Source organism: Juglans regia, chromosome 9, assembly GCF_001411555.2.
Source record: "Juglans regia cultivar Chandler chromosome 9, Walnut 2.0, whole genome shotgun sequence".
Lineage (NCBI taxonomy): Eukaryota > Viridiplantae > Streptophyta > Magnoliopsida > Fagales > Juglandaceae > Juglans > Juglans regia.
The window spans coordinates 10,572,419-10,716,597 of NC_049909.1; the positions used below are offsets into that span (position 1 = coordinate 10,572,419).

At 38.2% G+C, this 144,179-nt stretch overlaps 2 protein-coding genes, 1 long non-coding RNA gene, 1 other non-coding gene and 2 pseudogenes across 4 annotated transcripts; all 6 read right to left on the reverse strand.

Moving 5' to 3' along the window:
• Positions 1-19,491: 19,491 nt before the first annotated feature.
• LOC109000279 (rhicadhesin receptor-like) lies at positions 19,492-20,538 on the reverse strand. The gene has a single exon (XM_018977107.2). The coding sequence runs from the start codon at positions 20,462-20,464 to the stop codon at positions 19,793-19,795; it is 672 nt and encodes a 223-aa protein (XP_018832652.2). The 5' UTR covers positions 20,465-20,538; the 3' UTR covers positions 19,492-19,792.
• Positions 20,539-28,621: 8,083 nt separating this feature from the next.
• Positions 28,622-66,026, reverse strand: LOC108990143 (annotated as a pseudogene).
• A 5,258-nt stretch (positions 66,027-71,284) lies between these two features.
• On the reverse strand, positions 71,285-72,358 carry LOC118349479 (germin-like protein subfamily T member 1). The gene has a single exon (XM_035694215.1). It carries the CDS (start codon positions 72,288-72,290, stop codon positions 71,622-71,624), a length of 669 nt encoding a protein of 222 aa, XP_035550108.1. The 5' UTR covers positions 72,291-72,358; the 3' UTR covers positions 71,285-71,621.
• Positions 72,359-77,379: 5,021 nt separating this feature from the next.
• On the reverse strand, positions 77,380-77,487 carry LOC118349510. Its single transcript, XR_004802467.1, has one exon. It is a non-coding gene; the product is annotated as a small nucleolar RNA R71 (small nucleolar RNA).
• Positions 77,488-87,068: 9,581 nt separating this feature from the next.
• Positions 87,069-91,709, reverse strand: LOC109000276. Its single transcript, XR_001997687.2, has 2 exons — positions 91,482-91,709; positions 87,069-87,369 (listed from the first exon to the last, which is right to left on the reverse strand). It is a non-coding gene; the product is annotated as an uncharacterized LOC109000276 (long non-coding RNA).
• Positions 91,710-119,487: 27,778 nt separating this feature from the next.
• Positions 119,488-144,179, reverse strand: part of LOC109000216 — a 43,822-nt pseudogene continuing 19,130 nt past the window's right edge.

The following is a 144,179-nucleotide window of genomic DNA, read 5'->3' on the forward strand; positions in this document are numbered from 1 at the left end:
AAATGATGGGTGGAGCCAACCTCACTTTCGACCCTGTGAACCAAATTCGCCCTCATTAGGGGGTCTGAATACCACTTCCTTTCTAGCACAATCAATACTGGCGTGGTAGGAAGCCAGCCAATCCATACCCAAAATCACATCAAACCCAACCATGTGGAAAACTATTAAATCTGCTGGCATCAGTCTTCCCTCTATAGAAAGAGGGCATCCAGGTAAAATCTCACTACAGACTACAGAATTTCCTGTTGGGGTCGCAACCATTAACTTGTTCCTCAATCTTTCAGTATCTAAAGTGCAAAATCTAGAGTACGCCGTGGAAACAAAAGAATGTGTCGCTCTCGAGTCAAATAACACAATAGCATTATTAGAAAACAAAGAAAGAGTACCTGTGATCACATTCGAACTCATCCATGAACCAAGAATATTCAAAGTCTTAACCAGAACCAATCAAAGAAAGAAAATAATAGAAAATATAAATCCTTAAAGTAAAACAAAAGAGTCATACCAGTGATCACGTCATTCCTACCCTCAACCTCTCCAGGTGTTAGTGCAAAGACTCGAGCAGGCGCAGTAGGGCGTTGATTGCTGCCCCGAGCTGATACTTCATTCCTCTGAGGTGGCGGTATGAATGTCTGGTTGCTTCTATTTTGCATTGCGCAATCTCTGATGTAGTGTCCTGATTTGCCACAACGAAAACACAATCCCACCCCTTTTCTGCACTCTCCGGAGTGCACTTGATTGCATGTCCTACACTGGTAGGGCTGTTGATTACTCTGAACCGGCCTTTTGCCCGAACTACTACCTTCATTCCTCCTTTTCCACAGTCCCTGGTCCATGCCAGACTGGTACCCAGTAGGAGTAGTCATTTTCCTCTGTTCGTGCAACGCAGCACTTCTTTGAAGGGTTCTTTCAAAAACTGTTGCTTTATTCACCAATTCTGTGAAGTTCCGAATCTAGAAACCCACCACACGCACATACAGTTTCTCATTCAGTCCTTGCTCAAATTTGCGTGCCTTCTTTTCCTCATCGAGAATCAGATAAGTAGCAAAACGGGATAACTCAGCAAACCTAGCAGCATACTGATGAACCGTCATTGTTCCCTGAACCAAGGTGGCAAATTCCATAGCCTTTTCCTCACGGAATGAGCTAGGGAAAAAGCGCTCAAGAAAGATCTGCTTGAAGTGCAGCCAATTGACTATCTCTGTCCCCTCAGCTTCCCTGATAGATCTTTCAGAGATCCACCACCTTTTCGCTTCCCCAGTAAGCTTGAATGTGGCGAATGCCACCTTTTGCTCCTCAGTACAGGTTAGGACTCGCAAAATCTCATCAATGTCCTGAATCCAATCCTCCGCCAAAGTTGGATCGCCTCTCCCATCAAATAAAGGAGGGTGCATTCGATTGAATTGCTCAACAGTACAACCCCCTTCATTGAAATTACGCTGGCGACCCGCGGGATTCTGCACAAGGTCATCAATTAATTGATGTGCAGCTGCTCGTAATACATCGGAAGCACTCGGGTTTGCTTCCCTTTCATTCTCGTTCGCATTCAGATCCGACATGCTTCGTTCTCTACGACGAGGTGGCATCCTGACAAAATAACTAGAATTTTTAATAATCGCTTCAAAAATAGAGTTTATAAGAACATAGAAAATTTTGTGGTATTGGTAAAAACAAAATGTATTTATTATAATTCAAAAGTTATAAGAATACCCATAACGGGGAAAAGAGAAGTACATATAACCGTAGCAATAATCAATCTCCACAAACTAAAACTTTAACCCATTTAACTATATAAGAAGGCTCCATTATTAAACTAAACCTTAATCAACAAGAACTTAGTTCATAGACCTGTGAAATACCACACTTCATAGCTATTCCAAAAGCCTGTGAATTCTAAGACTTCCCACCTCAACCATATTCAATCCTTTAGTTCGCTTTACTATCATAATAAATCTGAAAATGACTTCTTAAACACTATTTATACTCTAAAATCTTTACGTCCTATGAACTCATAGAAATCTAAACCTCCAAGGTTTATAGTATGCAGAATTCAAACCTGGCTCTGATACCAAATGTAACGCCCCAAACCCGGGTGGCTTGGAGAATTACTACCTGTCACTCATAAACATGTCTCCCCACACATCCAAAGAATAATCTCCAAAAAAACTTCATAAATGAAATTAATCTCATATCTTCTCAATAATCTCATTACAAACTCCACACAATCTTTAATGCAATCATAAAAAAATATCAAAGGGTCCACAATCTCCCAGTAATAGCAACATACCAAACTGATAAAACCATAGGTCCTACTAAACCCGAAAATATAATTAAAACTCAAAGACATTAAAACTAAGGACATCAGAAGTCCTTCTTCTAACCACATCTCCTCAACTTAAACACGTTCACCAATCTAATCCAGATCCTCATTTGGACTCTCCATATCATCTGAAAAACATTATCCTGATAGGGGGCGAGTTATCACAACTCAGTAAGCAGAAATCATATGCTAGTGTGCAAACATGAGCATTTACAAAGAATAGCATGCAGAACAAAATATTTTCCAAAGTTATCATGCAGAACAGAACATATTTTCAAGAGTAACAGAGCGATGGTTTTAAGACAAGTAAAAACCCATAGTGCTTTGGCATAACATAAACTGAGTATCATCATCAGATCAAAACAGAGCATCAAACAGAGCAGAGACCATGTTTCACCCCCGTGGTAGGGTTGTGCTAACCTCGATGGCCAAACCAGGCAGAGACAGAAGTGAAATCTTTCCTTTATTCTTCTCGGAGTCCCGAGTGTGCACACAGGAAAGACCACAATAAAACCACTTTGTTTCCAAAGTGGGTGCACTCAGAGACAGAGAAGTTGGTACCAACCCAAACAGAGCAGAGCAGAGCAGAGCAAAGCAGAGATAGAGTCAGATACGAAAACCAGTACACCATGCCAAAGGTTTTCAGATGTTATATCAAAATAATACAGAGTATTAAAACAGAATCAGACAGTTTACACACACTGAACACAAAAGCCAGAATATCTTTTCGAATAAATGCACAACTTTTCATATTCTCAATATCACTCATTTTTCAGATTTCAGAAATTATATGACAGAATTTAGCTCATGTCTACACAATGCATGTCAGAACATATTTTTCTCTTTTTCACACAGATTTCATGAATAATGCAGAATAGTGACCGAGGTTGATCTTTGTTTTCACAAGTTCCCAACACAACACAAATTATGCAAGTTTACATAAAATCAACCTCAGTCTAATTAACTTGTATAAAACCCAGCATAGAAACCCCGCTTACCTGACTCCTGCAGCGTATTACCTATACCTTGAAATTGACCTCTATCAATCTCGTCGCCTATTCATAAAAAAAAATATATAAACTATGTATTAAAAGATAATAACACAACCTCCATCTAAATAATTAAAACCCACAATTCCAAACCACTTTATAGCAAAAATAGTTTACTAAGTCAACCAAGTAGTAATCTGGACAGTCCTAAAATTCAATCCAGAATATCATATACTAATCTTAATGTTTAATAAAACACCCTCCAAAGTTAACGTCCAACACCAATAATCAAAATTTCTAAGACCATTCTAATACAAAGTGTTGGCTTACTCACTTAGATGACCAAGAACTAGGAATCACAAGCCACGGAAGCCCAAGAACTGACGAAATGCAAACCCAACTCACAGCAACAACAAACTGCAGAAATGAGGATAAAATCAAAATAAATTCGAAGAGCAAACTGCATGAGTACGCTACAGCAAATGAGAAATTCAGCAAAGGCTTCAATGCCTACCCAAAACACACCAATCCGAAGTACCCACCACGCACAACACCCAGACTCACAAAACGCAACCCAACCTCACGGCCAAAACAGAAACTGCAGAAAACAAAATGGAGAGAGGATCGGCTGAGAGGATGCATTAAATTAGAGTCTTGTTGCAGCACAACAAAATATGGAAGGAGAAGAGGTTATACCTGAAGATGAAATCTTGAACAGGAGGAAGAGAACCAACGGAAAAGCTGGAGAGATGCGAGAGGGAATCCCGTGCTCTGCTGCAAAGTGAGGAATTGATTTAAGTGAAAACTGAAATGGGGAGTTATAGGTATGAGTTTCGGAAGCCACAAAATAACGCCACAACAAGGAATGAAAATGAAACCGAAAAAGAGAAAGGAGAGATGTGCGAGAGAGAGGAGTGCGGAAGAAATTGAACTGAAGCAGAGAAATGCGGAAAGAAAGGAGAGAAAGAAACAGAAGTTGAAGAAGAAACACTCACCTGCAAAAACGACGTCATTCGGGACCCTTACTAAACACAAAAATGGCTGGGCCATTTTCACGCCAGGTTCGGGCCACTTGATGAAGAAACTGGGCCTTACATAGCTTGGATGGACTATTCCAAATTCTTGAACAAATTAATGAAAATGCATATCTAATGGATCTTCCAGGTAAGTATCCTGTTTCTACTATTTTCAATGTTACTAACCACTTTCCCTTTGATCCAGGCGGATATTCGAGGTCGAATCTTTTTGAGGAGAGGGGGAATGATGGGAACCAACATGGGTCTAGTCTTAAAGATCATTTGCAACTTCCAGATGGGCCAAGAAGATCAAGGAGACAATGCAAGGATTGATGCAATCCACTTGGGACGAGTTTAGCAAGAGCCCAACATTTAAGATGGGCTTGAAGGATGAAGATCCAGTTTTGATTCATTTGATCAGCTATGGAAGAGGGCAACGACAAGACTTAAAGGCTTTGGGCTCTTGAAGGGTTTCAGCTTATTTAAATTACTTAAAGAACTTATTTTATTAGTTTAGAATAATTGGGTTTCTTACAAGAAGGACTTAAGGGGGCCTGTGCAAGGGCATGTTGGGAAAATTTTTATTTTATTGAACTAGGGTTTCAAGAGGTATTGTAGCATTACTGTAGTCGTGACACTGTAGCCACGACACTGTTCATCCAGAGGCGTTTTGGGTAAAAGGGACTTTATTTTAATTAGGGTTTTAATTAAGTTTTGGTTTAAATACTTTTTGTAGCCTCATTTTCATGAAGTTTATGAAATTTGATGAATTTATTCATTGTGAGTTGAGTTTTTCTCCTCTTGTTCTTAATTGAACTTTTGAACTTATCAAAGGTAAATCACAACCTTTGTGGCGTTCCTCCTTTGTAATCTGGGTTCTTGAGACGGGTTCTTCAACGGGTCTAGATTTTAATATAATCTAGGTTCTTGAAACGAGTTCTCATCTGGTCTAGGTTCTCCATCCGTTGACTCGATTTTTGGCTTTCTTGGGGTGTTTTCAAATTGATTGTGGGTTCAAGGGATTCTTTTCCCGCGGGTTCATATCAGATTGATTCAATCAAGATCAGTATCTAACTCTATTTACAATTATACAACTATCGCCAATCCTACCTTACATATATATCACCAACGAGTGTTTTATTTCCTTTTTACTCTTGTACAAGTCTGACTATTTAAAATCAATAGCTTAAGTTGAATCACAAATGGTGAGAGAAACAATTCAGCACATCCTTGCCTTATTTTCTTTATGGTATCAAAGCTATACAGCTCACGCCTCTCCCAAAACATGATCCAATATCTAGCTTTTCCCAAAAACACAATTTTTCTTCTTCTTTCTCTCACGCGTCATGGCAAGCCCTTTCTTCAATGTTGCTAATTATGTCACTCTTCAACTCACACAAACCAATTTTCCTTTATGGAGGGAACAGGTACTGCTCTTGGCCGAGAATTTCCTGGGTACCCAAGAACTTCTTGGGTACCTTACTGGTAACATCAAAAAGCCATTAAAATTCCTTGATGATGCTCAAAAGACTCAAAATCCTAAGTACAGTAAATGGAAGAAAGTAGATATTCAGCTGTGAGGTTGAATAAATGCCACCCTCTCTGATGAAGCCATGGGCCTCATTATTGGCCTTGAATCTTCTATCTAGGTCTGGCATGCTCTCAAGGAAGCGTATGCCCATTGCTCAAAAGAACGAGAGTTTCATCTTCAGCAACAACTTATATGAAACAAAAGGATGTTGGTAATCTTTAGGAGTACCTTCGTAAATTCAAGAAAGTTTGTGACAGCCTTGCTGGCATCAGCAAACCAATTAGTGACAGATCCAAAGTGTTCTCTCTTCTCAATGGCCTCAGTGACAAATATGATACCTTTTTCACTTCAATGTTGAAGCACCCTACTCCCTCTTACAGTGAGATTGTTCATCTGCTTCAATCTTATGAAACTCGTGCTGCTGGTCGCAATAGAGATAGAGAAAATACTTCTCATGTTGCCTTTATGGTTAGAATAATCGTGGCCAGCAGAACAATAGAGAAGGACTCAATGGCCACCAGAATTTTAATTCTCAAGGTAAATGTTTTGTCTAGCATGCCCAGAAATATAATTCTAACAATTTTACAGGTTCCACTAGCCAGGCACCAACCCCAACTACCCCTCGTTGAAATGATTTGAGATGCCAACTGTGTGATCTTGCTGCCTTACTCTTGACAATGGTGTTGAGGAACATGATTGAACAACAGATACTACAGCTTCTACTTACATGACCTCAAATGCAAGTTTGCTTCATAATCTCAAACCTTACGCTGGTAATGATAGGGTCATGGTTGGCAAGGCCATTTAATGAACATCACACACAGAGGCACGACTATAGTTGGTAATGGTCTAAATAAATTAGAACTCCATGATGTTCTTCTTGTTTTAGACCTTGCATGGAATTTGCTCTTTGTCGGACAGTTAACTAACGATTATCATGTTGCTTGTGAATTTACTTATATGGGATTTTGTGTTAAGGATCAGAAGACAAAGAAGATAAACCTCTAGGGCAATAAACATGCCAACCTCTATATTGTTGGCATATCCAAATCAACATTATTTTTAGTTCGCTTTCAATAAGCAACCAATAACGTGTGGCACAACCATTTAGGCCATCCTCATCATGCTGCATTCTAAAAACTTCATTCTCTTGGTTTTATTTCGGTTCCAAACTATTTAAAGGACCATTTTTTGTGCAATAGCTGTCAAATGGGAAAAGTTTAGTCGCTTCCCATTTACTGCTACGTCAACCAAAACCTATAGTTTATTTGATAAAATTAGTTGTGATCTTTGGGGCCCTGCCCCAGTAAACTCTATCAACGGCTTTTCCTATTATGCATGTTTTATGGATGAAAGCAGTAAATTTATTTGGTTTGTTCCTTTAAAATGAAAGTTAGATTTCTTTCGTACCTTCTATCTATTTGTTAAGTATGTTACTACCCAGTTTAATTGCAAATTCAAGATTTTGCAAACTGATGAAGGCGGCGAATTTGTCAACTCAGAATTAACACTCTTTCTACAAGAACAGGGTATTAAACATCAGATTTTGTGCCCCCACATGCCACAACAGAGTGGCTGAAAGAAGACACCGAAATATTCATGAGATTGGTTTAACTATGCTCTTTCATGCAGGAGTTCCCAAGCAATTTTGGGTTGATTCCTTCCTAACAACAGTGTTTATCATCAATAGGATGCCTTTCGCTACATTAAATTATGATTCTCCATTCTTTCAATTAGACAATGCTTATACTGATTATGCTTCCTTACATATTTTTGGGTCTAAATGTTTCCCTTATGTGTGGAATAATTCCACAACTAAGTTTGTTGCAAATCATTATCATGTGTCTTCTTATGCTATAGTGAAAAATACAAGGGATATCGCTGTGTATACCCACCTACAAGTAAAGTATATATTTCTAGGAGTGTTTCTTGTAACACCCGGACCCAGAATTTGTATGGTTGGACTATGGATTTCTTTTATTTATTTGAGCTTGATATTTAGGTATTTTGTTTTTTTTTTTTTTGTTTTATGTTATGGATCGAGTAGTGATTCTTTTTATTTTGAGCTTTTGGCTGTTTGTTTAAACCTTGGAAAAAAAAAAAACCTATCAGTTTATGAGCAATTCCTCACGCGCACGACTCTAGGACTCCCATGCACATATTCACACGTATTCACACGTTAACTTCAATTCACGAACGTTTCATTTCTTTTTCACGGCAACTGTCCCCATATATAGATAGAACTCGTACGTGGAAGATGGAAGTGATCTCTAACCTAGACTAGAGTGATGCTACACCATCCAGAACTCAAGCCGCCTCCCCATACAGAATCAACACAACCCGTGCATGCACTGCATCTCCACAAATCGATGCTCCACCTCGCCGTACGCCACCTCCACTTGACCATCACTGAAGCTCTAGCTCTTCCGCCGTACACCACAGTCACCATCATCAACCTGTTTTCCCTCAACCTGCATGCACAAAGTCCCCACAGTGCACTGCCACGCCACCCCAGCACCTCCTCATAGTTGCCATTCGTTGACCCATATCCCTCAACCCTGCAACACAGAAACGTAGCCTCACCAACGCTGAAGGTCCCCTGTTTTAGCTTCCCAAAAGCAGAGCAACACACAGTTCGATGCCCTTGTCATTCAAAGCAACCACACACGGTGCCAGCACCTCCATGTCGTTACATCGCCACAAAAAACTCTAACGGTCACTCTACGCTGCTCCTAGCCTGTCGCGTCCCTCTCGGTAAGCCACCGACAGCACCTCCATGTCACACTCTCTCGGCTTACTCTCTCTCTTTCGCATATTTGTTCTCATTCGTTGGTCTCTCTCTCTCTCTAGATCTCTCTCTCACTGCTCTGCTGTCGTGATCATCGCTGGCCACCGCACCCAGCTACGTCGTGGCTCCGCTCTCGGTGAGTATGAACACCTATGATGCATTGTTGGTCTGGAGTTTTCATTTTACACATTAGTTTTCCTTCTGTGTTCATGCTTTTCCCAAATAGCCCATGCTTCTGATTTCACATTCCCAAAACGCCCTTGTCACCAAAGTCACAAGGGAAGGAATAACAAATCAAGGTCAAAATCAAAAGGGAAACAACTCAAGTGTTTTGTATGCCACAAAGAATGGCACTTTAAAAGAGACTGCCCTAAGAGGAAACAAAATTCTAGAAACAAACCTAAGGGAGAAGGAAATGCTACTGTTGTATTAGATGGATATGACAGTGCTGAAGTGTTGAATGTCTCTGAGGTAGATTCTGGCAAGGAATGGATCTTAGACTCAGGGTGTTCATTTCACATGTGCCCCTCGAAATCATGGTTTGAAACTTTCACTGAAATAGATGAAGGGCAGGTGATCCTTGGAAACAACAAGACCTGCAAGATTCTAGGAATAGGGTCAGTCAGATTGAAGCTACATGATTGTATGGAGAGGCTACTGAAAGAAGTAAGGTACATAACAGAGTTAAAGAGAACTTTAATTTCTCTTGGGATGCTTGATCATTCTGGCTGCACCTTCAAGTCAGAATCAAGGGTATTAAAGGTGACAAGGGGATCTTTAATAATAATGAAAGGCATCATAAAAAATGGCCTCTATACACTAATAGGGAAAACAATATGTGCGGAGGCATCATCTGTTCATATCAAAATGGATGACATGGCTGCGTTGTGGCACAAGAGACTGAGGCATGTCAATGAAAGGGGTCTTCAAGAGCTTCAGAAGCAAGGTTTGTTAGGTGAGAAAAAATTGGGAGAACTACTCTTTTGTGAAGATTGAATATTTGGAAAATCCACAAGGACCAGTTTCAAGCCTGATGTCCATCACACCAAACATGTTCTGGACTATATCCATTCAGACTTGTGGGGACCTGCAAGGGTTAGTTCTCATGGTGGAGGAAACTATTTTTTATCCATCATAGATGACTACTCGAGAAAGGTATGGATTTATATTCTTAAAAACAAAAGTGATACATTTGTTAAGTTTAAGGAATGGAAAGCTTTAGTTGAAAACCAAGTGGGAAGGAAGGTGAAAAAACATAGAACTGATAATGGACTAGAGTTCTTATCAAAGGAGTTTAACACTTTCTGTCCAAAGGAGGGGCTGGCTAGGCACAAAACAGTGAGAGAAACCCCTCAACAAAATGGTCTAGCTAAAAGAATGAACAGGACCATTTTGGAGAGGGTAAGGTGCCTGCTATCAAACTCAGGCCTGCCAAAATCATTTTAGGCAGAAGATACTGCTACAGCGGTATATTTGATAAATAGAAGTCCCTCATCAGCAATTGATTTCAAGACCCCTCAAGAAATGTGGTCAGGAAAACCCTCAAGGTATGACTACTTGATAGTATTTGGCTGTGTTGCCTATGCTCATTCAAGAACAGACAATCTTGAACCTCGAGCACTCAAGTGCATCTTTGTGGGGTGTCCAGAAGGGGTCAAAGGCTACAAATTGTGGGTTGATGAACCTGGAAAACAGAAGTGTATGATTAGTAGGGATGTGACCTTCAATGAACAACAAATGGCTCAAGTACAAAAAGAAACAACTGAAATAACACAGAACCTTGTTTCTGACAATATGCAACTTGAGGTGGAGCAAGGAGAAACCACACCAGTTTAACTGGATGATCAAGTTGGAAAAATTGAAGAATCAAGCTCAGATGACAGAAATCAAGGTGGTGTAAATTCTTATAACCTGGTAAGAGACAGGCAAAAGAGAGTCATCAAGCCACCTCAGAGATATGGCCATGTTGAATTGATTGCATTTGCTTTGATAGTTGCTGAAGAGGTAGTGGAATTTGATCCAAGATCCTATCAAGAAGCCATGGGGAGTAAGGAGGCTGGTTACTTGCAATGCAAGAGGAAATGGAGTCTCTGAACAAAAATAAAACATGGGTATTGGTTACTAAACCAGAGAAACAAAAATTGATAAGGTCCAAGTGGATTTATAAGAGGAAAGAAGGGATACCAGGGGTTGAGGGTCTAAGGTATAAAGCAAGAGTGGTAGCCAAGGGGTTTACATAGAGAGAAGGGATTGATTACAGTGAAATCTTTTCTCCAATGGTCAAACACACCTCCATAAGGCTACTGCTTGCATACACTGCTTATGAAGACTTGCACTTGGAACAATTGGATGTAAAAACAACCTTCTTACATAGAGACCTCGATGAGGTCATATACATACAGCCACCAGAAGGGTATTCGAATGAAATCAACAGCAATCAGGTGTGTTTACTCAAGAAATCCTTATATGGACTTAAACAGTCCCCTATGCAATGGTACAAAACCTTTGATTCACACATAATTGAAAATGGTTTCAAAAGAAGTGGGTATGATAGCTGTGTGTATTACAAGAAAGTTGGGAAAGTCTTAGTATATCTACTGTTGTATGTTGATGACATGCTAATAGCATGTAAAGACTCAAAACTGATAGAACAAGTCAAGTGCATTCTGAAGTTAGAATTTGAAATGAAAGAACTTGGGCCTGCAAAGAGAATCTTGGGAATGGAAATAGTAAGAGATAGGGAGAAAAGGCTACTCTACTTATCACAAAGGGCATATATCCCAAAGGTTCTTAAGAGTTTTGGCATGGATCATTTAAAATCTGTAAGCACTCCCACGGGGCAACACTCAAAACTGTCAGTAACACAAGCTCCTCAAACAGGTAAAGAAATAGAGTTTATGCATAAAATACCTTATGCTAGCATGGTGGGAATTGTAATGTACTCTATGGTCTGCTTTAGACCTGACTTAACATATGTTGTTAGCATAGTCAGCATGTAACGCTCCGTTCCCGAAGGTCCGAAGAGTTAACTCTTAATACCTAAAATCAACTTCAATAGTACAACTATAAAATCCGAAAAATCCAATAAAATATTAATCAATTTAATCAATCCAAATATCTAAGTTTCTCCATGGGGACAATAAAGAAAATTTCAATAACATAAATTAAAAACTCTCCAAAACTCAAAATTATCCTTAACTCATCAAATCAAAATACCCGAAAAATAAAATCAGTTTACTAACTACGACTCTCAAATAAGCACTTGTACCCTCAGGTACTTATTCCACTCTGATCATCACACCTGTTAAAACTTCCTACTCTTGTTCTCCAGCTGAACCATCAAAATTATCTGAGAAATATATGGAGATAAGGGGTGAGTTATCAACAACTCAGTAAGCAGAGAACATATATCAGTGTGTAAACATGAGCATTTACAGAAATCATAATGCAGAACAAAACATTTTCATTTTCAGAGTGCGGAAGCAAAACATGTTATCAAAATATCAGAGCGAAGATTTAGAAATAATTTCATTCAAAAATATTCTTTGGCATAGCAAAAATGATCATCATCATCATCAGAACATCATATCAGAACAGAGGCCATGTAGAACCCCCGTTGTAGGGTTGTGCATCTACGGATAGCCAAGCAGAACATAAATCACTCTGTCACCAAGGTGTGCACTCAAAACAAAGACCACTGCTATAACCCGTGGCAGGGCCATATCCACTATTATTACATGTGGTTGGGCCGTATCCATTATTATTACCCGTAGTTGGACCGTATCCACTATTATAACTCGTGGTTGGGCAGTATCCACTATTGTAATCCATGGTTGGGCCGTATGCCACTATTATCACCCATGGCAGGCCTTAACTGAACAGAGCAGAAACAGAATCAAATTTAGAATCAGAGAGTATGCACAAATTTCATATTCGCTCTCTTTTTCAAAGTTCAGAAACAAAATGTCAAAAATAAGCTCATGTCTACACTAGTCATGATAAAAAATACTTTCTTCTTAAGCAGAATCTCATGAGTAATGCAGAACAAATAACTGAGGTAGTTCAAATTTCTTTTCAAAATCAAATATGTATATTTTTCAAAAATAACCTGAGCTCATTTTATTTTAATGCAAAGTCTAGCATAGGAATCCCGCTTACCTGGACTTAGCTTTTTCGGAATTTCCTTCAAAATGTCAAACAATAATTAATCGTCGCCTACAAAATAATCACATAATTCTTGTAAATTTCCAATTAATCTCATATTTCGATATTTAATCTTAAACTTCTAAAATAACATATTTAATTCCTCAAAACCTAAAATTCTCATAATTTCCAAAATATCCTCATTCTCTAAATTTCCTTGATATCAATCAACATTTAAGATAAGTACTAGTAAAAATTTCATAAAAAAAAATAGCTTTAATTATAATTTAAATGTTCAAAATAAAATTACACACTTACTATAAAAATAATTTGCTACCAATAGTACAAAATAAACATCCTATTTATTATTGAAAACAAATTATAAAGTTTAATACTAGATAATATAATTATCCCAGAATATTTTAGAATAAACCATTACTATTTTTAAATAGACTAAATCATATCTAAAGTGAAAAAAAAAATAACATTACACCAATATTATTTGCTCTTAAAAATAAATCTTTACTTAAATAACATAATAAAATACTTAAGTGATTTTTTGTAATCCTAATTATATAAGAGTGTACTAATACATAATAAAAGTTTAAAAGCCCATTAATATAACATGTAGTAAAGGGTATTACGGTAATTTCATTTAATTCTTTGCAAACCAACAAAACTTGCGTAAAACAATAAAAACTGCATGGCAGGGCTTACACAAGGAGAATTCACGCGGCAGCATGCGATGGCTGGACTAGGTAGGCAGTGGCGACGCGGCTGGAGAGCAAGCATGCGGCAGAGATGCTGTCAAGCTAGGCTAAGCACGAGAGAGGGAGAAAATGGAGAGTGAGAGAGCACGGGCCACAACATGCGGAAAGGAACGAAATTAGACCGTGAGACAGGAAGGAGGCATGCGATGGAGGCTCATCGAGAGAAGTGGAGCTGCGACGGAGTTGGGCGGGTGCACTAGTGGTGGTGAGTAATGCGGCAGTGCACTGGAAGAGAGAGAGAGTGAGAAAGAGAAACACGGTGAGAGAGAAACAAAGTCATGAAAGAAAGAGTGAAACACGGCATTTGCATGGAGGTGTTACCAAGAGAAAGGGTGGTGGTTTGAGCCGGCGGCAGTGCAGCAAGGTGGTGCAGGGTGTAGCAAGACCGGGTTATGGTCGTTTCCATCGAGGACAGTGGCTGAATGCATTCTTGGGAACGAGGGTCTAGCTATGGAAGTACTCTGTTTCTTGAGGCAAAAACAGAGCAGTTTTGGCCTCTTTCAGGATTTATCTGCTGGTCGCGCGGCTTCTGGTGGAGGCTTGCAGAGTTTGGTTTTGCTTCGGACTAGTGTCTTCCATCGTGCAAGGGCCAGTCGTGTGGGTTGCGGCATGGAAGGGCTTGGCAGTGGGAGGGAGTGGTTCACGATGGTCTGGCTTACGGTTTCGGCAAGGGTGCACATCGTTTTGGGCTTCCGTGATGGTGTTGGACGGCAAACTGGGGTGCAAGGTTGACTCCGTGTATGGTTGATTGAAGGTGTGGTGCGGCGGCAGTGGTAAACCGAGAGAGAAGAGAGAAAAACTTAAGCGGCTATTCTTGATTTTGGTTGAGGATGATGAACGTGTAAATATATAGGAAACAACAGATAAAACCCTAGAGGAAAAAAAAAAGAAAAGAAAGAGAGACGTGCGGGAAAAACAGACGTGAAACCGTGCATGTGAGGAGTTTAGGAATATTGTTTCCACGAGCTTGGGCTCTTTAGCCTAAAGTAATTTGGACCAGATCTTGTAGGGGATTAAAGCATAGGCTTTTTCTATAAGTTTTGGATGTCGACTCATCCTAAAAAAAAAAATTTACAGTGGGCTTTTCATCCATAAAACAATCGGACGCGAATTTCCTACTCAGCCCGGACGTTACACAGCAGATTTATGAGCAATCCTAGAAAACTCCATTGGCAAGCAATCAAGTGGGTATTTCAGTATTTATCTGGTACAGCTTGTTTGGGACTGAAGTTTGGTGGAAACTTACAAAAGGGAAGTGGAATAGAAGGGTTTGTTGACTATGATTATGCAGGAAATATAGACACAAGGAAGTCTTTGACAGGGTTTGTATTTACTGCTTTTGGAGGTGCCATCAGTTGGATGACAAATCTACAGCCAGTAGTTGCCTTATCAACAACCGGGGCAGAGTATATTGCAATGACAGAGGCTATAAAGGAAGTTATATGGCTAAAGGGTATATCACAGTTCACTGTGATAACCAGAGCACAATTCATCTTGCTAAAAACCAGGTATACCATGAAAGAACAAAACATATAGACATTAGGCTACACTTTGTGAGGGATATCATTTCAGCTAGAGAGATTGTGATAGAAAAGATCCCAACAGGAGAAAATCGATCTGATATGATGACTAAGTCATTGCCAACAGTCAAGTTCAGACATTGTCTGGACTTGATCAATATGGGAAATTGCCAAGCCAATTAGAAGGGATCTGCAGCAACAGTCAAAGAGGAGTAAAGGCAGCTTGGAAGTTCTAAATGATTTCCAAGGTGGAGAATGTTATAAAAGGTGTCAACCATTTAGAGCAAAGTACATGAGCACATGGCTACACATGTGGAAAGACTCGAGTACTGGCTTGTTTATAGGAAAACAGAAACTCATTCTATTCTGTTACAACTTAAGTCTATAAATAGAGGCCTTCATTTGTACTTGAGGCATTGCATTCAATACAAAAAATACAAGAGAGAAACAGAGAGAACAATCTGTGCAAGGCTCCAAGAAAGAGAGGTGTGTATGAGAGAGTGTTCTTGTAATCTCAAGACTTGTATTTTGATCATCAATCAACAAAAGTCTCTTGACTGTAGCTACCATTGATGTAGATCACTAGGATCGAACCACGTAAATTCTTTTTGTGTTCTTTACATTTCTTTTTATGTGTTGGTTGCAAGTTCTTTATAACTTCATTACAAATCTTGGCATCTGAGTTGGAAGCATTAACACAGTAAGCAACTCAGAGTTACAACAAAATTGATTTTTAACTTTATGGAGGAATTCTTTGAATTTTCCAAAACAATCACTTTTATTTTTTAATAAATAAACATACGTATATTTTGAAAAAGCATCAATAAAAGTGATAAAATATATATTTCCTCTACGAATTAAAATTCCTTCAAATTCACAAAGATCAGTGTGAATTAAATCTAACAATTTTGTATTTTTTCGACACTTTTATGAGGCCGTTTTGTAATTTTTGCTTGAATACAAGCTTCACATTTTTTAAAATCCTTTGTCAATTTGGAAATTAATCCTAAACTATTCATGATAGCAACATACCTACTATTGATATGACATAAATGTGCATGCCAACAATTTAAAGAAGAAAGCATATATGTAACACCCCGTATTTTAGTGTATTTTTAATTGAAAGATTATTTGTTATTAATTTAAAATTTTATTCTCTTGTTTTAAAATTGGTTGGATTTTTAGTGAGTTTATTTTTATGATTTTAATTTTGTGAAAATTATTCTGAAGTGCTTTCTTATAATTGATTATTGTAATACATTTAAATTATTTTTCATATTAAATTAACATATTGTTGGGTTTAATTATTTATTTTCATTTTAATCATTACGTTTGAATTATTTTATTTTACTTGCTGTTTTAAAATCGTTTCCGTTGGATCATTTTTGTGACCTAAGATATGAGGATTGGACCTCAATTATTTCCCTACATTTTCTCTTTCCTCTTTTCTTTTTCTTCTTTTCTTCTTTTCCTTTCTTTCTTTTTCTTTTTCTTCCCCTGCTTCCTGCGCACGGCAACCCCCCTCTCCCCATGTGATTTCTTCTCCTCCCCAGCCTGCCCCAATGAGCCACCGTCCGGTGACACCGCCCAGCCCACTGCCTACCCCACAGGCCGGCGACCCCACCCCTTCATTTCCAGCCCCTATCTCGCTGCCGATAGCCCCCACGCACCACACCAAGCCGCGGCACTTCTTGCGCCGCTGCGCTTCCGTCGCGCCACCTTCGGCCACCATCTTCTCACCACATCATCCTCGACCTCCTAGCAACCCAATAGACCCAAACCCACCTCCGATCTGTCACCGGTGAAGCCCCACCATCAATATTTCCGTTTTTGGTATTTTAGCCTTCGACTGCCCTTTACGCCGCCACCCACGGCCAACCACCACCACCACTAACTTCACTGACATCCCTAAGCCCTACCCTATCAATCTCGGGTCTTCATTTACACCCGTTCAAAAGTGAATTTTTGAGACCCACGGCCATAGTGCATTTGGCACTGTTTTGTTGTTGTGTTGCCGCTTCTAACACCTCCGTGATCTTTCAAAAATTATATTATAGAATTGAAAGTATTTTTCCCAAAGAACTTTTGAGATTTAACTGTATTTCTGCGCTAATTCATATTTACTGTGAATTTGTTGGTTGTGCCAAACTGAGTCCGAGGAGTAAGGGGGTCGGTTGGATTGGATGATGCAGTTGTTTGTGTGAGATTGGTTTATGCTATGAAATTTTTGGCTGTTTCGGGTTTAAATATTGGTGTTTTGAGTTTGACGTTGGTCATGGTGAATATTGATGATTTTTAGGAAGTGATGATATATTTTGGGATTATGAGAGTTTTAAATTTTGAGATATTAAAATAGGTTATTTTAGAAGTTTAGGATTAAATATCGAAATCCGTGATTGATTGAAAACTTACGAAAATTATGTGATTATTTTTATAGGTGACGATTTATATTCGACTCGACATTTTTGAGGAAAATTCTGAAAAGCTAAGTTGTCCAGGTAAGCGGGGTTCCTATGCTAGATTTTATACAAATTAATAAGACTAAAGTTGACTTTATGAAAACTTGCATATTTTGTGATGTAATGGGAACTTGGGAAAAACAAAGACCAACCTCGGTCGCTTATCTGCATTATTCATCAGTCTTTATGAAAAATTTAAAAATATATTCTGACATGCATTGTGTAGACATGAGCTAAATTCTATCATGTGGTTTCTGAAATCTGAAAAAGGGAGCGATATTGAGAATATGAAAAAATTGTGCATTTATTTATAAAGATGTTCTGGCTTTTGTTGTCTGTGTGTGTAAACTGTCTGATTCTGTTTTGGTATTCTGTAATATTTTGATATAACATCTGAAAACCTTTGGCATGGTGTACTGATATTTGTATCTAACTCTGTCTCTGCTCTGCTCTGCTCTGCTCTGTTATGCTCTGCTCTGTTTGGGTTGGTACCAATTTCTCTGTCTCTGAGTGCACCCACTTTGGAAATAAAGTGGTTTTATTATGGTCTTTTCTGTGTGCACACTCGGGGCTCCGAGAAGAATAAAGAAAAGATTTCACCTCTGTCTCTGCCTGGTTTGGCCACCGGGGTTAGCACAACCGTACCACGGGGGTGAAACATGGTCTCTGCTCTGTGTGATGCTCTGTTTTGATCTGATGATGATACTCAGTTTATGTTATGCCAAAGTATTATGGTTTTTACTTGTATTAAAATCATTGCTCTGTTACTTTTGAAAATATGTTCTGCTCTGCATGATAACTCTGGAAAATATTTTGTTCTGCATGCTATACTTTGTAAATGCTCATGCTTGCACGCTAGCATATGTCCTCTGCTTACTGAGTTGTTGATAACTCACTCCCTATCTTCATAATATTTTTCAGATGATGTGGAGAGTCCAACTGAGGCCTGGATTAGATTGGTGAGCATGATTAAACTATAAGAGGATGTTAGAAGAAGCAATTATGATGTCCTTTAGTTTTAATGTCTTTTAGATTTAATTATATCTTGGGCTTGTGTTTACTAGGACTTATGAAGTTATTAGTTTGGTTTGTTATGACTACCGGGAGATTGTGTACTCCTTAGTTTATTTTGTTGCAGTAATGACTTTGTGGAATTTTCAATGTTGTTATTTAGAGTATATGAGATTGAGTTTTACTAATAAAGTTTTGGAGTTTTATTTTAGTTGTGTTGGAAAAACATGTTCTTAAGTTACAGGTAGTAATTCTCCAGGCCAATCGGATTTGAGGCGTTACAATATAAATAGAAACATTTGATGATTTATGCACAACATTTTTCATAATAACATATTGATCGGATTCAATAATTTGTTTGAAACCCGCTTTGTTGAGTAAAAAACTACCAAATTCTTCCTCATAAATGGTGCATAGAACACATCTTTGAGCATCAATATACATCCAGAGGTGAATTTCAACCCTACTACACCGCTTCCAACAACCTTGGTTTTACTTGAATCAACAAGCGTAATTTTTTTCTCTTCTCCAAAGAGAGTATAATTTTTCAACCAACTTTTATCACAGCAGACATGCTTACTGGCACCAAAATCTGTTCACCATCCTTCAACAAATTGAAGCAAATTAATGTATGTAACCATTGCTACAAATGGTTCCTCAAGTTACGTTAACTTGAGGATTATTTTCACACTTCAAAAATTTGCATATTTGAGCAAATTGCTCACTTTTGTCACAGACATAACAAGATTGATTTTGTGAAGTAGGCCCTTGGTTCTTACTCTTTAGGCTTGGAAAGCCCTTTTCGTGGAGTCTACTAAATTTTTTAAAAAATTTTCTTTATGGTTTCAAATAACTATTTCTTGAATTCTAACCTTCGGGCAAGATATAATTTTCATAAATTAAAATTACCTTCGTTGTGAGAACTTACAAGAGGTTCAAAAAGCTTAAACAAAACGTCATTAACAAAAATTATTATTAAAAAATACCAACACAACCTGAATAACAACACAAGCATTACAAGAACTGAACTTCACATCAATACAAAGAATAACAACACAAGCATTACAAGAACTGAACTTCACATCAATACAAAGAATAACAACACAAGCATTACAAGAACTGAACTTCACATCAATACAAAGAATAACAACACAAGAATAGGAGGAAGGTAACCTCAAATCAAAAGCATTACTACAACACAATTTTCAGATAAAGGGGAGATTATCTGGAGTGGAAGGTCTTAGCTCAAGAACTGAACTTCGACTTTATAGATTCGATAACCTTTTCTTCTACTTGGAAGGCCCTAGTTAGAACATCGTCTGGAATCGATGGTGTTGAAGCAAAGAGAGTAAAGGGAAGGACCACAGCCCCAGGTAACTGACTATTGAAAGCCGTGATGATAAGGGCCTTCCCTACTCCAACATTCTTTTGGAAGTGTACAAGTCCTCTAGGAATGACAAACATCTGCCCAGAAGTCAAGACCTTAGAGTGATACACATTCCCAGTTGTCACAAACCCCACAAGTAGCTTCCCTTCGATGACCACGCCGCTCTCGGTTGCACGAGGGTGAGTGTGGGGTGGATTAAGTCCTCCCGGAGCAAAGTCCACTCTGTTCATTGAAATCCCAAGCGTGTTGAGTGCAGGAAAATTAAGGACATTACCTCCAGTGACGTTTGATCCAAAGATGTTTGATGTATCGCCCACTTTGGTCAAACCATCAAAGAAGAAATCATCGGAAGTTACTTTTGAGGCAGGTTTGCAAGGGAAGCCATTAACTGATATAGAGCTGGCACTTTGATCCGCCACACAGAAATCCTGTAATGGATCGGGGTCGGCTGGGGAGGCAAGCAAGGGGAGAAGCAACAACACGACGAGGTATGACAGCATGTGGACGTGTGAACGTGATGGAATCTTCATGGCTGAATCGGCTTTTGGTTTGTAGAAGTAATGGGGCTTTAGTTTTTTGTTTTTGAAGATGATATAATGGGATACTCCAGAGGTTGGGTATAATGGTCCTATATATAGAACTTTTCCTCTCCTGAAAACCCCACAAGTCTTCATCTTTATCATTTTAATTTATGCAAGGCAAGCATCATATCGACAGAGTTTTATTGACTCCTTCAACATTGTGAAACTGAAATTACTTTCTATGGAGAGATTTATTTAGTCATGGAAAGACCAATTACTAGCTGAATGGGCCTCTCTTTTCAACGACAAAGTAGCTGAGGAAGTGCTTCCTAAGAAGTTTTCACACTGTTATCTGCTATGATATAAATAACAAAACCACCAAAATTACAATAATCAACTTAGTCTTTTTATTTATTTAGTGGTAATATCATATATATATGGTGGAGCAGAATAGCTTATTACCTAATTGAACGTTTCTCCATTGCATGGTTTGACTTGGAAAGGGTGCTTATATTTTTGAAGGTTAGGTAGCAGCAGCCTCAAATCAGATGGTGAAAAAATCAGCTCACGAAAGCTAGAATAGTAGCCGTACATTTTTTTTAATCATTTGACCTTCCTTTTCAGACGATATCATAATTGGTGTGTACACACACGTACATGATGCCATTGTAAAAATGTTTATGGCTTTGAATGAAACTGTTATGTTGAACATTTAAGCCTTGAGTACGTAGCATTCCCAAAGCCCCAAGTATCGTGGCTTTTAACCCTTGGTTGCAACAAGTGTAACACCCCGTATTTTAGTGTATTTTTTTTAATTGAAAGATTATTTGTTATTAATTTAAAATTTATTCTCTTATTTTAAAATTGTTGGATTTTTAGTTATGTTATTTTTATGATTTTAATTTTGTGAAAATTATTTTTGAAGTGCTTTCTCTAAATTAATTATTTTTATGCGTTTAAATTTCTTCTAAAATTAAATTAACTTGTTGTGGGGTTTAATTATTTATTTTCATTTTAATCATTACGTTTGAATTATTTTATTTTACTTGCTGTTTTAAAATCGTTTCCGTTGGATCTTTTTTTTGTGACCCAAGATTTAAGGATTGGACCTTATTTCTTTCTCTACATTTTCTCTTTCCTCTTTTCTTTTTCTTCTTTTCTTTTTTTTTTCCTTTCTTTCTTTTTCTTTTTCTCCCCCCTGCTTCCCGCGCGGACGTCTCTCTCTCTCTCTCTCTCTCTCTCTCACGCCGTGCAACCGTTCCTCACCCAACCCGCCGCCGTCGCACCGTCGTGCGACACCGCCCACCCCATCGTGCTCCCCACCGGCCGGCGACCACCCTCTCCGATTTCCAGCCTCAGCCGCGCTACCGTTAGCCTCCACGCACCACACGAAGTCGTGGCATTCCTTGCGCCGCTGCGCCGCCGTCGCGCCACCTCCGGCCACCATCTCTTCACCACATCATCCTCGACCTCCCAGCTACTCAATGGACCCAACCCCGGCTCCGATCCATCACCGGTGAAGCCCGACCATGTCCATTTCCGATTTGTGCATTTTTGGGCCTAAAACACCCCTTGCGCTGCCACCCACGGCAAACCACCACCACCATTGGCTTCACCGACCTCTCTAGGCCCTACCCTATCAATTTTGGGTCTTGGTTTGTCCCCGTTGAAAAGTGGGTTTTTGAGACCCACGGCCACAGTGTATTTTACACTGTTACGTTGCTGAGCCGCCACTTCTTGCAGTTTCGTGATCCTTCGGAAATCATTATATAGCAATGTAAGTATTTTTTCAAAGAATTCTTGTGAATTTAATGTATTTTTGCACTAGCACATTACACTGTATTTAATTGCTGATTGGTTTTGCCGGACTGAGTCCGAGGAGTAACGGGGTTGATTGGATTGGGTGATGGAGTTGTTAGTATGATTGGTTTAGACTATGAGATTTGCTGGCGGTTCGGGTTTAAATATTGGTGTTTTGTGTATGACGTGGGTTGTGGTGGATATTGGTGATTTTATGAAGTAATGATATACTTTGGGATTATGAGGATTTTTAAGTTTTGAGAAATTAAGATAGATTATTTTAGAAGCTTAGGCTTAAATATGGAAATCCGTAATTGGTTGAAAACTTACGGAAATTGTGTGATTTTTTTTATAGGTGACGATTATTAGTCGACTCAACATTTTTTGAAGAAATTTCTGAAAAGCTAAGAAGTCCAGGTAAGCGGGGTTCATATACTAGTTTTGCATAAAAGAAATAAAATGAGGTTGACTTTGAGAATAAACGTGTTTGTTTTTGAAAAGAAATGATCTGAAAACAACCTCAGATGTTCTTTTTTTTCTGCATATGCATAAATTCAATATATGAGAAAGTATTTTCTGTCATGACTGGTGTAGACATGAGCTAGTTTTGTGTACTTTGTTTCTGAACTATGTAAAAGAGCGAATAAGGAATTCTAAAAGTTTTGTTATGAACAAATGAGAATATTTTGTTTATGTTTATCTCGAACATGTGAAATGATCTGAAGCCTTTCAGTGTTTTGTTTTGATATGATGTGTCATCTGAAAACCTTGGCATGAAGTTTTGGTTCTGTATATGATTGTAATCGGATTTTCGATGAAATCCGTTCTGTTTCTGTTAAGGCCCAGCCACGGGTATAATGGTGGTTTATAACCCTACCACGGGGGTGAAACATGGTATACGGCCCAGCCACGGGTATAATGGTGGTTTATAACCCTACCACGGGGGTAAAACATGGAAAATGGCCCAGCCACGGGTATAATGGTGGTTTATAACCCTACTACGGGGGTGAAACATGGAATATGGCCCAGCTACGGGTATAATGGTCGTTTATAACCCTACCACGGGGGTTAAACATGGTATTGTCCCGATGTGATATTAAATGAAGATAAGATTATAATGTTTCAGTTTAGAAATGTCAACGGATTCTATTTTTGGAATAAATTTATTTTTCTGAAAATTTCGCTCTAATGTTTTTGTACAAGTTTTGTTTCTACATTCTGAAAGTAAATGTTCTGTTCGGCTTATCAAATGTTATAAATGCTCATGTTTACATGCTAGTATATGCTCTCTGCTTACTGAGTTGTTGATAACTCACCCCGTTAATCTTCATAATATTTCAGATGACATCGATGGCTCAGCTGAAGATCAGTATTAGAGTCTATGGAGAAGATTAGCATTGATTTTGTTGTTGGGTATCTCATGATATTAGTGTTGGTGTTGGAGGTTAATTATCTTTCTTAAGTTTGCTTCAATGGATTTAGACGGTTTATGGATACTTATGTTAATGTTATATTATTTCTAGTTGTTATTTGAGACATGAAGAAGAGTTGATTTTATTTGGGTTGTTGGATTGAATATTGGATAGATGAGTTTATTTGATTTATTTAATTGAAGTATATACGTTCGATTTGAGGTTTGGGAAAATGGATAAATTCTTGAATTTGGAAGTACTCTAGCCTTGTTAGAGTTGATTATCAGGTTTTATGAGTTAACTCTCCGGACCCTCGGGGTCGGGGTGTTACAACAAGAGCTTAAAATACTCAAGAATAGTCGTGAGCTTAGCAATAGATGAGAGGGTTTTTATAAAGTGAAGTCCTTTCTTTTGGGTATAACTCTTAGCTACTGATCTAGTTTTGTTGCATTCTATAGGCCTATCTGAATGGTATTTGCCTCTAGAACCTTGATCTCTACTGTCATAGCCTTGCACCAGTAAGGAGATTTCAGTTTTAACAGCTTGGTGAAGAAATTGAAGTTCAACTTCAATTAAGATAGCAACTATGAAAGCTTCATATAATGGTGAAATTTTATGATATGAAAGAATAAAATAAAATGATAAGGAGTACCAGAACTTTCCTGAGAAATAACATTGTCCAACGATGTGGTGGGTGAAGAAGAGGTCATGAGGTGACAAGGATACGGATCCCTTCGTTAAAAAACCAAAACAAAAATAAAAAATGACAACGATACTATTGTAGATAACTATAGGGTGGAATGATCCATTGATGACTTTCGAGGGAGAGATCTACCTGAAGGAGGATGGTCAAAATAAATAAATAAGAAAGATTGAAGGTAAGGGAAGAACATAATCAAGTGACGGAGATGAGGGAGTATGAGGACTATCAAATTGTACGAACAGTAGGGAAGAACTAAGGGATCAGTAGAAGAGGAAGATCAATAGATAGGTGAAAATGGAAATTTTTTTTCATAGAAAAAACATCCCTCGAAATAAAAGATGGATAACTGATGAAAATGCAAGACCTAGCTCTAGCATCAAAATCGGTTTGATTATGCGATATTAAGAGTCAAACATAGCGTAAACAACCATGTGTACAAGAAGAGAAACTATATGTGGAGTCTAATTTGAAAAAGGAATATGAATTTGATTTATAAAATGAGCAGCTGTTAAAACACATTCACCATAAATTTCAAGAGCAAATTAGCTTGAAAGCTATGAGCTTGAGCCACATTTAGAAAGTGGTGGTTTTTTTCTCTCCAAAATGCGTTTTTTGTTGTGGAGGTTCAATGCAAATCTTTGATGACCAACAACCTTAGAATTGTAAACATGAAGCATATTGAACTCAGGTTCATTGTCTATTCTATGTTGTTGAATTTTGGTGTTAAGTATATGTCCTAATCGTAGTAAAGAACGAACTAAATGTCGTATTAGATTTCATAAGATAAAACCAGCTACATCTAGAAAAATAATCAATGAAGGTTTGAAAATATTTGAAACCATTCAAAGGAGTAGAATAAGGTCCCCAAATGTCAAAATAATAAGAGCAAAACAATGAGTAAATTTTTTTTTTTTTTAATTAGAATGACAGGAAATCAATGCTACTTAAATGTGGATAAACAGTACAACGTAGACCATTAGAAGCTTTATTACTACGTACAGTTTTATCTAACAAGTCTAGAGAATGATAAGTGCCCAAGTCTCTAATGCCATTTATTGGAATTGGCAAGAGGAATACAATAGAAAGTGTAAGATACTATTGTAACTGAAATGGTGAATGAAGCGGAAGAATGCTGCAGCAGATCTAAACGTCAGTTCCTCTCCTTACGCCAACAAGATCATCTTTCAAGAGGATAGTTACCGAAGACACAATAACCAAGTAAGAAAATTTTACAAGAAAGAATAGTTGTAAGTTGGGTTGGTGCTTCAAGAATTACTAGAGTTGTTGGCACTATTCTTTTGTAATTGGTAGCAGGGAAATAGACCATGTAGGAGGTTGTTAGGAGTTTGTGCATAAACATTGTTGCAAGCCATGAAGCTTGAAACATTTGTCAATTGTGTCGCAATACAGTGATAGCGTTATACACCGATGAAGTTCTTACCACCAGGAATTTTGTCATGGTAGTGGCATGGTGGGGATTTGTCCCTTTCGATACCGGTAACGTAGTAGATCCCATAGGTTGTACTGCTTCCCCGGAAAACCCTTTCAACGTAGTTTGCGCTAGGCACAATTGGTCTACATTGATTCCCATTATTGTGAATGCATTCCAAAATAAGATGTTCACTGAACTCCCGTTGTCAGTGAATATTCTCTGTGTGGTGTAATTTGCTACCAGCATTGTTACTACTAACGCATCAACATGTGGGTAGACTACTCCTCAACAATCATTATCATCAAAAGAGATCGTGGGTGAAACTTGCACTCGGGGCTGCTTGGCAGGTCTCCCTATGCTATATACTTCCTCGTATCTGGCCCACCTAGCGTACGCTTTCCTCCTGGAGGAAGTGGGGCCTCCCCTAGCATATCCTCCGACGATTGTCCGTATCTCACCTACGGGTGGATTCCTCCAATTTCCGTCCTGCCTAGGGTGCCGCTCTTGCGATTCCTGTGACCTTTTTTCTTTTCATGGCAAGCCTCTTCTTCTTGGACTTTTTCTCCATTGGCGCTTATGCTCTTGCCTTCTTTCACCCAGACGCCCGTGGGGGAGGGGGTAGCGTTCCTAGTGACAATGCGTTCTAGCTCGTTGTTCCCCCTCATCTCCTCAATATTTTGCTTCAATGTATAGCAATCTTAAGTTTTGTGGCTGCTCGTATTGTGGTAGGCGCAGTACTTTTGGATCTGTCGCCCCCGCCCCTATTCCATGCCACGTGTGACGCCCCAATAGAAGGCCCAAACCACATGACCTATACTTCAAAATGACTAGTTAATGATATAATTAGAGTCTTGTTGGAACCTTATAAAGAGCAAGAATTTCACATTCTCAGATAATGTGGAATCTCATGCACCACCTACCCTTATCCTTATCATATGAGATATCACAATCTATCCCCATTAAATTCCTGACGTTCTCGTCGGGCCAGTCTGTCATAGGTGGCATGACTCAAGTCCCACATTTATGGTTGAAATAGGCTCTAATACCATTTATAACACCTCAATGGAAGGTCCAAACTATATGGTCTATACTCCAAAAAGACTAGTTAATAATACAATTGGAGCCACATTGGAACCTTATAAAGAGCAAGAACTTCTCCTTCCCAAGCAATTTGGGATCTCATACACTTACCTACCCTTATCCTTATCATATGGGGTATCACACCACGCCTGGCCTCTTTGACTTTGTCTTGCATGTGCACACTAGAGTAATGCACGTGACTGCTTGTGCAAGCATCTCACCTTCCTTTGTGTGGGTTTCTCTTCAATCTCGATCCTCCCTCTCTCTCCCTTTTTTAATTCCCTTTGGGCACTTGCTCGTTCATCTTCTCCAATCTGGTCGTCAAGGCGATCAGTGTATCTTCAACATTGATGAAATCATCTACCCTCTCCATAAATTCTCGTAAAGTGGAGGGGGTCTTCTTTGCCAATTCGGTCATAAATGGACTTCTTGGCCAAATTCCCCTGAGCAAAGCAGCCATTATAATTTTTTCATCTTGATCGTCGGCCATCATTCTCTCCCTATTGAAGTGTGCCAGATATGCCTTAAGGCTATCTTCTTCCCTCTACTTCACAATCAATAGGTATGTTGCTGGCCTTCTCTGTCTCTGGCTAGCCATGAACTAGGTTAAAAACTGCCTGTCCAATTCTTCAAAGCTATCGATGGATCCCGGCTGTAACGCTTTGAACCACCCTCAAGCCATTCCCTTCAAAGTTAAAGGAAATGCCCTACATGTTGTGAGTTTTGGACCTCACTTATTTTCTCTCTATTTTTTTTCTTTTCCTTTTCTTTTTTTTCTTTCTTTTCTTTTTCTCCCGTGGTTTCCCTTCCCGCGCGGACGTCTCTCTCTCTCTCTCTCTCTCTCGGATAACTCTTCCTGTTCGGAATATTATCAGTCGGCTATTCCTTCAATGGATGAGATGGATTGGGCTCTCAAGGGAGTGGATTATTGGTTTGAGTTGTAGCACGGGACTGTGAAGAGGCCCAATAGGTCTAAGAGTTGTATTAAGCCCCTTCCACAACCATTTTACCACACTTCAACAAAGCATCACTATTCTTTGAGTTAATTGAATTTTGTATGACTTTGATGGGTTTAAATTCTAAAGGCAATAATTTTTTAATGAAAGATTGTGTAAAAATTGTAAAATAATTGTGTTTATAGTATTTCCAACTTTTAATATAGATGCCTTTTCACCGGATAGTTAGGCAGCTTCGTGATTTCATGGCATTCAGTTGACCATTTCTTGGCATTCAGTTGACCTGGCCCGTTTGTTCCTTCTGTTGCTATTTATGGACTTTTTCATCCTTGTGAAACCGATATTGCCTTTTTTTTTATAGAGATGTTTAGTGATGCAAGACAGATTATTAAATTTCCTGACAACTTGGTCTTTCTATTTATTTAGTGGCTAAATTCATATATGATGTAGCAGCATACATCACTTAATTGAACACTTCCGCATTGCCTGGTTTGAATCGTGAAGGGGCTTATATATTTAAAGGTGGGATGGGGGTTAGAAGCAACCTTACATCAGATGCCGAAAGAATCAGCATAAGATACCTTGAACCAGTAGTGGTGGACTTCTTAGGAATATTATTGCTTTTAATGAAACTGATTTATTAAGGAATAAAGCTTGAATGGCACTTCTAAAATCCCGAGTATGTTGGTTATATATAACCAATCATGACATAAAATCCCAATCCTCTGATAGTATAATCGTATTATTTCAAACAATCAAGACCATACAATTCTTGGACCGCTTATGACATACCCAAACTCCAATTTCTTGAAGGATGAAGATCCCATTATCGAAGAAAGAAAGCAATCAACTGGTTTGGTTTCCAACTTCCAAGTGCAAGTCAAAGCTTCATCCTGTACATACTTAACTTATTTGACACAGAAAAGAATCACAACTAATCTAAATATCAGTACAATGAAGGATTTACATAGTGTTACCAGTCTAAGGCAGCTTGGCTAATAGGAATCACACCGACTGGGGATACGAGAGCATCCACAGGAATGTCATTTGGAGTGACTGCTATAACTCCTTCATCCATTATCTGAACAGAATATGACAGCACAACTGCAGAAACAGACACAGTCATTTCAAGTGACTAGCATACCCTTATAACCAGACTACAGGACCTTGAGCAATTGTTTAAAACGAGAATTCACCAACTACTTATATACCAAGGAGGGGTTGCTTCCAATCCCTTGCCTTTGCAAGCTCTTGGTATTTCTTCAGGAAGGTATCATAATAACTATAGATTTTCACCAAACAAAGCAACATTAGTTATGCATGACTTTAACATGTAAATTGTAATTTGTAACACCCCGTATTTTTTAGTGTATTTTTTTTTTAATTGAATGATTATTTGTTATTAATTTAAAATTTGATTATCTTGTTTTAAATTTTCAGATTTTAGTGGGTTTATTTTGTTATGATTTTTTAATTTGTGAAAATTAAATTTGACATGTTTCCTTAATATTAATAATTGTTATGCATTTAAATTCTCTTAATTTAAATTAGTTTGTAGGTTTTAAAAATTATTGTATTGTTGGATTTAATTATTTTATTTTACTTAGTCACTGTATTTAAATTTATTTTATTTAAAACTGTGGTGTTGAAATAATTTTTTGTTGGAATTTTGTGACCCAAGTTGTGACTTTTGGACCTCACTTCTTTTCCCTCTATTTTTTTTCTTTTCCTTTTCTTTTTCTTTTCTTCTTTTCTTTTTTTTCTTTCTTTTCTTTTTCTCCCCTGGTTTCCCTTCCCGCGCGGACGTCTCTCTCTCTCTCTCGCCGTGCAACCGTTCCTAACCCAGCCCACCACCGTCGCGCCGCCGTGCGCGACACCGCCCACCCCATCATGCTCCCCACCGGCCGGCGACCTCACCCCTCCAATTTCAGCCCTCCTCACGCCGCCGTTAGCCCCCACGCACCACACCAAGCCGCGGCACTCCTTGCGCCGCTGCACCGTCGTCGCACCACCTCCAGCCACCATCTTCTCACCACATCATCATCGACCTGCTAGCAACCTAATGCACCCATCATTGGCTCTGATCTGTCACCGGTGAAGCCCATCTATCTCCATCTTCGATTTGAGCTTTTTGGCATTAAATCGCCACCCACGGCCAACCACCACCACCACTAGCTTCACCGACATCCCTAAGCCCTACCCTATCAATGTCGGGTCTTCGTTTACACCCGTTCAAAAGTGGGTTTTTGAGACCCACGGCCACAGTGCATTTCGCACTGTTTTGTTGTTGCGTTGCCGCTTCTAGCACCTTCGTGATCTTTCAAGAATTATATTATAGCATTGTAAGTATTTTTCCCAAATAACTTTTGAGATTTAAATGTATTTTTGCGCTAATTTATATTTACTGTGAATTTGTTAGTTGTGCCGGACTGAGTCCGAGGAGTAAGGGGGTCGGTTGGATTGGATGATGGAATTGTTTGTGTGAGATTGGCTTATGCTTTGAAATTTGTTGGCTGTTTCGAGTTTAAATATTGGTGTTTTGAGTTTGATGTTGGTCATGGTGGATATTGGTGATTTTTAAGAAGTGATGGTATATTTTGAAGTCTGTGGGTGCACTGAGACCCAGATGGTTTTATATGCAAGCTATATGCTGTAAGGTGAAGCGGCAAACTGGTGGGAGACCAAGCGGCCACTCCTAGAAATGGAGTTGGGATCCTTGGCTGCTGTGTCTTGGCAGTGGTTTAAGAAAGAATTTGATGATCGATACTTCCCTGTTTCGATGAGACGGCAAAAGGCTCGGGAGTTTAATAATTTGGTTCAAGGAGACGTGACTGTCGAGCAGTATGCAAGGAAATTTATGGAGCTTGGACGGATCGCTCCTCACCTCATTGCTACTGAAGAGATGCGGGCTGAACGTTTCCAAGAAGGGTTGTGCCCTCAAATCCGCAGGCAGGTCGCATGCCTGGAAATCCAGAACTTTCAGAGGTTGGTCGATGTGGCCTCTATTGCTGAGCGAGAGCGAGGTGCTGTGGTAGGCTCCCCACCGGGTAAGAAGCGACTGAACGTTGATGGTGAAGGGAGCAGCTCCGGGTCACCACAGAAGTTTGTGCAAAGGATCGGGGCCCGAGCGCAGGCAGCTTCCGGTATGCGTATTGGGGGCCGAGCTCCAATTTGTGGCAGATGTAATAGAGCCCACGAGGGCGAGTGTCGTCAGGGTTGGAACCAGTGCTTTGAGTGTGGTCAGACGGGGCACTTTGCTCGTGAGTGCCCTAATCGGACCCAAGGGAATCAGGGTGGTCGTCGCGGTGGTAGGACTAATCAGAGGCAATTAGGTCAGGCTCGGATGTACGCGTTGACTCCTGGTAGTGCTGGCGACGAGATTCCAGAGACTCAGGACGCTGGAGTTATGGCAGGTATGGGTCTAATCTTACCTTTCGTAATGAATGCCATGTGTGGTTTATTCTTGGGTTTTGGAAAGTTATGCAAGCTGTACCCATGCCCGTTGGGTGTTGGAGGTTGTGTGATTTTCTTAAGAGTGTTTTGGTTGTATTTGGTTTCCTGCTTTAGAGTGATGTTTGGCCCTACAAATTTCGAGGACGAAATTTTTTTTAAGGGGGGGAGGATGTAACACCCCGTATTTTAGTGTATTTTTATTGAAGGATTATCTTTATTTTATTCAAAAATTATTCTCTTGTTTTAAAATTATTGGATTTTTAATTGGGTTATTTTTAGGATTTTTAATTTGGTGAAAATTATTTTTTATGTGCTTTCTTATTATTTATTTATTGTTATGCATTTAAATTACTTTTCTTATTTAATTAATTATTGTGGGATTTAATTATTTCAATTTGACTTTACCATTACGTTTAAATTATTTTATTTAATTTGTGGTTTTAAAATCGTTTCCGTTGGATCATTTTCGTGACCCAAGTTATGAGGACTGGACCTCATTTCTTTCCCTCTATTTTTCTCTTTCCTCTCTTTCTTCTTTTCTTTTTCTCTTTTTCTTTCCTTTTTCTTTCTTTTCCCGCTGCATTTTCCCCCGTGCGCGACCCAGCTCCCTCTCTCTCCCCGTGCGTCCGTCACCTTCACCCAGACCGCTGCCGTCACGTCTCCATGCGCGACACCGCCCGGCCGACTAGCTCCCCCACCGGCCGGCGACCTCACCCTCCAAATCCTAGCCCCTACCTTGCCGCTGGTAGCCCGCACGCACCCTTCAAGCCGCGGGTCACTTTCGCTCCAGCGCCGCCGTCGCACCACCTCCGGCCACCATCTTCCTACCACTTCATCCCCGACCTCTTAGCAACCCAATGGACCCAACCCCGGCTCCGATCCGTCACCGGTGAAGCACAACCAAGCCCATCTCCGATTCCGGCCTTTTTGGCCTAAAAACACCCCTTGCGCCGCCACCCACGGCAAACCACCACCACCATTGGCTTCACCGACCTCTCTAGGCCCTACCTTACCATTTTTGGGTCTTCGTTTGTCTCCGTTGAAAAGTTGGTATTTGTGACCCACGGCCATAGTGTATTTTACATTGTGGTGTTGCTCAGACGTCGCCTTTTCCAACTTCGTGATCCTTCGGAAATTGCTATATTGCACTGTAAGTATTTCTCCAAAGAACTTTCGTAATTTAAATGTATTTTTGCACTAACATATTACACTGTATTTGTTTGACATGCCAGACTGAGTCCGAAGAGTTTGGGGGTCGGATGGATTTATGATTGGAGTTGTTTGGGTTGGTTTGATTGGATTGGTTATTGGTTATTGAGGAATGTGGATTTGTGTTGGTACATGTGCATATCAATCTTTCATGCATGATCATGTTTGTAAAGAAAACTGGGTTTTCGTGTATTGCATTCATGTGCATGTGTGATTTGGAAAAGTTATGATTTCATGTGTGAGAAATTGGATTTGTTTGGATTGATTGATTTGAGAAAAAGGGAAAGAGACTGTAGGGATGGTGGTAAGCAGGGACAGTGGTAAAGTCCTGCCTGTGATTCCCACCTACGGTGCACGCGGTAGGGATGGTGGTAAGTAGGGATGGTGGTTGTGTCCCGCCTGTGATTCCCGCCTACGGTGCACGCAGTAGGGATGGTGGTAGAGTCCCGCCTGTGAGTCCCGCCTACAGTGTCCGATAAATTGTTGAGTTTTGTTTAAATCATTTTCTGGGAAAATGTTGGATTATATGTTTTGGCTAAAAATGGGATTTTGACGTGTGTTGGAAAATTATCATTTTCGGGGAAAATGATGTTTTGAGAGAAATGTATATTCTTTTTTTTTTTTATGCATGCATGTTGGTCGTATTTAATGCATTTATATTACATTGTTATTTTGGGTTATACTTACCTGCGGTACCGTTTTATGGTATCGTAGCTTTTGATGCAGATGAGGATGATGAGTCTTAGGCTTTGGCTCCATGGTGAGAGTGATCTGGGATCACTGGCTGTGTTAAACTTTATTTTGGGATGACTGTATAATTTTGTAAACCCTTTTACTGATGTTTACTTGTATTTAAATTCTGGTACTTAGTTGACTAATCCGCTGCGTTGTTTTTGTACACTGTCGCTTGTACACACACTTGGGCACGTTTCGTTGGGATGTGTGACCGTGTTGTCATCATCCTGGTGTCTCGATTCCCGTGTTTCCTTACATGGGGGTCGGGGGCGCCACATATATGCTCTCTGCTTACTGAGTTGTTGATAACTCACCCCCTTATCTCCATAATATTTCAGATGACATTGATGGTTCAGCTGAGGATCAGTATTAGAGTTTATGGAGAATATTAGCAGTGAATGGTTGTTGGGTATCTCCTGGTATTAGTGTTGATGTTGGAAGTTATTTATATTTCTTAAGTTTGCTTCAATGGATTTAGACGGTTTATGGAGACTTATGTTAATGTTTCATTATTTTTAGTTTGTTATTTGAGACATGAATAAGAGCTGATTTTATTTGAGTTGCTGGATTGAAAATTGGATAGATGAGTTTATATGGTTTATTTAATTGAAGTATTTACGTTTGATTTGAGGTTTGAGAAAATATATATTCTTGAATTTGGAAGTACTCTAGCCTTGTTAGAGTTGATTATCAGGTTATATGAGTTAACTCTCCGGACCCTCGAGGACGAGGCGTTACAGTTGGTATCAGAGACATGTTTGAATTCTGCATACTATAAACCTTGGAGGTTTAGATTTCTGTGGGATCATAGGATGTAAAGATTTCAGTGTAGGAACTTGAGGAATTTAAGAATGATCATGTGGATATTTAAGTTCGAGATTCTTAAAACCTTATGATTGATTTTGATGGAATTTGAAGATGTAGATATGGTAAGTTTATTCTGTAGGATGTAGGACATGACTTGGAAATAATCTTTATAAGATTTAAGGTTTATATTTTTGTGGTTTGGATTCTAAAGATGTACTAGAGTTTAGAGCGATGTTGGGTTTACAATATAAGATGATAGGAATGATTATATGTGCTGGTTAAAGATATGGCTAAGAATGGGTAAAACCATGTGTGCAGTACTGGAAAAGTTTAAAGGTTTAATTGTAAATTATTGTTTTTATTTAAATTGAATTTATTTGGTTTTGTTTGATTTTTTTTATTTGAATTGGAATTATGTTATTTTTTTATTTATTAAGTTTATTTTATTTTGTTCGTTTCGTTCGAAGCTGAAAAATGGGTTAAGGATTAAGTTATGGCAGGAAGATGGTACGACTGAGAACGCTATTGTTATATTTAGCAGAGTAGGCTTGAACTTTTATCGACTTGGTGTGCTTTTATAATATCAAGGTTTGAAAAGAACGGCATGGTCTGGGTGATCTATTCGGGGAGTAAGATATTTGAGGTTTTCGATTTTATGGAGGTATGCCATGAGGCTTTAGAATAGAAGATTGTAAGTTCAACAAACTTTAAGGATAGATTTATGGAAATTTCACCAAAAGTTTAAAGTTTTGCAGACTTTAGGAAATGATTTGTTATCATTTAATGTTTTAAATTTTGAAAGCTTCGGGAGTCGATTGTTTTATTATTGGATATAAGTTCATCGATCTTACAAATTTCGAAGAATGATTCTGGTATAATTTAAGGTTTTAGAATTACAGATTTGAAGGATTGAATTGAAATAAGATTTAAGTTTTTAATTCTGCAGGCTTGGTGTACTAGCTTGATTTATTTTGGAGACTGGTTAGTATGTGACCATTATTATGGGGTTGATTGAAGTTGAGTTATTGATATAGGAAATTTCAAGGGGATTTTTTCTTTGAGGATTGAAAGTATTGGTCCAGTTTGGATAATAATTGTTATTAATTCAAGGTTTTAGTGGCAGGTTTTGGGATTAGATCCATATCAGATTTAAGGATAATAGTTAGTGTAGATCCAAGAATGAATTCTTGGTGAGAAATTAGTCGTGACTTAAATTTTTGAGACGATACTTGTAGTTGGAGACTAATCGCTCAGTTGTACCAATTATGTTATTGATGATTAACTTTGGAAGTGACCATTAGGTTACCAAAGGTAGAATACAACGAAAATTTGGAAGTTATACCGTAGGAGTCAATTGGGGTTAATACAGATTTTCGAATAGAGCTATTAATCTTTGGGATTCATTGGATCTTGTATTAAAGCTCTTGTGGAAAATGAGATTTTGGATATCATAGCCATCCTAAGAATACTGGACGTGTTGTGCCACTGGGGGACTAGTACGAGTATGATGGAATTGCCTATGGAAGGTTTAGCGTGTTTTGGGTTGTATCTTCTATCCTGCTTTAACGTCATGTTTGACTTTTCAAATTTCGAGGACGAAATTTTTTTTAAGGGGGGGAGGATGTAACACCCCGTATTTTTTAGTGCATTTTTTTTTCATTGAATGATTATTTGTTATTAATTTAAAATTTGATTATCTTGTTTTAAATTTTCAGATTTTAGTGGGTTTATTTTGTTATGATTTTTTAATTTGTGAAAATTAAATTTGACATGTTTCCTTAATATTAATAATTGTTATGCATTTAAATTCTCTGAATTTAAATTAGTTTGTAGGTTTTAAAAATTATTGTATTGTTGGATTTAATTATTTTATTTTACTTAGTTACTGTATTTAAATTTATTTTATTTAAAACTATGGTGTTGAAATAATTTTTTGTTAGAATTTTGTGACCCAAGTTGTGAGTTTTGGACCTCACTTATTTTCTCTCTATTTTTTTTCTTTTCCTTTTCTTTTTTTTCTTTCTTTTCTTTTTCTCCCGTGGTTTCCCTTCCCGCGCGGACGTCTCTCTCTCTCTCTCTCTCTCTCGGATAACTCTTCCTGTTCGGAATATTATCAGTCGGCTATTCCTTCAATGGATGAGATGGATTGGGCTCTCAAGGGAGTGGATTATTGGTTTGAGTTGTAGCACGGGACTGTGAAGAGGCCCAATAGGTCTAAGAGTTGTATTAAGCCCCTTCCACAACCATTTTACCACACTTCAACAAAGCATCACTATTCTTTGAGTTAATTGAATTTTGTATGACTTTGATGGGTTTAAATTCTAAAGGCAATAATTTTTTAATGAAAGATTGTGTAAAAATTGTAAAATAATTGTGTTTATAGTATTTCCAACTTTTAATATAGATGCCTTTTCACCGGATAGTTAGGCAGCTTCGTGATTTCATGGCATTCAGTTGACCATTTCTTGGCATTCAGTTGACCTGGCCCGTTTGTTCCTTCTGTTGCTATTTATGGACTTTTTCATCCTTGTGAAACCGATATTGCCTTTTTTTTTATAGAGATGTTTAGTGATGCAAGACAGATTATTAAATTTCCTGACAACTTGGTCTTTCTATTTATTTAGTGGCTAAATTCATATATGATGTAGCAGCATACATCACTTAATTGAACACTTCCGCATTGCCTGGTTTGAATCGTGAAGGGGCTTATATATTTAAAGGTGGGATGGGGGTTAGAAGCAACCTTACATCAGATGCCGAAAGAATCAGCATAAGATACCTTGAACCAGTAGTGGTGGACTTCTTAGGAATATTATTGCTTTTAATGAAACTGATTTATTAAGGAATAAAGCTTGAATGGCACTTCTAAAATCCCGAGTATGTTGGTTATATATAACCAATCATGACATAAAATCCCAATCCTCTGATAGTATAATCGTATTATTTCAAACAATCAAGACCATACAATTCTTGAACAGCTTATGACATAACCAAACTCCAATTTCTTGAAGGATGAAGATCCCATTATCGAAGAAAGAAAGCAATCAACTGGTTTGGTTTCCAACTTCCAAGTGCAAGTCAAAGCTTCATCCTGTACATACTTAACTTATTTGACACAGAAAAGAATCACAACTAATCTAAATATCAGTACAATGACGGTATCATCCCTTGCCTTTGCAAGCTCTTGGTATTTCTTCAGGAAGGTATCATAATAACTATAGATTTTCACCAAACAAAGCAACATTAGTTATGCATGACTTTAACATGTAAATTGTAATTTGTAACACCCCGTATTTTTTAGTGTATTTTTTTTTTAATTGAATGATTATTTGTTATTAATTTAAAATTTGATTATCTTGTTTTAAATTTTCAGATTTTAGTGGGTTTATTTTGTTATGATTTTTTAATTTGTGAAAATTAAATTTGACATGTTTCCTTAATATTAATAATTGTTATGCATTTAAATTCTCTTAATTTAAATTAGTTTGTAGGTTTTAAAAATTATTGTATTGTTGGATTTAATTATTTTATTTTACTTAGTCACTGTATTTAAATTTATTTTATTTAAAACTGTGGTGTTGAAATAATTTTTTGTTGGAATTTTGTGACCCAAGTTGTGACTTTTGGACCTCACTTCTTTTCCCTCTATTTTTTTTCTTTTCCTTTTCTTTTTCTTTTCTTCTTTTCTTTTTTTTTCTTTCTTTTCTTTTTCTCCCCTGGTTTCCCTTCCCGCGCGGACGTCTCTCTCTCTCTCTCGCCGTGCAACCGTTCCTAACCCAGCCCACCACCGTCGCGCCGCCGTGCGCGACACGCCCACCCCATCATGCTCCCCACTGGCCGGCGACCTCACCCCTCCAATTTCAGCCCTCCTCACGCCGTCGTTAGCCCCCACGCACCACACCAAGCCGCGGCACTCCTTGCGCCGCTGCACCGTTGTCGCACCACCTCCAGCCACCATCTTCTCACCACATCATCATCGACCTGCTAGCAACCTAATGCATCCATCCTTGGCTCTGATCTGTCACCGGTGAAGCCCATCTATCTCCATCTTCGATTTGAGCTTTTTGGCATTAAATCGCCACCCACGGCCAACCACCACCACCACTAGCTTCACCGACATCCCTAAGCCCTACCCTATCAATCTCGGGTCTTCGTTTACACCCGTTCAAAAGTGGGTTTTTGAGACCCACGGCCACAGTGCATTTCGCACTGTTTTGTTGCTGCGTTGCCGCTTCTAGCACCTTCGTGATCTTTCAAGAATTATATTATAGCATTGTAAGTATTTTTCCCAAAGAACTTTTGAGATTTAAATGTATTTTTGCGCTAATTTATATTTACTGTGAATTTGTTGGTTGTGCCGGACTGAGTCCGAGGAGTAAGGGGGTCGGTTGGATTGGATGATGGAATTGTTTGTGTGAGATTGGCTTATGCTTTGAAATTTGTTGGCTGTTTCGGGTTTAAATATTGGTGTTTTGAGTTTGATGTTGGTCATGGTGGATATTGGTGATTTTTAAGAAGTGATGGTATATTTTGGGATTATGAGGGTTTTAAGTTTTGAGATATTAAAATAGGTTATTTTAGAAGTTTAGGCTTAAATATCGAAATCCGTGATTGATTGAAAACTTACGGAAATTGTGTGATTATTTTTATAGGTGACGATTTATAGTCGACTCGACTTTTTTTAGGAAAATTCTGAAAAAGCTAAGAAGTCCAAGTAAGCGGGGTTCATATACTAGTTTTGCATAAAAAAAATAAAATGAGGTTGACTTTGGAAAATAAACGTGTTTGTTTTTGAAAAGAAATTATCTGAAAACAACCTCAGATGTTTATTCTGCATATGCATAAATTCAATATAAGAGAAAGTGTTTTCTGTCATGACTGGTGTAGACATGAGCTAGTTTTGTGTACTTTATTTCTGAACTATGTAAAAGAACGAATAAGGAATTCTAAAAGTTTTGTTATGAACAAATGAGAATACTTTGTTTATGTTTATCTCGAACATGTGAAATGATCTGAAGCTTTTCAGTGTTTTGTTTTGATATGATGTGTCATCTGAAAATCTTGGCATGAAATTCTGATTCTGTATATGTGTGTAACTGGATTTTCGATGAAATCCGTTCTGTTTCTGTTAAGGCCCAGCCACGGGTATAATAGTAATTTATAAGCCTACCACGGGGGTGAAACATGGAATATGGCCCAGCCACAGGTATAATGGTGGTTTATAACCCTACCACGGGGGTGAAACATGGAATATGGCCCAGCCACGGGTATAATGGTGGTTTATAACCCTACCACGGGGGTTAAACATGGTATTGTCCCGATGTGATGCTAAGAGATGATTTAATTATAATGTTTCAGTTTGGAAATGCCAACGGATGTTCTTTTTGGAATAAGTTTATTTTTATGAAAATTTCGCTCTAATGCTTTTGTACAAAGTTTTGTTTCTGCATTATGAAAGTAAATGTTTTGTTCTGCTTATTAAATGTTATAAATGCTCATGTTTACATGCTAGTATATGCTCTCTGCTTACTGAGTTGTTGATAACTCACCCCCTTATCACCATATTATTTCAAATGAAATTGATGGTTCAGCTGAGGATCAGTATTAGAGTTTATGGAGAAGATTAGTAGTGAATGGTTGTTGGGTATCTCGTGGTATTAGTGTTGATGTTGGAAGTTATTTATATTTCTTAAGTTTGCTTCAATGGATTTAGATAGTTTATGGAGACTTATGTTAATGTTTCATTATTTTTAGTTTGTTATTTGAGACATAAATAAGAGCTGATTTTATTTGAGTTGCTGGATTGAAAATTGGATAGATGAGTTTATATGGTTTATTTAATTGAAATATTTACGTTTGATTTGAGGTTTGAGAAAATATATATTCTTGAATTTGGAAGTACTCTAGCCTTGTTAGAGTTGATTATCATGTTATATGAGTTAACTCTCCGGACCCTCGGGGACGAGGCGTTACATAATTGGCGTATAAGAATAAGAGGTCTATTTCATCTAGGAATAAAAGAAGTTAAATTCCTTTAAAATGCATGAGAGAGAGAGAGAGAGATTTCCTATACAATAGCAGTTCCAGAAGTTGGTTCACCAATTATTTCGGAGGCTACGCCATACCAACAAATATATGCATCTGGAGTCTCAATGAATACCGATACTTTAGGAGCTTAAAATAGAGATTTTATATCTAAATGAGCACATGATATCGCCTACCCTCAGCACCCACAATTGCAGAGGCTAATAGAAGTTTAAATGATAGGCCAGGATTCATAACTATACCCTCCACCACGACCCAGGCGCCTTCCAGATCTGTCAAATGCTAGTCCTGAATGTAGAAAATGCTATTATCTGCATTTTGGTTTGTGAAACTGCTGAGCATTTTATAATCAAATCAGAAGACAGGAAGTTCTACCAGGCAAGAGGAACAAATCAACTGGCTCATTTGCTAGCATAACTGCACCAAAAGAAATCCTTGTAAGTGTCAGCCCATGTACATATATTTACATGCATCTATAAAATGCAAAATTAGGCCTACAAAAAATATTTGAACGGGAGGAAAATGTATAAAGCTTGGCTAGGTTCAGGTGAATTGAGTGCAGAAGTTGTTTCGTGAAAGCAAGAGAGATAGGTTATAACAATTAAAATAGTTACCATCTTCACATTTGTTTCCATCACTATCCACTGGAGCTGGTTCTAGGATGTCCATTGAATTTGCAACAAGATCATCAATACATGAGATTTTCAGCATGCGCATGTGACAATTATTGTCCTCCACGCGTGGAACATACAATATTTTTCCTCTCTATCTGTGGCCATCTTGTAACGCCCCGACCCCGAGGGTCCGGAGAGTTAACTCATAAAACTTGATAATCAACTCTAATAAGGCTAGAGTACTTCCAAATTCAAGAATATATCCATTTTCCCAAACCTCAAATCGAACGTAAATACTTCAATTAAATAAATCAAATAAACTCGTCTATCCAATATTCAATCCAACAACCCAAATAAAATCAACTCTTCTTCATGTCTCAAATAACAACTAGAAATAATATAACATTAACATAAGTCTCCATAAACCATCTAAATCCATTGAAGCAAACTTAAGAAAGATAATTAACCTCCAACACCAACACTAATATCATGAGATACCCAACAACAAATCAATGCTAATCTTCTCCATAGACTCTAATACTGATCTTCAGCTGAGCCATCGATATCATCTGAAATATTATGAAGATTAACGGGGTGAGTTATCAACAACTCAACAAGCAGAGAGCATATACTAGCATGTAAACATGAGCATTTATAACATTTGATAAGCCGAACAAAACATTTACTTTCAGAATGCAGAAACAAAACTTGTACAAAAACATTAGAGTGAAATTTTCAGAAAAATAAACTTATTCCAAAAAGAGAATCCGTTGGCATTTCTAAACTGAAACATTATAATCTTATCATCGTTTAATATCACATCGGGACAATACCATGTTTAACCCTCGTGGTAGGGTTATAAACTACCATTATACCCGTGGCTAGGCCATATTCCATGTTTCACCTCCGTGGTAAGGTTATAAACCACCATTATACCCGTGGCCGAGCCATTTTCCATGTTTCACCCCCGTGGTAGGATTATAAACCACCATTTTACCCGTGGCTGGGCCATTTTCCATGTTTCACCCCCGTGGTAGGGTTATAAACCACCATTATACCCGTGGCTGAGCCGTAACAGAAACAGAACGGATTTCATCAAAAATCTGATTACAATCATATACAGAATCAGAACTTCATGCTAAGGTTTTCAGATGACACATCATATCAAAACAAAACACTAAAAAGTTTCAGATCATTTCACATGTTCGAGATAAACATAAACAAAATATTCTCATTTGTTCATAACAAAACTTTTAGAATTTTCAAATTCGCTCTTTTTGTATAATTCAGAAACAAAGTGCACAAAACTAGCTCATGTCTACACCAGTCATGACAGAAAAACACTTTCTCTTATATTGAATTTATGCATATGCAGAATAAACATCTGAGATTGTTTTCAGATCATCTATTTTCAAAAACAAACACGTTTATTCTCAAAGTCAATCTCATCTTATTTCTTTTACGCAAAACTAGTATATGAACCCCGCTTACCTGGGCAGCTTAGCTTTTCAGAAATTTCTTCAAAAATGTCGAGTCGACTATAAATCATCACCTATAAAAAATAATCACACAATTTCCATAAGTGTTCAACCAATCACGGATTTCCATATTTAAGCCTAAGCTTCTAAAATAATCTATCTTAATTTCTCAAAACTTAAAAATCCTCATAATCCCAAAGTATATCACCACTTCCTAAAAAAATCACCAATATCCACCATGACCAACGTCAAACTCAAAATACCAATATTTAAGTCCGAAACAGCCAACAAATTTCATAGCATAAACCAATCTCACACAAAACAGTGCGAAATGCACTGTGGCCGTGGGTCTCAGAAACCCACTTTTTAACGGGTGTAAACCAAGACCCGAGATTGATAGGGTAGGACCTAGGGATGTCGGTGAAGCTAGTGGTGGTGGTGGTTGGCCATGGATGGCGGCGTGGGCGGCGGTTTAAGGCCAAAATGCTCAAATCAGAGATGGAGATAGATGGGGCTTCACCGGTGACAGATCGGAGCCAAGGATGGGTGCATTAGGTTGCTAGAAGGTCGATGATGATGTGGTGAGAAGATGGTGGCCGGAGGTGGCGCGACGGCGGCGCAGCGGCGCAAGGAATGCCGCGGCTTCGTGTGGTGCGTGGAGGCTAATGGCGGTGCGGCTGGGGCTGGAAACCGGAGGGGGAGGTCGCCGGTGGGTGGGGGTGCTGGGAAGCCGGGCGATGTCGACCACCGCCGGCCCACGGCGGCGCTGGGGTGAGAAGGAGGATCGGATAGAGAGAGGGAGGGGGGTTGCGGGGCGCGGAAAAGAAACCAGGGGAGAATAAAAAAAAAAGAAAAGAAAGGAGAGAAGAAAAAAGAAAAAGGAAGAAAAGAAAAGAGGAAAGAGAAAAAAATGTAGGGAAAAAAATGAGGTACAGTCCTCACATCTTGGGCCACAAAAAAAAATGATCCAATGGAGACGATTTTAAAACAGCAAGTGAAATAAAATAATTCAAACGTAGTGATTAAAATGAAAATAAATAATTAAATCCAACAAGAAGTTAATTTAATATGAAAAGAAAATTAAATGCATAACAATAATTAATATTAAGGAAACATGTCAAATTTAATTTTCACAAATTAAAAATCATAAAAATAAACCCACTAAAATCTGAAAATTTAAAACAAGATAATCTAATTTTAAATTAATAACAAATAATCATTCAATTAAAAAAAATACACTAAAAAATACGGGGTGTTACACATCTTGAGTTAAATATAAAAAGTTAAGTACTTCCCAACACGTGATAAAAAATATGTGGTAAGCAAGGATTCATGAAAGTAATAACGTCGCACAACATCTCGTTTCATGCTAAAAGTGAAAGTTATAAACCTAAGGTTTGCAGCCTAGAGAAACTGGTGGTGGTTAGTACATGAAAATAAAAAATCGACTGGTAATCATATCTACACGTTTTGTAACACCCAGTTCCACCGTGAAACCCAATCCCAGACCTGCTGATGTAACGCCCCGGTCCCGCACGGGTCGAAGAGTTATTTCCTAGCACTTAAACTCACATTCCAACAATATAAAAATAGCATGAACGTGAACTTGAAATATAACATAGACTTAAAACATAACATGAACGTGAACATGCATAATTTGAACATGAACTTGAACATGACATAACATAAATGTGAACTTGGAACATAACGTAAATGTGAACATAACATAACATGAACTTGAAACATATTCTTGTCTCATGGGATTACCATGATTGCATGAACGTAAACTTGAACGTAAATGTAATTTAAGATGACAGACATGACATACTTCAAGACATAAATGTAACAGAATACATTTCATAACTTGGCATACATGTAACATGCAACATTTCGTAACATGGCATACCATATAACAGACAACATTTCATAACATGGTGTAACATGTGACAGTGAATCTTACATGACATGAAATACATGTAACAGATGGCATACTTAACTTAACATGACATGCTTGCAATGTATAGGAATACGTGACAGAATATCTTTTGTAACAGATGAATAATTCATGACAGAATAAATTCTGTGTAACAGATAAATATGTAATGACTTGGCATGGCACATATGATAACATGCATACATACAATTTAGTTCCCTTACTTATCACTCATACACATTAAACTGATAGTAAGTTAAAAGCTAACTTACCTCGATCGTCGCGTTCTACTAGAATAAAGCGCGAAACACGAGGAACTGTAAAAGGTTATTCTAAAAGTTAGAAATTAATTACTAACAATTAGAAATGTGAAAAGAGACAACTTAGAGTAAAATTACCATTTTACCCTCTACATGTGGGCAAATGACTATTTTACCCCCTAACTTAAGGATTTGATATCCTAATTCCAAAAAATTACCAAAATTTACATTCCTCATGTAAATTTTGTCCCAAACTCAAATCTCAACTCAGAAAAATTTAAAACCAATCACAACTATGAAAAACTCACTATGGCCGAAACCTACATAGGTCATTTGTCTTATTTTGGTTGCAATTCTTTCAAGTTCCAAAACTCATGAATAAACCAAAATCTTGTAACAAAGATCTTCCTATCCTAAGTTTAAAAACACCCTTAAAACTATCCATTAAGAAAAAGCTAATTATCAATACCAAACTTTTTGTAAAAAGACCCAAACTTTTTAACAAAAAGTAAATCTTAAATCACAAGTTTTGACCTTAATAAAAACATCTCCAAGAATTCCAAAAAATCAAATCTTACTTATAACATATTCATAACATCATCCTAAGATCAAACATGCTTTAAAACATCAAACAAAACTCACCAAAAAACACAAAACAACACTTGGAGTTTTTGGTTTTAAACTTAGTCAAAAACAGAAACTGATTTTCCCAACTAACTATGATCAATCTCTTGATCCATGGCTTAAAGACATGTGATCTTCAAACTAACACATCACCTGGTTTAAAAATGTGTCCTAAAGAAGATCCAACCATCAAACTTAAAATCACATGGCTAAAATTTAATACAACATGGATCTAACTCAAAAAAATCAAAGTTTAGGCCTAACCGAAATCCTCTTGCATAGAAAATCATATCTTTAAAAATAATACTAAATATGTTTGAAATAACATCCTAACATGTATATAAGAGGTTTAGGATCATCATATAAAAATATCAAAGCCTTTGGAATAAGATTAAACCACGAAATATTCAAACTTTCACCAAACAGAAACTGTTTTTCCACTTCCAGTTTTCAAGTTTCTAACTCTAAGCAAATCTATCATCAAAAGCTTTATTCATGCAACAAAACCTCAATGAACATTCATAAACACATGTTAACAACACTCCATAAAATTTTCGGACCAAGATAAGTCCATTAGCTTGGTCAAAACTTCCAAAACATAACATACTCTCCAGTTTCACGCCCAGAATGACCTTTCCATGGTTAAAAATACTTTTGACCAACCAAATGAGAATGGAATGAGACAAATAATATATCCACGGAAACTATACTCAAAGGCAAACAACTTATGTGAAGGAATAATCGTGCAAAAATACATACAAAGGGTCGTAAATGGCCACGCAAAAAGTCCCAGAAATCTGCCTGAGAGAGCTCTTTTGGGTTTCTCTGTAAGAACGGGAGAAAGAAGTGATAAAATGGAGAGAAGTATGTCTTGCACGACTTTAGACTTCTGGAGGGAGAAGTTATGGGCTTGAATGACCCTTGATTGGAGGTGGAGAATAGAGAGGGGCAGAGACTGCTTGCAGCAGCTGTGAAAGATGGAGGTTGATGGAGTGGATTTCTCCTTCACATCAAGGCACTATTGGGTGCAGCCAATGGCAGTGGATGGTCTGCCATGTGGGGGAGGAAACTTCTCCAAGAAGCTTTGCCAAGGTGGCCAATTTCGTGGGCCTTGGTGGGCCCCACCAAGTGGGCTTCAATTTGGGGTTTAAAGGGGGTTTGGTTAGGGTTTGAGATGCTATCAAGCCCAAAATCAAATTTTTCTTGGCCCAATCAAATTCCCAAGGTTTAAAAGGTTGAATAATGATGTCATAACAAGGATTTGATTAATTAATAGCATGTGGAAGTGATTTAATCAAGTGATTAAACACAATGCTAGAAATCGGATTAAAAAGGGTTTGGAGGCCAACTTTAGGGTTTGGGAAAACCATTTAGGGTTTTGGTTTCAACCAAGCTTTTGGGGTTTCAATTGGATTCCAATCATTTAGGGTTTTTCTAGGGTTGAAACCCTCTTTGGTCTGGCACAATTTGGTTGAACAGATGAAACACAACTTTGCTTAGGTGGCATGATCTCACACCTTGATTCCTTCACAAATCTATCTAATGGTTCTTCTTTGTGCCAAGTGTCCAAATAAAACTTCTCTAACCTAATTTGGACATTCCACAATGTGATTTTGAAAACACTGCAATGGGTGCGCTTATCAAGGTTACTATTCACTCCAAAAAATACATAATAAACTTAGTGATTAAAATACATCTTGGGCCACAGAAAAAAATGATCCAATGGAGACGATTTTAAAACAGCAAGTGAAATAAAATAATTCAAATGCAGTGATTAAAATGAAAATAAATAATTAAATCCAACAAGAAGTTAATTTAATATGAAAAGAAAATTAAATGCATAACAATAATTAATATTAAGCAAACATGTGAAATTTAGTTTTCACAAATTAAAAATCATAAAAATAAACCCACTAAAATCTGAAAATTTAAAACAAGATAATCTAATTTTAAATTAATAACAAATAATCATTTAATTAAAAAAAATACACTAAAAAATACGGGGTGTTACACATCTTGAGTTAAATATAAAAAGTTAAGTACTTCCCAACACGTGATAAAAAATATGTGGTAAGCAAGGATTCATGAAAGTCATAACGTCGCACAACATCTTGTTTCATGCTAAAAGTCAAAGTTATAAACCTAAGGTTTGCAGCCCAGAGAAACTGGTGGTGGTTAGTACATGAAAATAAAAAATCGACTGGTTTAAAGAACAAAACTTTCACAGGAAATTTCCCCCTAGTAATCATATCTACACGATTTGTAACACCCAGTTCCAACGTGAAACCCAATCCCAGACCTGCTGATGTAACGCTCCGGTCCCGCACGGGTTGAAGAGTTATTTCCTAGCACTTAAACTCACATTCCAACAATATAAAAATAGACTCCAAATTCCCAGTATCATTTAGAAAATTTGATTCAATCTAATTTCTTTAATATAACCAATTTTTCAAAATGTCAAGTCATCACAACACAATAAAATTTCTTAATAAAATTCGACAATACACATAAAAAAACTTCCAATACTTCAACCACAACACTTAAATCATCTCACCCAATGCCACATAATCTCGATCCTCAGCTGAACCATCATAATATCTGGAAAATATTGTGGAGATAAGGGGGTGAGTTATCAACAATTCAGTAAGTAGAGAGCATATACTAGCATGTAAACATGAGCATTTATAACATTTGATAAGCAAAACAAAACATTTACTTTTAGAAGGCAGAAACAAAACTTTGTACAAAAACATTAGAGCGAAATTTCCAGAAAAATAAACTTATTCCAAAAAGAAAATCCGTTGGCATTTCTAAACTAAAACATTATAATCATATCATCGTTTAGTATCACATCGGGACAATATCATGTTTAACCCCCGTGGTAGGGTTATAAACCACCATTATACCCATGGCTGGGCCATAATCCATGTTTCACCCCCATGGTAGGGTTATAAACCACCATTATACCTGTGGCTGGGCCTTAATAGAAACAGAACGGAACATCATTGGAACCAGATCACATTCAAATACAGAATCAGAACTTCATGCCAAGGTTTTCAGATGACACATCATATCAAAACAAAATACTGAATAGTTTCAGATCATTTCACATGTTCGAAATAAACAGAGTCCAAAACATCTTCATTTATTTATAGCAAAAACTTTTAGATTTGTCATATTCGTTCATTTTGCATAGTTCAGAAACAGAATGCGCAAAACTAGCTCATGTATACACCAGTCATGACAGAAAAATACTTTCTCTTATAGAATTTATGCATATGCAGAACAAACATCTGAGGTCGTTTTTAGATTTCTTTTCAAAAATAAACATGAATATTTTCAAAGTCAACCTCATTTTATTTCTTTTATGCAAAACCAGTATATGAACCCCGCTTACTTGACTTCTTCGTATTATCAACACCTTGAGCCGGAACTCTAATAGTAACACCACCTAAACAAAAAGAACATATATCTAACCTTTAAGAACCAATCTAGTAGGCTGCTATTTATTGAGTAATAAAACAAAACAGTCCCTTCACAGCTCAATAACTATCCTAACAATTAAACCCGAACAACTCTCTCTACAAACCATTCGCATTTAAAACCCAAAACAGCCACCACCTTCTATTAACACCAAACCAACTATAATTATTTCCAAAACCAACAACAGCAACTCCAATAATTAAAACATAACCCAACCCAAATTTCACTTCCAACCTTCGAATAAAACAATTTCAGTGCACGCATCAATACTCTAATCATTCAACAATTCAAAACTTGCACGAAAGTTCAATACAACTAGTTCCAAAACACCCATCATTTTACACCAAAAAGTCTCAAATAAAAATTCAAAAACAGTCTCACAAATCATCCAAAATTATACTCCTCAACATCCATAATTCCAACACACTCCACTACTCCAACAAATAATACATCAACCCAAAAATAAAAGTCACAAAATCTTCTACTGAAAAGAAACTAGTGGTCTGCGCAAAGGAGAATTTATGACTAAGTGTAATGCACGGCCAAACAAAGCAGCGTGTGTGTGTGCGATAGACAAACCGAAGGAAAGAAATAAATTGATTTATGGAATGTGTAACAGCAAGTAAGAATTAAGAGAAACTAAGGATTTAATGGGTGGGCGGAAGTTACCGAAAATAATCTCAAGAACTCAGAGAAGGAATCCCAACCACGGCACACAGACTTTCGGTACCCACAATTATGCTGCAAAGTGACCAAGCCCAAAGAGAAAAACTCACGAACTGCTGGTGAAGACAGAAAAAATAAACAGAGAACGAGAAAGGGGACAATGGCTCACCTTCGAAGAACCAGACTGTTGAGACCCACGGAACCAGAAGCACGAGCCAAGGTGAACCAAAAGTCTGCGCAAGAGAGAGGGTCTGAGTAGTTCGAAATTGTGGTGAAGGAAACACTTCAAGTGCGGAACCTAAATAAAAACTGTGGAGACGTGTGGGGAGCAGTTACACGGAAATGAAAGATTTGCGGAATGCAGAGCAGGGGAACTCAGTGGAGAAGAGAAACAGTGCAGGAGCAAAAAGGGAAAATTTAATCCCTCCCAAAACGACGCCGTCCGCCTCACAACAGGTGCTCGTGGGCTAGCTCCATGCATCCGGGCTGACTTCAAAAGGCTGGGCCTAGAGCCCGGGTATTACATTCTTCCCCCCTTATAAAAATTTCGTCCTCGGAATTTGTCACGAGCTATTAGGATCGTCGTCGAACAACTGTGGGTACTTGACTTGCATTTCCTCTTCTAATTCCCAAGAGGCTTCACTGATAGCATGATTATTCCATACCACTTTAACCAATGGAATAGTTCGATTTCGTAACACTTGTTCTTTTTTCTCTACAATCCACACCGGCTCTTCTGTATAAGTCAGATCTTCCTGAAATTGAAGAGGCTCGTAATCAATAACGTGGGTGGGGCTACTCTGTGTACACCTGAGAGTGCAGGTGGTAGGGCTACTCTGTAAGCCACTGGTCCAATCCGATCAAGAATCTCAAATGGTCCGATGTACCTAGGGCTCAACTTACCCTTCTTTCGAAACCTCATAATCCCTCTCATGGGTGCAATCCTCAAGAATACCTTATCCCCAACTTCAAACTCTAATTGGCGATGACGGTTATCTGCATAGCTCTTCTATCGACTCTGAGCTGCTCTCATTCTAGCTCGAATGGTTTCAATATTCTCTGTTGTCTTCTGTATGATTTATGGACCCAAAATTTGTCTTTCACCCACTTCGTCCCAATATAAAGGAGATCTACACTTCCTACCGTAAAGTGCTTCATAAGGTGCCATCTCAATGCTAGCCTGGTAACTGTTATTATAAGCAAACTCGACCAAAGGCAAGTGTCGAATCCAAGTTCCCTTAAAATCCAGCATACATGCTCTCAACATGTCTTCCAAAATTTGAATGGTCCTTTCCGACTGACCATCTGTTTGTGGGTGAAACGTCGTGCTGAAATTTAACTTAGTGCCCATGGCCTCTTGTAAGCTTCGCCAAAATTTCGAAGTGAAATGCGGATCTCTATCTGACACAATGGACACAGGTACCCCATGCAACCTCATGATTTCCTGTATATATAGCTCGGCTAGTTTCTCCAACTTATAAGAAACTTTGATAGGTACAAAATGAGCTATCTTCGTCAAACGGCCTACTATCACCCAAATTGCATCTTGTCTTGTCAGTTTCCATGGTAAGCCTGTAACAAAATCCATAGAAATATGCTCCCATTTCCATTCTGGAATCTGAAGTGGTTGCAATAACCCTGCTGGTCTTTGGTGTTCTACTTTCACCTGTTGGCAAGTTAGGCACTGCACCACAAATTGAGCAATCTCTCTCTTCATGCCCTCCCACCAAAAAGACTTTCAAATCTCGATACACTTTTGTACTACCTGGGTGAACTATGTAAGGGGAGCGGTGCGCTTCTTCGAGGATAAGTCTTTTTATTACAACACTGTCCGGCACACAACATCTATTTCCAAACCTTAACACTCCATCTTCAGAAACATTAAACTCAGGTTTGTCCCCTTTATCTACTTCTTCGATTAATCTCGCCAACTTAGAATCTTCTTTTTGGGCGAGCTTAATTCTGTCTATCAAAGCTGGTTGAACTATTAAACTAGCTATCAATGCCTGCTGGTCACCCACAACCACTTCAATAGTAGCTCTTTCCAAGTCCATTAATAAGTGGGGCTGAGTGGTAAGAGTTATAATTACTGGTTCCACTAGCTTCCTGCTAAGTGCATCAGCTACAACATTAGCTTTGCCTGGATGGTAGTTAATGTTGCAGTCATAATCCTTGACTAGTTCGAGCCATCTCCTCTGCCTCATATTCAGTTCTTTCTGAGTGAAGAAGTACTTCAAACTCTTGTGATCCGTGTAGATTTCGCACCTTTCACCATATAAATAATGTCTCCAAATTTTAAGTGCAAAGACAACGGCGGCCAACTCCAAATCATGTGTGGGGTAATTTTGCTCATATGTCTTCAATTGCCGAGAAGCGTAAGCTATTACTTTCCCATGCTACATCAAAACACACCCCAAACCCAATCGTGAAACGTCACTATAAACCACAAATCCTCCTCTTTCGCTAGGGACTGTCGAAACTGGAGCTGTCACCAATCTCTTCTTCAGTTCCTGGAAACTTTCCTCACATTTTTCAGTCCATACATACTTGTTATTCTTCCTAGTAAGGGCGGTAAGGGGAACCGTTATTTTTGAGAAATTGTCTATAAATCGACGGTAATAACCAGCCGAACCCAAGAAACTCCTAACTTCATGCACATTGGTTGGTTGAGTCCAGTTAACTATTGCTTCAATTTTCCCAGGGTCTACTGAAATACCATCCCTTGAGACTACATGTCCCAAAAATGCAATAGACTCAAGCCAAAATTCACAATTCTTCAACTTAGCAAATAATTTCTTGTCACTGAGTGTCCCTAGTACTTGTCTTAGATGGTCTTCGTGTTCAGCTTTGCACTTGGAGTAGATTAATATATCATCAATAAACACCACTACAAATTTATCCAAGAACTCACGAAATACTCGATTCATCAAATCCATAAATACTGCTGGGGCGTTGGTTAAACCAAAAGGCATGACTAAAAATTCATAATGGACGTACCTGGTTCTGAAAGTTGTCTTAGGCACATCCTCAGCCTTGATCTTTAATTGATGATAACCCAATCTAAGATCAATTTTAGAGAACACCTGTGCACCTTGCAACTAATCAAATAAATCATCGATGCGGGGCAACGGATATTTATTCAGTTTCCTGTAGTCTATACACATCCTCATTGTCCCATCTTTCTTCTTCACAAACAAAACTGGAGCTCCCTAAGGTGACACACTAGGTCTGATGAAACCTTTGTCTAATAAGTCTTGCAACTGTTCTTTGAGCTCGGCTAACTCTGATGGCGCCATTCGATAAGGGGCTTTGGAAAGAGGCGTCGTGCCTAAGGTTAATTCAATAGCAAACTCTACTTCCCGCTCAAGCGGTAATCCAGACAAGTCTTCAGGAAAGAGTTCCGGATATTCCCTCACAATAGGAATCTCTTCTAGCTTCAATTCTTCTTTTGGTTCATCCACCACAAAAGCCAAATACCCTTGACACCCATCACGTAATAACTTGTCAACCGGAAAAGCAGAAATAACTGATGGAGGGGAATGCACCCTGGAACCCATAAACCGAAGTTCCTCTTCTTCCGGGAACTTGAACACCACTTCCCTTTTAAAACAATCAATACTAGCATAACTGGAAGTAACCAATCCATTCCCAAAATCACATCAAACCCAAACATAGGAAAGACTATCAGATTAGCTGGCATTTCCTTTCCGCTAATAGTTATTGGACACTTGAGTATGATCTTATTACAAGTCACTATATCACCAGTTGGGGTAAAGACCCTCAAATTGTAGTCCATCTCACTAGCAATAATGGGGCACAACTTAACATAATCCATTGAAATAAAGGAGTGGGTAGCCCCCGAGTCAAATAAAACAATAGCCTTATTGAGGAATAAGGGAACAATTCCTGGTTACGTCATATAATCCAAAGAGATAATAAGATAAATAATCCTTAATTCTCATCATAAAAAAAAAATGTTAAGGGACAGTCAGAAAATTATACCTGTGATGACATCATCCTTGTCCTCAGCTTCTCCCGGTGTCAAAGCAAACACACGTGCTAGTACAGTCCTATGTTGATTGTTGCCTTGGTTATTCGGCCTAAAGTTTTGAGCTGGGTTGGGCCTTCTGTTGTTCACCTCAAGCAATGGACATTCTCTAATGAAATGCCCATCTTTACCGCATTTGAAACATGATCCCACTTCCTTTCCGCACTCTCCATGGTGTATGCGATCACAGAACTTACAGGGGTTAGAGGTATGATTTCCCTGTATCTGTCTCTGACTTGAACTGCTCCCCTCATTTCTCCCTTTCCATTGCCCTTGATCCGAACTAGGGAATCCTTGTGGAGCAGCTCTCTTCCTCTTATCTTGCAATTCAGCACCCCTCTTGAGATTCTGCTCAACTAGCATCGCTTTGTGTACTAATTCTGAAAAATTCTGAATCTGAAATATCATCACCCGTTCATAAATCATGTAGTTCAAACCTTCCTCAAACTTCCTAGTCTTTTTCTCCTCATCAGGAATCAAGTATGTGGCGAAACGTGATAATTCCGCAAACCTTGCAGCATACTGGCGCACAGTCATGGTCCCTTGCACCAAGTGAACTCTCGAGCCCTTGCTTCCCTATCAGCCTTAGGGAAAAATCGATCAAAGAAATTCTGCTTGAATTGAGCCCAAACAATTAACCCAGTCCCCTCAGTTTCCCTAATAACTTTCTCAGAATTCCACCATCTCTTTGCTTCTCCAGATAGTTTGAAAGCTGCGAACCTGACTTTTTGCTGATCGGTGCACTCCAAAACACCAAATATTTCTTCAATGTCTTGTATCCAATCTTCCGCAGCGTTCGCATTACCTCTTCCATCAAAGATGGAAGGATGCGTTCGATCAAATTGTTCAAACGTGCAACCCCCACCGTTGTCGTTTTCGTTCAAATCTTCAAGGGTTCGAACTTGACGATGAGCAGCCATCCTGAAAGTTTAAACTTGGTGAAACGTTCTAAAATAATAGAAAACAAAAATACCGGGTAAATAGAATAAAATAAGAAGATAAATAAAATATGCATATAAACACCTATATATATATATAAAAAAATCAGATAACTACGTAAATCTGACATCACTTAATACACACGTATATCACTAGAATCTATAACCTCAGAGTTCCAAATTCAATTCCTAACATCAGCCAAATCTAAAACCTCAAATCTCATCAAAATCAATCATAAGGTTCTTCGAACTCAAACTTAAACATCTACATGACTATCCTTATAATCCTCCAGTTCCTATAGTTTCACATCTAATGAACCCACAGATATCTAAACCTCCAAGGTCTACAGTATGCAGAATTCAAACCTGTCTCTGATACCAACTGTAACGCCTCGGTCCTGCACTGGTCGGAGAGTTACTTCCTAGCACTTAAACTCACATTCCAACAATATAAAAATAGACTCCAAATTCCCAATATCATTTAGAAAATTTGATTCAATCTAATTTCCTTAATATAACCAATTTTCCAAAATGCCAAGTAATCACAACACAATAAAATTTCTTAATAAAATTTGACAATACTCATAAAAAACTTCCTATGCTTGAACCACTACACTTAAATCATCTCACCCAATGCCTAATAATCTTGATCCTCAGCTGAACCATCATAATATCTGAAAAATATTGTGGAGATAAGGGGTGAGTTATCAACAACTCAGTAAGCAGAGAGCATATACTAGCATGTAAACATGAGCATTTATAACATTTGATAAGCAGAACAAAACATTTACTTTCAGAAGGTAGAAACAAAACTTTGTACAAAAACATTAGAGCGAAATTTCCATGAAAAATAAACTTATTCCAAAAAGAAAATCCGTTGGCATTTCTAAACTGAAACATTATAATCATATCATCGTTTAGTATCACATCGGGACAATATCATGTTTAACCCCTGTGGTAGGGTTATAAACCACCATTATACCCGTGGCTGGGCCATATTCCATGTTTCACCCCGTGGTAGGGTTATAAACCACCATTATACCCGTGGCTGGGCTTTAATAGAAACAGAACGGAACATCAATGGAACCAGATCACATTCAAATACAGAATTAGAACTTCATGCCAAGGTTTTCAGATGACACATCATATCAAAACAAAATACTGAATAGTTTCAGATCATTTCACATGTTCGAAATAAACAGAGTCCAAAACATCTTCATTTATTTATAGCAAAAACTTTTAGATTTTTCATATTCGCTCCTTTTGCATAGTTCAGAAACAGAATGCGCAAAACTAGCTCATGCCTACACCAGTCATGACAGAAAAATACTTTCTCTTATAGAATTTATGCATATGCAGAACAAACATCTGAGGTCGTTTTTAGATTTCTTTTCAAAAATAAACATGAATATTTTCAAAGTCAACCTCATTTTATTTCTTTTATGCAAAACCAGTATATGAACCCCGCTTACCTGACTTCTTCGTATTATCAACACCTTGAGCCGGAACTCTAATAGTAACACCACCTAAACAAAAAGAACATATATCCAACCTTTAACAACCAATCTAGTAGGCTGCTATTTATTGAGTAATAAATCAACACAGTCCTTTCACAGCTCAATAACTATCCTAACAATTAAACCCGAACAACTCTCTCTTCAAACCATTCGCATTTAAAACCCAAAACAGCCACCACCTTCTATTAACACCAAACCAACTATAATTATTTCCAAAACCAACAACAGTAACTCCAATAATTAAAACATAACCCAACCCAAACTTCACTTCCAACCTTCGAATAAAACAATTTCAGTGCACGCATCAATACTCTAATCATTCAACAATTCAAAACTTGCACGAAAGTTCAATACAACTAGTTCCAAAACACCCATCATTTTACACCAAAAAGTCTCAAATAAAAATTCCAAAACAGTCTCACAAATCATCCAAAATTATACTCCTCAACATCCATAATTCCAGCACACTCCACTGCTCCAACAAATAATACATCAACCCAAAAATAAAAGTCACAAAATCTTCTTCTAAAAAGAAACTAGTGGTCTGCGCAAAGGGGAATTTATGACTAAGTGTAATGCACGGCCAAACAAAGCAGCATGTGTGTGTGCGATAGACAAACCGAAGGAAAGAAATAAAATGATTTATGGAATGTGTAACAGCAAGTAAGAATTAAGAGAAACTAAGGATTTAATGGGTGGGCGGAAGTTACCGAAAATAATCTCAAGAACTCAGAGAAGGAATCCCAACCACGGCACACAGACTTTCGGTACCCACAATTATGCTGCAAAGTGACCAAACCCAAAGGGAAAAACTCACGAACTGCTGGTGAAGACAGAAAAAATAAACAGAGAACGAGAGAGGGGACAATGGCTCACCTTCGAAGAACCAGACTGTCGAGACCCACGGAACCAGAAGCACCAGCCAAGGTGAACCAAAAGTTGCGCAAGAGAGAGGGTCTGAGTAGTTCGAAATTGTGGTGAAGGAAACACTTCAAGTGCGGAACCGAAATAAAAACCGTGGAGACATGTGGGGAGCAGTTACACGGAAATGAAAGATTTGCGGAATGCAGAGCAAGGGAACTCAGTGGAGAAGAGAAACAGTGTAGGAGCAAAAAGGGAAAATTTAATCCCTACCAAAACGACGCCGTCCGCCTCACAATAGGTGCTCGTGGGCTGGCTCCATGCATCCGGGCTGACTTCAAACAGGCTGGGCCTAGAGCCCGGGTATTACATGCTGAAGCCTAGCCTTCAAGAGAAAACGATGTCGTTTTGGGTAAGCTACCTATCTTTCAAAATTTTTCATGACCCCAACAGTTATTGCTCTTATCTCTTCCCATTCTGTTTTTTTTTTCACACCCCCGAATCCCTCTCCACCTTGAGTTCCACCTCCCCATGCCTCTGTTACCTTTTTTTCTTTCTCCTTTGTAAGTTCTCTCTCAAGCTCTCGGTTCTCTCTCTCAGAGTCTCTCTCGTTTCAATGCACACCTACATGCAGTCACCATTACCTGGGTCTTCACGCACTGCTACAACACCGCCAACCTCCCTACATGACCGTTCTCCACTCTCATGCACCATCATCAGCAATAGACGGCGCCGGACATCAAGACTCCGCTGTTGGAAGCAGCCCCATTGCACTCCTTACAAGAGTCGCACATGCAACCACCGTAAGCAACCCCAAAGTACAACTCCTCCTCCAACATTTCCCGTGAATCAGCCACCCCCACGCATGTTCAACAGCTTTAAGCCACCACGTCGTAACCTCCTCTCTGAATTCACCACTGTGCCAACCACCGAAACCTTGGACGAGTGTGCCTTGTTGCACCATGCCGAAATAGGGGAGGTATTTCCCCACTGTAAGACACTGCAACCACCCCCACAGTGAACTCCATCACGTTGAGACCCCGTAGAAAATGCAGGTGAAAACTTCCCGTCACCCCCCTGTCTGCCGCACGCCACCTTAGTCTCACGGTGAGCTGCATCTCTCTCTCTCTCACACACACACAAGCTTGGCTTGCTCATCCCGTTACCTCTCTCTCTCTCTCATCACCTGGTTTCTCTCTCATCACCCTCTCTCTCTTAGTGCTTCGCCTCCAAGCTCGCCGGCGATTTCATCTCAGTTGTTCATCTCCGTCAGAACCAGCTCCGAGTCCCTATTGCAATTGATCCATCTCTCTCTTGGTGAGCTTAGTTTTTACGTATGTTATGGCCGATTATTTTCTGTTTCAGAAACTTTGTCTATGATTTTTTTAACTTCCCATTTTATTTCCTAAAACATCCATTTAGGTGAGTTTTATATTTATATGTCTAGTGCTCATTTTATGAGAGTATTATATATATATAAATATATATATATATATTTAAAAATAAGAATTTTTTAAGTGAACAGTAAGTACAAAATATTTTTGATTTAACCGAAATTATGATTTTTCTACTTATAATGATTTTGATATAATTATGTTATTTAGCTTTATATTTTATAGTTAGACCTCATTAGTAATTGAGTTAGAATTTATACTTTAGTAAGAGATTAAGTTGGATATTGAGGAATTTGGGAAGTGATGATATATGTAGGGATTGAGAATTTAGTTTTTTGAGGAATAAAAATAGGTTATTTTAGCATCTTAGGCTTAAATATTGAAATACATGTTCGATTTCAAAATTACGGGAATTACGTGATTTTTTTTTATAGGTGACGATTAATATTTGTTCGAAATTATTGAGAAAATTTTCGAAAGGCTAAGAAGTCTAGGTAAGCGGGGTTCATATACTAGTTTTGCATAAAAGAAATGAAATGAGGTTGACTTTGAAAATATGCATGTTTGTTTTTGAAAAGAAATCTGAAAACGACCTTAGATGTTTGTTCTGCATATGCATAAATTCTATATAAGAGAAAGTATTTTATGTCATTACTGATATAGACATGAGCTAATTTTGTGCATTTTGTTGCTGAATTATGCAAAAAGAATGAATATGAAAATCTAAAAGTTTTTGCTATGAATAAATGAAGATGTTTTGATTCTATTTATTTCGAACATGTGAAATGATCTGAAACTACTCAGTATTTTGTTTTGATATGATGTATCATCTGAAAAACTTGGCATGAAGTTCTAATTCTGTATCTGAATGTGATCTGGTTCCGATGATGTTCCGTTCTGTTTCTGTTAAGGTTCAGTCACGGGTATAATGGTGGTTTATAATCCTACTACGAGGGTGAAACATGGTATACGACCCAACCATGGGTATAATGGTGGCTTATAACCCTTCCACGGTGGTTAAACATGGCATTTGTCCCGATGCGATGCTATGAGATAATATGAATATAATGTTTCAGTTTGGATATGCTAAAGAATTTTCTTTTTAGGTAACAAGTTTGTTTTTCTGAAAATTTCGCTCTGATATTTTGTACCAAGTTTTGTTTATGGATTCTGAAAGTAAATTTGTTATTTCTGCATTCTGAAAGTAAATTTGTTATTTCTGCATTTTGAAAGTAAATTTGTTATTTCTGCATTCTGAACGTAAATGTTTTGTTCTGCATACTGAACTTTATAAATGCTCATGTTTACATGCTAGTATATGCTCTCTGCTTACTGAGTTGTTGATAACTCATCCCTTATCACTACAATATTTTTCAGATATTTTGATGGTTCAGCTGAGGATCAAGACTATGAGGCATTGGGTGAAATGATTTAAGTATAGTGGATTAAGCATAGGAAGTTTTTATGAGTATTATCGATTTTTATTAAGAAATTTTATTGTGTTATGATGACTTGGCATTTTGGAAAATTGGTTATATTGAGGAAATCAGATTGAATCGAATTTTCTTTATGATGTTGGGAATTTGGAGTCTTTTTTTTATATTGTTGAAATGTGAGTTTAAGTGTTAGGAAATAACTCTCCGACCCGTGCAGGACCGGGGCGTTACACGTTTTGCTCAAGCAATTACAACATAGGTGTATCTAAAAATTAGGAGCATCTTGTCCTTTTCATACAAAATATCTGAAGAGCCAAGCAGTCATTCGTGCCAAGTAATTCAAATCACAACCACTTCAGGTAAATCTACTCCCATTCATTAACATAGCCTTAAAGGAGAATCATCCATGTTTATTTGATTTAATGGCTTGTCTACACAACAATGGTATCCATAAACCCCCTCTATCTGGGTGAAGCAGCCCAAGTTAATTTCACCAGCTAAACTAGAGGGATTGAGAATTACCCCATTTCTTACCCACAATCAAGTCTAAATGCCCTCATTTTAGTAATCACGAAGAATGTCGCATACCCAAAAAATAACAAGTAGGATAGATCACACACCTTCAGTTGGATTTGACAGAGTTTCAGACAACAATTTTGATGTATCAACTTCCCGCAAAGCACTGCAGCTTATATAGGCACACAATCTCCTACTAGATTTAAACCATGGAGATTCCAAAATAATACTCTTAATGGCATTGTTTGAACAAAACAAACAAGACAGTGATAGGTCCCAAATGTATAGAACAGAAAATATTAAAGAAAAACTGTATTCTCTTCGGGTGAGAATGTACCACAATTTGACTCAACAATCATTGATGCTTCATTAATAATTCTCCTCTGCTTAAATAGCAGAATTACACCGAAATAAAAGGAAACAATAAACAGACTTGCGGACTGACTTGCGGAACAATAATGGAAAGACGCGGACTGACTTGCGGACTAAGAACCGAAACTGCAGCTCACAAAACAGAGCCTAAAACAGAATAAAAACAGAGCGTAAAAATAGAAAGCTTAAACATAGAGTGACACTAACGGAAATCCTCCGCTTCGTGCGTTTGTGCGGACGCCATGCGCGCTTCATGCGTATAAGCTCGCTGACCAGTTATGCATGCTACGCTCGTGCGCAATTCATGCGCGCCTCATGCGTATATGCTCACGGACCCAGTCTTGCTCATTGACCCAGTCACGCTGCATGCCATCTTCCGTATCAGATTATCCCAAATATTTGGGATTTGGTTTACGAAGTCTTGTGGAACGACGTGGTCTATCATTACTCCCCCCAACAAGCGGATCCTTGTCCTCAAGGTCCAGATGCGGGAACATTTCCTTTAGCTTGGCCGTTGATTCCCACGTTGCTTCTTCGGGTGGAAGGTGTTTCCATTGCACCAAGCCTTCTTCAACCATTTGAGTCCCTTGCTTGAGCCATCGGTAGTCTAAAATAGTTTGAGGTTCTAAGATGACTACCCCCTCGTCGGAGAAAGGTGGTAACTCAACTCGTTTAGCTTCAGCCCCCTCTGGTTTGAGGTCTTCATTAAACTGGTAGCTTTTAAGTAGCGATACATGAAACACTGGATGAATGCGTGCTTCCTCCGGCAACTTTAATTTATATGCAACTGGCCCAATTTTTTCGAGAATTTGATAGGGTCCGAAAAAACGGCTAGCCAGTTTTTGGTGGACCCGTTTAAAGACCGTTTGCTGGCGATATGGATGTAGCTTCAACAGCACCCAGTCGCCGATATTGAACATAATGTCCCTTCTTTTTTTATCTGCCAACTGCTTCATTCGATTCTGCGATCTCTCTAAATTAATCTTCAATTGCCGTAGCAGTTCATCTCGGCGCATGAGTTGTTGGTCAACTTCGTGTACTGAAGAGAGGCCATCTTTGTACGTCGGAATAGAGGGTGGTAACCGCCCATACAGCGCCTGGAAAGGAGTCATTCCAGTCGAAATGTGATAGGTTGTATTGTACCAATATTCAGCCCAAGGTAAGTATGAACACCATTTCCGGGGCCACTGATGAACAAAACACCGTAGATATTGTTCGACGCAACGGTTGACGACTTCCGTTTGGCCATCCGTTTGTGGATGGTATGAGGAACTGAGCTTCGGTGCCCGACATCTTGAAGAATTCTTGCCAAAAGTGGCTGATGAAAATCGGATCCCGATCGCTGACAATTGACTTGGGCATCCCGTGCAGCTTGATAATGCCTTCGACAAATTTTTCTGCCACATTTTTTGCAGTGAAAGGATGGCTTAAGGTTAGGAAATGTGCAGACTTACTGAATCTGTCGACAACTACCATTATGGTGTCTCTCCCTTGTGAGGTTGGTAAACCTTCAATAAAATCTAGGGAGATGTCGTCCCATACTTGACACGGAATGGGTAATGGCTGAAGGAGTCCGGCTGGAGACAAGGTTTCTGTTTTAATTTTCTGGCAAACTTCACATCCTTTTACGTAGTTCTGCACTGCTCCATGCATCCCCGGCCAGTAAAATTGTTGTCCCAGCTTCTTAAATGTACGTAAGACACCCGAATGACCCCCCACCTTTGTGTCATGCATCTCGTGCAGCAATTTAGCCCGTAAGGCTGTGTCGTTCGGAACAATAATCCCGCCTTTGTAACGTAAGAGTCCTTTGCACCATGTATACGAACTTCCAGGTTGTTCCGTGGCCACACGGCTTTTTGCTTGGATGTATGGGTCCTTTTCCGCAGCTCTTTTAATTTCTTCCCACAAGCTAACTTGCGGAAAAAAAATATTTTGAAGGACGGGACTGCCCTGTTTTCGAGAGAGAGCATCAGCTGCAGAGTTTTCGCGGCCCGGTTTGTATGTAATTTCATAATCGTAGCCCAACAGCTTAGCACCCATTTTTGTTGCTCCAGAGTTGCTATTCGCTGCTCTAAAAAATATTTGAGGCTACATTGATCGGTTTGAATATAGAATTTCTGGCCTAGAAGGTAAGGCCGCCATGTGCGTATGGCTTCGATGATAGCCAACATTTCCTTAGCGTACGTTGACCATGATTTCTTAGCCACTCCGAGAGCTCGACTCATGTAAGCCACTGGCTTGCCACGTTGAGATAGAACTGCTCCGATGCCTTCTCCCGACGCATCCGTTTCAATAGTAAAAGATTCATTGAAGTTTGGCATGGCCAATATAGGAGTGGTCGTCATGGCGCGTTTGAGCGCAAGAAAGGCACGTTCAGCTTCCTCGTGCCATCCGAATTGCCCCTTTTTGAGAAGATTAGTGAGAGGTCTAGCTATGATACCGTAGTTTTTGACGAACTTCTGGTAATAACCTGTCAAGCCTAAAAAACCACGCAGTTCCGAAATGTTAGTGGGTTGTGGCCAGGCTACCATAGCAGCAATTTTATTGTCATCCACCTTCACGCCTTGACTAGTGATGATGTGCCCCAAGTACTCCAGTTCTTGCTGTCCAAGTGCGCACTTGCTCGATTTTACAAAAAATCGATGTTGCCTCAATATTTCAAAGGCTTGCCTTACGTGTAATAAATGGTGGTCCCAATCCGGACTATAGATTAGAATATCATCAAAGAAAACTAATATAAATTTTCTAAGATGCGGACGAAAGATGGAGTTCATGATAGCTTGAAATGTTGAAGGCGCGTTACATAAACCGAACGGCATTACTAAGTATTCGTAATGACCATTATGTGTCCAAAAAGCAGTTTTATGGATGTCACTTGGTTTAACTCGTACCTGATGGTAGCCCGCTCGCAGATCGAGTTTGGTAAAATACGAAGCACCGTGGAGCTCATCCAACATATCATCTACTGTTGGTATCGGAAATCGATCTTTAATCGTTGCGGCGTTGAGTGCCCGATAATCTGTGCAAAAGCGCCAATTCCCGTCTTTCTTTTTTACTAGCAATACGGGTGATGAAAATGGGCTAGTGCTGGTTTGAACAAGCCCCGATTGCAGCATGTCCTGAACCTGCTTTTCGATCTCATTCTTCTGATAATGTGCGTACCGATAAGGCCGAACGTTTATTGGTTCGGTTCCTTCCTTCAGATTAATGCAGTGGTCGACTTCCCTTGGTGGTGGTAAGCAAGAGGGCTCTACGAATAGATCAGAGAATTCCTGCAGTAATTTTTGCATGCTAGGATGAATCTTCATCGGTGGTTCTGCTTGAGCGATCTGGAAGCATAACGCAAACAGCGTTTGGCTGGGGCGACATTCCTTGGTTAGTTCTTTGAGTGACGCGGCTTGGATGTCTTGCCCGTCGACGCCGATTAATCTCCTGGGTTGGTTTTCCCATAAAAATTCCATGGTTAATTGTTTCCAGTCGCACACCACGGCACCAAGTAATTCAAGCCATTGTATCCCAAGTACTACGTCCAAGCCTGTGAGAGGTAAGGAATAAAGAGTTAAGGAAAACACAGTGCCCTGCAAATTGATTTGTACCCCTTCGAACCTTCCTTGACATCTAAGAGATTCTCCATTGGCAACCCGAACCGGAAAAGTCTCTGTTGGAATAACCGGTAATCGCAGCAAGTTAGCTAAACGCTCACTCAGGAAATTGTGAGTTGATCCGCTGTCGATTAATATAATGACGTCGTGGTCACCGATTCTAGCCGTTACTCGCATGGTCTTGGGCGCTGACCAGCCCGTTAACGCATGCAACGTAATCTCTGGTTCTAGATTCTCCTCCTGGTGTCTTCCCGTATCTCTTTCTTCATTGACTTCATCATAGGGAACGTTGTTATCGTCCTCGTAGCCCTCCAACATTAGTATCCGTGGCCCTTGACATCTATGACCTGCAGTAAAACGTTCATTACAATTGAAACATAGACCTTGGAGACGTCGTCGCTGCATTTCCTCCCAACTCAATCGTCGAACTGGAGCGCCATTTGCTGCCCGATTTGCTGGTGGAAGAGCTGGGGGAGCTCGTAATGGAGGGGTAGGTCGTAAGACCCTCCTTTGTCTCATTAGTTGATCATCTCTCATCCTTGCAAAACGTATAGCATCTTTCAAAGTTTGTGGTTTAAACATACGGATTCCATCCGAAATTTCTGTCTTCAAACCACCCATGAAGGTGCCCACCAAAGCCTTTTGTGTCCAACCTTTGACCCGGTTGCCTAATTGTTCGAATTCCCGTTGGTAATCACGCATGGAACCCGTCTGCCGGATACGGGACAGAGCCTCGTCAAAGTCTTCGCAGTCTGATGGCCCAAAACGCGCCCAGAGTTCCTCTTCAAAATCAATCCATGACAGAACTCGACCTTCATCTTGAAAAGTCCTGCGAATCCATTGCCACCACTGATTGGCTTCTCCTTCCAAATGGTAAGATGCTAAAGAAACCTTTTGGTTGTCGGGAGTATTTTGGAACTCGAAAAACTGGTTTACACGGTTGAACCATTCCGTCGGATCATCTCCTGAAAATCGCGAAAATTCTAATTTTGCCGTTTTGGAGGATACCACAAACCGTCCCCCATTGTGACCTTCACGGTTTGGATTACCATGGTTTGGAGGTTCTTGGTTGGCAAGGAGCACATCAGAGAGACGGTTAAGAGTCTCTTCAACGTGTCGCAATCGATCCGCCATGCCCAGCTCCATCCGGTGTAGCCCCTCTTGAACTTCACCGAGTCCAGCCTCCAGATGTTCAATTCTCTCTTTATTGGTTCCCATAGTAAAATGAACCTGGCTCTGAGGCCAATTGATAGGTCCCAAATGTATAGAACAGAAAATATTAAAGAAAAACTGTATTCTCTTCGGGTGAGAATGTACCACAATTTGACTCAACAATCATTGATGCTTCATTAATAATTCTCCTCTGCTTAAATAGCAGAATTACACCGAAATAAAAGGAAACAATAAATAGACTTGCGAACTGACTTGCGGAACAATAATGGAAAGACGCGGACTGACTTGCGGACTAAGAACCGAAACTGCAGCTCACCAAAACAGAGCCTAAAACAGAATAAAAACAGAGCGTAAAAATAGAAAGCTTAAACATAGAGTGACACTAACGGAAATCCTCCGCTTCGTGCGTTTGTGCAGACGCCATGCGCGCTTCATGCGTATAAGCTCGCTGACCAGTTATGCATGCTACGCTCGTGCGCAATTCATGCGCGCCTCATGCGTATATGCTCACGGACCCAGTCTTGCTCAGTGACCCAGTCACGCTGCATGCCATCTTCCGTATCAGATTATCCCAAATATTTGGGATTTGGTTTACGAAGTCTTGTGGAACGACGTGGTCTATCAGACAGTAAGACCCATGTGCCAGAAACAATGTAAGAAACGAAGGGTAATAACAGTTGTAAGTACCTTCTTGGGATTTGAGTTCGGGCTCCATAGCCTTGAGGGCCTTGCGGACCCTGGATCGGAGCGCTCTTTTTTGCTTGAACACGGAGTCCAGATGTTCTTGTTTTGTGCTCTTGTTCATTGTCGAGAAGGTAACGGCGGATGGAGGCGCGTAAGAGGGTGGGCGATAGAGAAACGTCTTTGGTGCTGGTGCTGGTGCTGGTGACGGTCTGGTGCAGGGTTGGTTCATCAGCGCTGCCAATATTCGTTGCTTCACTTGTCGGATTAGCCTCATGGGTCGGCTCTCAAACTGCTTTGCCCTCCTTAAAATTCTCTTCTTAAACAATATAAGACAATCCATTTTTTCTTTTCTTTTGTTTTTTTGTTTTTTTTTAACAGGAAAGCACAACGCGAGAATTTTATTTTTTATTTCTTTTCACTGAGAAAATAGATTTAATTAAAATAAGAACCTTGATTTTTGAAGCAGTTCAAATTTGGATTGTTGTAAGACATGATTTGCAATATCCTGAAAATTGTTTAAGATGGTCAATCTCGGTTTGGTTTGAGACATGCATCTCAACTCTTTTTGTACGGAAAGATGCCAAGTGTATTGAAGCATGCAGATGAAAATATGTTAGAGCCCTTTTAGAGATTTCATTACTATACATTCACGTGATACCAAATTTATGGCTAACATCCGCAGCAAATTTACTTTTTCTCCCAACTACACAAAACACAGTTATTTTCTGCTCAAAGAAAAAACACACCCATTTTCCTCAATATCTGGTCATTCAATGTTATATGAGAGCGCCTAAGAGCTGGTCCTGGTGATTATAGTGGTACTCCAATCAACATGCAACACGTATAGATTTTAGCAAATATAAAGTAGAATTCCTTATAGGGAATGAATCCTGTATATCTCATTTCTGTAACACCCTGACCCAATCTTGCTCAAATTTTATTTTATTATTATTTGTTTATTTTTAGTTCATTTTATTTTATTTTGGTTTCTTCGCACGTTATTTTTTTTTTCTCTCCGCACGTTTTATCCTTTCCGTCCACTCCATGCATGCACACACACGACTCAGCTTTCACTCGCACACACGTCTCCCACATTTCTCTAGGGTCTTTTTTTTTTTTTTTATCGCCGATATATATATAGATACATACCTGCATCTTAGTTTACCAAGAATAGCCGCTAAAACTACCGTGACAATCTCCACCCAAGCACTCACATAAGCAGCTCCATCCGCAAACCATCATCCACCACAAGTCGCCACCCTCCACAACCTCCAGGTAGTACCGTCGCTATCTCTTCACCTCCACACCCATGGCGTTAGACCTCCGTTTGCAGCTTGTTATACGACCTCACCATCACAAAAGCCCACTTCTGTATTCGCTCAACCAAACGGAAACCACCCCGTGCGAGTTTCCCCTGCATGACAGAAGCCTCGGGCCTTTGCCCAGCCCTTGTGGAACCATAAGCCATCGTGCCTAGCCACACGAAGCCTCCACCCAACGCCTCCCGCAGTCTCCGTTGCAAACCACGGAATTCCCCTATTTTAGACAACCAAAACAGAGCAGTCATGGCTCAACCAACTCACCGCCGGTAAGCCACCACCCCACCTGTTGCCGCAGCTACAAGCGACTCCGACACCCCAACCAACCGTGATTGGAAGCTGCCCTGGTCGACGCCCAGCTCCAGACCGTCGCACGTCTCGTTGCATCACGGTGAGCCTTCGTTCTCTCTTTCTCCGTCTCTCCCTCACTCTCCATCTACCTCACCGTGTTACTCACTCTATCAATCTCAGTGCTCAGCTGCCGCGTGGACCACCTTCGACCTTCGCCCAGCACTACCGTTGCATCGCTCGTTCTCTTCTCGGTGAGTTGCCGACTGTTGCACCGTAAACTCATTCAGTGTTTTCTCAAGAATTTACGTAAACTTAGTTTTACATACTTTGAATATAGAAATAAGAGATTAATTGAAATTACCGTAATACCCCTTTATTACATGTTATATTAATGGGCTTTTATACTTTTATTATGTATTAGTACACTGTTATTTAATTATGATTACAGAAAATTATTTTAACATGTTATTAAGTAAAGTTTTATTTTTAAAAGTAAACAATATTGGTGTAATGTTATTTTTACATTTTAGATATGATTTAGTCTATTTAAAAATAGTTATGGTTTATTTTAAAATATTTTGGGATAATTATATTATCCAGTATTAAACTTCATAAGTTGTTTTCAGTAATAAATAAGTTAGATTTTTAAATTTTTTTAGTCGAAGTTATCAAATGGACATTGATGATTTTAGAAAAAGATGATATATTTTAAGGTTATGAAATTTTAGGTTTTGAGGAATTAAGTAGGTTATTTTAGAAGTTTAAGATTAAATGTCGAAATAAGTGGTTGATTGAAAATTTACGGGAATTACTTGATTATTTGATAGGTGACGATTCTTAATTTTTTGACATTTTGAGAAAATTTCTGAAAAACTAAAAAGTTCAGGTAAGCGGGGTTCTTATGCTAGACTTTGCATTAAATAAAATGAACTAAGATCCTTTTTGGAAAATATGCATATTTTGTTATGACAAGAAATTTGAACTACCTCAGTTATTTGTTCTGCAATACTCATGAGATTCTATTTAAGAATAAAGTATTTTCTGTCATGACTAGTGTAGACATAAGCTTATTTTTTACATTCTGTTTCTGAACTTTGAAAAAGAGAGCGAATATGAAATTTTGTGCATAAATTATGTTGTGATATGATTTTGTTCTGTTCTGAAGATTTTGTTCAGTACTTTGTTTGGGTAAGACGTGATTTCTGAAAACCTTTGGCATGACTCTCTGATTCTGAATTTGATTTTGTTTCCTCTCTGTTCAGTTACGGCCTTACCACGAGTGATAATAGTGGCATACGGCCCAACCACGGGTTACAATAGTAGATACGGCCCAACCACGAGTAATAATAGTGGATACGGCCCAACCACGGGTTATAATAGTGGATACTGCCCAACCACGGGTAATAATAGTGAATACGGCCCTACCACAGGTTAGAGTAATGGTCTCTGTTTTGAGTGCACACCTTGGTGACAGAGTGATTTATGTTCTGCTTGGCTATCTGCAGATGCATAACCCTACCACGCGGGTTATACATGGCCTTTGTTCTGATATGATGTTCTGATGATCATCATCATCATTTATGCTATACCAAAGAATATTTTGAATGAAATTATTTCTAAATTTTCACTCTGATATTTTGATAACATGTTCTGCTTCCGCACTTTGAAAATGAAAATGTTTTATTCTGCATTCTGATTTTTGTAAATGCTCATGTTTATACACTGGTATATGTTCTCTGCTTACTGAGTTGTTGATAACTCACCCCTTATCTCCATATATTTTTTGGATAATTTTGATAGTTCAGTTGGTGAACATGAGTATGAAGTTTTAGCAAGGTGTGATGATCGAATTGGAATAAGTGCCTGAGGGTACAAGTGTTTATTTGAAAGTCGTTGTTAGTAAACTGATTTTATTTTTCGGGTATTTTGATTTGTGGAGTTAAGGATAATTTTGAGTTTTGGAGAGTTTTTAATTTATGTTATTGAGATTTTCTTTACTGTCCCCATGGAGGAACTTAGATATTTGGATTGATTAAATTGATTAATATTTTATGGGATTTTCTGAACTTTATAGTTGTTTTATTTAAGTTGATTTTAAATATTAAGAGTTAACTCTTCAGACCTTCGGGAACGGGGAGTTACAATTTCCCCCCTCACGCAAGATTTCTGCTTCTCCCCTATTTCCTCACCCCGTCTCTCTCTATCTCCTTCGAATTGGAAGATTTGGTTTTCACCCCCACCCATTTTCTCCTTCGCTTTCCCTCAAGCCGCAGTGAGGACTCTCACTCCCCAGTCGATTTAGTTGTTCTCCTCTCAAGCCTAAGTGAGGACTCGCACCTCTCTCTCCCCCTTGCTCTCCTAAAGCTGAAGCCGAAGTGTATTTAGTGCTATGTGGTTTTATTTAGCTATTACAATTACTAATTTGGACTTTTGGATTATATTCAGATAGTGAGATGAGATGAAATGATTTCAAATAAAAATTAAAAGTTGAATAAAATATTATTAAAATATTATTTTTTTAACATTATTATTATTTTGAGATTTGAAAAAACTGAATTATTTATTATATTTTTTATGAAAATTTGATAAAATTGTAATGATGAGATGAGTTGAGATAGTTTTTCAATCCAAATGAGCCTATATGTACGTGTGAGTCGATAACTATGTTTGAGTTCTTGAGTACTACAACAGAAATGATTGACTCCAGAATTTTCTAGAATATTAATTATCAACGCAAACACACTCATAATATTGCCGATTGGTTGAATTTTTTGGGTGAATTTTTTGTGCATGAATGTTTGAGGTGCTGAGTGTGGTTCCTGAAGAAGATGGGTCATTCCAAATCGACTTCGTGACTTGTTGAGATGAGGGAAATCGACAAGTTCGCGACCTGTGGTTGTTTGGATAGAGAGAGTGCAAGAGAGAGAGACTGGATCTATCGAGGTTGTGGAGATGAGAGAGAGAGATTGAAAGGGGAAGCCTTCAAGAGAATGAGACAAAAACAAAGGGAAATGATCTAAATGTTCTCAACCCACACCCACAAAATTATGTGAATCTCTTATGTGTCCGTTTCTTATTGGCTGGTGTAAATTATAACTTTACTCCGGTTCCAGTTTGAAACTTTTCTCATATTATTTTTCCCACTTGACAAGTATGTAATTTTAGAATTTTTTAGCATTTGACAAGTACATTTCTAATTTCTGGATAGTCTTTGAATCTTGGTATTTTATAAACTTTATTGGTTATTCGAATTAGTAGGTTTGGAATAAGCTAACGTTGAGAATTTTAACATCCAATATTTCAAATCATAACGGTACTACTGTATATGAATGGTGCTTAGATATAAACTGTAACTTTTCCGCTAGATATATATGATACATTTTAGTTGTTGTAATGCGAAGGCCAAATTGTCAATTTTTTCCCAGACCCACCCATTATTATTAATATTTACCTATTCATATTAATGGGATTGGAAATGCAATAACAAACCGCATTAAATAATTTCTAATTCATAATTAGAATGATATATAATATAATAAAAAAATTTCAGTTTTTTATAATTACGACATTACCTAAATTCCGAAAATGTCAAGAATTATTGATTAATCTAAATTTTGAAAATTATTTGCTATTAATTATATATGGGATTTTAATATTTTTTTGGTATGTAATTTATTAGTTTTCTAACTCAATAGATGTCTGGACCAACTTGATCGCTCCGCTCTTTTAACCAAATTAATTTTGTGTGTCAGAGCTTGAAGCTCCCATCATTAGAATGCCTTTCGTTCATTGACACGTTTATCATGACTATTGTTTTGGTTCAATGTCATTATGTTAGGTTGTTTGTTATTTCCAAATCATACTTGAGTGTCTTTTGATACGCTGAGGAGATATGCTGTATATGATAAATTATCTCCTTGTGAAGAGTACTATTATTTTTGTCAATTGTAGCACATAGATCAGAAAATAAAAGAGACTAATCTAAAAGTGGATTATTAATTATAATCAACCTGAGAATTCCTTCCACTTCATAGTACAAGAGACCTTACAGTTACTGCATAAGAGTATGTACCCAGAGAGTACTGTGTCCTCCTACTGTAAATTAGCCTTTATTTCCTTATTTAATCATAAGCAACCATGACTATAAAGATAAACAACCTGAATAACAACACAAGCATTACAAGAATTGAACTTCAAATCAACAAAATGAATCAATGCAAAGAATAACAACAAAAGAATAGGAGGCAGGCAACCTCAAATCAAAAGCATTACTACAACACAATTTTAATATAAAGGGGAGATTATCTGGAGTGGAAGATCTTAGCTCAAGAACTGAACTTCGACTTTATAGATTTGACAACCTTTTCTTCTACTTGGAAGGCCCTCGTTAGAACATCATCTGGAATCGAGGGTGTTGAAGCAAAGAGAGTAAAGGGTAGGACCACAGCCCCAGGTAACTGACTGTTGAATGCCGCGATGGTAAGGGCCTTCCCTACTCCAACGTTCTTTTGGAAGTGTACAAGTCCTCTAGGAATGACAAACATCTGCCCAGCAGTCAAGACTTTAGAGTGATACACATTCCCAGTTGTCACAAACCCCACTAGTAGCTTCCCTTTGATAATCACGCCGCTCTCGGTTGCACGAGGGTGAGAGTGGGGTGGATTAACTCCTCCCGGAGCAAAGTCCACTCTGTTCATTGAAATCCCAAGCGTGTTGAGTGCAGGAAAAGTAAGGACATTACCTCCAGTGACGTTCGAGCCAAAGATGTTTGATGTGTCACCCACTTTGGTTAAACCATCAAAGAAGAAATCGTCTGAAGTTACTTCTGAGGCAGGTTTGCAAGGGAAGCCATTAACCGATATAGAGGCACTCAGATCCGCCACACAGAAATCCTGTAATGAATCGGGGTCGGCTGCAAAGGAAAGCAAGGGGAGAAGCAACAACACAACGAGGTATGACAGCATGTGGATGTGTGAACTTGATGGAATCTTCATGGCTGCAATCCGCTATTTGTTTTTAGAAGTAATGGGTTTTTTTCCCCTTTTTGAAGATGGGATACTGGGATACTCCAGAGGTTGGGAATTATGGTTCCTATATATAGAACTTTTCCTCTCCTGGAAACCCCACAAGTCTTCATCTTTATCATTTTTATTTATCCAAGGAAAACATCATATCGACCAAGTCAAATGATGTAGGGGATACAAAAAGTCCAGAAGATCAAGTAGAAAATGAGTTCGTAGCAGAAATGTTTTTTCTTTTTTTTTTATAATTAATAAGAATTTATTATCAAGAATAGGCACAATCCAAGTACACAGGAAGTATACAAAGGAAATACCTACTGCACACTAGAAAGCAGGAAACTACGACAGAAGCAGATTAGAAAAGTATAAGCTTTTTGACACATCTGGAAATTGGTTGGGTTTTGTCAGGGAAAAATCTATAAGCTTTTTGACACATTTGACACACCATTAAATTAGAAAAGTATTTGGAGTTCTAATTTTTACCATCGAATTAGAAAAGTATTGGTGTCCTAATTTTTTTTATATCTTAATGGATTCCATAACAAGTCGTGTGTTACACATCAGGCTTGCAAATAGCAAAACTCTTTCGTTAGAGATTACAAGATGCAAATAGTAAATGTTAGATGTCGGTTGAAAGATAATCTAAGTTATTTTCCTGGGACAAGATCAATTCAATAACTTGGGCAGGTTCGTGAGCCATGATCTCAAGGACACGGAAAGCAGTTCACGAAATTTAAGTTGGCATGACCTCTTCCTGCTGTTGCAGAGTTTTATTGACTCCTTCAACGTTGTGAAACTGAAATTACTTTCTATGGAGATATTTAGTCATGGAGAGACCAATTACTAGATTTCCAGATAGCCTTGAATGGGCCTCTTTTCAACGATAAAGTAGCTGAGGAAGTGCTTCCTAAGAAGTTTTCGCACTGTTATCTGCTATGATAAATAATAAAACCATCAAAATTACAATAATTAATTTGGACTTTCTATTTATTTATTTTTTTTCTTCTAATCAAGCATATTATAGATAATAAAAAGATGCAAGATTTAAGGAGGATCCTTTCCTCTATCAATATACAAAAACAACTAGGAATTTGTTCTTTCTATTTATTTAGTGATAAAATCATATATGGTGGAGCAGCATAGCCGATCACCTAATTGAACGATTCTGCATTGCGTGGTTTGACTTGGAAAGGGTGCTTATATTTTTAAAGGTTAGGTAGCAGCAGCCTCACATTAGATGGTGAAAAAATCAGCTCATGAAAGCTAGGAGCCGTACATTCCAATTAAAAAGACATTTTTTATAATTTGACCTTTCTTTTCAGACGATATTATTGGTCTGTACACACACGTACATGAGATTGCAAAAATATGTACATCACAACTGCATAATAATTTCATCACTTCACACACACGGCCACATAGAACATAATTTCATTTCATAATTCCATCAACAATCATTTTCAAGGTCAGTCCATAAAACCACTTATAGTACATAGTGGAAATTTCTGGATGATCGAGGCGTCTTGAGTTCTGCAGCTGGTCGTGGGCGTTCCCGTTAGTGTCAAGAACCCTAGAGAACTAATGGGATGAAGTCGAAGATATGGGTTCGGAAGTGATAAGTGTTGAGTTGAAGTGTTTGAGATGGAGTCTACTCTGGACGGCGTTGTTGGAGTGAAGCAATGGATTAAATGAAGCCCTAAAGCTCACTGTTTCATGGGGAAGGAATTTAATGTCGTTTTCATTGTTATATTTAGCAGTGTTGTTTTTACTTTGGATGTGTAACGCATCGTTTGGGGGAGTGTCCTAAACGGTGCATTTTATTACTGTCGTTTACATTTCTATTGTGGGATGTAAGTTTATCAAAGCGAAGAGTTTGTTAGAGTGGGAATATAGTCAAGCAGTGAGGGTAGTGGTGGGGGGTCCAGAATCTTTTGTAGTGGAAATGTTGGAGGAAGGGAGACCTCGAATGCTACTAGTGGTGAGGCGATGGTCCTCCGAGTGGTCGTGGGAGTCTCGGACAGAGAGGGACAATGCGTGCATGTGTGTGCACGCATTACTGGGATAAAGAGACGGTCAACACGAGAGGGACAGAGAGCATGAGAGAAACCGAGAGGATGAAGGCTTTGTCTGATCCTTTGAAAAGCAACAATTATGATTATGAGCCTATGCTACAATCGTGCGGTCGTGCGGTCGAGACAAAAGCCGAAAGGGAGGGATGACACAGGTTGGGTGGCTGGCGACCTAAAATTTCAGCGAGAGAGTGCTACGGGTCAGAGAGAAAATGGGAGAAGCGGAGAGTAACGGGGACAGAGAGATAAGGAGGGAAAGAAGGAGGCATCATACGAGATGGGAGTCTAATCGGCCAGAGGTGGTGGTGGCCTGCAAGGCTAGGGTTAGGACAGTGACTCACAGAGAAAGAGAGAGAGATAGGGAGGGGTGTTCGGTGTGGGGGAAAAATAAGAGTGGGAGGCAGAGGAGCTACCGGCGACGTAAGGTGCAGGGGCCTGGAGGTGTCACTAGTGCTTGGGGGCAGGTCCTTGAAGAGGAGGGAAGGCATAATACGAAGGTTATGCACACAGAAGGCCGGGCATTCCAAATAGGAAAAGAGAGTGTGTGATGATCGGAGAGGGAGTTGGAGGGGGACGGTCTACGGTGGTGTGTTGTGCTGGATTGGAGTGTGGTGGATGATGAAGTGTTAAAACTACATCATTAAGTTGCTGAATAAATTGTTTAACCAAAAATGATTTAATCACTTAATTATATAGTAAATTTTAATATTTAAGTCAATTGATAAATTTTGATATTTCTACACTTAGAAAGATTTATATTGCAATTGTTCCATATCAGAATAAATATCCCAACTTTACTCCTCTCGTATCATGCCTATATGTTGCAGAGCATTTATGTTTTTAGAAAGAAATACATAGTTGTTGACATCCTTTTTGAGCATAGAGAGACATTGCAACATAGGGACATTTTTGCAAAGTCTTCACTGATTTCACAACCTATGGGAGGACTAACTATTGTGTGCTGAAAAGGGGATACGCTGGAAGGCTACGGCATGAACGTTTGAGTTGATGGGCTGCTGGCACGAAATGCAAGTTACGGACAATGCAGAAAACACGCCGATGGACTGGAAGGAGCTATTGGCTGGATGTGCAGCAGGCAAGAACGGACTAGAGGAATTTTTCGGAGAGAGATATATAAAAGGGAAAGGAAAAATCGTGATGAGGTTCTCCTCATTATTTTTTTGGTTTTACTTGTTCCTGGAGCTATAGTTTCAATGGGGGTATTTTCTCTTTGGTTTTTATTTTTCCGAATTTCGGAATAGTGTATTTTCATTTCCTTTCGGTGGATTTCCTTTGATTTTATTTCTCTTGCTTTTATGCTTGGATGGAGGTTTATTATTTCTGGGATTGGCGCCATTTGAACTGCTGGGTATTTTCAAAGACCATTTGTTTTGCACTTGAGGGTTTATCTCATTTAGGATTTTTTTTCTTCCCTTAGATTTTAATATGGTTTTGCTTAGATTAATTTTTGCTGCTAGAAATACCATGTGTAGCTAATTTCCGAAGCTTGGATTGTGGAATGAGACTTGACTTGTTTTAGGTTCTAATTTAATGCAATATTTTGTTGATGAATATTGATTTCACTGCTTGCTACTCAGATTTGAATTGAAAATAGAGTGTGGTTCTTGCTCTTAATTTGTTGCTGACGTAAGGCACAACAAATGCTTAAAAATTATCAAGGCTCCTCTCAGTTGATTGTTAAAGTGTGTTTGGTTAGTAAAATTGTGAATCCCTTAGGGAAATATTACAAAACTTGAGCATAACTTTTTATCTTCCTTTTATCAATGCCATGACCGGATTGTTAATCGAGAAAATTTTCTAGAAACCAAAACAATGAGAGTTCTCATACCCAACTCAAGTGTTTGTTAAATTATTTCTTTGGAATTGTTATTTTCAGCTTTAAATTAAAATTTCTGTTTGTTTCTTGTAGGAATTAGAATTACAGTTTTCATCATTTAGAATACCAAAATTTTCAGCAACTATTTCTTGCATGGTTTAATCCATCCTTCTAAAATTTACAAAACTGAGATCCTCAAAGCACAACCATATATTCCATTTTCATTAAATCTTTCTTTGTGAATATATTAATTTCCATTTTGCTCATTGTTTATACATACATAAAGAAAAATACAAACAAGAAAGAATTTTATATTTTATTTTACTTTTTCACGCTTCTCGTACATCATCATACTTTCCAATTAAATTTCACAAATGCTTTGATAGTCTTTTATCCCTGTGGAATACAATCCTGGACTTATCCTTGATACAACTTGACACTTTTACACTTGGAATCACATTTTAGACCGAGTCAAGTTTTTGGCATCGTTGCCGAGGACAACTAGTACTTATCAGAGCATTCCTCTACTGTTGAAAGGGTGTTTGTAGAGCTATGAACCTCTTCATAGCCTGGGTGATATCTGATCTTTTTTTTTCCCCTTTTCTCTGTTTATTTTTCATTTTCTTTGATTTTTTGCACTTGTTTGTGTGACTGATTGGACTAGAGACCAAACATCTCGACTGATTAGGACTGAATCATTGTCATCTTTTAATTTTGCATCACTATCTCTTGAAACATCATCTGACACTAATAGCATCATGGCTGAAGATGAACATCATGATAGGGAAATGGTAAATCAAAACAGGACACTTAGAGAGTATCTACAGCCTGTTAGGACTAGCACCCCTTCTTGCATCATTTTGCCTGTTAATGCAAATGCTTTTAATTTTAAACTCGGGATGATTTCATTGCTACCACATTTTCATGGCATGGAATATGAAAATCCCTACTTGCATATCAAAGAGTTTGAAGAAGTTTGTTCCACATTTATGGATAGAATATGCACTGAAGAGGTCATAAGATTAAAATTGTTTCTATTTTCCTTAAAAGACAAGGCTAAGACATGGTTGAATTCCTTAAGACCAAGATCCCTTTGGACTTAGGAAGAAATGCAAACTAAATTTTTTAAGAAATTTTTTCCCATGCATAGAACCAATGCCTTGAAAAGACAAATCATGAATTTTTGCCAAAAGGATGTGGAAACATTTTATCATTGTTGGGAACGATTCAAAGACCTTTTAAATGCATGCCCTCATCATGGATATGAGAATTGGAGGATCATAAGCCTTTTCTATGAGGGTTTACAACAAAAAATGAGGCAATTAATAGAAATCATGTGCAATGGTGAATTCTTCAACAAAGGGCCCGAGGAAACCTTCAAATATTTTGACTATTTGGCTAAAAATGCTCAATCTTGAGATGTTTCTGACTTGTATGATAGATCTGAAAATCAAAAATGTGTTAGTGGGGGTGGTAAATACCACTTGAAAGAATCTGATGATTTACATGCTAAGCTTGCCTTAATGTCTAAAAAGTTAGAGTCTTTAGAGCTTAAGAAAGTCAATGAAATGCATGTTTTACCATCAATTTCTGAAAGATGCAACATATGTGAGGATCCAGGGCATGTGACTAATGCATGCCCAAAAATACCTGCTTTTAAGGAAGTTTTGCATGATCAATCCAACCATGTGCATATAATTTCTAAGAATTTTTCTAGACCTTATTCTAATAATTACAATGCAGATTGGAGAAATCATCAAAATTTCAACTGGAAAAAATGAACAACCTGGGCCATCTACCCAAGGACAAAGTCAGTACACCCCTTATGCCACAGCTGGTCAAGGCTCAGGACCCTCTTATTTTGCAAATCAGCCCCCTCCAATGCAGAAAAAGGGAATGGAAGACTCCATTCAGCAACTAACTATTAGCGTACAACAGTTTATGCAAAGTCAGACCATGATCAACAACCAAAATGCCGAGGCCATCAACAAGATTAGAGGGACTCTCACTAGAGTAACCACAACTCTAAGTAACCAAGAGAATGGCAAATTCCTAACTCAACCACAACCCAATCCACAAGGGCAAGGTCAACCATCTTAGAATTATGGTGAAGAGGCCAATGTGAGATTAGTGAAAGCCATTACAACTTTGAGAAATGGTAAGGTTGTGGATATCCCTGCCCATAGTGCAGGAAATTCAGGTAAAAAAGCTAACCCTCCCTTAGTTAGTGGTGAGTCAAGCATTTTGGATCCAAATAATGATGCATGTCTCATACCTGCACATTTTCCACATCGTTTGCTTTCTTTGCATAAAGAAAAATAGTACGATGAAATCCAAGAAATTTTTAAGCAAGTTAAGATTAACATTCCACTTCTTGATGCTATTAAACAAATTCCTACTGATGCCAAGTTTCTAAAAGATTTATGCACTGTGAAATGCAAACTAAATGTGCAGCAAAAGGCTTTTCTCCCTGAGCAAGTTAGTGTCATTATTCAAAATCACAAACACCTAAGTACAAGGACCCTGGATCACCTACTATTTCATGTGTCATTAGAAATTCCAAGATTGGTCAGGCCTTGCTAGACTTAGGTGCGGGGTAGTGTGTATGAACAATTGGGGCTAGGGGAATTAAAAGCCACTTCTATCATTTTGCAGCTTGCCGATAGATCCATAAAAATTCCTAAGGATATTGCTGAGGACGTCTTGGTCCTAGTAGATAAATTCTATTACCCTGTAGATTTTGTAGTATTGGATATGAAGTTGTCATCCCACTCAAACTCTTCACCACCTGTGATTTTAGGAAGACTATTCCTAGCAACTTCTAATGCAATAATTAATTGTAGGAGTGGTGTTTTAAAGTTGAGTTTTGGGAATATGACTTTAAAACTGAATATTTTTAACTTGTGCAGGCAACCTCAAGAACTTGAAGACGTTGAAGAAGTCAATGCATTGGAATCATTACTTTATGAAAATTCTTTATTTAATTACAATTGTGATGAATATTGGGAGGATTTAGAAGACACTCTTGATTTAATGGAATCCACTAATCAATTTTCTTCTCTTTGTGCTGCAGGAAATTCAAATGAGACGCTGTGGAAGCTCAAATTTGGGCCACTACCAGCATTACAAGTCTCGACACAACCCTCCAATGAAAAGACCCCAGTGCTGGAATTAAAGCCACTGCCTTCGGAGCTAAAATACGCCTACCTTGGACCAGAGATTTCAATCCCAGTGGTGATTTCTGCACTCTTAACCCCTGACCAAGAGAGTAAGTTGCTGGAAATTTTGGCACAATACAAATCAGCCATTGGCTAGTCCATTGCTGACATCAAAGGTATAAGTCCTTTTATTTGCACACATAGGATATATTTGGAAGATGATTCAAAACCCTCTAGAGAGATGCAAAGGAGACTAAACCTCACAATGAAAGAAGCGGTAAAAAATGAAGTCTTGAAATTGTTGGACATAGGCATCATCTATCCCATTGCTGATAGCAAATGAATTAGCCTAATCCAAGTTGTTCCAAAAAAAATCTAGTGTAACTGTGGTGGAAAATAACAAGGGAGAATTGGTGCCTACTAGAGAGACCACAGGTTGGAGAATGTGTGTAGATTATAGGAAATTAAATACCGCCTCTAGAAAAGACCATTTTGCCTTGTCTTTCCTTGACCAGATTTTAGAAAAAGTGGCGGGGCATGAATATTATTGTTTCTTAGATGGCTTCTCTGGTTATTATCAAATTGAAATAGCTACTGAGGATCGAGAGAATACCACCTTCCTTTTCCTTTTGGGACTTTTGCCTTCAAGAGAATTCCATTTGGACTATGTAGTGCCTTGGCCACTTTTCAAAGATGCATGTTAATCATTTTCAGCGATTTGATTGAGGACATTGTTAAGGTTTTCATCGATGATTTTTCAGTTTTTGGAAAAAAATTTGATGCGTGTTTGTCTAATTTACAAACTATTTTGAAAAGGTGTGAAAAAAAACAATTGATATTAAATTGGAAAAAATGCCATTTCATGGTAAGACAATGGATAGTTTTGGGGTATATTGTATCTCCTCAGGGCATAGAGGCAGATAAAGCTAAAATAGATTTAATTTCAAATTTGTCTACGCCTAAAAATGTTAAAGGTGTTAGATCTTTTTTAGGGCATGCCGGATTTTATAGAAGGTTCATAAGGAATTTTAGCGTTATCTCTAAGCGTCTTTGTCAACTTTTAATGCATGATGTCAAGTTTGAATGGACCAATGAGTGTCAAAATTGCTTTGATCAGCTAAAAACATTTCTCACCACTGCACCTATCATTCAACCCCCAAATTGGTCACTTCCTTTTGAATTAATGTATGATGCAAGTGACTTTGCTGTGGGGGCTGCACTTGTAATGCGAAAATATAAGTTGCCATATGTCATATACTATGCTAGTAAGATTTTGAATGCTGCTCAAAAGAATTATTCCACCACAGAAAAAGAATTACTAGCTATAGTCTTTGCATTGGATAAGTTTAGATCATATCTTCTCGGCTCACCTGTCATAATATTCATTGATCATGCAGCTTTATAATTTTTATTGTCAAAGAAAGACACCAAGCCGAGGCTGGTAAGATGGATATTCCTATTGCAAGAATTTGGTCTCACAATAAATTAATAAATAAAAGGAGTAGAAAATGTGGTGGCAGATTATCTTTCTCGCCTTACACATGAAGTTTCTGAGCAGTTTCCTTTAATTTCTGATTATATTCTTGATGAATAGTTGTTTTCAGTTGAGAGTTTACCATGGTATGCTAACCTTGTAAATTTTCTGGTCACAAGAAAAACTCCTCCTCGATGGACTGCTCAAGACATTAAGAGGCTGAAATCTGAACCTAGGTACTTTTTTTATGATGATCCATACCTCTTTAAATACTATTAAGATCAAATCATTAGGAAGTGTGTGCCTAATAATGAAATTTCAGGTGTCTTAACTTTTTGCCATACGGAAGCTTGTGGTGGGCATTTTTCAGCCCACAAAATAGTAGCTAAAATTCTTCAAAATGGATTTTATTGGCCCACTATGTTCAAGGATACCTTTAGTTTTTGTAAAGCTTGCGAACCTTGTAAAAAATTAAGAGGAATCACTAGGAGAAATATGGTGTCTATGCAACCTATACTACTGATTGAAAATTTTTATTGTTAAGGAATAGATTTTATGGGACCATTTCCTTCTTCTTATGGCTATTTATACATTTTGCTTATTGTTGACTATATTTCTAAGTGGGTTGAGGTAGCCCCTTGCAAATCTAATGATCATCAAGTTGTTTTAAAACTTTTGAAAGAAAACATTTTTACAAGGTTTGGCATGCCTAAAGCCATAATCAGTGATAATGGCACCCATTTTTGTAACAAGCACTTTTCGGCCTTAATGAAGAAGTATGGTATCCATCACAAAATCTCTACTCCCTATCATCCTCAAACCAATGGACAAGTTGAACTAGCAAATAGGAAAATTAAAACATCCTTGAAAAAACAGTTAGCTCAAACAAGAAGGATTGGTCTTTGAGATTGTCTGATACCTTATGGGCTTATAGAACAGCCTTTAAAATCATTTTGGGCATGTCTCCATATAGACTAGTGTATGGTAAGGTTTGCCATTTGCCTGTAGAGCTGGAACATAGAGCGCATTGGGCCATTAAGCAATGTAATTTTAACATTGATGAAGCTGGTTGTGTGAGGAAATTACAGTTGTCTGAGTTGGATGAGTTGAGGATTGATGCCTACAACAACTCTAAGTTGTCCAAAGAAAGAATGAAAAACTTCCATGACAAACACATCCAACGTAAGACTTTTGAGCCTGATCAACAAGTGTTATTGTACAATTCATGGTTACACTTGTTCCCTAGTAAGCTAAGGTCTCGGTGGAGTGGGCCTTATGTAGTATAAACTGTTTTTCCCCATGGTGCTATAGAAATAATGAATCCTCTCAATGGTAACATTTTTAAGGTTAATGGTCAAAAGCTCAAGCCATTTATTTCTAACTTTGCACCTGAGGAATCTACTCTACATTTGCTTGATCCTAATTAATGGTTTCTTGATTTGTCCATTTCTTTTCATTGTTTTCTTTTGTTCAGTCTTTATTTTTATTTTATTTTTTTGCTGCACTCCTTTCAAAGCTGTTCAGGTATTTCCTTTTCCTTAACTGCTCTCTTTGTGTAAATTCTTTCATATTCTCTTGCATTATTGAGGACAATGCTACAATCTAGTTGGGGGATGTGGAAGAGAATTTATTTTTCTGTTTGCTTGCCTTAGGCATATGTTGGTCCACATTGGGGGAGTGCTAGTAATGAGTTCAAAGCAGATTAAAATTCCTATTTTTAAATTTTACATGCTGGAAAGTGAACTGAAAAATGATTTGTTGATGTCATGGAACATATGGAATGTAGTGCAAATCTGAGCATGGGTCAAAAGAGGGACTTATCCATTTTATTTAGTTTTTAAACTAAGGGAAAGATGTTAAAAGTTTTGCTAAAACACACAACACATGCCCAAAATGCTTAGAAAGACTACATTGGGTCATTATTTGTTGATTTTCGCTTTGATTATTTGGGACTCTAATGAATTATATCCTAATGGCTTAGGAAGAAGTCTAAAGTGTATTAAATGAGAAAATGGACATGCCAGGGATCAAATGAAAAAAAATTAAAAACAAAAAACAAAAAACATAATAATAAAAAAAGTGAAATAAGAAGCTTTTCATACATGGTTTACATTTGTGTATTGAAAAAGGTTGTCTATTACCAGGGTCCTTACTAAATAAAAGAGTAGATGTCTTTTAAAGTGTAATAGCGTGAAAGCCACCACTACAACGGTTTTGAATTAGAGTAAAACCATGTGGTTATCTCAGATTAGCTACTATGATTGAAACTGATAATGCCTCTTGGTAGTCGATTTTGGAATTCTAATCTTATTCCCATGCACTTGAAGGAAAGCAAACTTTGTTACATTTAATTCCCTTGGTTGATTAACTAAATGGTGTATAAATCTCTCAGTTGATACTAAAATTCAGATTAATCTATTCTCAGTGTTCTTAAACTCAACAAGTTTATTTCATGGCATGTGATTTTCATATCTATTGGAACTGTGCTTGGCAACTTCCCTTTTGTATGATTTCATTCACTTTATTTGCTAGAGTCTAGCAAAAAGCTAGTTGGGAGGTGTGATGAAGTGTTAAAACTGCATCATTAAGTTGCTTAGGTGAATAAATTGTTTAACCAAAAATGATTTAAGCACCTAATTATGTAGTAGATTATAATACTTGAGTCAATTAACAAATTTTGATATTTTTGAACTTAAAAAGATTTATATTGCAATTGTTCCACATCAGAATAAATACCCCAACTTTACTCCTCTCGTATCATGCCTATATGTTGCAGAGCATTTATGTTTTTAGAAATAAATACATAGCTGCTAACATCCCTTTTTGAGCATAGAGAGACATTGCAACACTGGGGCATTCTTGGAAAGTCTTCACTGATTTCAAACCTATGGGGGGACCAACTATTGCATGCTGAAAAAGGGATAGGCTGGAAGGCTACGACATCAACATTTGAGTTGATGGGCTGCTGGCACGAAGTGCAAGTTACAGACAAACCAGAAAACACACCGATGGACTGGAAGGAGCTATTGGCTGGACGTGCAGCAAGCTGGAATGGACTGGAGGAATTTTTCGGAGAGAGAGATATAAAGGGAAAGGAAAAATCGTGAAGGGGCTTTTCGCATTATTTTTTTTGGTTTTACTTGTTCTTGGAGCTGCAGTTTCAGCGGGGTTATTTTCTCTTTGGTTTTTATTTTTTTGGCTTTCAGAATAGTGCATTTTCATTTCCTTTCGGTGGATTTCCTTTGATTTTATTTCTCTTGCTTTTATGCTTGGCTGGAGGTTTATTATTTTTGGGATTGGCTCCGTTTCAACTGCTGGGTATTTTTAGAGACCATTTGTTTTGCACTTGAGGGTTTATCTCATTTAGGATTTTTTTTTTCTTCTCTCAGATTTTAATATGGTTTTGCTTAGATTAATTTTTGCTGCTAAAAATACAATGTGTAGCTAATTTCCGAAGCTTGGGTTGTGGAATTAGACTTGACTTGTTTTGGGTTCTAGTTTAATGCTATATTTTGTTGATGAATATTGATTTCACTTGTTGCTACTCAGATTTGAATTGGAAATAGAGTGCGGCTCTTGCTCTTGATTTGTTGTTGGCGTATGACACAACAAATGCTTGAAAATTATCAAGGCTCCCCTTAGTTGATTGTTAAAGTGTGTTTGGTTAGTAAAATTGTGAATCCCTTAGGGAAATATTGTAAAACTTGAGCATAACTTTTTATCTTCCTTTTATCAATGCCTTGACTGGATTGTTAATCGAGAAAATATTCTAGAAACCAAAACAAGGAGAGTTCTCATACCCAACTCAAGTGTTTGTTAAATCATTTCTTTGGAATTGTTATTTTCAGCTTTAAATTAAAATTTATGTTTGTTTCTTGTAGGAATTTGAATTACGACTTTCATCATTTAGAATACCAAAATTTTCAGCAACTATTTATTGCATGGTTTAATCCATCATTCTAAAATTTACAAAACTGAGATCCTCAAAGCACAACCATATATTCCATTTTCATTAAATCTTTCTTTGTGAATATATTAATTTCCATTTTGTTCATTGTTCATACATACATAAAGAAAAGTACAAAAAAAGAAAGAATTTTATATTTTATTTTACTTTTTCACACTTCTCATACATCATCATACTTTCCAATTAAATTTCACAAATGCTTTGATAGTCCTTTGTCCCTGTGGAATACTATCCTGGACTTATCCTTGATACAACTTGACACTTCTACACTTGGAAGCACATTTTAGACCGAGTCAGTGGACTGCAGCGGCAGAGCCCGAACTGAGGGAAAATGGGAAAGGAGCTAGAGAGAGAGAGAGATTGAAAGAGAAACAGAGGGAGAGGTGAACGAAAAGGAGTCGTTTTCGCCACAGGCGCCGTCGTGGCGAGGTGGTGACAAGGCAAGGTGTAGATGTGGAGCAGCAGTTTGTCTACAGAGAGAAAGAAAATGAAAGGAAATGTTTTTTGGATTAGGGGTATGTGGGCTCGGCTTTGTGGCTCGAACTTGGGCTTGGGTTAAAACATCCTTGGGCCTGGATTTTTCAATGAGCGGAGTTTTTACAGAAGTTATAAATTTTTACATTTGAAGGTAGAATAAAAAATAAAAATATTTAATACACAAATTGATGTCAATATTCTTTCAATGAGAACTGCTAGGTGCAGTCCGTGAAGCCAGTCTCCGCATACGCTACTGTTTGTCATTTGTCCATATCAGCTAGGTCGAATAACCAAAATAACCTCCTTCCAATATGACCAAAATCAATTGCAGCCTTCTACGAACAGAATTCGGAATTCGGAAGAGAAATTATTTTGCCGCTACCCAGGCCCTTGGGACCCAGATTTTTCTGTCAAATTCAAGTTCTGGCATCATGCTTAGCTCCTCCACCACCATCAACCGATAACGTCGACCCAAACCAAACAAGGAAAATCGAGACCTCTACCTACCTGCCACCCCCCGATAAGAGACCTCTGCCTACCACTCAACATCATCTCCGCCACCACGACGCTGCCACGAGCCAGGTAGTTGCTCTGCTCTCACTCTCTTTTCCTTGTTTTATAGATCCAGACAGACCAAGAAAAATATTCTTAGATTTAAATGTTAACCAAGAAAAATAGTACTTTTATTTCTTGAGTTTGATATGAATCGTAAATGAAGGAAACGATGGAGGAATAAACAAAAAAAAAAAAGAATAGAATCAAAAGTTTTAAAATACCAAATTTCATTAAAAATGAGGGGTGGGTACCGCTAACTTGACATATACATACGTATGAGAACTTCCATTTCTATTCCAACATCAAATGACTTAATATTGACAACACAAGTAGAAGATTCTTTGATGCAAAACACACACTAGAAAGGCTGCCAATAAGTTGTTGAACTCCCCCTGAAGGAACATTAGTTAATTGAGTTTCTTGATGTTAGTGTACCAGGAATGTGGAACATTTAAAACCCCCATGAATATTGTCTTGCCCTTGAAGTTTTCTTGCAGAAAGAATGCAAAGGAAATTTTTCACCAAAAATAAAAAGATGTGTTATATGAAACCCAATCATATGATTAGACTATGAGGTCTTACTTCCTGGCACACAACCAAGTGTCCTTACACAGGTATGCAGTAGTTCGTATATATGAATTTCTTTAATTAAGTATGACAATTTTTATTTATCATTTCTAAGTCTATTTTTTTTTTACCCAATTACAGGTGAATCTCAACATTATACCTCTCCTGACAATTGATGATTTAGTTTCATTCGATGTACTGGAAGTTGGCAGTATGTTCATGCTTAGCTTTGGAGCCTAGTTGTTTGTGGTCGTTGTTGGCATTATTGAAGTTGGTTGCTCATGGCCTTTGTTTAGTGGAGTCTAGTTGTTTGTGGTCGCTATTTGTGACCGTTGTTTATATATGGCATTTTTGTGGTCACTATTTGTGGTCGTTGTTTATATTTGGCACTCGATTTATTTTCAGACAAATGGATCAATTGTATGACTATACAAGCAATGTACTTGTTTTGTGCTTTATAATGAAGAATGCAATTTAAAAAAAAAAAAAAAACAACCCGGGCTTGCGTATTGCATTTTGAGAGTTAGTTAGGTTATTAGGTCGCTAGAAGTGTTGGATATATACTGAGTTTTACACTTTATTAATGTAATAGTATGTAAAGAAGATAAGCTACCATATATTCCAACTTACTAATACAACAAAAAATCTGTTGGAAAATACATTATATTTAAGGGATCATAAATCTAGTACAGTTGGAAACATAAATTGCATATTACAACTTCGACAAGACTGCATATTAATGCAGAATGTTTACAAGTCACCAGTCTGGCTACACTGAAACACTAACAAACTTAACAACATATAAAAAGTTCCTAACACAAACTTAATCTTCCATTGATCTTGATCGTACCAAACAAAACTCTCTTTTGGATGTCCTCCTCTCTTTTATGGATCTCTTCCTATGCATGCTAGAGTTCTTTCTCTCTCCTTTGGACTTCAACAAACACACTTGAAACAAGTAATAGTAAAAGATCAGTACACGCTCAAAATCAAAACTGTTTTAAAATAACTGAACCAAAAGATATATCCTTAAAATAGCAAAATATCAGTAAAAATTATTTTTGTACTCATCTGCAGGGCAAAGCAAACCAATATGTAGCCAAACAACTAAAGCCTGAGAGGGTTCTTGTAACACCCGGACCCAATATTGGTATAGTTGGACTTTAGATTTTTACTTATTTTTTTATTTATTTTTTTATAATTTGATTGTTTATTTAAGTTCTTAATTTACGATTTTGAGTAGCGATTTTGTTTTCTTTTAATTTGGAGTTCTTGGCCGTTTTATTTTTATTTTTCCCGCAGGTTTCATTTTTTTTTAATTCTTTCTCTTTCAGTCTATTTTAATTTTTCGCACGGCTTATTTTTTTTGTCGCACAGCATGCATACACGCACGTTTTCGTTCATGGCATGCTTGCACACACACGTCCCTCATGCGCGTTCTGTATCCATTTGGTTTTCGTCTAGGGTTTTCTTTTCATGTTCAATCGTCTATTTATATGCTTACGAAGAAAGCTCGCGCCGCTGCCTTCCCACGTGAAACCGTAAGCCAGACCACCGTGAACCACTCCCTCGGCCAAGCCTTTCCACGCTGCAACCGCACGACTGGCCCCTCACACGACGGAAAACACTAGCCTGAGGTAGGACCAACCACAGCAAGTCTCCACCGGCAGCATCACGTCGTGCATCTGAACCCCGAAAGAAGCCAGGACTGCTCTGTTTTTGGCATCAAGAAACAGAGTACTTCCTTGCCAGACCCTCCTTCCCAGGCACGCGTTCAGCCACTGTCCTCGACGGAAACAGCCATAACCTGGTCTTGCTAGCTACGCCCTGCACCACCTTACTACGCTGCCGCCGACTCAAACCACCACCCTCTCTCTCGGTAACACCTCCATGCACACGCCGTGTACCATCTCTATTGCATGAATTTTGTCCCTCTCTCACCGTGTTTCTCTCTCTCTCTCAGTGCCTCACCACCGTGACCTTCTTCGCCGCGTCGCGCGCAGCTCCTCCCTTGGCGGTGAGTGCCTCGCGCCCCTGTCCTTACGGTGTTTGCACCGAGTCTACGTGATTTCACAGTTGCAGTTTCCGTAACTTACATTTTTGCATGGTATTTAAAATTGAATTACGGTTTTACCCTTAGTTTTAGAATGTGTTCAAGTTGTTATGTTTGGTCTGTTTTTATGTGGTTTATACGGGTGGTACAAGAAAAGTTTGCATACAATAAATAGGATTTTCAAATTGTACTTTGGTAGTAAATTATTTTAGTAATTGTGAAATTTTATTTTAAACTTTTAAATTACGATTAAAGCTTTTTGTTTATTATTAATTAACGAAATTGTCACTTGTACTTACCTTAAATCGTTTAAGTATTTTAGCATGTTATTAAGTAAATGTTTATTTTAAGAGTAAACAATATTGGTGTTTTTTTTTTTAGATAATGGTGGTATTATAGGAATTTTTAGGATTCTAGGTTTTGAGGATTTAAATAGGTTCTTAGGTTCAAATACGAAATACGTGATTGATTGAGAATTTACGGGAATTGCTTGATTATTTTATAGGTGACGATTAATTATTGTCCGACGTTTTGAGGAATTTTTGAAAAAGCTAAGAAGTTCAGGTAAGCGGGGTTCCTATGCTAGACTTTGCATTAAATAAAATGAACTGAGGTCCTTTTTGGAAAATGTGCATGTTCTGCTATGAAAAGAAATTTGAAAACAACCTCAGATATTTGTTCTGCATTACTCATGAGATTCTGTTTAAGAATAACGTATTTTCTGTCATGACTGGTGTAAACATGAGCTTATTTTTGATATTTTATTTCTGAACTTTGAAAATGAGAGCGAATATGAAATTTGTGCATAAATTATGTGGTGATATGATTTTGTTCTGTTCCGAAAAATTTTGTTCAGTACACTGTTTGGAAAAGACGTGATTTCTGAAAACCTTTGGCATGACTCTCTGATTCTGAATTTGATTCTGTTTCTGTTCTGTTCAGTTACGGCCCTGCCACGGGTGATAATAGTGGCATACGGCCCAACCACGGGTAATAATAGTGGATACGGCCCAACCACGGGTTATAATAGTGGATACGGCCCAACCACGGGTAATAATAGTGGATACGGCCCTGCCACGGGTTATAGTAGTGGTCTCTGTTTTGAGTGCACACCTTGGTGACAGAGTGTTTTATGTTCTGCTTGGCTATCCGCAGATGCACAACCCTACCACGGGGGTTATACATGGCCTCTGTTCTGATATGATGTTTTGATGATGACGATGATCATTTATGCTATGCCAAAGAATATTTTGAATGAAATTATTTCTAAATCTTCGCTCTGATATTTTGATAACATGTTCTGCTTCCGCACTCTGAAAATGAAAATATTTTGTTCTGCATTCTGATTTCTGTAAATGCTCATGTTTATACACTGGTATATGTTCTCTGCTTACTGAGTTGTTGATAACTCACCCCCCTTATCTCCATAATATTTCAGATGACATTGATGGTTCGGCTGAGGATCAGTATTAAAGTCTATGGAGAAGATTAGCATTGATTTATTGTTGGGTATCTCATGATATTAGTGTTGGTGTTAGAGGTTATTTATCTTTCTTAAGTTTACTTCAATGGATTTAGACGGTTTATGGAGACTATGTTAATGTTTTATTATTCCTAGTTGTTATTTGAGACATGAAGAAGAGTTGATTTTATTTGGGTTGTTGGATTGAATATTGGATAAATGAGTTTATTTGATTTATTTAATTGAAGTATTTACGTTCGATTTGAGGTTTGGTAAAATGGATATATTCTTGAATTTGGAAGTACTCTAGCCTTGTTAGAGTTGTTTATCAGGTGTTATGAGTTAACTCTCCGGACCCTTGGGGTCGGGGCGTTATAGTTCTTGTTCTGTACCACATAGGGAGCATTTGACTTGTAAGTCAGAACAAAACTTTGAACTGTAAGAAGACCCAATCCTAGTTCCCACAATAAAGCCCGAGAGGAGACCCCTGTGTAGCATAGTAGACCTCAAGTGCTACTAAAAATGCCCATGGGGGTACTGTTTACAAAGACTGAAAAATGAATGGTAGATATGCATTGGCAAGACACAAATTGGCAATAACAACCGAGTCAAGACATTGTCTTCCATTGATAAAGTGGCATTTTGGGAATTGGATATAATCTTTGATACCAAAGAAGCCATGGGGGGTCAAGTAATGGTTTCATTCCAGTATGGACGGACATATAGAGTTGTATCTAGTTAATGGAAACTAAAAGAATTCAAGATAAGTTTTAGAAAATAATTTTTTTATAATTTTTTTCTCCCATATGGTCGTAGAAACATTTTTTATTGGGTTATCAAAATAAGGTCAACACTGCAACTTAGTTTGGCCAAAAGCTATGATCATAGTTTTTGTAACTATCATAAATGCAGGTCAAGCATCAGACTGGTGATGATGATCCATCTTTTAAATAATGCAGGTCAAGCATATGGTCAAATGCAAAGTGATGCTTTACTTCTATGAGTACACACACGCACACATACATATTGTATTTGTTTGTCTATGCAATATGACTCAAATTACTATCTACCTTAAACTTAAAAACGCTTTAAAAATATCATTTTCCAAAATCGAAGAACAGCTCAAAAGTTTGGAAATAATGCACTAAGGGTAATCAGAGATGAATTTTGGAACCAAATCCAACATCAACATGGATGTGGTGAAAGGGGCAAGAAAGCCAAAAATAGCTTTTAAGGAATCCAGTTCAGTTACCCGACTTGAAAACCTCTCGCACATAATCAAACCCAAATTAGTGTGAATGCTGGTACTAGGATCACTTGGTAATGGGGCTTAGATGTTTTACCAAAAATATAGACGTTAGTGGTGCGCCAGAACATTCAAAAGCATTTCACTAAACCCTAACCCCCCATACTCAGAAGCACAAAGCAGAGAATAATAATACATCTTCACCAGGTTAATTATAAAAAAAGCATGATTTCTAATGTATTGATCTACAAAAATGGTTCCTGAACATCTCCAACATCAAGGCTTTAAAAAAAAATTACCTCAAATTTCAGTCACGGCATTATCTAAGCAAGAGCACAAACCCGTCATTTAGGGCTCAGACGGAAGGGGAGGAAGGGGACTATTGCATGAAGGGTATGGACTTAGGGCTCAGTAGGACCGTCTGAAGATCAGAAGGAAGGGAGGGAGAAAAATCGAGTTCAGGAGGAAGGTGTACAAGATAAGGGACTCGAGAAGAATGGAGCGAGGAAGGGGGAAAGGGGAAGGAGAAGGAGAAGGAGGGGCTCGTGATTTGCAGCCCTCAGTGAGACGACGTCGTACAAATTTCCCTTAGTAAAACGATTCGTTTATGCCACATAGGGCGTGTGGTCCTCTATTTGGGACTGCATTTCTTTCAATATAAATGTCATCAATTATCATATTCATGATTCTCAATAAATATATATATGATACATATGGAGAATAAAATATATTTGGGATTAAGAATTTCACATCTAATATTCTTTTATTCCAAAAATGTCTTCATTCTTTTTCAATAAGTTAAGAGTAGAGGTCAATTTGGTCTGGTCCGATCGGTCCAAATGATGTTTTTTGGATCGGACCAAATCCCTTCAGTTTAAGGTTTTTTCACCCTGGATCGGACCAAACCCCTAAAGGAACTAGACCGGACCGGTCCCTATTGATCAGGTCTGGTCTATTCATTTTTTTTTATTTTGCACAAAAATTAATAAAAAAAACTATTTAAATTAAGAGAAATTCTATTTATAGTTCTCACTTGAGAATTGTATGTGCAAGTCATTTATTAAATGAGAAAAAACATCATTTTAGGAGGGATATTTTTATAATTTTAAAAAATTTAAAGATAAAATTAAGTAGGCTTGCATTGCAGTCCTCAAATGGGAACTATACGTAGCATTGCTCTTAAATTAGTAAAATTAAAATGAAGTAAACTATTTATTGTGGATTATGTAATTAACTATTTCACTCATTAAAAAATAATTAATTATATTTATGATGCTAATTGCTAATTTGTTACTAACATATAGTATGTAAATGTATTATGATAGTTAATGCAAAATGGGCTATATTAAAATTTTTACATTTTGTATATTATTATTAAATAATTGTCAATTTGTCATTAAACTTTATCACGTTATTTATGATATATTATTAATTAACAACATATATTATTTAATATTTTATATGGTCAATGATAATAAATTAGATGAAAATTATATTAAATTATATAATTACTAAATAAAAATAATATATTAAATTATTAAAAATATTTTTATAAAATATATATATAGTTCAGTTCGGTCTAATCTGATCCAGTCCAAAATTTAAAGACCCGAGATTGGACCGAATTTATTTGGTCCATAATATATGGGACCGAGACTGACCAGGGAGGATTTGGTTAGATCCGAAATTTTAGGTCCGAAATTTTAGGTCTAGTCGATTTTTCCAATCCAGACTAAATTTTGTACACCCTTAATTAAGAGTATGAAATTGGTTTTTGGAGAAAATTATTTTATATTTTATCATTTAAAAAATACAAAATTTTAGAAAGCTGGAAACAAATAGATAGCAAAATATGCTTAACTTTGTATCATTATTTTATGCTATTTAGTTGCAAAACTACAAAAGTTCAAATAAATTAAACTAACACATTTGCCTAAATTAAATGGTAACAAACAAAACGTGGCAACAGTTTGTGTCTATTAAGTCCAAATATTATAAAGGTGGTCATTTTTTTCGCCTTTACAAGTTTCAAAATCATCTAAGATTATTTATTAATAACATGTCATATACGGACATTAGGGATGGGATATCCAAGCCAATAGTAATAATGTGGAAGAAAATTTGAAATATTTATTGATGAATTAAAAGTTTTGGGGTGGTATTTCGATACACACCTAACCAACAAACTTATGATATATACACACTAGTAATATAGCAACGTCCAAGGGACGTTTGCCTTGTTTAGATTTTTTACAAAAATTATATGATCTTTTACAAAAGAAAAATTATTAATAAATTATCTAATAAATTTTAGCAGTGGTTTAATGTGCAAAGCACGTTTGTCACATTTGTCTAATTGAAAAAAAAAAAACAAAATTGTTGAAAATAATGTTTCCAAACAACAAATAAAGTGTGACTCCTTACATACAACACATAATCTTGAATAATTGAATTAGTTGTTAGTTCATAATTATCACGATTGAAAGAGTACATAAGATTCATTTGTAAATAGTCTCATGCATAGGAGCATAAAACCTAATATTAGCAAGCATCTATGAATTTTCATCTTTCTCTACTTTAATAATAAAAGTTTGTTCCAATCGCAGTATCTCCAAACATTTCCCTTGGGTTGATCATCTGTATGTAAAAGATTAATCGCGATCACGTGTTAAAGCTCTGCATGGAGGTTTCAGCTCTACAAATTAACTATATTTGGCGGTAGAGATTAATGCATGCATGTCATGTTACCTCCAACCATGCAGAAGATGTAGTGAGCTCGTATAAAGCAAACCCATCCTCCATGTTCCTGATCTCACATTCTTTCATCATTAATGTATGCCTCTTATATTTTAGAAGCCCCAAAAATATTATAATTGTGGAAAATCATTTTATCTAAATGATTTTAATTAATTAAGAATATTTTGAGATTTAAATTATGTTAAAAACTCTAATTATTTATATGGTTTTACATTCTTAAAAATATTTAGCAAAACTTCATCATTTCTTTAATGATGAAATATTAGTATTTTATAAATTAAATTTGATAATTTATGTATGATATGGTATTTATATTTTAATTATCTATTTTAAGTTAGTTTAAATCAGTATTTAAACCTCCATTGTTGGATCAAATATAGAGACTTAAGATGAAGGGTTGTGATTTAAATCCCCAAAACCTAGTTTTTTCCCCACTTTCCCTTTCTCCCTCTCTCTCCTTCCCCTTCAGCTGCCACGTCTTCCCTCTCTCTCACCCAATCTCCTCCCTCAAGCAACTGTGGCGTCACCGACCACCTCATCGGCTTCCCCTCATGCCGACGACCAAACCCCACCATCGAAGCCCCTTAGCAGCTCCTCCCTCAGCCGCACGCGAGTAACCCAAAATGGGTCTCAATGCATGAGTTCTCCACCCTTGCACCACCACGGCTCAGCCCCAGCTCCACCAAGCACCACCACTGAGTTCCCCTCACCCTGTGGACTACTTCCATGGAACCGACCACCCGTAGCTCCTCCCTAGCCCCACGCACACAACCCCTCTACACGCACGGGTTTCTCCACCTAGCACAGCCGTTAGCAAACCCCACACCATTGCACCACCACCAGTAGCCTCCTCCCTCGCCGACGACCCCTCCCCTTCCTCCTTTCCTCCAGCCAAAGCCTCAACTCCTCTCATGCCCTCTCTCTTCACAGGATCTCAGATCCACTACCGTAGGACTACCACGACGCTGCCGTATGTCCCCTCTAACAGCCACCACAAGGCCACCCACGACAAAACTCCCTGATTTGCCACCCTCTCTCACGAAGTGTTTCTCTATCTCACGGGTTCTTGCCTTCGCAAGGCCTCAATTTGCCGCCTACAGCCCACGACGCCACCACTAGCCCTCCACGGAACCTCCCCTGCTCCTCCATGCCCAATCTAGCCTTTACTTCTCCCTTGCTTTGATTTTGTGATTTTGTGAATTTGTACAATTAGGATGATTTAAGGTGATTTTGTGATCATCCTACAATGATTTTGAGATGATTTACAATGAGGTTGGTCTGTGATTGTTGTGAGGTTCTACAAAGGGATGAAGTGTCAAACATTGACATTGTTCATTCCTGTTCATCAACGGATGGCCTCTTTTAAGAATAATGAGATATATTTATATAATCATCAATGAACAAGTAGCAAAGATTGGATATGATTAGTTTTAACTTCTTCTAATCCATTTAAATATCAATATAAGAAGCGCATGCTTTTTATAGAGAGAAACATGATAATTTTTTAATTTAGACATTTAAATAGAATCCTCTCCATTTCACTTGAAAATAGATAGTAGTTGTGATACCCCTTTTGATAAGAATAAAAGTAGTTGGTGTATAAAATCTCACACTACTTGGAAAGCAGAAGTTTTTGCTCTTTATAAGGTTCCAATGAAACTCCAATTGTATCATTAACTAATCCTTTTAGAGTATAGGTAATGCAGTTTGGACATTCCATTAGAGTGTTATAGTAATAAAGGCTTATACAAGATGATGTGCAAGCATAATATAGCTAGCATTAGTCTTACACTAAACAGAAAATGTTCTATCAATTATAAAACAAAAGATTTGGATCCAAATGTATCCAATCTTAAGGGGAGAAACCACAATACTCCAAACAACTCATTGTTTTGAGGAGGGCTCGCAAGGCTTTTTGGTTATCCATTTTCTATGGGTTCCTCATCAGATATTAATATATGTGTTTCCTTTCTACCTTACTTGATGTCAGGAAGGCTAAAGTGATTTTCTTTTGTCTCTCCTCTTGAAGACCCAAGTAAATACATTGTTAATAGGTACCATAGGAGTAAGATTTGATCCCTTGCATGACAAAATAGGCCTTTGAACTACATTAGGAAATGAACGATACATTGTTGTTATTGATAATCAGTTTCGGTTGATGGTTCGTTGCCTTCAGGGAAGGTTCCCTTGTCAAAGAGTGCTTCGTATGTTTCGGTCTTGAAGAAATTGGCAAGTATTCTAGCAGAAAATAGATCCCATAGTGAGAAGGATGTTAATGAGAGGAAATGGAAGGTTATTGGCAATGATGTTCAAAATGGTTAGCAATCTTCATCGTATGTTGACAAGTGGCATCATAAGGAGGAATGTGGGGTGGGCAGTTCACATTCTACGGTTATTTCGATGGTGGGAGAAGTTGAAGGGGTGTTGTGGGTTGCTAGATCAGAGTTATAAGGATTTGTGGAGAAGATTACATGTTTAATGTCGAAAATAAACACGGGCTTGAATTTGATCATGGGCTTGAGCGGGGGGAAGAATAGTCCATTTGTTTTAAACCCACCCTCATCTTTTGATAATGGTCTTAAGTTGACAAATGGATGTGGTAATGGGCTAGGCTCAAACAAAAAGGCTGGAGGCTAGATTTCAAGGCCCGTTTCCAAAACATGGCTGGTCAAACATGCTATCGGGTCCTCTTCCTCGTGCCCAAGTGCAAATACCTCTCAGATCCTGTGGTCATTTAGAGCATTTCTCTACTGTCATAGAACAGGCCACCGGCAACCATCCTGTTCCTGAGTTAGCTCCGATCTCCATCTCGAACATGGAAATATGTGGGGGAGGGGTCGTGGATACCTCTGTAGCCATGCAAAATGAGGTTTTTCTCGAGGTTCTCAAGGTGTTTCTAGCGTCCCCAACCAGACCAATGCTTCCAAGCAACCATTTTAGTATTTGGTGAAGCCGTATCTAACGATTTTGTGAGGGTGTCTCCTCAGTTGAATGTCAAGGAGAAATTATCTAAGGTTTTGTGCACCACTGAGGATGAGGTTTTGGGCATTTCAGATGAGGGGTCTGTTAAAGAACTTGATTTATAGCTAGTATGTAGGGGGTTTAAAGTGGAGGCCTCACATAATGGACTATAATATATGGGGGATGTTTCTCATCCGATTTGCTCTATGCCTCCAGTGTGTTCTTGGGCAAGAGCTCATTTTGATTGGGTGTTACAGAAGATGGACGAAATCCGCGATTGCATAGGGATTTCATGCGAGAGCTTCGAAGAGCAATTTAAAGCTCTTCTTAATGCCATTGAAGTGGGTTGACCTTTCTTGGCTAGATCCTGCTAAAAAAAAAAAGTGAGCTTAAGAGATTGGTTAGTTCTATCAATTATGATGCAAGGGAAGGTAGTGCTAGTAGAAGTAGGCAGTGAAATCCGTTATCAGAAATATTATAAGAAGTTTGTGGGGTTGTTCTTATGTGGGATGGGCTTCTTTAGCTTCATGAGGTATTATTTTGATGTAGTTACCTTATAGTAGAGGTATCACAAGGTAAAAGATTGTCCCCTAAATTCTTCTTTGTCTAGGGCCCCGGTTGGGAGTTTCTGGTGGGCCAAGTGGGCTGCCGAGAGTTTTCCATACGGACAGATTGGGGAATAGTTCTAAAGGATAAGGTCGTGCATCCGATAGCCACCCCTTATGACTTAACGCGCCTTGTGATGGTGCAGGAATGGGTGCAGAAACACCTTGACAACGTTCGTTCCGAGGTTCTCATTTCTGAAGAAAGTCTGGAAAATTCCCTACCTCCCTTGGGGCACCTTTCTTCTGGTGACAAGTCATTGGTTATGCGGCCACAGGTCGCTTTGCTCCGGAAGGGTTCCTCGGGCCTTCCTATTCCATATAAAGGGAAGAAATCTTGTAGGGAAAAAGTCCATGCCAAGGACAAACCACTTCTTGAGGTTTAGGACCCCTTGGAGTAGGAAGTGGCTGCCTTCAAAGCTTGTCATCTGATTACCGAGGTGGCCCCTACACTGGTCACAACTGGCGGACAGGCTGGTAGTTTCCCCGCAGTGCCCCCTCCCGCAATGATTGGCGAGGCGCCTGGGGTTGAGGTTGACATGGGCAATCTCCTCGAGAGCATTTTTATGTCTTCCCCTCCCTTCGGGTGGGGGGGGAGGGCAACGTTCTTCTTCTTGGATTGGATCTCTCCCCCTTCCACATCTCGTTCGGCCCTCGGGAATCACTCGCGTAAGGAGGCCAGTGAGGGAGGGAGAGCTTCCTCCTACCATCATGCGGATGTAGAAGGTTGCCTAGGAGGTTAGTCCTCTCCCATTGTTGAGATTCTCGAGAGTCTGATGTGTTCCATTGCAGATTCTTTGGTCCAAGCTGATGGCGGTCCGAGGATCCCGGTTGTCGACCCACTTACTCATGTGGCGCCTCTTGCAGGCGATGACTCCCTTTTGGATGCTACTATCAGCCCCTTCACAGGGCACCTAAGTGGGGACCCGATCTCTCCTTCTGAGGTTCTCGAAGAGCTCCCCGAATTTGCCAATCTTGTGGAGGCCCTTCCTTCCTTGTCTCAACTGGCCATGGAAGGGAGCTGAGATGATGTTGTGGGGTGGGTTGTCGACTGTCAATCATCTTTCTTCCACAAGGTTTGATTGCTCATTTCCCTCGTTTCCCTCCTTTCTTTTGTCTCCATTCTTCCTACTTTCTTAGTATTGCTTTTGCATCATCAGGGCATTTCTCAGCTTGCGAACTTTATTGTGGATGATAAGGAGGCGGCCGCTTTGGAGAGCTTAGACCGTGCTCGTAGTGACAAGGAAGAGAAAAAAAGGCTGAAATTTGAGCTTAAGGAGATAAGGCAGGACTTGTCGAGCCAGCACAAGAGGCGGAAACAGTCGGAGCGTCTTCTTCGAAAGCACAACCAAAAGTGGGAGGAGAAAAAGACCTGAAAGGAGTAGCTCAATCAAAGTCTCCAGGCCAACCTCTCCAGAGAACAGGTGGAGAAAAAAAGTAGTAGCTGCGCATGAGCCTCCAGGGTGCCAACCTGGAGGTCCTAGTCGAAACGTCGTACTGGTGGCAGTCCTCGATCTATGTTGCACACGTAAAGTTGACTCCATCGGTTCTACAGTTATGTAGTAGTCGCTCATGGCCGCTGAGCCGGTCTCGGTAAGGTTTGTGGCCTCGAATCCCCCCAAGGACTTTTCTCTTATACTTGTTTACGTGGGGTAGATGGCACTGCAGGCGGTTCATTGGAATGTACGAACTTCCCGGTGTGAACTATTCTTTGTAGTTCAGTGGTTTCATGCGGCCTTATGATGTCACTTTTCCTTTGTAATTTGACTTCATGATGTAATTTTCCTTTTGTATTGTGGTAAATTTCATAAAGTGATTTTGTGTACCCAACTATGTACTTCTCATATATTGTGTCCAGCTTTCCCAACAGTGTTGCTCCTGCGTCTTGCTTACTGTACCATTTATGTATTTTCCTTTTTACGTTGTTTCCATGTTTTCCTTGTTGTATTTCTTCTCGCATTTCCCGCCACTCCCTTTTTGCAACCCTGCATTAAGTAATAAAGTAAGTATGTGTATCCGGTTGTACCTTCTTCGTATTTTCTTTTGCTTGCTGATGCTTTGCGCGGCTTCTTTTCTTGACACTTTACTCTTCTTTTACGTAGAGCTTTCTTTTTTCTGGTAGTCGTAAGACTCAAACCCGCACTCCATTGGGAGGGGTTGTGCTACCTCAAGCTAGCCTTCCCCTTTTTGGTTCTCCAATGAGGTAACTTATTCGGGCTGACATTGAAGCAATCCACTCCTTCGCTGTGATAGGTGTAGTGGTAAGTTTTTTGGGTCGCCTCTTCGATGGAGCCTGCTCTCTTATGAGGGAGGGATAAGGTATTAAGGTCACCCTTAGGTCGACCTTCCCTTCTTGGTCCTGCAGGGAGATAGGTTGTTTAGGCAGTTTGTTACTGAACCCACTCCTGCTCGTTGACATCACAAGGAAGGGTAATACTTTGAGCCAGGCTGGTGCTAGACTCACTCTTCACTCATAGTGGAGGTCGGAGTAAGTATTTGGGAGGGTTGTGTGCCTGTCCTGCTCTCCTCCAGGGAGGGATAAGGCCACCCTTGGGCCAACCTTTCCCTATAAGGCAACCTTAAGGCCCACCTTTCTTTATATGCCATCATGGGTAGTTTGTTACTGTACCCATTCCCGCCTGTTGACACTTATGAGGAAGGTAAAATTTCTTATGTCGGGTAGCTAAGGACTAACCTGCACTCCATCATGGGAGGGATAAGACAACCTTAAGGCCTACATTTCCTTATACGCCCTCGCGGGGAGGTAAGTTCTGGCGGCAGTTGGCCGACCACTCTTCGCCGTGATAGGAGTCGGGTTAATTTATTTGGGAGGGCTATGTGCCAGTCCCGCTCTCCTTTACGAGAGGGATAAGGCCACCCTTGGGCTGACCTTTCCCTATAGTGTCCCGAGAGGAGGTAAGTTTTCGGGCAGTCTGTTACTGAACCCGCTCCCGCTCATTGATATCACAGGAAATGTAGGTTTTGGGTCAGGCTGGTGCTGATCCCACTCTTCTTTGCGACGAAGATTAGGGTAATGTATTCGGAAAGGTCATGTGCCGATCCCACTCTCCTCTTTGGGAGGGATAAGGCCACCCTTTGGCCGATCTTTCCCTATAGTATCCAGCATGGACGTAAGTTTTCGGGCAGTTTGTTACAAAACCCGCACTCGCCAGTTGACGTCTGCAAAGAAGGTAAGTTTTATTTTCGGGCCACCATTTGCTGACCCACTCTCCCTCACGAGACAGATAAGGCAACACTAGGGCCTACCTTTCCCTATGGTGACCCTGGGGGTGGTAAACTATTGATGACCTTGTCGCCGTGTGTCTTGTTAGCCCTTTTTGTTTTTATTTGTTGGTGTTGTACTTGTAAGGAAAGAGCATAGAGCTGATGTTCCGAATGGCCCTAAAAAGTTGTATTGTTAAGTAAAAAGAAATATACAAGTTCAGTGCAAAGTCATTACAAAATTTAAAGGGCTCGGGTTCTCGCTCTGGGTAAGTAATTGTCCACCTTTTTCTTCACAGCCTCGTGCCACCCCTTCCCCCCTAGAAACTAGGCAAGGCAGATCGCAGATAGGAGCCTATCGTTGCCAACAGTGCCTGGCCTACTTTTTCCCCTTGGAGTAGTCCAAGGCAAGCTCTTCATCTTTTTGTTTCAGCTCCTGAACGTAGCACTCCCTTGCCGACACTTACTCCCCCCGGATTTCTCCGACCCCTTAGGGAGTTGGGAATTTCATTTTAAGGTGGTAAGTCGATGTGATGGCCCTTAATCAGTTGAGGCTGGGTCTTCCTATCATGGCGTTGTAGGCCGATGGAGTTTTTACCACTAGGAAGTTGACCATGACAGGATAGTGTTGCACGGGCTACTTCCTACTAGGACAAACAAGGTGATGGTCCCCACCGACCAGACAATGCCCCCGGAGAAGACTTTTAAGGGTATGGGGCGGCCAGCAGCCGGGAGGTTTCGATACCCATTTTGAAGAAAGCTTCCTAGAACAGTATGTCCACGGAGCTTCCATTGTCGATGAGGATTCTGCAGGTGGTGAAGTTGGCAATAAGCAAGGTGACCACCAGGGCATCGTCATGGGGGTACAGGACCCCTTCTTCATCAGCCTCCGTGAAGGAGATCACAGGAGTGGGGTTACCCCTTTGTTGCTTTGCGGGGTGATACTCGATCGAGTACACTTCATGGTATCAGGCCCACCTGACATGAGCCTTTTATCCTGCAGAGGTGATACCCCCACCAGTGAACCCTCCTATTATGATTTGAATATCCCTAAGAGAGGCTTGCTACCTTGGTGGCGATCGAGGGGGATCTAATGGTGCTCCCCCAGTCATCTAGATCCTGGCTTCTTTCCCTCGATCTTCGTCTCGGCTCTCATACTCGTCTCTTGTCCGGGGAGCGGTGGCGCCTTTGTTGCTCCAAATATTCTTTCCTTCCTCCTAGGGAGCAGCAGTCCTTGGTGTTGTGGGTGGTGGACCGATGGTATGTGCAGTATCGACACATTGCTCCCCAGTCATCCTCCCCTTGAATGATGAATGTAGGCCAGTAGAATCACGGCCCGGGTCCTTTCGTCAGAACTTCCTCTCGTTGCTTCTCCTGAGAGTCCCTTTCCCCTTTTTCAACGGGCTTGGTCTGGGCTGGCGCTTTCCCCTTTCTTTCTGTGCACTCTATTTCCTTCCTTCGTGGTTCGGTTAATACTCAGAGAGTATCTTCTGCGTAAATGAAGCTATCGGCCTGGTCCATGAATTACCGCAATGTCTGGCCAGTTTTGCCATAAACTGGGAGCATGGCTAGACACCTCCTATGAGTGCCATCAAGGTGATCTTCTCATCTTGGTCATCAGCGGTCATGCGCTCCTTATTGAATTGTGACAGGTAGGATTTTAGGTTCTCTTCCTCCATTTGTTTGATAATGAAGAGGTATGCGGCAGGGCGCCGCCTCCTCTAACTTGCATGAATTGGGTTAGGAACAGCCTGGCTAGCTCACCGAAGCTGTCCACCGACTTGGGTGCTAGTGATCCAAACCATGCACGCGCGGGCCCCTTTAGGGTCAATGGGAACGCCCTATAAGCAATTTTCCCAAGAAAGCCAAGCAGCATCATATCAGCCTTGAAGGTTTCTAGGTGCTCGAGAGGGTCCCTGTTCCCATCATACATCTCCATGATGGGAATTCTAAACTTTGGCAATAAAGGGAATGCCATTACCTCTTCAGTATAGGGTAGACCTGTTCTTGTGAGCAGTTGGTCCACCATTGACAACGTACCCACCTTCTACGCTATCCCCTCATACTTCCCCTTAAGGTTGCGAAGCTCGTCCTACATGTGTTTTTGCTCCTCTTCTTTCTTGGCCCCCACTTGCTCAGTGTCACTGTTCTCCCCGCCTTCTTGGTCTTTTTGGGGATTCTTGAGTTCCACATTCTCCTTGCGAAGTGTTTCCACCTCACCAGTCAGTTTTGTCACTCACTCTTCCATGACTTTTAGCTTTGCTTCCATGGCATCCCCCACGTTTTTTCTGAGTTGTTCAGAGAGGGTTGTCACAAGCATGAGAAGGACACACAAGATCCATTATGATCATACAAATGGCGTGACTATTGATGTCATGTTTCGCACACCCTTGGACTAGAATGCAACAACTCAGGTCTTCACAATGAGCCATGCAAAGAGAGGAATGTATGCGGCTTTGAGAGGGTGGCCTAGGAGCTGAGGGAGCCTTCAATGCCAAAGTCAGTAAATGTTCTTGTAGTGTAGTAAATAAGTAAGAAAGCTTAAAAGCTAGAGAGAGTATCATCGTACCTGAGATCAACTTATACTAAAAGTTTGGTGAGCTAACCATGCCTATCGCTATGAGATCTAGAGTCCTCGTTCTGTTCATTTTGTCAGAATCTTTAAATGCGGCGTAATCCTGCAACGGTTTTATTAATGTGGCATGCCATCAGAATGGCAAAGCCATTAAATGCGGCATGGTTCTCTAGCCTTCTCCCCTTGGTCTGCTTTTCCCCTGGTTTGTTCATGCTTTCCCTGTCAGGAGATCGACAATCCTCTGCACATTGCGCCTACTATGCGGGTGGGCACTCGATGACTGGACATTATCCGAGGAACCTTAGACCAACGAGTCCCAATGAGTCTCTTCTTCTACTGCACCATCCCTCCCACAGGTCGTGTACATGGGATTCTCTTAATGGGTCGGATTTGTGTCCTTTCGTCCTGGGTCGGGCTTGAATGGGCCTCGGGTAGGGGGGAAAATCCGCCACACAATACGGATAGTGATATTAATACTATATATAGTTATAGTGATTAGTATAACTATATACTAGTATTAGTATTAATACAGCTATATATTAGTATTAGTTATAGTGATTAGCATAACTATATATTAGTATTTGTTATTAATATAAGATATTGTTATTTAAAATTTATATGATTAATACTTTAGTTATTATACATTAGTATTATATATTATTATAAATTTATAGATTAGTGTTTATCCATTAGTATTACATGTTATTATGCATTTTAGTGTTTATACATTAGTATTACATGTTATTTTATTTATACATTAGTAATTTAGTGTTACATGGTAATAATATTGTAATAGTATGATATTTATATATACTAAACTATTATTAGTCAATTTAGTTTATATATATTATAGACTAACTATATATTTAATTAGCTCATGCTAGTATATTATTAAGTTTAACTAACTATATAAGATATAGTTATATAAAATTTATATGATTAATATATAGAAAAACACATATATTTTTATAAACTATGTAAATCATCGGAGGCGGAGTTGGAATCGGAGTCAGATTCGGAGCTAAAGCCGGAGTCGGATCGGAGCAAAGTCGGAGTCAGTCCACCAACACATCTAACTCCTACTCCGACTCCAACTTCCTAGGAGAAAAAAACTCTGACTCCGACCCAGAGTGGAGCAGAGTGAAGCCAGAGAAAGGTTGAATTGGGAGTCGGATTTTCAGATTTTCTCAGCCCTATCAGCGACCATCATGTTCCTAAGTTAGTGCCGATCTCCATCTCAAACATGAAAATATGTAGTGGAGGGGCTGTGCATACCTTTGTGGCCGTGCGAAATGAGGTTTTACTCGATCCTCAAGTTGTTTCTAGTGTCTCCAACCAGATTGTTGCTTCCCAGCTGCCATTTTAGTTAATGGTGAAGTCGTATCTGATGATTTTGTGAGGGTGTCTCCTTAGTTGAATGTAACGTCCCGTTCCCGAAGGTCCGGAGAGTTAACTCTTAATACCTCAAATCAACTTAAATAGTACAACTATAAAATCCGAAAAATCCAATAAAATATTAATCAATTTAATCAATCCAAATATCTAAGTTCCTCCATGGGGACAATAAAGAAAATCTCGATAGCATACATTAAAAACTCTCTAAAACTCTAAATTATCCTTAACTCATCAAATCAAAATATCCGAAACATAAATTCGGTTTACTAACTACGACTCTCAAATAAGCACTTGTACCCTCGGGCACTTATTCCACTCTGATCATCACACCTGCTAAAACCTTCTACTCTTGTTCTCCAGCTGAACCATCAAAATTATCTAAAAAATATATAGAGATAAGGGGTGAGTTATCAACAACTCAGTAAGCAGAGGACATATACTAGTGTGTAAACATGAGCATTTACAGAAATCAGAATGTAGAACAAAATATTTTCTTTCAGAATGCAGAATCAGAATAATGTTTTCAAAATGCAGCGTCATAACATGTTATCAAAAATATCAGAGCGAATGTTCGAAAATATTCATAATCAAAAACCCTTTGGCATAGCATAAACTGAAACATCACATCTTATCTTATCATATCAGAACAAATACCATGTTTAACCCCCGTGGTAGGGTTGTGCAAATCCCAGTAGCTAACCGAGCAGAAACAGAATGTGAATCTTCCCCTTATTCATTCTCGGAGCCCCGAGTGTACACATAGGAAAGACCACACAGAAAACCACTTTGTTTCCAAAGTGGGTGCACCAGAAACAGAAAAGTTGGTACCAACCCGAACAGAGGCCACAGTTTTACACCCGTGGTGAGGTCAGAACGGAACAGAAACAGAAACAGAATGTTATGCCAGAGGTTTTCAGAAATCACATCAGATCATATCAGAGTACAGAAAATCTTCAGAATAGAACAAAATCATTATACAACATAATTTATACACAAAATTTCATATTCGCTCTCTTTTTCAAAGTTCAGAAACAGAATATCAAAAATAAGCTCATGTCTACTCCAGTCATGACAGAAACTAATTTCTTCTTAAACAGAATCTTATGAGTAATGCAGAACAAATAATCGAGGTAGTTCAAATTTCTTTTCAAAATCAAATATGTATATTTTCAAAAAAATAACCTCAGCACATTTTATTTTAATGCAAAGTTTAGGATAGGAACCCCGCTTACCTGAACTTCTTAGCTTTTTCGAAATTCCTCAAAAACTTCAGACAATAATTAATCGTCACCTATAAAAATAATCACGTAATTCTCATAAATTTCCAATTAATCACGTATTTCGATATTTAATCCTAAGCTTATAAAATAACCTATTTAACTCCTCAAAACCTAAAATTCTCATTATTCCTAATATACCAACATCACTTTCTAACTCATCAATATCCAACATAATAACTCCGACTAAAACATTAAATTCCAATTTATTTACAATTGAGATCTTACTATAATCTATAAAACTAAAATAGCGTAACTATATCGAAATCATTATAAGTAGATGATCATATTTTTGTTTAAATAAAGAAAAATATTCTTTTAAAAGGATTTAAAAAAAGATTTTTCATTTACCAATCACTTCAAGAATTCATCAGTATTTTCATAAAAATATTTTGTTAAAAAAAAATCAATCTTTTACAAAAACAACCTAACAAAATAAAACTCACATGTGCCTAAGTCTAAAAATAAAAATCACATGCAGTCCACGTTATAAACCCATGATTCCAAAATCCAAAGTATATAATATAAACTCACAAAATTAAACACCCGAAACAATAAATCTAGAGGTATGCTTTAAGGGGAAAAATGTAATAATACATCCTACTATAGTTCACGTAAAATACAAATACATATATATATATATCTATATATATACGCACCACTTGCAATGAACTACTAGAGAGCGGAAATAGGAAAACTCAACAATAGTGCAGCGGCAGCACTTACGGAGAGATGGCGGCCCGACGGCGTGGAGCTAGCGGTAGACTACGGAAGATGTGGGGTGGCAACTGGTCACTGGCTGAGAGAGGAAGACAGGGCGACGAGCAAAAGAGGCACACGGTGAGAGAAAGAGGGAGAGACCGAGAGAACAGAGACACCAACAAGAAATGGCATGAGCGTACCGGGGAAACAGAGGCAGTGTGCGGCGGACAAGCGTGATGAGACGTCCTCCTTGGCAGTTTCTGTGGGGGCACAGCGCGGAGGAGCTTTCGGTGGAGGGTGTTTTCCGCGGCTCAAGGTGGCTGAAAAATGCTCTGTTTTTGGATACCAAAACAGAGCAGTCCGATGCTTGTTGTAGAGGCTACGGGACGCTAGGCAACAGCTTCGTGTGACTGGGCAGTGGGCACGGTGGTGAGGTCTGGATAGTTGGTTACGCGCGGTGGACAACCCAGGTTGCGTCCGATGATGGTGAAGTCGCACGGGAATTGGTTTTTAAGGAAACAATTCACAGAACAACTACCGAATGTTTTTCGGGCTAGCTCGACTGCGACGCCTAGTGGTTGGAAAAGGTTCCGAGGAGGAGTTTGGGAGATGGCAGTGATTCACCAAGGAGGGCAAAAGCTCAGGGAAAACTGGCTGGCCGAGGTCATCAAAGGAGGGCAGCAGCAGCTTGGCTTCAACATGCACGAGGGATGAGAGACGTGTGTAACTATGTGATGAGAAAACCCTAGAGGAGGAGACGTGTGAGTGGATGAAGATGAGTTGTGTGTGAGCATGCACGACGTGAACGGAAAAAAAATACTAACGGGAAATAAGAGATAAAGACCGAAAGAGAAAAAAAAACAAAAAAATGATACATGCGGGAAAAAAAATAAATAAATAAACGTTTGCAGAAAATAAAATAAAAAATACTACTCAAGTCCGTAATATAAATACTTAAAATATCAAGCTCAAATAAATAAATAAATAAAAACTATAGTCCAACTATACCAATTTTGGGTCCGGGTGTTACATTGAATGTGAAGGAGGAATTATATAGGGTTTTGTGCACCATTGCGGATGAGGTATTGGGCATTGAGGATGAGAGGTCTGTTGAAGAACGTGATTTACAACTGGTATGTAGGGGCTCTAGGGTAGAGGACTCGCATAATGGACGGGAAGATGTGGGGGATGAGCCTAGTCCCATTTGCTATATGCCTCCAGCGTGTTCTTAGGGAGGAGCTCATTTTGATTAGGCATTACAGAAGGTGGACGAAATCCATGATTGCATAGGGATTTCATGCAAGAGCTTCGAAGAGCAATTTAAAACTCTTCTTAATGCCATTAAAGCGGGTCGGCCTTTCTTGGCTAGATCCTGCCCAAAAAAAAAAAAAAAACTTATGAGATTGGTTTGTTCTATCAATTATGATGCAAGGAAAGATAGTGCTAGTAGAAGTAGGCACAAAGATAGGATGAACAACAGTGCCTTATGAAGCCAAAGATTCTCTCTTGGAATGTACGGGGATTGAATGACCCGTGTAAATGCCTTAGAGTAAGAAAACTGATTCAGGAATGGAAAGTAGATGTCAATTGTTTACAAGAAACTAAACTGAAATCCGTTGACAAAAATATTATATGAAATTTGTGAGGTTGTTCTTATGTGGGATGGGCTTCTTTTGCTTCTCAGGCGGCTTTGGGAGGCATTATTTTGATGTGGGATAACATAGATGTAAATCTGGTGGATGAATTTGTTGGGGAATATCCGATGGCTTGTTCTTCTTTTAATGTTAATGATGGCTTTGGGTGGAACTTTGCTGGTGTATATGGTTCTAACGTTCACAGTGAAAGAAGATTTCTTTGGGAAGAGATTGTTGGCTTGTGCAATTGGTGAGAGGGTGCGTGGTGTATTGGTGATGATTTTAACATCACCGGGTATCCAATTGAAAGGTCAGGCCATGGTTGATTTTTATGATTTAATCTTTGAACTGGATTTGGTTGATTTACCTTTGGTAGGGGTGATTTCACTTGGCCGAATAGGAGGGCATGGTCCAGGTTGGAAAGATTTCTTTTTTCCCCATCTTGGGAGGCGCATTTCACTGTTTTATGTAAAAAAACATCTCCCTAGATTAAGTTTCAATCATTTTTCCATCCTCTTGGGTTGTGGGGGTATTCATGAGGGGCGAAAATATTTTAAGTTCGAGAACTGTAGTTAAAAGCTGATGGATTTAGAAAAAGTAAGAGAGTGATGGCCCTCTTATTAGTTATCGAGTACACCCAATTTTGTATTAGTAGGTAAACTCAAAGTTTTGAAAAAATATTTGAGGAAATGGAATGAGGAAGTATTTGGGAATTTAGGGAATAAAAAAAAGTCTCTTTTAGAGGAGCTAACTTGCTTTGATGAAAAAGTAGTTGTCGGGGTTTTATTGGTTGATGAGAAGAAAATGAAACTTGGCATTGCTAAAAATCTGGAAAAAATTACTCTCATGGAAGAGATTTCTTGACGACATAAGTCTCGGGCCCTTGGGTTGAAGGAAGGGGACAAGTGCACAGATTTTTTCATAAAGTCGCCAACTTTCATCGAAGGTATAATGCCATAAAGGTGCTCCACTCGGAAGGTAATGTCATTACGAAACAATATGACATTCAAGACCATAATGTTTATTTTTATGAAAAGTTCCTAACAGAGCCTTATCCCTAGCGTCCTAAGGTTGATGGGTTGGAGTTTGATTCGATTGACCAACCTAATGCACTTTGGTTTGAGAGAATGTTTGAAGAGGAGGCGATGCTTAATGTGATAAGAGGAATGGACAAAGATAAAGCCTCGGAACCAAATGGTTTCTCCATGGCATTCTTTCAAGTATGTTGGGACATTGTTAAGGATGACATCATGAAGGTTTTTCTTAATTTCACTCATTTATAAAATTTGATAAAAGTCTTAACGCTACATTCATTGCACTTATTCCAAAAAAATTTGGGTCCATGGAGTTGAAGTATTTTTGTCTCATCAACCTTATTAGTAGTGTTTATAAAATCATCTCGAAGGTGCTTGCTAACTGTTTGAGTGTGGTTATGGGGAAGATCATCACAAGATTTCAAAATGATTTTTTCAAGGGAAGACAAATTCTTGACTCTGTTCTTATTGCTAATGAGTGCTTGGAGAGTAGAATCATAGGTGGCATTCCCGGCATCTTTTGTAAATTGAATATGGAGAACACTTTTGACAATGTCAACTGGGATTTCTTGGTTTATACCCTTGGTAGGTATGGTTTTGAGGAAAGGTGGTGTAATTGGATTAAATAATGCATATCCAAAGTTAGATTTTCAGTTTTGGTCAATGGTACACCAGCTGGTTTTTTTAACTACTTGGGATTGAGACAAGGGGATCCGCTTCTCCCTTTCTTTTTGTTTTAGTTATGGATGTAACGCCCCAATAAAAGGCTCAAACCACATGGCCTATACTCCAAAAGGGCTAGTCAATGATACAATTGGAGTCCCATTAGAACCTTATAAAGAGCAAGAACTTCTCCTTCCCAAGCAATGTGGGATCCCATACACCACCTACCCTTATCTTTATCATATGGGGTATCACAATCTCTCCCCCTTAAATTTCCGACGTCCTCGTCGGGCCTGTCCTTCGTAGGTGGCACGGCTCAAGTCCCACATTTCTGGTTGGGATAGGCTCTGATACCATTTGTAACGCCCCAATAAAAGGCCCAAACCACATGGCCTATACTCCAAAAGGGCTAGTCAATGATACAATTGGAGTCCCATTAGAACCTTATAAAGAGCAAGAACTTCTCCTTCCCAAGCAATGTGGGATCCCATACACCACCTACCCTTATCTTTATCATATGGGGTATCACAATCTCTCCCCCTTAAATTTCCGACGTCCTCGTCGGGCCTGTCCTTCGTAGGTGGCACGGCTCAAGTCCCACATTTCTGGTTGGGATAGGCTCTGATACCATTTGTAACGCCCCAATGGAAGGCCCAAACCACATGGCCTATACTCTAAAATGACTAGTCAATGATATAATTGGAGCTCCATTGGAACCTTATAAAGAGCAAGAACTTCTCCTTCCTAAGCAATGTGAGATCTCATACACCACCTATCTTATCCATATCATATGGGGTATCACAATGGATGTGTTGAGCAAAATGCTGAAGGTGGTGGTAGATAGGGGATTCATATCGGGTTTCTCAGTGGGCAACCCTTTGTATGGTTGTGTTAATGTTTCTCATCTACTCTTTACAGATGACACTTTGATACTTTCTGTGCCAAATTTTTACCAAATCCGTTCTTTATGGGCTCTCCTATTATGTTTTGAAGCGATATCCGGTTTAAAGGTAAATTTATCAAAGTCTGAAATGATCCTTGTTAGTTTGGTTAATAAGTTAGGGGAATTAGCTGATATTTTGGGCTACAAAGTCTCTAGCTTGCCTTTGAAGTATCTTGGCCTCCCTTTGGGGGCACCTCACAAATCCAAGGTTATTTGGGTTGGGATTATAGAGAAGATTAAGTATCGATTGCCTGGTTTGAAAATGATTTATTTGTCCAAAGGTGGTAGAATCACATTAATCAAGAGCACCTTACCTAATATCCCAACCTATTTTTTTTTTTAACTCTTTTTCCTTTGCCTACAGGCGTGGCCAATAGAATGGAAATGATATTTTGTCCTTTCGTGGGGGGCAGTAAGGAGAATAAGAAGAAATTCCATTTTCTTAAGTGGGATAAGATCTGCACTCCTGAAAACTAGGCCTAAGTGTCGACTCTATTTCGCGGTCCCCTCTCTTGAGCAAATGGGGTTTTCTCTCTATGCTTCCTAGGAACATAGAGTTCTGTCTCTTGGATCTCCTCGATACATAGAGTTTGTTTGTCTCAGTTGATCTTACACTCAGAGTTTGTTTGTCTCAGTTGATCTTACACACATGGAAGAGGAGATTTCTCATCTTTGTAAGGGCCTCAAGCTTACGGAAGAGGAACAGCAAGAATACTACCTAACGAAGGAGGAATTTACGCTTTCTCAAGATATTAGCAACTCATGCCTTGTTGCACTGGTAGTTGCAGACAAAGAAGTGAATAAAGGAGCATTCAAAGCAACTATGACCAGGCTATGGAATGGTGAAGGTGGGATTTCTTTCAAAGATTTAGGAAGAAACAAGTTCCTTCTCGAGTTTCATAACCCCACCGTGAGAACCAGGGTGTTAATTGGTCGACCTTGGTCTTTCGACAGAAACTTAATCTGTATTCAGGAGTGTAAAGACAGGCTAGCCTTAAAAGATATCGAGTTTTCTCTGGAACCATTTTGGCTCCAACTCCATGATCTCCCATTTGTTGCGATGAACAAAAGTACGAGTGAGAAGCTCAGGACCAATGCAGGTAAGGTCATCATGGTGGATGTTGATGAAAAAGGAAGAGCATGGGGGGGAGTCCTATGTGTGAAGGTGATGATTGACCTCTCTAAACTTTTGACAAGGGGTTGTGTTATTAATGTAGGAGATGCACGTTCCTGGATACCTTTCAAATAAGAAAGACTACCTTCATTTTGCCACCACTGTGGTATAGTTTTGCACACACAGCTCAAATGTTCAAGACATATCTCAGATGGTAATACTCATACTGCGTCACCACTTCAATATGGCCCCTGGCTCAGAGCTGATCCATCTCAAAAGCCAAATCACTACAAAACACATTCTAACAGTCCAGAGGGGAAGACCACAGGCAGTGGTCGACAGGACAACTCCGATGATCAAGAGTCTGATTTTGGCAGGAATAATTTCTCTCAAAAGTCAGCTGACTTCTCGCCAATAGTCCCGTGTGATCCTGTACAACCAGACTCTGCATTGGAAAAGGAAAGGGGGGGTGAAGACCTTTTGTCAAAAAAGGACAGTGTCAATTGTCAATAGTAAAAAAAAACAACCCCAACTTGTCTCGAGGGGTCACCAGTTGAAGATGTCAGGACCTCACTTTCCAGCAAGTAATCAGACTCGATGTTTATGGATACCAATATGGCCCTCGTAGCAGACACTTACCAAGTAAGTCCTTCTCTTCTGTACTCCCAGTTAGACCAAAAGTTACAAACAAAATCTCCATTTTTATCAAATTGGAAAAGAAGAGCTCGTGGAAAGACAGGCTTGAATGCTGTGTCAAGCTTGTCCAACCCCTATGCTGGAAATGCAACCACCAAAAAGAAAAAAAGAATCAATGGCTCGATAGTTAAACCCACGAGATTTTCAAAAAGACTCAAACACACTTTGGCAGTGGCTGTTCAACAGCACTGCCCATCTCCATGATCACCTTATGCTAGAACTGCCGAGGGCTTGGGAACCCTCGGACAGTTAGAGAACTCCACCTTTTGGTGAGAGTTCAGTCCCCATCACTGGTTTTTTTAATAGAAACAAAATGTAAAAGAGAAAAAATGAAGTTCATAAGAAACAAGCTAGAAACAAGCTAGGATTTGAGTGCAATTTCATAGTGGATTGCATAGGTCAAAGTGGTGGCCTAGCTTTTTTCTGGAAGCAAGAAACATTTGCCAATCTGTTGTCTTATTCCCTTAGCCATAAATCTCTCCAAGTTCAAATGGAAAATGCAGGAAAATCTTTAATTATCACTGGCTTTTATGGTCAATCTATTACTGCAAAAAGAAAAGAAAGTTGGAACCTTCTAAGACTATTAAAAGTGAACCCAAATACTCCCTGGCTGTGCATGGGAGACTTTAATGAACTTACTTCTCATGGTGAAAAAGGAGGTGGTCCTCCCAGACCTTTTAATCAGATGGAAGCATTCAGACAGACCCTTGCTTATTGTGGACTTGGTGATCTGGGCATTGAGGGCTCCCTTTTTACCTAGTGCAATAACCGTGAGGGTCCTAACTTCACAAGAGAAAGATTGGATAGGGGACTAGCAAACTGTGCATGGCAGGACCTTTTTTACTCTAATTCAGTTTCCATCCTCCCTACCATTTGTTCGGATCACAACCCTCTTCTCATATCAAGTTCCTCATTTACTCCCTCTTTTATCAAAAACAAAAGAGTCTTTAAATATGAAGCTTCGTGGGCCAAACAGGAGGGTTGTGAGTTTGTGATCAAAAGGGCTTGGCAAGGCTCACTACAATCAGGTTCCAAGGCAGATGTCACTAAAAGGGGACTTGAGAGACGCAGATTCCAATTGAGAGAGTGGTATAATTTGATTAGAAATTCTCATCAGCAAGACCTAAATACCAAAATTGAACTGTTGAGATCTTTGCAAGCTTCCAAGTTTGGGTTGGAGAATGACCATATTCGAATTGTACAGAAGGAATTGGATGTGTCTTTAGAGGCAATGGACCTTAAGTGGAGGCAAAGAGCCAAACAGAGATGGCTCAAAGATGATGATAGGAACACCAAATTTTTTCACAAATGTGCATCGATTAGAAAACAGAAAAATTTTATACAGAAACTCCAAACTGATCTGGGACAGACCTTGACAAATCTGGATGATATTGGGAGTGAATTCCAATTAGCTTGTAGAGATCTCTTTACTACCTCCTACCCTACAGCTCCTGATTCTCTGTTGGAAAACTTCAGACCAATGGTCACGCAAGAGATTAATTCTTTCTTAACAAAAGCTTACTCCAAAGAGGAGATTGAGCTAGCCATCTTTCATATGAATCCTCTGGGCTCCCCGGGACCCGATGGATTCCCTGCTTTTTTCTTCCAAAACCACTGGCAAACTGTTGGTGATGATGTGGTTGCTGCTGCTCTAGAATTCCTTAATACCAAGTCAAATTTCCAATCAATCAACAACACTTTTATCACCCTTATCCCTAAGAAGAAATTCCCCTTGCTTGTTTCAGACTATAGGCCAATAAGCCTTTGCAATGTTTTCTACAAACTCATTGCAAAGGTTATGGCGAATCATCTTAAATTCATTCTGCCTCTTCTAATTTCAGACACCCAAAGTGCATTTGTTCCAGGAAGGATGATATCTGATAACACAATTGTGGCATATGAACTAATGCACTCAATGCAGAACAGAAGGAAGAATCACAAAGAAGGTTTTATGGCACTCAAGCTAGATATGAGCAAGGCATATGATAGGCTAGAGTGGTCTTTTGTGTAGCATGTGCTTCAAAGGATGGGGTTTGATAAGGAGTGGATTGAGCTGGTTATGCAATGCATTAGTACGGTTTCTTATTCTATTCTTCTTAATGGTTCACCTCAATCTTCCTTCAAGCCTTCGAGGGGTATTCGTCAAGGAGATCCACTTTCACCCTACCTGTTCATTTTATGCTCAGAAGTTCTCACTTATGCACTGAATCAATCTGAACAAAAGGGCTTAATATATGGCTTCCCAATTACTAGAGGCTCTCTGTCTATTAACCACCTCTTTTTGTAGATGATAGTCTGGTTTTTTGTAAAGCACAGTTGTAGGAATGGAACAAGCTACATAACATCATCTCTTTGTATGAATCAGCTTAGGGTCAAAGGCTAAACCTTGAGAAGTCTTCAATCTTTTTTAGTAAGAACACAAGGCAAGAGACCCAAAATTCTATACTGTTTACTACTGGAATTAAAGCCTCGAGGCCTTTTGAAATATACTTGGGATTGCCTTCTTACATAGGAAGGAGTAAATCAAGGGCCTTCTTTCCAATCCTTGACAAAATCAAAAGCTCAAATGAGCAGCTGGAAAACTAACCTGCTTTCCCCAGCAGGTAAAGAAGTCTTACTGAAATCAGTCATTCAATCCATACTCACATATTGCATGGGCATTTTTCTAATTCCAATAGGCATATTGAGGAACATTAATAAACTGATGCAGTCCTTTTGGTGGGGCATTAAAAACCAGAATTCTAAGATGCATTGGCTAAATTGGAAAGGTCTTGGAAAAGGCAACGAGGTTGGGGGTTTGGGGTTTCGAGATTTTGAAGACTTCAATAAGGCTCTTTTAGCTAAGCAAGGGTGGAGGATCATCACTAATACTCAATCACTGACCTCTCAAGTTCTAAAAGCTAAATATTTTCCATCAACTGACTTCTCCTCAGCTAGAGTCAGAAGGGGTGACTCCTTTGTGTGGAAGAGTATCACAGCAGGTAGACAATTACTCTATGAGGGCCTTATGTGGAAGATTGGTAATGGAAACAAAGTGAAAATCTAGTTAGATAGATGGCTGCCTATTCCAACATCTTACAAGTCTCAGTCTCCTCCCAAGGTACTTAGTCCTGAAGCTACTGTTAACTCTCTCATTGACCAAGATACTCACTCGTGGAACCTGCATCTTGTTCAAAATGTTTTCACTCCTGAAGAGGCTGCTATTATTTCTAGAATTCATGTTAGTCCATGCAACAGCAATGACAAGCAGGTTTGGAGGTGCACTAAGAACGGGATCTTCACAGTTAAATCAGCTTACCATCTCCAAGTTTCTATGAATGATCTCAGTAAGGGACAAGCATCAGACACTTCCAAACATGAGGTCCTTTGGAATCAACTATGGAAGCTTAAAGTGCCTAACACAATAAAAATGTTTCTCTGGAGATCAGCTAAGGAAATCCTTCCCACCAAAGTTAACTTGCACAAAAGGAAGATCATTGACTCACCATTGTGTCCCATATGTTTACTTCATCTAGAAACCATATCCCATGTTCTATGGATGTGTAAAGCAGCTCAAGATGTTTGGAGTATTAGCTCAAGAAGAATACAGAAAAGTAAGACTAAGGAGGCACCTTTTTATGATTTACTTTCAGAGCTTTTATCCACACTTCCTCCAGAGGAACATACAAAATTAGCTCTCACAGCTAAGGAACTTTGGTTCAGAAGGAACAAGTTCATTTTTTAATCCAAATTCGCCTCACCTCAACAGGTCTTAAAATTGGTCTCCACTAGCATTACAGACCTGGAAGAGCTTGAAAGAAACCAGCAGAAGACATCTCCTCAGATTCAACATACGGCCAGGTGGTGCAAGCCTCCAAACAATTTCTACAAATTAAACTGGGATGCAGCCATTGACAAGGCTAATTGCAGGGTGGGCATCGAGGTTTCAATTAGAGATTGGTTGGGTCTCGTGATAGCAACTCTCAAAAGCCCTTGTAACTCCTTTCCTGATCTACTCTTGGGAGAAGCATTAGCTGCCTTGCGAGCAGTACAGTTTGGTATTGAACTTGGTCTGAAATACGTCATTTTCGAAGGGGACTCAAAACAAGTGGTACATGGCATAAATGGCGCAGCTGAAGATTGGAGCACGGTGGGGTTGATTTATCAAGATATCAAGAAACTTTTAGGCACTTACATTTCTTGGTCTGTTTGCTTTGTTCCTAGACAAGCCAACACAGTGGCACATTGTTTGGCAAAAAGTTCTCTAGATTTAACTGAGGACTCAATTCATGTAGAGGATTATCCTCAATGTATTCACAATTATCTCTCTTGAGATTTTAATATGAAGTAGCTTTTCTCTCAAAAAAAAGATCTGCACTCCTCTTTCATTGGGTGGTTTGGGGATTAAAAAGTTGAAAACTTTCAATAAGGCACTTTAGGGAAATGGCTGTGGAGGTATGATAAAAAAGGGGATGCTCTTTAGAGGCTTGTTATTGATGCCAAATACGGGAGTACTTAGGGAGGTTGGTGCTCCAATGAAGTAAGAGGGGTATATGGTGTGGGAGTGTGGAAATTCATTCAAAATGGATGGGAGAAGTTCTTCAAAAATTTCATATTTGAGGTGGGTAGGGGAAACTGGATCAGTTTTTGGCATGACTTGTGGTGTGGGAATGAGGCATTGAAGAATATTTTCCCCTCTCTCTACAGAATTGCTTTGAATAAAGTTTCCTTCGTGACTGATTACATGGATAATTCTGCTGTATTTATTCAGTGGTCGGTAAGCTTTATTAGAGGTGTCCAAGATTGGAAAGTATGGGACATTACTGATTTTTATAGTTTGCTTTATGCTTTAAACATAAATTCTGGAAGGGATGATAGATTGCTTTGGAATCAGCTTGGTAATAAGAAATTCTTGGTTAGATCTTTATACAAGGCCTTGGCGTCACATTCTCCAACATATTTTTTTCCATGGAAAAATATTTGGAGATACAAGGTGCCTCTTAAGGTGGCTTTCTTTGGGTGTTTGGCTTCTCACGAAAAAATTCTTACCATTGATAAGTTAAGAAAGCGTGGTATCGTTGTAATGGATTGGTACTTTATGTGCAAAAGATTGTGTGAATTGGCAGATCATCTTCTTCTTCATTGTGATGTGTCAAAGGTTTTGTGGGACGGGGTATTTGCTAAAGCAAGAATTGCTTGGGTGATGCCCAAGAGGGTGGTGAACCTCTTTGCATGTTGGAGAGTGCTTCTAGGAAATCGTCACATAGCAATCGTTTGGAAGATGGTTTCTTTTTGTCTTATGTGGTGTATTTGAAATGAGAGGAATGGGCGTTGTTTTGAGAATAAAGAATGATCGATGGAAGGGATTGGAGCTTTCTTTTATCATACTTTTTTGCTTTGGGCTTCGGTTATTGTATTGGATGGGATTAATGAGTTTTGTAATATTTTCCATGGTTGGCTTGCAATTAGGTGTCTCTCTATGTACACTTCCTGTATATTTGGGTTTTGCCTAATTACGTTTATCAATAAATTTCTCACTTATAAAAAAAAAAGTTGGAAACCAAAACAGCTATTTGCTTTCTTCAATAGCATCTCTTAGATATGTTATTTGAATTTTCAAAAAAAAAAAAAATGATATATACACAACCATTTTACAACTCTTCAATAAAACATTACTATTCTTTAATTGGATGCTGCTAGTATGCTGACCAGTTTTTACCACTGGGCATGCTCTTTAATGTAAATTATTTCTATTTTATTTTTTTCCTTTTTCTTTCTCATATTGTTTAAACATCTTTAAATATTTTTAAAAAATAAAACAAATACACAAATATACTAATAGTCACTTTCTTAATTATTAAGAAAAAAGAAAAATTAAAAAATAAATAAATACACAAGTGGTCAAAATGAGGGAACAAATCTATGGAGCATACCATCATTTCCTTCTTTGATTTTAATTGATTTTTGTATGAATTTGATGGGTTTAAATTCAAAAGGCAATAATTATTTAATGAAAGATTGTGTAAAAATTGTAAAATAATTGTGTATATACTATTTCCAACTTTTAATATAGACGACTTTTCACATGATAGTTAGGCAGCTTCGAGATTTCATGGCCCGTTTGTTCCTGCTGTTCCTGATATTGCTTTTTTTTTTATAATCATTTACCTGAAGAAATCACAACTTGGTCTTTCTATTTATTTAGTGGCTAAATTCATATATGATGTAGCAGCATACCTCACTTAATTGAACACTTCCGCATTGCCTGGTTTGAATCTTGAAGGGGCTTATATATTTAAAGGTGGGATGGGGGTTAGAAGCAACCTTACATCAGATGCCGAAAGAATCAGCATAAGATACCTTGAACCAGTAGTGGTGGACTTCTTAGGAATATTATTATTGCTTTTAATGAAACTGATTTATTAAGGAATAAAGCTTGAATGGCACTTCTAAAATCCCGAGTATGTTGGTTATATATAACCAATCATGACATAAAATCCCAATCCTTTCATAGTATAATCGTATTATTTCAAACAATCGAGACCATACAATTCTTGGACCGCTTATGACATAACCAAACTCCAATTTCTTAGAGGATGAAGATCCCATTATCGAAGAAAGCAATCAACTGGTTTGGTTTCCAACTTCCAAGTGCATGTCAAAGCTTCATCTTGTACAGACTTAACTGATTTGGCATAGAAAAGAATCACAACAAATCTAAATATCAGTAGAATGAAGGATTTACATAGTGTTACCTGTCTAAAGCAGCTTGGCTAATAGGAATCACACCGACTGGGGATACGAGAGCATCCACAGGAATGTCATTTGGAGTGACTGCTATAACTCCTTCATCCATTATCTGAACAGAATATGACAGCACAACTGCAGAAACAGACACAGTCATTTCAAGTGACTAGCATACCCTTACAACCAGACTAGAGGACCTTGAGCAATTGTTTAAAACGAGAATTCACCAACTACTTATCCAAAATAAAAAAGAATTCATACATACCAAGGAGGGGTTGCTTCCAATCCCTTGCCTTTGCTAGCTCTTGGTATTCATACATAACTATTGATTTTCATCAAACAAAGCAACAATAGTTATGCATGACTTTAACATGTAAATTGTAATTGGCGTATAAGAATAAAAGGTCTATTTCATCTAGGAATAAAAGAAGTTAAATTCCTTTAAAATGCATGAGAGAGAGAGAGAGAGAGAGAGATTTCCTATACAATAGCAGTTCCAGAAGTTGGTTCACCAATTATTTCGGAGGCTACGCCATACCAACAAATATATGCATCTGGAGTCTGAATGAATACCGATACTTTAGGAGCTTAAAATAGAGATTTTATATCTAAATGAGCACATGATATCGCCTACCCTCAGCACCCACAATTGCAGAGGCTAATAGAAGTTTAAATGATAGGCCAGGATTCATAACTATACCCTCCACCACGACCCAGGCGCCTTCCAGATCTGTCAAATGCTAGTCCTGAATGTAGAAAATGCTATTATCTACATTTTGGTTTGTGAAACTGCTGAGCATTTTATAATCAAATCAGAAGACAGGAAGTTCTACCAGGCAAGAGGAACAAATCAACTGGCTCATTTGCTAGCATAACTGCACCAAAAGAAATCCTTGTAAGTGTCAGCTCATGTACATATATTTACATGCATCTATAAAATGCAAAATTAGGCCTACAAAAAATATTTGAACGGGAGGAAAATGTAAAAAGCTTGGCTAGGTTCAGGTGAATTGAGTGCAGAAGTTGTTTCGTGAAAGCAAGAGAGATAGGTTATAACAATTAAAATAGTTACCATCTTCACATTTGTTTCCATCACTATCCACTGGAGGTGGTTCTAGGATGTCCATTGAATTTGCAACAAGATCATCAATACATGAGATTTTCAGCATGCGCATGTGACAATTCTTGTCCTCCACACGTGGAACATACAGTATTTTTCCTCTCTGTGTGTGGCCATCTTGAGTTAAATATAAAACGTTAAGTACTTCCCAACACATGATAAAAAATGTGGTAAGCAAGGATTCATGAAAGTAATAACGTCGCACAACATCTTGTTTCATGCTAAAAGTGAAAGTTATAAACCTAAGGTTTGCAGCCCAGAGAAAGTGGTGGTAGTTAGTACATGAAAATAAAAAATCGACTGGTTTAAAGAACAAGACTTTCATGGGAAATTTCCCCCTGGTAATCATATCTACACGTTTTGTAACACCCAGTTCCACCGTGAAACCCAATCCCAGACCTGTTGAAGCCTAGCCTTCAAGAGAAAACGATGTCGTTTTGGGTAAGCTACCTATCTTTCAAAATTTTTCCTGACCCCAACAGTTACTGCTCTTATCTTTTCCCATTCAGTTTTTTTTTCACAACCCCGAATCCCTCTCCACCTTGAGTTCCACCTCCCCACGCCTCTGTTACCTTTTTTTATTTCTCCCTTGTAAGTTCTCTCTCAAGCTCTCGGTTCTCTCTCTCAGAGTCTCTCTCGTTTCAATGCACACCTACATGCAGTCACCATTACCTGGGTCTTCATGCACTGCTACAACACCACCAGCCTCACTACATGACCGTCCTCCACTCTCATGCACCATCATCAGCAATAGACGGCGCCGGACATCAAGACTCCGCTGTTGGAAGCAGCCCCATTGCCATCCTTACAAGAGTCGCACATGCAACCACCGTAAGCCACCCCAAAGTACATGTGACGCCTCCAAATTCCGCTTGGGATCTGACGAATATTTGAAGCGTCGAGACATGCAACACAAGGTTACCTGCCCCCGTTCATGACATATAAGATGCAATATTCCTAACATGCATCTAGCATTATGCAATATTCGCAGCGGATAATTTTTTTCTTTAGCAATACTATGCACCAAACCGAAATATCCCAAATACTTAAAACATACTTCATACATAATGACGTACTAAACAACTATGATCACAACACTAGTCCAAAAATGGTTGTGATCAAAAGAGTGTTGGAGATTGAACTACACAAATACAAGTAGTAACCTGAGGTAACTACTGTACTACTATCTACGTCGCACCATCGTTTAGTCGATCGTTTCCAGTTGGTCAATTCTCGTTTCTCCTTCAGATCCTGTAACAAAATCTACCATTCGGGGGGAATGGTAGTTGGGACTACCACAGTAAGATTTGATTACAAATCTCAGCAAGTTAACAGGAAACTTCCACACAGGTTAATGATGCATGCATGGCAGTAAAAGTATGAATGCAAAATCAAATCATAAGTAATCATAGCATATCTTGACATACAACATAACATAACTGGCATAACTTAAACTGAAACTGAAGCTTAGCATGAACGTAACTTGAAACATAACATGGACTTGAAACATAGCATGAACGTGAACTTGAAACATAACATGGACTTGAAACATAACATGAACCTGAGCATGACATAACATAAATGTGAACTTGGAACATAACGTAAACGTGAACATAACATAACATGAACCTGAAACATATTCTTGTCTCATGGGATTACCATGATCGCGTGAACGTAAACTTGAACCTAACATAATGTGAAACATGACTTGAACGTGAAATGCATAAACTTGGAATCTTATTCAATAGACTTAATCATTAAAGTGACCATATGGGTGCTACACAGATCCCCTTGAGCCGTGTATCCCTGCCGATTACTGCATCACATCACAGGTTTCTATACCAGTTGTGAGTGCGTTAATACGTACTCCACAGTTGTTGTGGCCTCACGTATTTTACATGTCACAATTGCTATGTCTCACGTAGTGTATGCTCCACAGTTGTTGTGGCCCCACACTTCATGCTTCACAGTTGTTGTGGCCCCATTACTTATTTATTTGTGCCACACTTGGTGTGGACACACGTAACATAATATGTGGCACCATCGGCGTTAGTGCCTAGCTCGCTCCGGTGACCAGCTAATTAGGCCCCATTCGCAACCTATTGACTGTACTTCGTCAACCCAGGGAATTTCACACCTATTTAGACACTCCAGCGTGAACAAAAGAGTTCCACTAGGATATTACCCCATCCTAGCGCTTAGGGTCATGATTGACATGAATAACTTAACTGGCATACATGACATTTCGTAACGTGACGTAACATTAACTTGACATAAAAGACAGAAGTCCTGACGTAGCATAATGTGACATGAACTAAGACGACATACATGACATACTTTGAGACATAAATGTAACAGAGAATATTTCATAACATGGCTTACATGTAACATGCAACATTTCGTAACATGGCATACCATATAACATACAACATTTCTTAACATGGCGTAACATGTGACAGTGAATATTACGTGACATGAAATACATGTAATATATGGCATTCTTAACATGACATACTTGCAATGTATAGCTATACGTGACATAATATCTTGTGTAACGGATGAATAATTCATGACAAAATAAATTCTGTGTAACAAATAAATATGTAATAAATTGGCATGGCACATATGATAACATGCATACATACACTTTAGTTCCTTTACTGATCACTCATACACATTAAACTGATTGTAAGTTAGAAGCTAACTTACCTCGATTTTCGTGCTTCGAGACAAAACTCAAGTGCGATCATGAGAAACTGATAGTAGTGATTTCTAAAAATTAGAACTTAATCACTAACAATTAGAAATATGGAAAAATATCAATTTAGAGTAAAATTACCATTTTACCTCTACATGTGGAAAAATGACCATTTTACCCCTAACTTAAGGATTTTGCATCTTAACTCCAAAAATCATCAAAATTTACATACCTTGTGTAAATTTTGTCCTAAGCTCAAATATCAATTCAGAAAAATTTAAAACTAAACACAACCATTAAAACTCTATAGGGCCGAAACTTACAAGGCTATTTCCCTTGATTTTGTTGTAATTCTTTCAAATTTCAAAACTCATGATTAAACCAAACTTTTTCTTCTACTATACTCATAACATATTCTTAAGAATAATCATGTTTTGAATCATGAACAAAAGTCATCAAAATCACTAAAACCATACTTGAACTTTTTGGTTTTTCTTCTAAGTTCAAAACAGAATTTTGTTTCTAACTTGTTTTGATCAACCCCTTGATCCATGACTTATAAAGAAGTGATCTTCAAACCAAAAAATCACATGGTTTAAAAAGGTGTCCTAAAACAGATCCAAGCTTCAAACTCAAGATCACATGGTTAAACATCACCCAAAACATAAATTTAGCCAAGAACATCATCACTTTGGCCTAACCAAATATCTCAATGCATAAAATTTCATATCTTCGAAACTAACATCAAACATCTTCAAAATAACATTCTAACATGTATATAAAATGCTTAGGATCTTCCAATAAAAATATCAAAACCATTGGAATAAGATTAAACCATAAAAGATTTAAACTTCCTCAAAACAGAAATTGTTTTTCCTCTTCCAGTTTCTAAGTTTCTAGACCTAAGAAAATCTTTCACCAAAACTTTTAATCATGCAAAAAATCCTCAACCAATAATCATATACACATGTTAACAGTACTCCATAAAACTTTCGGACCAAGATCTATTCATTAGCTTGGTCAAAAACTCAAAAATATAACACACTCTCCAATTTATCGCACAGAATGACCTTTCTTGGGTATAAACAACTTTTTACCAAGAAAATGATCTCCAAATGGAACAAATAAGATATCCATATAAACGATACTCCAAGAGAAACAACTTTCATGAAGGAAATATTGCGAGAAAACACATACAAAAGCTTCAAAACAGGCATTCAAAAGAGGTAAGAAAAACTGTCCGAGAATGTCTTTTGTGTTCTATGAAGGAAAAGTGTGAAAGAGAGTTGCTTTCTGTGGGAAGTGGACTGGAGAGCCTCTTACACAAGTTATGGAAAGTGATAGAACTGAAGGAAAGGTTGAGTGTTGGCCTTTTCTTCTCATAAAAATCAGTCCAAGATCTTTTCTCAAGGTGGAGTGTAAGAGTGAAAGAGTGAGGTGGCCCTTTAGCTTTGTATTTCAAGAACCTTCTTGGCCCTTCTTGTAACGATCTTGCCAGCCAAGTGGGGGTACAAAACTTAGCCATGAAGCAATCCTATGGTGACCAAATTCGTGGGCCTTAATGGGCCTAAACCGAATGGGCCTAAATTTTGGGGTTTAAAGAGGGTTTGGGTTGCTATCAAGCCCAAATCCAATATCACTTGGTCCAATCAATTTTTCAAGGTTAACAAGGTTGTATAATGATGTTCTAACACAAATTTGAGGGATTAATAGCATGTGGAAGTGATTTAATCAAGTGATTAAACTCAACGCTAGAAATCGGATTAGAACAGGTTTAGAGACCAACTTTAGGGTTTTGGGGAAACCGTTTAGGGTTTCGATTTCAACAATGTTTTTGGGCTTTCAATTGGATTCTCACCCTTTAGGGTTTCACTAGGATTGAAAACCTCTTTGATCTGGCACGATTTGGTTGTGCAGATGAAACAAAATTTTGCTTAAGTGACATGATTTCGCAGCTTGGTTCCTTCAAATCCATCAAACGCTCCTCATGGTGCCAAGTGTCTAATATTATTCACTAAGTGTGGCTAAGATCTTGCCAAGTATCCAAATAAAATTTCTCTAATCTAATTTGGATATTACACACTGTGATTTTGAAACACTGCAATTGGTGCGCTTACCGAGGTTACTATTCACTCCAAAAAAGTGAATCATAAACTTAACACTAAAAATTCTTAAATATTCATATTAACCTACAGTGAAAATATTTTACCAAAATTCAACCTCGAAGTGCCCCTAAAAATAATTTCACAATTTCCAACAAACGTTTCGTCCGAAATTATGAAAATAGGATATTGCACCATAAAATCCTAAATAATCCACTAAGTCTAATGGCGTAGACCATAATGCATTCTGACACTTCTAACCACCTCAAATAAATAAAACTCATATTTCTAGCGTCATAGTGAGTGATAACACCGACTATGTTGACAGACTAAAACCTATGCGATTGGTCGATTCGTAAAAACTTATGAAATTTTTACGAGATTCCTAAAGTCAATAGAAATTCCACCAATGAATTTCTAGCGGACTGTTACATCAAGCTTACAATTAGGTGTGGCCTCCGAATCCAACAGAGTCGGAAAGCCCACCTCCAACTAGAGTTGGAGGTAATTTCAGAATCTAACTCTGACTCTGATGGGTGTCGGAATTGGGGATCTGAGCTCTAATCAGAGTTGGAGTTGGCCTAAGGCCCAAACTCTCTTTGGGCTCCCCATTTCCAAAAAGCCTATTTCAAAAATTAAAAAAAAAAAAAGACTAAAAATCACCAACAACCTAGTGGGCTTCCCATTTCTGAAAAATATTGTAAAACAATTAAAAAAACATAAATACAATGAATAAATTACATAAATACAATGGACAATCACAATCACAATGTAAATAAAAAAGGCTCGAAATGACCAAACAACCACCACAATCACAACCAACAACCTCCACAATCACAAGTTCGTAACTTGTCAACCACCACAATTACAATCACAATCACCAAACAACCACATGTCCACCACAATCACAACCAACCCTAACCAACTTCACCAAAGTTCTCAACCAATTTACAATGTAATAATGTATCATATTAATGTACAAGTTTGTTAGCTAGGATTAGATGACTAGGAGCTATTTGAATTATTGGATGAATGTAATTTGTCTTTATCTTTATTTAAATTCAAAAATAAATAGATTAATAGATAAATATTTGTCTTTATCTTTATCTATGAATATTTGAATTCTAAGATAAGTGGTTAAATAGATAAAAGTTCAAAATGGTAGGAGATATCAAGTGATATGGATAGAAGATTCAAAAAGAAGATATCATGCAGAAAGATTTCTAACTATTAAGAAGTTATCCAGAACAGAAGCTTAACAGAAATCAATTACTGCAGAGAAGAGTTATTGCAACATGTCAGCAATCCGTCAGGTGATGTCTTTGCGACAGATTCTATCCGTCAGTAGAATCTTATTGAAACTGGAACTCTTTCCAGATAGCTTATTTAAGGCATTCTACTAGTTAAGATCGTTAGAGATTTAGATCTTTATATTTTCTAGAGCATTTTCCAGTGCATATTTTAGTCAGAAGATTTCTTAGAGAATTTTCATATTGATTCTCACAGAGAGTGGTACTTGAGTGTGAAAAAGTTCTTAAGAGAATTTTCTAATGTTTTATCTCTCTTTTTTAAGTGCGTGCATACTCCATGTTGGAGAATTGATTGGTCGAGTTTCAGCCACTGGAGTTCCAGGAGAAAAGCCAATGTTTGAAGATTGTCAGAAGTTCTGGCTGCTATTGCGGTAAAAGAAAAATGAGTCATTTGTATGGTCAAGTAAGAGTGTCAATTGAAAAAAGTTTTGTAATTGAGCTTTACTTATAATTGATTTTCAAATAATAAGATTGTTTGGCTACCTCGTAAGAGTTTTACCTTTAATTCTTTAAAGGGTTTCCCTTCGATACCAATCTTAGTGTTATGCAATTTCTTTATTTTATGTTATTGTTTAATTATTAAATTAATTGCATGCTCGAATACTAACCAATTTGTTGAGTGAATTGATAGATATTTCCGTTGCATTACAGGGGTACTTTGGTAATTTCAATTGGCATCAATGTTTGAGTGTGACCCGTGTCCTTGTATATCATTTCATCATCATTATATGTCTTGTCACACTTTGATGAGGAAAACTATGCTTATTTGAAAGTTCGTATGAGGGTTTTCCTAAAGTCTTTAGATGAACGAGTGTGTGACATTAAGCAATAGGACTACTTGCATGTTCTTGCATTCTTTGCATATCATTAGCCTAGGACATGCATCTTTGTTTAGTTTTAGTTTTATGTTTCTATTTTTCAGGGTAAAATACATTATTTTTCTGTTTTGTTTTTGTTTTGGGAAGTGCATGCTTGATATGTCAAAATTTTGAGCACATGTGTTCTCACAAAATAAAATTTTGAATTTATGCATCTCTCTACTTTGTGCAGTCTAGTTTGTGCATACTAACCCTATGGGTTATCTTGACAAAGTTCATTTACAAAGCACTGTGAGGAACTTATATGTATGCACATTATAATTAAGTTCCATATTTATTATTGAGATGCTTACCATAGAGGGTGTGAGATCTCTAGTTTCACTTATATTTTTTAATTCCTTATTTTTGAGGTGTTATATTGTTATTTTAATTAATGTGTTAATTAAATTATGTTGTTTGTTATTTGTTTTGGTATTTTATTTTATTGTTTTGTTAATTTATTTTAGAGTATGTTATTTTGATTATTTGTATTGTTTTTATTTTTTTTTTGGCTTGTGTTTGTTTTTGGGCTTATTATTTGTGTTTTATTTCGTTGGGCCGTGTGTGTGTTGTGTGTGTTAGCTGAAGCCCAGCCGAAGACCGGCCCAGCCCATAGCCCCGGCCCAGCCCGTGCGGCCTGTGAGCAGCCAGCCCCTCCCCTTAAGTTGAACGGCACCGTTTGGGTCAAAATGAAGCTAGGGCTTCATCTCTTCATCTCTTCTCTTCTGTGCCGCACACTTCTTCATCTTCTTATCCTTCTTTCTTCTTCTTCTTCCTGCGCGCAGCACGCAGCTACTGCCGAAAACGGAACCCAGCCGTGAGCCACCTCCACCTTTATCTCTCTCTCTCGTGTCGTTCAGCATGCACCCCGTGAGCTTGCTGTCAACCCGTGGCATTGCGCGGTCACTTGACCTTCCACAAGCTCCTCGGTGTCGATGGGCATGGCTTCCGTGAGTGCCACCGTGCCACGCGTCCGCGAGAGGACTTCTTTTTCTTCACGGCATGCTGCCGTTATTTCCTTCCTCCACTGTGCAACACGCACGCCATGCGAACCGCCGCATTTGGCCTATAAATAGGCCACGGCTTCTTATGGTTTTGGGATCTCTGATTTTGGTGTTATCTGTGAATTTTAGGTTTTAAAACCAAGTGAATTTTGTAAGCTTTTTCGAGTGTGTTTGGTTCGAAAATTGTGAATTTTTGGGTGTGATCCGAGAGTTCAAAGAGGGATGCTGTACTGTGTTTTTGAAAATTAGTTCTACTCAATTTCTTGTTAAAATTGGGTTGTAAATGGTGAGTGTTGTGAGACTGTTGCTGTGTATGGTGTTGTGAAATTATTGGTTGTTGCTGTGTAACAAAAACCCAAGTTTTTGGGCACTGTCTTGCTGTGTGCTGCTGTTGCACCATTGCCTTGTACAACTATCCATTCGATTGATCTTTCAGATTATTCCACTCAACGTGTGTATGTAATTTTCCAGTTTTATAAATAAATTGTTGCATTTATTGGCTTTATAAATTGTGGTATTTGTGGAACTATTGACTGTATTAATTTGTTGGAAATTGGGCCTTGAGCTGGATTGGAGGATGGGATTACGTGTGAAAGTATCAAACTGTATTTCGACGTTATTTGAGAATTTGTAATTGAATTATTTAAATGCATATTTCAATAAGTTGTTGAAAAGCATATTTATCGTTTTATTAAATTGTGCGGTGATGTCACGAAGTCTGTTGGATATTGATACTGTTGTGTGGATGCGTATGTTTCACGACCCCAAGCCGAGATGGGGCATTATCTCGGTGGAGCTTCTCTGGTCACTCGGGAGCAAAACTGACTGACGTGACTTCCCCTGCGTTGTCGCAAGGCGACAAAGGGAATGGACGGGACGGTAACGCTCCCGTACCGATTCTGTGACCTTTGGCTGGCGAGGTTAGAGGATGATCGGCTACATTACGAAGTCTCATGCACGGACGTTACCCGTGATGTGACGAAGAGAGCCAGGTCGTGCGGATGGTCCCTAGGGGAGACCGTGGCGCATGCTTAATGACTAATAATTCTGATTGTACCAAAATGGGATTTTTGGTGTAAGTAGTTAAAAAGAGTATTTTGGGAATAAATATATATTTGGTATTATTGTGAATTATGTGCGTTTGGGGACGCGTGTTATTTTTTATATCTCTTGAATGTTATTTCGGTTAATTATGTACTGAGATGTCATAATCTCATGGTGGTGTTTTACCCTACGGTTCCGTTTTATGGTTCCGTAGAATCTGACGCAGAGCCTGAGTATGAACCTGAGGAATCAGCTCCGCCAGAGGGTTGACTTGCTGAGTTACTGTTCAGTGTTATGGGATTTGTTTCCCCTATGTTATTTTCTGTATTTACTTTATCTGTCGGATGACAGTTTAATCCTTGTAAAGTTATGTTATATGTTTTTTTTTAAAACAAATTCTGGTACTGAATGAAGAAAGACTTTTTATTTCTCCGCTGCGTATATTATTTTGTACACTTATTGCATGTGGTACACACTCTGAGCACTGGTTGATGGGTGCGTGATCCGTGTGATCATCATCCCGGTGTCACGAACTCCACTAAAATAACACGTGGGGGTCGAGGGTGCCACAGAGGGAGTCTATACCTTGAATTGACTAATACTAGTTGAACCTAGTGCAATAATAGAGAGATCTTCCATTACCAAATACAAATAGTTGATCCATGTAGAAAAAGTCGGTGTTATATAATTGTGGAAAAAGACAAACACCATACACGGATCTATCCTTAAGTTCTTATAGAAATAATCGTGGCTCAAATTATTGTGGAAAAAGGTGAGCAACAAAAATGGATATAAAAAAAGGGTTATGTAAACTAGTGTTTGGAGGAGATACTCATGTATCTGGGCCTTAGCATAAAGTTTGACTTTTGAGATGAGTGACAATCTCTTAAGAGCATCTATAAGAAGAAAATACTCACGAATAAATTTATCAAAAATATATTGAAGAGAAAAAGAAATAAAGAGTTAATTTTATATATAAGTTTGTTCACTCACACGCTCACATAAAGTTTGACATTGACGCTTTTATGAAGTGTGAACATCCATGGTGATTGTTACAAATAAGAGGGTGTAATTTATTGAATGCTTTTTTGTGAGTCACACTATATTTTGAAGTAAGATGCATCTAGGCAGGTTACTTACCCCATTGCTTATATATATAAAAATAAAATTTTTGTTAAAACTTTTTATTATTATTTATTTATTTTGGTTTATATAAAATAAATATGAAAATATAAAATATATTGAGGTATGAGTTAGTGTTAGGATTATACACTTCGGTTTTTATGCTATGCCTACTAAGTGTTTGCTTTTATATCTCAACCAAGCTATTTCATTCATTTTGTCATGATTTTACTTGCATTCATGCTCATACATCAGGTGCATTTAATCCATGAAAAGTTGACACATGGGAGTTGTTCATCATGTCTTTTTTAGTGTCTTCATTTCGGCTCACATAAGTGGTATTTATTATTTTATGCGTCTTGTCAGATTAGTGACAAAAATGGAGAGATTTAAATGTACTATTGAGGGGGAGTTAAAAAGTCTTTGCGTTAAAAGATCTTTTGTGAAGGGAGAGTCAAAAGTGAGGGGGAGTAGCAGTAGAAGATTGATGGGGAGCAGCAGAATATTAAGGGGGAGAACTAAATACTGAACATGGTTATTGATGATAATTAGAACACTATTTCAGTAGGTTTAGATTACGTCTAACATTTGATTTTGTTGAGACTAATTTCAAAGAGTGTTTTATGTCATTTCTTCTCATTACTGTATTAAGATTTTCTTCACGAGATCTTGGTCTACTGGTTGTGTTTGTCTCATGTTTATATTACATTCATCAAGTTGGTTTTGTCACCAATCCGCCAAAGGGGGAAATTGTTAATGTAAAAGTTTGTTGGCTAGGATTAGATGACTAGAACCTATTTGAATTATTGGATGAATTTAATTTATCTTTATCTTTATCTATGAATATTTAAATTCAAATATAAATAGATTAATAGATAAAGTTTTGTCTTTACCTTTATCTATGAATATTTGAATTCTAAGATAAGTGGTTAAATAGATAAAAGTTCAAAAGACTTTTGATCAAGATTGAATGTTCGAAAAGATCGGAGATATCAAGTGATCTGGATAGAAGATTCAAAAAGAAGATATCAAGCAGAAAGAATTTCGAACTATTAAGAAGTTATCGAAAACAGAAGCTGAACAGAAATCAGTTACTACAGAGAAGAGTTATCGCGACATGTCAGCAATCCATCAGGAGACGTCTTCGCGATAGATTCTATCTGTCAGTAGAATCTTACTGAAACTGGAACTCTTTCCAGATAGTTTATTTAAGGGATTCTACTAGTTAAGATCGTTAGAGATTCAGATCATTATATTTTCTAGAGCACTTTCTAGTGCATATTTTAGTGAGAAAATTCCTTAGAAAATTTTCATATTGTTTTTCTTTGAGAGTGGTACTTGAGCGTATTTTCTAGTATTTTATCTCTCTTTTTTAAGTGCGTGCATACTCCATGTTGGAGAATTGATTAGTCGAGTTTCAGCCACTGGAGTTTCAAGAGAAAAGTCAATGTTTAAATATTGTCAGAGGTTCTGGCTGCTACTGCGGTAGAAGACAAATGAGTCATTTGTCTGGTCAAGTAAGAGTGTCAATTGACAAAGGATTTGTAATTGAGATTTACTTGTAATTGATTTTCAAATAATAAGATTGACTTTCCTGGGTTTGGCTGTCCTGTATGGTTTTACCTTTAAAGAATTCTTTAAAAAGTTTCCCTTCGATACCAATCTTAGTGTTATGAAATTTATTTATTTTATGTTATTGTTTAATTATTAAATTAATTGCATGCTTGAATACTAACCAATTTTTTGAGTGAATTGGTAGATATTTCCGCTGCATTACAAGGGTACTTGGGTAATTTCATATCATAATTAAAAAAAAAACTACAAATTAGTGATTACGATAACTATTAGCACCATCAGCCTCCAATTCCAAGCATCCTGCATTGTTTTGGAAATTGAAAAAAAAATTAAACATTAGTAATGTACACTACTTAGCCAAATTAAACATACTAACAATTAAGTACCTCAAATCCAAGTTAATGATATATCAGACAGCCTGGACTCCATCTCACGGTGCATCCTTCTCAATCATCCGTAATTATTTTGGAGTTCACAGTTAGATCTACAAAATCATAAAAATTATAAGTTCAATAATTAAAACTTTAAAAATCTGTAATTAATCATTTAAAAGCATATAGTTATCCAATTCAAGCCTATAGCTCTTGTCATCATCAACTGTTTCTAGTCTAATGGGTGTTGAACTTAGCCAGTTCTGTGTGCAAACGAGGGTCTCCGTAGTAGTCGGAGCCAATGAAATCTAATAAGCATCCAACACGTGACCTCCGATGCTAAACGTCGACTCAGAGACAACCGTAGTGATAGAAATGGTTAGCACATCCCAAACTACTCAGGAAAGGATTGGAAACTTGATGGAATGAACCTTCCACCAAGTTAATATATGAAATGTATCATTAGGTACCTCAACATCTTCCATAAAATAATGTTCAACCTAAAACTTACACTGCATAGTATTTCTCGATGCTTGGATTTAATGTTACCTTCGCATCAAAATAGGTGAACTTCTTCCATGTGTCATCTATGGAAGATGTCAAGCCGATCGGTCATGAAGAGCTACCACCTTGGCTTGAAGACTGATCAATGTTGTTGTAATGGTTATATAAGTCATCAATATCACTCTTCAACACTCTAATAAACCCACCAAACTTCTCATCACCAAATACGTCTCTGATCCAGAATTCTACAATAACCAACTTATATCGGAGGTCAAGAATCGTAGCCATAAATAATAATCTATTTATCTTCTCAACATCCCTACAATATTTATCATATTTGGATTTCATCCTCATTGGCATAACATTCAATAATGTGACAGTGTCATCATAGCTTTGTTGAAAGTGGTCATAAAGCCCCGAGAGCTCCTCAAAGTACATGTTCACAATATACTTTTTGGAACTAGATATGCACACAATTATGTCGAAAAATAACTTCAAAAATTGAACAAAGTACCACATTTTCGCACAATCAACAATGTCTGGTGCATCGAGCCCCCTTCTACCCTACTGACTTTAGCAAAGCATACCTTAGGCCACTATCCTCAGCCTCCATCCGCTCAAACGCTCTTTTTTACTTTTGCGCTACATCCAATATCATGTATGTAGAGTTCCATTTAGTGGGAACATCCAAGCTCAACATATTAGAAGATGGAATCTCAAGCTATTCAGTTAGAGCCTTAAACTCCTTTGGGGGGAAGCCTTCACATATCTCACAAGGTTGCAGACTTTGTTAATTGAATCATCAACCTTCTACAACTCCTTAGAAACTATGAGGTTGATGATATGAACACAACATCAAATATGGATAAACTCATTCTCGTGAATTATATCCTCTTTTATTGTCGTATTCCACTTGAACCAATCTATTGTAGTTTCATTGGCACTGGCATTGTCAATTGTGATACAAAGTACTTTTGTAATTTTCTCAATCCTTTATACAATCATCCATCTCATTTCCAATGGATGAATCCTTGTGATCTTCAATTTATTTGAAGCCAATAATCCACTTGTGCAACTGTGGCCAACCGCTCATTTTCCTCTCGAGTTGGTCATAAGCCTCGCATAATCGTTTTAAATCTCAAACATTTATTTTAAATCTAGCAGATGATTTTAAATTGAGCCAAATATTCTAAAATCTTTCAAATATTTTAAAGGTTCCAAAATTATTTTAAATGGGGTGTTTTTAGTATTATTGAACCAAGTCCATATTCCAAGTAAGCCTCTTTATATTTTGGAGTCTCGATAATAATATAGTTTTAGAAAATTATTTTATTTAAATTATTTTAGTTCTTTAATAGTATTATTTAATATTCACTATTGCATTTTATGTTAAAAACTCTATTTATTTAGATGCTTTTATTTCTCTTAGAAATATTTAATAAAACTCATCATTTTATTTTATGATGAAGATTCTTATTTTCAGATCAAAAATAAAAGTTGGTTTAAAATTCAATGTATTTCCCTTGCAATTATTTATATTCCTTATTTCTATCTGTCTTTTATTTTAGTTGGTTTAATTCTCCATGTTTAATCTCCACCGTTGGATCTAGGTTAGTAGGGATGGGATTAAAACCCTAATCCCTTTTCTTTCCTCTCTTCTCTCTCTCACCTCCCTTCAGCGTCGTCAACCCCACCCCCAAAAAAAAATCTGAAACTCCCCAACGGCCTCTCTCGGCTTCTCCCCTTCCCGATCCCTCTCTTCCCCTCTGCATCTCATCCCTTGATTTCTCTCCTCTCTCTTGATAACCTAGTGCTGCCACCACAAAGGATGCCGCACCACTGCAAGCTATCGGCGTATCAACCCAGAACGGCCCAGCAGCCAACTGACGTGCACCCCCGTAACTCGATAACCTAGTGCCACCGCCACGAAGGCTGCCGCACCACTGCAAGTTATCGACGTATCAACCCAGAACGGCCCTGCACCCCAGCCGTTACGTCTCTCTCTCTCTCTCTCTCTCTCTCTCTCTCTCTCTCTCTCTCTCTCTCTCTCTCTCTCTCTCTCTCTCTCTCCTCTTCTCTATTTCTCTCAACCGACGACCTCAACCCCTGTTCTTCCAGAGCTGTCACCAAGCCTCGCCGCGATCACCCCCATGCCACCATCGTTCCCAAGCTCAACCTAACACCTCTGTCTTCCTTTCCCTCCCAATCTTAGCCACGATAGTTCTGTCCCACGAAGCCCACAGCCACCAGCCTCATGCCCAAACCCTAGGCTTAACCAACCGTAGACCACTTCAGCTGTGAGCCAACCCATTTTAGCCGCATGCTTTCCTCACTGCTTAGCCCGTCACGTTGTGGTATAAATTCTATTTCTATGCCTCAAAGAGTATTATGTCATGTAGTTTTTATGGATGTTGCTGGTATTGTGTTTGAAAATAGGCAGATTAATATTTATATATATTGATTGTATCAGTTATATTGGTTGTGATGGAATGAGAAGAAGTGGGGTGTGTGGTTAGGATTGAAATGGAGTTGTAAGTGAAGTATGGAGATTTTGAATTATGGGGATTGTGTTGGTTGTTCTAGGTAGAGTTAGTTGGACTTTGGATTGAGTATATGTGTTGTATGTATTGTTAAGAAGCTTATTGGTTGAACATATTAATTGTGAATGTTGGGTTTGTGTGTAGCCAAGAATGAAGCTTATTAATCTCTTTTTAAAAGAAAAATCTCACCTTGTAATCTTTTTAAAGAAAAGAAAATATTTTATGTAAAGTATGTATATAATTGAGAAATTTATGAATGAAAACCTATGTTAATATATTCTTACAGTATGAATTAATACTTATTGAGTATTTGACTCAATTTGTTTTAATGTGTGCCCCACCCAAGAATGAAATGAGGACGAAGCATCAGGACAGACATGGCCCAAGGAAGAGGTGACAAAAGTTTAGGCATTTTATGTAATGTATGAAACTAGTTTTGTAAAAGGACTTTATATTTTTAATTAAATGAATTCCGCTACAAAACTCTCTTTTAGATTCAAATTTTAACTATGGAATCTTTTATATCCTAGGAAAGGAAGGAAAAAGTTTTGAAAGTTCAGTAATTCCCGTCTCGTTTTCTAAAATTATTTTTTAAAGTCCCACAACAAGGACATACGTTACAACAACGTCCACTCACTGTCAATGAAATAGGATGTGATACACATGTAGCTGAGATTCTGTATGAACGTCCATGTTTCAGTCGTAAATGACACTTTCTGGCCAATAGTAATAAACATCTCCTTCATCTGGGCCTTTTCCTTGGTATGGCTCTTCAAATAATCTTGCATCACTGTATACCATGAAGGCATGGGAAATCAGAACTTAAGACACAAACAAATTTATAGAAGCTTTCTCCCTCAATGGCGAGAAAATGCATATCATCTGTAATGATCATTTATGCAAGAAAATCACTCAACATCTTCTCACTATATTGAGGGATTGGCAGTTTCTTACTCTGCGTGCCATCAATGGCTGTAGAATTTTTATAACTTAGCTTCGTTTGATCATTGGCCACCTACCCCTTGTGAATCTTATACCGCTATCAACCTATAAGATGTGCTATTAATATAAAAGTGTCTTGCTTCTTCGAATGACAACCACAAAGTTGCCCATAATGGTGGCATCTTGCTTGCGGGTTCTCAAGATCACCAGAAATTTTGGTGAAATGTTTTCATGTCCACGACCTTTTTTTACTAGGTCATGGTGGTTGATCGGCATTAATATCTAACTCCTCCTCCTCATTAAGAATACCCTCATCTTCTATATCTATTGGTATTCGACTACTTGCACAAGAAGTAGCTACTCTAGATGTGGTCTAGGGGTGGAAGTACTTGTCAGCGTAGGAACTATGACATCCCCGTGTGGACGATTGTCCTAAGTAGGTGTAGCATTCATATCCATATAAATTACACTGAAACAATTAAAGAAATGGCCAATAAAGACATGTTACGAAAAGAAAAAGGACCAATTAATTGGATTTCAACTCTAATCAAAGGTACTATAGTGAAAAATATTTTTTCAAATTATTTTCAAGTTTCAGCAAAATTTAGTAATTTCCCACCCAAGACTAGGGGGTGTAACCGGTCCGGTTTTCGACAAAATTTAGGACCAAACCGGTATGTACTAGTTTTGAATTTTTCAAAACCGATTACGCATCGGTTATCCTCCTAAACCGGTATCTCTGGTTTTACTAGTTTTCGGTCCGGTTCGGTTTTCTGATTTTTTAAAATGTAGTTTGTCATTAAAAAATAAAAATCTGTTAATAAAAAAAAACTTCTTCAAAAAATCTGTTACTATTACAATCTACACTACTAAAAAAATATGTTTTAGTAAAAACATCTGATTTACTAAAAACTGCTTTACTAAAAACTGCTTTTCAAAAATTTGCTAGAAGTTTATAAATATAACTATTACAAAACTGGAAAAAAAAGATCTACTATAAATAGAAAAATCTTCTATGGAATAAAATTACTCCAAAAGTCTAAATTAGAAGTCCAAAAGTCCAACAAATTAGTCCAAATTCCAAAAGTCTAAATTACAAGTCCAAAAGTTCAACAAATTAATAGTCCAAATTACAAATCAAAATTAGAAGTCCAAATTACAAGAACATCCAATAAAAAACTTTACAACTAGAATAAATAGCTATGCACCCAGCCACCAACTCCAATAGTCCATTCAACAAACCTTGCAATTGTATGAAAATAAATCAAGCAGTTAATTCCAATAAAAAGTTAGTAATTACATTAAATGAAAAAAAAAAACTTAAGGAAAGATGTTATACAAGTTGACCTATCTTAAATTTAATCATCTCTAACCAAAGAAGTAGATCTTGAAGAACTCCCTAGGCCTTCCATGAGCTCTACACAAAAGGGGAAAAAAATAATAAGCATAACAATTAAAACAAATTACTAATATGATATAGACTTTAGAGACAGTTAAAGAAAATGTGAATGATGCTACATACCTGTATCAAGTTTCTCAAACTCCTCAACATCATCCATTAAAGTGTGAATGTTAATCAGGGTAGAAGAACGGAGCCAATTTTGTGTACAAATAAGGGCTTTTACCATAAGTGGAGATAGGCTATTGCAGAAAGGATCAAGTACTCGACCTACTATGCTAAAAGCCGACTCAGAGGCCACTGTAGATATTGAAACTACAAGAACATCCTGCACAACTCTTGAAGCACATGGTATCTAATGGAGTTAACTTCCACCTAGTCAACAAGTCGAATGTCGTATTATCTTCTTCACATTTTTCAGATAAATATCTCTCCAGTTCAGATTTACTCTCCAAAGAGTTATCTGACTTCAAATGCTGCTTAATTTGTGTACGGATAAATGATCCGAAATTAACTTGACCTACCCCAGCAGTTGAACTTGTTGTACTAGCCCCTCCCTCGCTTGATTGGCTCATAGTTTTATCTTGTGCCCCACTATCACTTCTGCCATTTTCACAATAACTATCGTATAAATGATTCACGGCATCTTTAATCTAATCCACCAACATAAGAACTTTTGAACTATTATCCTCACATATTCTTTCAAAAATAAATGCTAGACAACGTATTTTATATCGAGTATCAAGAACCAGCCCAACATACAACAAAAGATTCATTTTCTCAAGATTTCTCTAATACTTCTCACGTTTAGATTTCATATTAAATGCCATTGTCCTCAAATTATGAGGTCCTTCTACAAACTCCAAATTAATTGTAACTTGAATTGTTGCTAGCTCAAATACAAAATAGTTGCAAGTGACATAATTGGCCCTCGAGAAATGCAAGTTTGCATCATAAAAAAGTTTTAGAAATTTTATAAACAACCTACTCTTATCCCAATCATCCATGGTTAGAGGCCCTAACTTGGATGCCCTTCTTTTACCCAACTCACTAATACCATCATCATCCTTCCCAAAGCTCTTAACATATCTCGCATCTTCATCCTCTAGTCGTTGAAATGCTTTTTGAAACTTTTCAGCCCTATCCAACATCATATAAGTGGAGTTCCAACGAATTGCTACATCTAAGCGTACACTACTTTTACAAGTAATATCCTCACTATCACAATATTGCTTAAATGTGTTTCACCTTTGTGGAGATGATTTCACATACTTCACAGCCCCTCTATTTCAAGCAATTGATTGATCATATTCTTTCAACTCATCTCGAAGAATCAAGTTCAAGGTATGAGCATAACATCTCATATGCAAGAACTCATTTTCCAAAATCGTATCCTTTCTATTCCTTGCCTTTCTTTTGATATACAAAACTGTCTCATTGTTTGAACTTGCATTATTGAGTGTAATTGTGAATATTTTTTGCCTCCCCCATTCAAGCAAACACATTCAATTTTTTAACCTAATGTCTCACCCTTATGGTTTTCCACCTTACAAAAATTGATAATTCTCTCGTGCATTTTCTAATCTTCATCAATAAAATGTGCGGTGAGTACCATGTAGTTAGAATTTTACACGGATGTCCATGTATCTGTAGTTAGACAAGTGTGCTGCCCCTTAAGAGCATTTTTCAACTTGTCCTTCTCTCTTAAATAAAGTTTAAATATATCTTTTGCAAACGTTACACGTGATTCCATCACGGTTGCACAACAAACTTAAATTTCTTAAACCCCTCCCCTTCCACATGTTTAAAAGGAGGCTCATCAACAACCAACATTTCTGCTAAGGCTTCTCTACAAGCCTCAACAGTAAAAGCAATAGGTACAAGCCCCCCATTGCTTGATCTAGACTGGAAACCCAATACAGATTGGTTTCTATCCACTTTTCTAAGTGGAAACTTCTTACATGTTTTTTCTCAGTGCGCCAACATTGATTTTGTGTCATTTATATTAGGATCACAAGCATAAGTCATCCCACAAAGGTTACATGCAGCCCTAGGTTTCGACTCATCCTCAGTATTCATCTTTGTAAAATAATCCCAAACACAGATCTTTTCCTACCAATAGATGGCTTTACTTGCATTAGATTTGGGAGAAAGCGGATTATTAGCCGCTGTTGATTCCATGGTCCTTTCAATTGAAGGTTGACAATCGCCGGGTTTTTCTGTTTCATTTGAAGGATCCATCTGTGATTTTATAGTAACAAAAATAAAATTAATAAAAGCTACTATAATTAATAAAAATCATGTTTGTTGCACTGAAATCATAGAGTATTGACCTGAGCCTTATTTTTATTTAATAACTCATTAACTGCACTGCAATAATGTAAGCCTTATTTTTAAAAATATTTATTTTTTTGAGTCTTCATAGTTTATTCAAATCCTCAACCCCAATTGATAAACAAGACACATATGTTATTCCAGTAGAAAAATTACAAAACCCTAATAACATAAACACAATCACAAAAATCCTAAATTCCGGATTCAAAAACCCTAATATCACAAATACCATCTATTATAATTTCAAAGTAATTTCACAAACTCAATCACAAAACCCTAATAACACAAACACAATCACAAACACAAATACAATCACAAAATCCCCAAATTTCAGATTCAAAAACCCTAATATCACAAATACCATCTATCATAATTTCAAAGTAATTTCACAAACTCAATCACAAAACCCTAATAATACAAACACAAATATAATCACAAAACCCCTAAATTTCGGATTCAAAAACCCTAATAAAACAAATACCATCTACTAGATTTCAAAATTTCAAAAATACAAAAACAAATTACTGTGAGGAATCGAAGACGAAGACAGAGAGAGTGAGGTGAGGCCGAGGGTTTGTGTATTGGCAGGCTACGGCTAGGTTCTTAGTACTTACAAGCTATGCCATGAGTTCACGGTATGTGCAACGGCCGGTGAGGGAGCAGAGAGACAAAGAGAGTGAGGCAGAGAGACAGAGAGACAGAGACGAGAGAATGGGGCAGAGAGACAGAAATGAGAGAGTGAGGCAGAGAGATGGGCGCCATTTGCTATTGGAGACTTGAGAAGTTGAGAGTCTGAGACTTTAGGATTTAATCGAGAGGAAATAGAGTCCTGGAGACTGGTTAGGAAATGACGTCATTTCCTATTGGTTTCAAATTTTCAATGTGGTTCTTTTTTTTTAAATGATAATTACTTTTTTTTTTTATGGTTTGGGAAATTGATAACTGTAGTGTATATTAGACTATTACTATTAGTTATAAACTTATATATTAGTATAGCTATATAATATATTAGACTATATAGTTCCAAAAATCGTAGAATCATAATCGGACCAGTTCGAGCCTGTTTGCATAATACAAGAACGGGTCCCGAACACATGTTTTTAAAAACTTTTGAGCACGTGTTTTTCGCTTTTAAAAAGTTCATGAGAAGATCCCAATTCCCACCTGGCCATTTACTATACCATATGAAGAACCCAAGAACAATATAGCATTTGCCTCCCTTGAGGTTTTTCTTTTCTTCTAATAATCAAAAAAGTAAAATGTGGCGTAGAGATCATGTAACACCCCCTTCCCGTAGGCTAGGTGTGTCACGTGTTTTTCATGAAAATAAACCCGGCAAGCGATTCTCTAATTTCATAATTGAAAAATAAATTGAAGTAATTTATTTTGAAATAAAAGGTCTAATAAAAATGTCTTCCCAAAAACATTAAAGGAATAAACTGAATAAAATTCGTCATAAAAGACACATTTTATTTTAGAAAGTCTGAACAAAACTAAAATGCTCATTCTACTCCTGGCCTGCCTGCTCGTAATTATCATCTTCACCTGGGTAATTAAAAACATGAAAATAAACTAAAATGAGTCGATGACTCAGTAAGAAATCTATCATAACGAAAACGTAATAAACATAAAATTTTCATAAGAACTTTCATGCTGAGCTTAAAATTCATGACTATTCATGCTAATGCTTATGCTATGTATGACTGAATTATCTGAATTAACTGACTGATTTATCTTACTTATCTGACTGGACAACACACTTAACCCTGTGTGTAAGGTTGTGCACCAGCCCCACATCCCGCTGCAGCAAGGGGAACTGCTGATAGTATGCTAGCATACTATGGTGGACCACGACTGAGTTCGTGGCTTGCACACCACCCTGAAACTGGACTGAACTGCATTGGTACCATGCATCTGAATGGCCATCTTATTAACTGATCTGAACTTATCTTACACTTGAAGTTAAGATGGCTTACGTGTCTTATACACATGAGATGCATGACATATTACATACATAAAACATAATTTCTGAATTTAAAAATGATGCGGAATGACATGATCATATGCTATGCTAGATGACATGCTTGCACATGACATGAGCGGTTCATAAATAATGGCTATCGAAGAACTGGCTTGAATAATACACACATATAAGCTAACTGTGATGACCTAATTTATGATCAAATTTACTTACCTCGATGCGTTTCTTCTTGAATAATACTTCGAAACTTGAGACCTAGATTCAATAAACAACTATCACTAAATTGTTTGGAAATAAATAAATGCTAATATCTTACTTAGCTAAATTTGGAAATCTAAAAGATAGTCAAACAAATATTTGTTTAACACTAAAATCGATAATTCTTAGTATTTAAATTACTTAAAATACTGATAACACATTAAAACTTAGTAGAATACTTGAACTATTTAAATACGTCATAAAACTTAAATTCTTAAAATAACTTTCATTTATTAACATAATTATTAAATAATATGAGAAATCTAATATATTAATATCATTTAAATATTCTTAACATATTTTCTCTATTTTCAACCTATAACTTTAATAGCATAATTATAACAACATCTATTAAAATAGACAGTAGAATCTCATTTACTAAATCGCTCAAAATAATTTAAAAACTCTTACTGCTGAAAAATGATATCTAATCTTTCAAAAATAATTTAACTGTATATATATATATATATATATATAAATATAAAATAATTGGTGAAAGCCTTCGATTAATAAAAGTAGACTTAATCATAATATCATTCAAAACTCATAACATATTCCTTAATTCTTTTTAAAGTATAACATAATAATTTCATTAAAGTCTGACTAAATAGGTAAAAGAATATTAAATAAACTATAAGCTCCATAATATACCTTTAAACACATTTTAAATTCTTTAAACACTTTCTTAATAAAAGAGCATTTGACTAATATATTTACTTAATAAAATTAAACTCAACTTGAAATATTAAACTCAACTTTAATTAAAATGACATAACAATATTCATAATTAACATATACTTAAACGTAAGGTTATAAATATAATTATACTTAAAAACACTGCTTCAAGATACTAGATTAGAAAGGGCATACTTGTAATTTCATCTACTAACACTTAGTAAACTGAAACCTAAAGCAAATACGTATACATATGTTCTGCAGAAAAACAGCGAGATCGGGAGAGAGAGACGCGCGAAGCAAGGGCTCACCGAGAGATAAGCTGACGTGCGGCGGTTCTGGGTTGTTGGCAGGGGGTCACGGCGTCGCGACTGGGGCTCGTCTGAGCATGGTGATGAGACGCCGAGGGAGAGAGAACGTGAGTCGGAGAGAGGTTGCTCTGCCACGCTGAAACACTGCCGAGAGAGAGAGGAGGGTGGCGACGGCAGTGGGCTTCCAGGAAGAGAGTGGGTGCGACGGGACAAGGGCGTCCGGCAGTTTCTGTGGTGGCTGGTCGGTGGTTCGACGTCCCTCTAGGTGGCTACCGTTGAAGCAAAACAGAGGCTTCGGCCTTCACGTCCATGGCTGCTGCGGCGTGTCTTCGTGGCTGGGGATGGTCCAGTGTCTTCTAAGGTGGCCGGTGGTGGCGTCGGCGTGTTCTGGGCAGCTTGGAGTCGCCGTGGTTGATGGTGGTTCACGGCACGACACATTGGGTGCTCTGTTTCGTGAGAGAGAAACAGAGTCATTCTTTTCTATCATTCCGTGCGACGGTGGTGCGAAGACTCTTCACCGTGTCGTGCACGGTTGTGCATGGTCTGGAC

What these genes read in the sequence shown, in the direction of transcription:
- LOC109000279 (XM_018977107.2), bottom strand. Translation starts at nt 20,464, where the DNA reads ATGAAGATTCCATCACGTTCACACGTCCACATGCTGTCATACCTCGTC.
- LOC118349479 (XM_035694215.1), bottom strand. Translation starts at nt 72,290, where the DNA reads ATGAAGATTCCATCAAGTTCACACATCCACATGCTGTCATACCTCGTT.